Source organism: Miniopterus natalensis, chromosome 2 (genome assembly GCF_054644295.1).
Source record: "Miniopterus natalensis isolate mMinNat1 chromosome 2, mMinNat1.hap1, whole genome shotgun sequence".
Lineage (NCBI taxonomy): Eukaryota > Metazoa > Chordata > Mammalia > Chiroptera > Miniopteridae > Miniopterus > Miniopterus natalensis.
Genome location: NC_142082.1, coordinates 179,656,884 through 179,794,019, shown reverse-complemented (window position 1 = coordinate 179,794,019; position 137,136 = coordinate 179,656,884). Strand labels below are relative to the sequence as shown.

The following is a 137,136-nucleotide window of genomic DNA, read 5'->3' as shown; positions in this document are numbered from 1 at the left end:
AAAGGAGGAACTGGCTGGGCAGATTCTGAAGCGTGTATAGGAGACAAGGGTGCAAAAGGGATGGAAGGGAGTTCCAGAGAGAGGTACAGACGGGAGCAAAGGCCCGGAGGTGGGGCGGGTGGGATATTTGCACAAGGAGAGGTGGGAAAGGCAGTCCAGGCAGGGGACACAGCGTGAACAAGGGCAGGGAGGCCGGCAGTGGGAGCCTGGCCTGGGAAACAGCTTGGCTAGTATGTGACTGGAGGAGTGGAAGGAGAAGCTGGAAGAGCCTGAGGTCTCAGCGGGCCTGGTCAGGGGACAATGGCCTGTGTGGGTGACCTCAGTGAAGAGAGACAAGGTGGTGTCCTAGCCCTCAGGGACAGGGGGTGGGAGCATCTGTGGAAGCACAGCTGTGGCACAAGGCAGTGAGCACTGGCTTCTCACCTAGTTTGGTCACTCACTGGCTGTGTGGCCTTGAGCGAGTCACCATACCTCTCTGATCCCAGTTTTCTCTTCCACAGCACGAGGAACCAGCACTGTCTTCTCAGGGATGTGTGTAGTGAAAACACTGTTGAAATGAATTTACTTAGCGGTTGTTAATTCTCACCCGAGGATATTTTTCCATTAATTTTTAGAGAGAGTGGAAGGGGGTGTGGAGAGAGAGAGAGAGAGAGAGAGGGAGAGAGAGAGAGAGAGACATCATTGTGAGAGAGACACATCGATTGGTTGCCTCCGGCACGCACCCTGACTGGGGCCAGGGATCGAACCTGCTCTCCAGGTATGTGCCCTTGACCAGGAATTGAACCCAAGACCCTGCTGTGCATGGGCCAACGCTCTAACCACTGAGCAACACTGGCCAGGGCATGAATTGAATTTTTAAAAAATTTGGCAGCTCGTTTGATTGCCTTGGAGGCCTCTGTGGTGCTGGTGGGGGGATTTCAGCAGCTGTTGTCAGTGCCCCACACTACCCTTTGGCGTGTCATTCCAGCGCGTGCCAGTGGCATTTTCCTAAATCTGCTGTGACTGACAGCTTTTAGTGTGCCCTCAGGGTGGGTTGGAAACCCAGGGAAGTAACACCCTGGGGCATCCCTCTGCAGTGGAAGATGGAAGTGGTGGGTAATACCCCAGCTCCTGTCCCCTCTGGGGGACGCCCTGAGCATGGTCCACGCTGTCTCCCAGGTGGCCCTGGCTGGCCCCAGCCCGTCGCTCACAGCAGTGACTGCTCACTAGCTCGCCTGTGTCTGCTGCCCCTTCCTGGTCTCCTCCCCACCACCCTCCCGTAGCTGCCTGGGCTCACTTCCCAAATAGACCACTTGTACCACCTTCTTGTCGCAGAGTTTCCTTCTGGGGGGACCCAACCTCAGATGGGGATAAACACTTATTCAGCAAATACTGGGTGGCCAGCCTCAGTGTCCAGCATAGGAAGTGGGTAAATTTATTCTGATCAAACCTCGGAGGGAATATTATGCAGCCTTGAAAAATCACCTCTCCAATGAGAGGTGAGGGCAGGAAAATGATCGAGACAATGTTGTCCTCTTTATGCTTAGCTGAGTTTAAAAATTTTTATGTTGAAAATCAGTAATGAAAAAAAGAGAAAGCTCAGTTAATTGCACAGTGCTAGGTGACTTTGGTCCCATTGCAGGCCCTCTCTGGGTCTCAGCCTCCAGCATGAAGCAACTTGGGCTGGACTGGAGGGCCCTGGACTCTGGAGCTGGAGGCTGACCCTTCTGTCTTGCCTGCTCCCCACAGGTTTGACAACTATTCAGCTAACGTGATGGTGGACAGCAAGCCAGTGAACCTGGGGCTGTGGGATACAGCCGGGCAGGAGGACTATGACCGGCTCCGGCCACTGTCCTACCCGCAGACGGTGAGCTCCCTCCGCCTTTCCATGCCAGCTGGCCTCTGCTCACCCTGTTCCCTCTGCATGGGTTGCCCTTGGGCCAGCTTGGCCTGGTGAACCCTGACCCTTCCCTTAAGGCCCAGCTCGAGGACTCTGCCTTGTCCTCCCCAGGCACACCCAGGGACTCCTCCCTCTGCCCCTAGCCTTCCATCAGTCCCCAGTTGCCACTCTGCCCTCTTCCCAGTCCCACCTCCCATGGGCTCTGGTACCACCTACTCCCTCCGGATGGGGCAGGCAGGTCCAGGACGGGGCTTCAATAGGGAGCCCAGGCCAGTGAACCCTGGGTGTGCTGGGTGAGGGAAGAAGAGACTGGGTGAGCCTGCAGGTAGCTCCGTGGCTGCTGGGCAAACCCCTCCGCCACCCCTTCCATCCTTGACCTTCCCTCCAGGGGTGGGGTAGTGAGTGCCTGTTTAGGAGCACGGATTCCGGAGCTCCAAATGGCAAACCCGTTAAGCTTTGTAGCCTCACTCTTCCCATCTGTGGAATGGGGGCACAGCCCGCTGCAGGGTGCTGTGTGAGGATGGACCACTAAGGACAGACCCTGGGGCAAGCAGCGGCCTGGGGGTGAGGGGGGCAGGCAGGCAGCCCTGCCCTGCCAGACCCTAACCCCCAGCCCGCGTCCCTGGGCTGCTCAGTGCCCAGTGCTGAGGGGACGGGCCCAGGTAGGCTGCCCCTGGGCTGCCCCTCATGGGTAACCCTGCCTGCTCTGCCCTAGGACGTCTTCCTCATCTGCTTCTCCCTCGTTAGCCCTGCCTCCTATGAGAATGTCCGTGCCAAGGTGAGCTGGCAGGGCAGGCCTGGGGGCCCGGGGACAGGCGACCCTCAGCAAAGGGAGGAGGGAAGGAGGGACTGGCAACCCGAAGCCTGTCCCTGGGGCAGCAGGGGTTATGGGTAGAGAGGGTCCCCAGTGCCAAGCAGGGCTGGGGGACTCCAGGGGTGAGGCTGGGAGGGGGGCCTCAGGGGGGCTGGGGCCGGGACTGTCAGCTTTATTGTCTGCCCCATCTAACCGTGTCCTCTCTCCTCACACAACCTCGTGCCCGCCTCTTATCTGCACACAAAATCGCGCCTCCTCTTTCCCTGCAACCACACGCCCCCTCCCTGCGCAACCTTGTGTCTCTCCTCGCAACCTCCTGCTGCCTCCCGTCTTCTTACAACGTGGCGCCCTCTTCTCCCTCGCCCCACGCGCCCTCTGCGTCCTGCACGATCATGTGCCTCTCCCCTTGTCCCGCACGATCTCGTGCCCCTTCTCGTCGCCCCGCCTGCCCAGTGGTTTCCCGAGGTCCGGCACCACTGCCCCAGCACACCCATCATCCTGGTTGGCACCAAGCTGGATCTGCGGGACGACAAGGACACCATCGAGAAGCTGAAGGAGAAGAAACTCGCGCCTATCACCTACCCACAGGGCTTGGCACTGGCCAAAGAGATTGGTATGGGGCTCGGGCTCAGAGAGGGGAGCTGGATGCAGGGGGAGCCCCAACTCAGTCTCTGGTGGTTGCAGACACGGCTCCAGGGCCAGGCTGTGTGGTTCAAACCATGGTTGTGCCGTGTGCTAGCTGTGTGACCCTGGGCCAGTCACTTAGCCTCTCTGTGCCTGTTTCCTCATCAGTAAAACCTGGCCACAGTAACAGTTCTGGGCAATTGGGAGGATTAAATGAATTAATATGCATGAGGCACCTAGAGCAGTGGGAACCAGTCTGTTAGTTATTATTATTAGTATAGTCCATAATCAGATCTTGAAGTAAAGTGTGTTTTGCACAGACAGAAGCAGGGATGGAGTGGGGCGCGTTGTGGCTGCTTAGAGGATGAACAGCCAAGTCAGAGTTGGGTTTTACAGGAAGGCTTCCAGGAGGAGGCCCTTCTGCCTTGGGTTTGAAGAGTGAGGCCTTCCCTTCTGTCTCCTCACGTCCCCCCACCATGCCCCCAGACTTCTCAGCCCAACTCCTCTCTGCCTCCTGATCACTGCACCAGAGAAGTCAAGTGACTTTTTAAAGGTCACACAGCTAGTAGGTGGCAGAACTGGAATTTGAACACTGGACAGCAAATTGCTGGCTTAAGGGCACTCCACCTCGCCCCAGGGACCTGCAGGCCCAGGATTTGACCCCCAAATCAGTACAGTGTCCGTCCTGCCCCCACCCCCATCCCTGCCTCAACCCCACCACTCTTCCTTCCGCCGGAAATGGGAGGGCCCTGGGGACTCACATCTCTTCACAGGAAGAGAAACCGCAGCTGCCACCTCCCCCTTCACATGACTAGCCCAGTGACATGGCCATCTTCCTTGGGGGACCTCAGGCTCTGCTTAAGCCCTGGGCCCCATGCCCCATCCTGAGGGCTCTGGGCCCAGGCTTGTGGGTCTTTCCTCACAAGTATTGGGGGTTGAACCCCTGCCTTCTCTGTCCTGACCAGCCAGTCCCCCTGGACTCCTTTGCCCAAGACTGACGCTCCAGCCCACAGTCAACCCTTTCCCTTTAGAGCATGTGCTCTGGGATAAGAAGGGGCCTGAGAGTCCGGGTGCTGCTCCTGGCTCTGGCACTGACTGTCCGTGTGACCTTGAGCCAGTGGCTTCTCCCGGGGCCTCGGTCTCCCCACCTGCGTAAGCTGGTCTACAGAGTCCCTACAAGCCCCTTCTCTAGAAGGGATGACCTGGGGGTCCTTTCTCTGCCTCCAGCCAGTCCCTCTTGGAGCTGACCCTGGGTAATGGTGGGCAGGGGCAGGGACTTTGAACTTGTCTTGCACCAGCCCAGGCCAAGGGAGAGGCCTGGAGGGCGGGCGGCAAGGGGTGCAGAGCTGATGAGGACGGCGGCTGCCTCCGCGCACCCCGCTGATGCTCACAGCCCATGCGGACGGAGCTCTTCCTGGGCGCCCGGCCCATGCGTCTCCCTCCTCATTTTCAGAGCAGCTATGAAGGGGGGCTCCTTGAGGAAGGGGTTGGCGGCTCCTCACTTCAGGGAAACTGGGTTGTAGTGGTCATGGAACTCACACGGGGGGTTCCTGCCCCTGCCCCTCTCTGTGGGAGGAGGCAGGCCCCTCGTGGGGAAGGGAGGAGCTCCCGAAGTCCCACTCCCCTTGCTGAGGGCCCCCAGCTTCCCCAGGTGGCGTGTGAGGCCCTCACCTCTGAGAGCCTCAGCTTCCTCATCTTTAAAATGAGGTGATGCTAAGGAATGGTCAGATATTTGGAAGGTCCTGGTGATTAGGCCAGGAGTGCCACAGGCCTCATGGGGGAGGCATGGAGAGATTTGGTCACTAGCTTGAGCCTGTTTTTCTCCAGGAAAGTATCAAAATTCCTTCTTCCCTTCCACAAATTAAGGGCTCATGTGTCCAAGGAAGACATAGACGTGCTCCTGTGGGTCTGAACCCCTGTCCTGAAGTCAGGGTCCCTGTTCCAGGCTTGAGAAAACAGGCACAGAGAGGTCAATTTTCTGCTCTGAGTGACACAGCCTGGGGCAGGTGTGCGTCTTGAGGGGGGGTTTTGCCCAGGACCTTCCCCTGACCTAGGCCTTGGCCCTCTTGCTGCCTCACCTCAGATTCAGTGAAATACCTGGAGTGCTCGGCCCTCACCCAGCGGGGCCTGAAGACCGTCTTTGACGAGGCAATCCGGGCCGTCCTCTGTCCCCAGCCCACGCGGCCGCAGAAGCGCCCCTGCAGCATCCTCTAGGGGTAAGACCCCCCCCCCCCGTCTGCTTCAAGACCCCCGCCATCCCCCCCCCCCCCACGCAGCAAGCTCTAGCTGGCACTGACCCTCGGTTTCACTGGGGGTGGTATTTAGATCAGGACAGAAGGGGAGAAGCGAGTGGCCTCGGTTTCCCCATTTGCTCAGTGAGCCCAGTTCCCAGAAGGAAGGTCTAAGGTTTGAGAAAGTGCCAGGCAACCTGAGCCAAGTCATGGGTGTCACCAGGCTGCCACGCTGCCCACCCTGCGGGAGAGCTGGGAGGACAAGGGCTACAGACACCTCAGGCCCCGCCCCCCGGGAGAGCTGACACCCACATATAGGGGTGCAGGCAGGGAGGGCAGAGCTGGGAGGCTGTGAGGAAGAGCAGGGTGGGCCGTCCTCACGGGAGGGTCACCCTCCAACGAAAGCTGGGGGTGGGAATGGGCTGTGAGCCTGGAGAGCTGTGAGCTGGCTGTAGATCCTGCCTGTCCCCAAATTCTCACCCCCTGCCTGTCTCCCTTCCAGGTTGTCCCCGTCCTCCCAGCCAGATGGTTCTGACCCTCCCGGGCCCCCGCCCAAAGCCCAGTGGCACCCCGGCTGGCCATGCTGTCCCCTTCCTGTGGCGTTTCTTAGCAGATGGCTGCAGAGCTTGGCTGAGCGTCTTCTCTGTGCTGGAGGCCCCCATGGGTCCGAAGGTGTGAATCTGTAGGTGCTGTGTCCCGATCTCCTCATGCTCCTGTCTTCCTAGGGGCAGAGGGGAGCCCCAGGACCCAGTAAGCCACTCCTGTATTACTGATGTGTGCCCCTAGCTGCATATGGCAGCATCTACCCATTTACCCCAGTCCCACCCAACGCCTGAATCTCCTCCGGAAACTTTGGGCCAGATGGTTGCCTGCTACCACTTGTATACCTTCAGGGACGGGTTTCTCACTCCCCCTGAGGCAGTCTACTCCAATTTTGATGGTCTTGTTTGTCTGAAAGTCCTTCTACTGAGCTAATATGAGTGTGTCAGGAGTTTGTCCCTCTGGTCTTAATTCTCCTTTTGGGACAACCGAAAACAAATCAGATTTTCTAAATCTTTGTGGGCATCAGCCAGTCAAAAGCCTGGGTCCAGCTGGCTCCTGCCGTCTCTCACGTCTTTCTGCTCCACTCACAGGATCCTGAGCTGCCTTTACCTGTGAGAGTCTTAAAACCTTCAGATGCTGCTAGTCAGGAGTTTTGCTATTGCAAGTAGAAAGCCCAATTCGACCTGCTTAAGTAGAAAATAAATTTATTGATTCAAGTTTGGAAATATCATGACTTCAGGTGCAGCGTGGTCCGGGGATGCAGCTGATGTCATCAGGGCTCGCTTTCCTGTACCTCTTTGCTTTGCCTTCTGCTGTCTGGTTCATTCTCAGGAAGGTGACTCTCAGGGCTTCATCCTTCCAGGTTCAAGTTCGGCAAAAAAAAAGAGCAAGTGTTTGCCCCAGGCAAAGTTCTAATTACAATTACTCTGATTGAACCAGCTTAGGCCTTGGGTCCCTTTTCAACCCGTCATATTTGGTAGGGAGCTGCTGTGCTCTGATGGGCCTGGACCAGTTGCCAGCTGGAGTAAGGAGTGGAAGTACCGGGTCAAAACCCATACACCAAGGTGGAGGGGCTGGTCCCCAAAAGGAGACTGAGAGCCTTGTGGGAATTCAGGAATATAGGCGTCGGGCAGCTGGAAACCCGCAACCTCGACTACTGAAGATCACAGGAAGGTGTCCCAAGAGTGTAATGGAGCAAGGCCAGTCCCAGCAGTCTCTAGAAGAGAGATGGGGCTGTTGAAAGGCTTGACGAAGCTCACCCATGAAGCACAGCGGTGCCTGGTATGGAGTCAGTCACCTTAGTGTTTGCCAGCTCACAGATGCAGGCTTTCCACTTCTGTGGACAATTGCATGTCTTTATCCAGACTTCATCCATTCATTCAACAGAGTTATTGAGCACTCACTCTGTGCCAGGCACTATTCTAGGTTCGGGGGGTGAGGGACGTCTGGGTGTGGGAATCCAGGCGTGCGCACGGGTTCCTGCCCTACTTAGCTGACACTATAGAGAGTCTAAAATAAAGGAATAAAAAAAGAGATAGAAAGCCCTGTCCCCGACAGCTCAGGGTTCCCAATTCCCAGCCCGGTGAATTGCTCTGAGTTTCTATTTTCTTCTTTGCCAGAGCTCTGGCCACCCACACTGTCCCCAAAGTCCCGAAGCTCTGAGGCAGGACCCTCTAGTCACTGCCTCCCAGGAGCCTCACTCTCTTGAAAGGAACTGAGTGCAGGGGGGAACCCTTGGCCTTTATTAGTTTCAGCTCAGACAAGTTTGTCATGATTTTAAAGTTACTTCTCGTATGAAACAAAACCACATTAAAACCAATGCCTGACACAAACACAGATGTGGTGGGTCAGAGCCCACACCCAAATCTTCAACGTTGAAAAGCCCTGAGGTGCCCCCTTCCTAGGCCAGAGTCCGAGGGGAGTTCTTTCTGCTTCCTGCTCTTGTGGGAGCCTCTAGATTCAGACCTGTCCTGTGGCCCATGGCCCCAGAGGCCTGGCCACACCCTGCCTCCCTCTCGCCTCCCGCATTCACACCTCCACTATCAGACTAAACTCTCATTTCCTCAAAGCCAGGTTCTCGCTTCTTTCACCCCAGGCCTTTGCACAGCTGATTTGGTCCCTTTTCCTCGAACAATTTCCTCTGCTCCTCAAACTTCCCTATACATCTACCCCATGGACACACTCATTGCTTTATTCCAATAACGTCAGTAAATAAATTCTCTCACCATGGTGGGGTCTTACCTAGTGCATATTATCTCATTTAATCCCCCTACTGGCCTTCCAAGGTAGGTCCTAGCAGCTCTTTTTTGCAGAGAAGGAAATGGGTGCACAGGAGGGCACAGGAGTTAGAGCTCAACTCACTAAGACACTCCACATTTCCGGCCTCTACCACTGCACCCATCCTCCTTGCTGTCAGAATCCTAGTTTTGTGCAGGGCAGCAATGTATCTAACCCCAGATAAAACAATACTTGTTTTCCCAGCCTGCTTTGCAGCGGGGGTTCCAAGATCACACAGTTTGGGCCAACAAGGCGTAAGTGAAAATCAGCTGGAGAAGTGGCATCTATGGAAGTTTTTGTTTTCTTTCATAAAAAATGATAGAGCCACTGACACTGCCCTTTGTTCTGCTCTCTTCCCTGCCTTGAATACTGATGAGATGTCTGGCGCTGCAGCAGCCACCTTGCAGACTGGAAGCCAGCAGCATGAAGATTTATGCTAACATGCTAAGAGTAGAGGAGCAGAAAGATAAACAGAGCCTGGAACCTTGACAGCTTCGATGGGCAGCTGAACCAATGCCAATGGCTGCTTTATTATGGGAACAAAATGAAAATGAAACCACCTATTTGTTTACCTGATGTTGGCCAGGCCTTCTGTTAGCTGATGGCATTTGTAATTGAGGTCTTAGGACTTCTAGCCCCATGCTCTTTCCACTGTATCATTGTGTCCAGCAATCACTGGACTTGGGGCGAGTCACTTGTTTTTGCTCTGCAAATTGGCTGACAACTAGAGGCCCTTTAGATAGGAAAGAGAAACCTGTTTTGAAACAGGAAGAACTGTCGGTTGTGGGCAGGAGCTGACAACATGGCGATGCTCTCTCCTTCAAGAGCACCCACCCCCGGGCACCCACCCACTCAGTCTGATGCATCAGACTTGGCTCCTCACCATGCAGCCATTGCCTGGCGGGCAGGAAGGCACCAGCCAACGAGACTACATTTGGGGCTCTCCGTCACAGAGCCCGACTGCCCCTTGTTCCTTCTTCCAAAGCAGAGGCCTGGGCTGGGGGTACCCCTGGCCCCTCCCATCCCCTCACCCCGGCATTCACTTGTCACCAAGCCTGGACAAGTCTGCCTCCCAATATCTGTTAAACCCGTCTCCTTACCTGGCCCACTGCCATCCCTGTTCTAGGGCTTGCATCTCTTCCCTAGACAGTAGTTAGAGCCTTTTCATTGGCATCGCAGCCTCCACTCTGTCTGTTTATATGCCAACTTCCACAGTTACAAACATACTTGTGCTTCTCAGATGCCTTCAAAAATGTTTACACAGCATTGATTCATTCAATCAATCTCGTAATCATTTAGGAAATAGTTATTGAGCTGTGTGCTCAATAACTTATAGTTATTGAGGGTTTGAGGGCAGGTCAAGTGCGGGCCTGCTCTTAGGAGCTCACAGCCCAATGGGGAGCTGCCCAGGGAAATATCTCTTCTGCTTAACTCGGTCACCATGACCCTAGCGAGTACCTGGTAGATGCTGGATACACAGTGATCCCAGCTTTCCAGCCATCAAGGCACCAATCATGGGCATGAACCACCTTGGATGTGCCAGCCCAGTTCAGTCCCCGGATGACTGCAGCCCCAGCCAACATCATGTGGAACAGAAGAGCCACCCAACTGAGCCCAGCCAACCATGGAATCATGGGAGATGATAAAATGGTATACTGAAACAATTTTCAATTTTTTAATCAGCAATTTTTACTGACTTTTCAGAGCCCAGGTCCCTGCTATCTTAAAAAAAAAAAAAAAATTTATAAAAATTTATTTCAGCCCTAGCCAGTTTGGCTCAGTGGTTAGAGTGTTGGCCCAGGGACTGAAGGGTCCTGGGTTTGATTCTGGCCTAGGGCATGTACCTCAGTTGCAGGCTCAATCCCCAGCCCCAGTTGGCGCCAGAGCGGTGTGCAAGCAGGAGGTAACCAATCGATGTGCCTCTCTTACATCAGTGTTTCTATCTCTCTTTCTCCCTCTCCCTTCCACTTTCTCTGAAAAGCAATAGAAAAATATCCTCAGGTCGAGGATTTTAAAAAAAAATTATTTGAACCAAATATAGGATGCACCTGGAAGCAAGATCTCAACAGACTGAGAAAAATTGTCCCTGCTGTCTTCCCTTTCATCTTTCTACCCACCTCCCTACCCTCTATTCTCCATCACCCAAGCACCGTTCACCTCTAGGGACATCTGATTCCATCCAGGCCTCGTGGGATGTGTGAAGTAGGGCAGGGAAGGCTCTGGGGAGGGAGACAAAGATCTAGGATGGTTCTAGAAGACTTCTAAAGGCCCCAAGGAAGGTGAAATGACGAGCAGTCATCTGTATCATCTGAAGTTCAGTTCAGCTCAGTTCCCACGTACTAACCATGTGCTCTGTGCCAAACCGTGTCAGGAGCTGAAAGTGAAGAGCGGGGTGAGGCCCAGCCTTGTGCTCCCCAGGGGCCCAGAGAGACAGGCGTGTAAGTCAACACCCAACGTGTGGTTTGGCTCACATACCACAGAGCGCACTCTGCATAGGGGGGACTGTGGTGTCAGGGTGCCAAGGTAGAGAGTTTTCCGCTCCCCGCGCTTCGCTGAAGAGCAGCCACGACAAGGAGAACATGAAACAGAAACATAGACTCTCGGCTTCAAAGAAACCAGGAGGCACCTGTGGCCCCGAACCACAGCATCCAAGCAGGAGGGCAGGTGGAGGAGCGTAATGACTGAAAAGAGCCCTGATGGGGACACCTAGCAGCCTGCTGGCCTGGGGGGCGCGGGGGCGGAGGGGTGGTGCTGGAGCCTGAAGACATGCAAACCAACTGGTCCCACAGAACCCAAGGAGGGCACCCAGATACCACATGGCTAAGCGGCAAGGGTGGGGGGGGGGATTTTCCCTGCCTCTCTAAACCCGGGCAGGGAAAATCCATCCAGAGAGTTCTGGACCCAAGGCCACCGGCTACTGGCTACCGAGCAGGTGGGGGCCACACTCCAGACTGATTACTGGGGGTGTGGTAGACTTGATGACGCTTAGCAGGCAATCCCTCTCACCCCCCCCTACCTCCAGGGTACCAGCATGACTTCCCACTTCACTGATGCAGCCTGGGCCACGTGACTTGCTTTTTGGCCAGTGGGTTGTTTCATACGTATCACAAGAAGAGCCGAGTGTGTTTTGCCCTTGGGCTTGCTCTCTTCTGCTGACAAAAGGAGGAGCCCTGGTAAGCCCTCTGGCTCAGAGTGTAAAGAAACAAGGAGCAATACCCCTGGGAACGCCTGCTGTAGAAGGGGGTTAAGTAATTCCATCCTTGCAGCACACTACACAATAGGTATTGAAGATGAGGGACTGAGGCTCAGAGAGGTTAAGTCACATATCCAAGATCACACAGCTGGTAAGTGGTGAAGCTGAGATTCAGTTCCAGCAGGACCCACAGGGACTGATGAACTAGACGACACCCTTAATGGGGACTCCAGTGACAAAGCCCCACGGGCTGGGAAGGCATTTTGGCTCATCTTGTCTTATCTGAGAGGACAGACCTCAACATCTGTAGCTGAGGTCCCCACCCTGCACTGTGGTTGCCTCTGGCCTAGGCATTGTGTCGGGGAGGAGAGGGTTCTGTCTTGGCTCTCAGGGATGGGAGGAGCCTGGCCCAGCTCCTGGAAAACGACCTGTCTGATGGTGGAAGCACACTTGTTGGAGCTGGGGGAGCCCAGCCTGAGGGTGGAGACATGGCCCTATTTTTGAGAGGGCTGGGGTGTGTTGAAAAGACATATATAGCATCGTCCTATCTTGGGGAGGTAGGCCAGGCAGCCACTCTCTAGGTTACCAGGGACATGAGACACAGAGGTGACAGGTCCAGGCCTCATACTCCAGGACCTCAATGCCAGGCAGGGCAGGGCCATCCCGTGGCCCCCAGACACCCAGGGCCCCCTGCTCCCCATAGCTCACAGCTATAGAGTTGCACTTCCTCCTTCTGCCCCACTGGTCCCAGGAGGAGGGCTGATCAGGGTCATTTCTGCTGGGGACGGCCCCTGGGTGGGAGTGGGTGTTTGACTCAAGTCACACCTGCCCCAAGCCTGGTGCTCAGGGCTCCTCACCACTCTCCAGCCTCCAGCAGCCCTCAGCACAGTCTCCCCTCCTCCTGCCACCCTGCCCACCTACCAGCTGTCTATCCCCTTTTCCTCATTAAACAGGGAGCAAACCCCTACTGGGCCAGGCCGATGCCAGGCCTGGGGACACCATGGCGACCCACACAGAGTCTTCCCTTCTGGAGCTCACAGCCCAGCACAGAGGACACAGCTCCCTATGTGGGACACAGCTTCCCAGGCCCGGGCTCTGGGAAGTCTAAGGGTGGGGCCTAGCTCAGGCAGGGTGTGGGAAGGGTGGGGCCTCCAGGAGAAGGCCACCCAAAGGAGAACTTACTTCATGTCACACATGGGGGTGGGGTGGTGAGAGTGTCCGCGCTGGGGGCTAGGCAGAGGTGGGCACAGCCTGTGTAAAGGCTCTGAGGAGAACCAGCACTCACCGGTTCCTGACCAGTGAGCATCTGAAAAACAACGGGACTGCGATGACAAATCTGGCACCGGGACCTCCCTCCTTTCCAGCCGTACCAGTCTCCTCCCATTTCCTCCAACACACAAGCTTGAGCCCATCACTGCTGCAGACCCTGCCCTTTCCTCTGCCTGGACATTTGCTTAGCCTCAGACAGGCCTTCTGAGCTCACCTGCCTAATGAATAAATGACTGGCTGACTGACTGACTTAATAAATGAATGAATGAGGCTGTGTGTGCCTGGAGCACAGGCTGGCCAGCAAATCAGCAAAGGAGATGGGGGCAGGTGGCAAGGCTGGGGTAGTGTAAAGCCTGGTGGACGATGAGAAGCCACAGGAGGCCTTGGGCAGGTGAGGGGCAGTGCCATGGAACCCCTTCGTCACTCCCAGGAGCTGCCTCAGAGCCCAGTTACTCCTAACTTGTCCAGGCAAAAGCCTGGAGGAAGGGCCTTGCCCTGGGGTCACAGCCAGTGGAAGGCCCGGGGCTCTAGGCACAAGCTGGCGTGTCCCTGGTCCTACTGTGTGCTGCAACAGCCAGTATGGCACTTCTGGAAGAACTGGATTCCTGGCTCTCTGAGGGCCTATAACACACCAGCCCTATAACCAAGTAGTTCCAGCCCTGGTCCTAAGGAATGGGGCCTGGACAATGCCTGGCACACAGTAGGTGTTCAATAAAGACTCATTTCCTTCTTCCTGCCCTTCTCCTGACTGTTACCCCCTTGCCCTCCTGAGAAAGGGTCAGGCTGCTCTGTGGCAAGGTGCTTGAGAGCACACCTTTGCCCCGAGGCTGTTGGGCTTCTCCTATGAGACCTGAGTAGACTGCTTCCCCACTCTGAGCCCCAGCTTCCTTATCTGCAAATGGGGTGCACTAAGGTTGCTTACCACGGAGAGTGCAGCGGCGTGGAGCAAGTAACGGGCATGAAGCAGCCCACCATTAATAAATAGCCCTAACTGACCCTCAGGCATTTGTAATGCTCACGCTGAAAGGATTTTAGGACGGAGCTAGTCTAACCTTCCCATGATCCAGGTTAGCAAACAGGCCCAGAGAGGGGACGGCTCACTCATGGTCACATGGCAAGGCAGCCCAAGCTGGGGCACCGTGTCTGGGTGAGCCAGGCCTGTGCTCGGGCCCCAGCAGAGCATCTTAGACCCAGGGGCCAAACCGGCCCACTGCTGCTGGTAGCAGCCTGCCAGCTAAGAATAGATTTCAGTGACCACTTGCAACCGACTGGATGACGGGAACTACTAACTTTGAATTTTAATTAAGCCAAATATTATTTCCCCCCAAAGGATTCTACTCTTCTCAGCAGTAGACCTGTGTTACAAATCATGGTCCTCAATTATTACTATTCTCTTTTGAATTTTGTCCGTTTACAGAGTGGACATTCATTTTCTCCATCGTTGATTTTGCCGGTTGGCCCCCAGGGCCTGCAGTGTTTATTCTTTCCCTGCCCTTCCCCGCCTCCCCGGCCTGGGGCTCCCCAGACCCCACTGGTCTCGGGGCTAAGGGCCCCACCCGGCCCCCCTCTCTGGCTAGAGTCTAGGCTGTAGCCGGGGAACGGGACTTTGGACTCCCTTCCAACGCTCACCCCACGCCCTCAGCCCTCCTGGTGGCGCTGCCCAACCCCGGGCCCACCTGGCCTCGGGACCAGCTGTCGGCCTGGGGACAGGTGTCATGGTGGCCGGGCGGGGGGCCCTGGCCCCTGGCTCACAGCCCCCGGCTTCCCCGAGTGCCACACTCTCCTCTCCAGCACCCTGCGGGAGCCAAGGCCAGCGTGGGTGGCTGAAATCTCCCCGGTAACAGGGCCTCCCCTCCCACCAGCCTCCTCCCCTAACCTGCGTCCCTCCTCCCTCACCCTGCACCTGCTCTCTGGCCCCTGGGCCCCTCCTCCCAGCCCCTCCCACGCCCCCCCTCCCGCTCCCCCCTTCCCTGGCTTTCCATGTCACCATCTGTGGCACAATCCTTCTCTGTCACTGTCTCTGCCACCCCTCCTTCTCCTCCCTTCCCCGCTCCCCATCCCTGCCTCTCTCCGCATCTCTCCCTCTCTTCCCTTCTCGCCCTCTTTCCTCCTCTCCCCTCCCTGTCACGCATTTCTCATCGCTCCCCCTCATTCTGGCTTTCCACCCACTCACTGTCCTCTCCTCTCATTCCACCTCCGACCGACCCCCCCTTTCCCTCTATCTCTATTGGCTCCTTATAGTCCCCTGTTCCCCATTTCTCTTCTTTCCTTGGGAGGCTTCTCCCTCCATCCCCACCCTGGGCTCCTGCCTGCAGACCCTCATCTGTGTCCCTACCCTGCAGGACATGTCCTGGAGATGAAGGGTGACGCACCAGGCACCAGTGGGAAGTCGGGGCTGGAGAGCAGATGGGAGAGGCTCGGTGGGCAGATGTGGCCACCGCGGGCCTAGGAGGGGGCCCGGGCCGCAAGCAGTCTCGAAGTGGGCACTGTGTGGGGACCCTGGCTAAGGGGCGCTCTGCGGGCAGCTGGGGACTGTGCAGGGAGAGGGGACATCAGAATGATAACCAGCTTGGCGGCAAGGAGGGGATCCCTCGCCCCACGGACAGGTAAGGAGGCTGGGACTGGGTGGGGGTCCTGGAGGATGGAGTCCTGGAGCCCTTCCTTCCACCGGCTGCCCAGGATAAATTTGGGAGGTTGGGGCTGGCGACTGGGAGAGGGTGGGAAGGCCCAGGGAGGAGAAAGGCTTTCCTGTGACCTCTTGGTGGGCTGTGGGGGTGGGGGAACATTAATCCTGGAATTTTGTACCCAGTTCTAGAATCGTGGAAGCACAGTGTGGCAGAGTGTGGGAGCTGGAGGAAGCTGGATGCATCATGTTGCGTGGCCCCTTCAGCTCACGCGCCAGCTTCCCTGGGCTCCTTGTCTGTGCTGGGCACCGAGCTCTGCACACTCCCGTGTAATCTGCGCAGCAACCCTGGGAGGTGGGTGCTCTTGTCTTCATTTTAATAGGAGGAAACTGAGGTTCAGAGGAAGGAAGTGACTTGCCCAAGGTCACACAGCAGTTTGGCATCATTGCTCTGTGGCAGAGCCTAACCCCAACGTAGGGCTTGTGGGGTGGTTCCTGGGGGCCAGATACCAGGCCCAGGGTGGGAGTGACTCAGTTGGCAGGGACTAGCGCAATCTGGGGCCTGTTGGGGAAAGGCCCAGGGCAGCTGAGGGCAAAACAGAACTCAGCTGGCCAGGGGCCATCAGCCTGCATTGCCCAGGGCTGTTTCAGTCCCTGCTTCCTTTAAGCTCCAGGCCTTCAGGGAAGCCTGTAGGGCCAGGGGTACTGATGGTTTAGAGTAGACAGAACTGGGTTCAAATTCTGACCTTCCGCTTAACCAGCTGAATGACCTGTGCAAGTTACTGAACCTTTCTGAGCCTGAACTTCCTCTTCTCTAAAAACCCTCCCTTGTGGGCTCAGCGAGGATTTCATAATGTGAGTTTGAGGCCTCTGCCCAGGAGCAACAACCCGCCTCACTTGGAGCTCTACTCGCTGAACTTGGTCTCTTCATATTTTTCGATGTACTGGGTGCTCTGCTAGGTGCTGAGCTTAAAGCAATAAATAGCTCAGGGTCCCTGCACCCGAGAGCTAGCACTCTAGAGGAGCAGGGAGTGGGGACAGACAAATGCAGAACCCCTGGGGTGTCTGGGATCCCTGGAGCTCTGTCCTGAACTGTGTGGGGTTCAGGGCAGCCGCTCACCCTTTCTGGGCTTCCATCCCCCCTCCTCCTCTGAGGAGTCCACCCCCAGCTTTCTGGTAAGCTGTGCCAAAGATAAACCAGACAGGGAGGAAGAGTCCCTCCTCCCCCAGGATGAACTAGATCATGCACAGGATTCCAGCTCCTTAAAGAAAAGGCGGCACCTAAATTGCAGGTCTGGCTGATGTCCCCAGAAAACTCTTATTTCCCTGCTTTTGGCACCCTGGCCGGTAGAACTTTGACAGGGGAGATGGGCCCAGATAAGGGTGGAGGCAGGGGTCTTGTGACGGGCCAGGGGCTCTGTGAGATCATTCATCTCTGGTACAAAGGCAGGGTCTGGTACCCCTGTATTCTACCAGGACTGTGTGTGTTAGCACATTTGCTTGTGTGGGTGGGTGCACATGTGTGTGATCGCGGAGGAGGGAGGCTGTCCTCAGAGCTCACCCCCAGGCTTCCCTGGGGGCATCTCCCTGCAGCTTGGCAATCAAATTTGCCCAGCTCACTGCTCCTCTCCTGGGAGCCCAGCACTCCCCTCCCTCTTGCATCACTGGGTTGGACTGGCCACCTGGTGGGGATGCTATAAAGAGGATCTGTGAACAGGGGGGTAAGGTGCATGGATGGGTGATGTAGGGCTCCTGGCCGAGGAAGCTGGAACTCTAAGGCCCCAGATCCCACGATTCCAAGCCTAAGGAGGGCTGGTTCTGGTACTCTAGAAGTAACGTTCTCTGACTCCAGAACACGGATCAGAAGTCTGTGACTCTACAACTCCGTTCTAAAAATCTGAAATTCTATTTCTAGGCCTCCAAGAGTCTAGGGAACTGGATCTATGATCCTAATAGTTCTAGGTCCTGAGGAGCAGTGAGAGCTTTGAATAGGCTGGTGGGAGAGCAGGATGCCAGCTGGGTGCCCTGACCCTCTGTGACATGTAGGCAAGTGCCTTCCCCAGGCCTGGCCTCAGTCTGCAGGCCTGTGAAGTGGGGGTGGAAGGGAGATGGTCTTAAAGGTCCTCTCAGCCCTGCCCCTTCACAGCTATGTGACCAGAGCATGTGGCCTCACTTTTCTTCACTGTTTGTATGTTGGGAGTGACAGACACTAATGCCTTTCTCATAGGACCCAGAGGATGCAGCACGTCACCAGTTTAGCCAGGAACCTGGCAGTTGGGCTCAGTGACAAGGAGCTGGTGACACTACTAGGACTCCATGAGCCCACTGTTCAGAGAGCCCCTCCCTTAGTGATGCTGTGCCCGGCTCAGGAGAGCTAATGAGGACCTGGGGTGATGAGTGGCTTGAGGACAGGCTAGGGGTCTCTCCCTGGGCTTGGCAGAGCAGGGAGGGGGTGCTCTGAGCCCAGATAGCTTGGGGTCTCATCAGGAGGAGCCAGCCACGGCCAAGGAGTTCTTTGCCATTCTCGGCATTGCCCTGCCTGGTGCTCAGAACCCTTGGAAACCCAGGTCATTGGTAGGGGCACTCAAGCATATTTGCTCCGAGTTAGGGCACCTCCCCTTTCTGGGAGCTTTGCATCTGGAAAATGGTGTCCTGATAAGGCAATGCAGACCCCAGGTTCCCACTAGAGGCATTGCAGGCCTGGGGTTGGGTTGGCTGGAAGATATCGAATATTGGGAGGCTTTTTAGGAAGAAGGGGAGGTCCAGGCACAGAGGAGGCTCCAGCTTTCAGCTCTGTTCTCCAACTGGACCTCTTGAGAGCTGGGGAGTCATGCTAAGGGAGGCCAGCAAATCCTGAGGCAGGGCCTTTCCCAGAGGGGCCTGGATTTCCACTCTCAGCAATTCATTATTTCCTCTGTGTTAAGATTTGTCCACTCTCGTTCCTCTGATTCATTTGGACGGTGCCTCGGACACTGACGCAGAGCTCGTGCTTGTGAAAGGGAGGCCAGAAAGGTTCAAAGCTGAGTAAGTGTCTCCACACTCAAGGAGAGTCAGCCTAGCAGGGGAGCCAGGAGGAGTCCCAGCTCCTCATCAGGCACGGGAGGTGTGATGTGAAAGGTGCTAACACAGTAAGCTGGTTCCCTCCGTGCCGGTGGGCAAGCTCTTACTGATGCTTCAGGACCCGTCTGGAATGTCTTCTCAGGGCAGCCTGGCTTGCCGGTGCTGGGGGGGAGGTGGCTGTTCTTGTGCCTACCTCCAGTGTGTTGGGAATTTCTCTATCACAAGTCTCCCTCTGGGGGGAGAAGGGGTCCCAGCTGCCCACCCCCAAGGTTCATAGCCAGTCATCCTGGGCAGGGTCTTTGCAGGGGCAAAGTGGGATGGGCCAGGCAGAAAAGGTCCCCAAGGGCTCTGACTCCCAAGAGAAGGGGTACCCTTGAGCCTGTGGTTCTTAATCTGATGAAAGCTCTGCTCTTTCAGAGTTTTCGGGGTTCATGGATGCTCTAAAGTTCATCTAGAGACCTGAGTTCAAGGTTAAAAACCTGTGATATGCAGCAGTTTTCAAATGTGAGGGCTGAGACCTTTCAGTGGGTGTCTTAGTCCGTTCTGGCTCCTATAACAGATTACTGTAGACTCGGTGATGTACAAACAACAGAAATTTATTTCTCACAGTTCTACAGGCTGGAAGTCCAAGATCAACGTGCTGGCAGATTTGGTGTCTGGTAAGGGCCTGCTTCTTGGTTCATAGATAGTCATCTTTTTGCAGAAGGGGCAATGGAGCTCTCTGGAGTCTCCTTTATAAGGGCACTAATCCTATTCATGGGGGCCCCACCCTCATGACATAATCAACTCCCAAAGGTCCCACCTCCTAATACCATCACACTGGGGGTTAGGATTTTAATATATGAACTTGGTGGGGGGACACATTCAGCCTGTAGGAATGGGTGATCCACCTGGGGCTCTGCTGGCTGGACTATCATAAGCAGAAAGGGCAAGTGGTGTTTTATGAAACACTATGACTTCATTGGGTTGCTAAGTAAAATGCACTAGCATGAAAAATATTTGAAAAGCACCCAGCCAGTGTGGCTCAGAGGTTGAACATAGACCTACGATCCAGGAGATTTTGGTTTGATTCCCGGTCAGGGCACATGCCTGGGTTTAGGCTCAGTCCCGGGCGGGCGTGCAGGAGGCAGCCGATCCATGACTCTCTCATCATTGGTGTTTCTATCTCTCTCCCCCTCTCCTTTCCTCTCTCTGAAATCAATAAAGACATATTTTAAAAGAGAAAAAAAAAAAAAAGATATTCGAAAAGCAGTGGTGTAAAGGAAAGGGCCTATGTTGTCTGATTGAATGATCTATTTTTCCTTTATTGGGCATTTGTGTAGCACTCACCCTGGGCACAGGCAAAGGGACACAGACCAGCGCTGGTCCCTGCACTTTGGAGTCAGGCAAGCCCGCGTTCCTCACCACACCTTAACTACGGTGATACAGGGTGGTCACTCTACCTCTCTGAGACTCAGTTTCCTCATCTGAGAAGTGGGGATGCCTTGCTGGCCTGTGCAGTGAATGAGCTAGTGCATGTCAAACTCTGGCCAAGCACAAGTTCAGCGTGATGAGGGAGGGGCGGCCGAGAGAAAGCCATGCTCTGCCATGACCTGGCTGTGTCCCCCTCCTGCAGGCCAGTAGCTGACCGCTGACCGCCTCCCCTCAGTCATGAACACCCTCGGCTATCCCTCATCGGCGCCCACGCCCTCGGAACCCGGGAACACCTCCTCGGCCTGGCTGCTGGATGCCACTGTGGGAAACGTGTCGGCAGCCCCGAGCGCAGCCGGGCTGGCCGTCAGCGGCGTGCTAATCCCGCTGGTCTACCTGGTGGTGTGCGTGGTGGGCCTGCTGGGCAACTCACTGGTGATCTACGTGGTCCTGCGGCACACGGCCAGCCCGTCGGTTACCAACGTCTACATCCTGAACCTGGCGCTGGCCGATGAGCTCTTCATGTTGGGGCTGCCCTTCCTGGCCGCCCAGAACGCCCTGTCCTACTGGCCCTTCGGCTCCCTCATGTGCCGCCTGGTCATGGCCGTGGACGGCATCAACCAGTTCACCAGCATCTTCTGCCTCACGGTCATGAGCGTGGACCGCTACCTGGCCGTGGTGCATCCCACGCGCTCGGCCCGCTGGCGCACCGCCGCCGTGGCCCGCACCGTCAGCGCGGCCGTCTGGGTGGCCTCGGCCGTGGTGGTGCTGCCCGTGGTGGTCTTCTCGGGTGTGCCGCGGGGCATGAGCACCTGCCACATGCAGTGGCCCGAGCCAGCGGCGGCCTGGCGAGCGGGCTTCATCATCTACACCGCCGCGCTGGGTTTCTTTGGGCCGCTTCTGGTCATCTGCCTCTGCTACCTGCTCATAGTGGTCAAGATGCGCTCAGCAGGGCGGCGGGTGTGGGCACCCTCGTGCCAGCGTCGACGGCGCTCCGAGCGCAGAGTCACCCGCATGGTGGTGGCCGTGGTGGCACTCTTTGTCCTCTGCTGGATGCCCTTCTACGTGCTCAATATCATCAACGTGGTGTGCCCGCTGCCCGAGGAGCCCGCCTTCTTCGGCCTCTATTTCCTGGTGGTGGCGCTGCCCTATGCCAACAGCTGCGCCAACCCCATCCTGTATGGCTTCCTCTCCTACCGCTTCAAGCAGGGCTTCCGCAGGGTCCTGCTCCGGCCTTCCCGCCGCGTGCGAAGCCAGGAGCCCCCGGCCGGGCCTCTGGAGAAGACAGAGGAGGAGGAGGGAGAGGAGGAAGGGGATGGCGAGGAGGGTGGGAAGGAGGGGGCGGGGCAGCAGGGGGGCGAGAAGGAGGCGAATGGCCGGGTCAGCCAGATCACATGGCCTGGCACCAGCAGGCAGGAGAGGCCGCCCAGCCATGTGGCTGGCAAGGAGCAGCAGTTCCTACCCCAAGAGCCCTCAGCTGGGGCGAAGTCGGACACGCTGCACATGAGCTCTCTGTAGGGGCCTGTGGAGGGCCAGGGTGGCCCGAGGACAGAGCAGAGGCTGTGAGTGTGCCTAGGGCATGCCACCCAAGGTGCCAGGAGGCCCATGATGGGATGTTCAGATCCCACTGCTGCTGAAATTTGCTGTGTGACCTCGGATAGGCCACTTCCCCTCTCTGGGCCTCATGTTCTCTCTGACTCAGGGATGGGAGTAATCGGTCTAGACAAGCTTTGTAGGATGAAAGACTAGAGGGACATTACCGCTGGGCTGACCCTCCTGAGTGGGGCCCAGGTGAAGGGGACAGGTGCAGACTGACCATCCCCTTCAGAGACAGAGCATCCTGGTGGATTGGCCTGGATCTTGGTTCTGAGGGATAAACCAAGGCCTGGGTTTCCTGGGCTTAGAGTCAGGTTCATAGGACAGGGCCTGGGGCCCAGGTTCACAGGGAGCCAGACCAGGGCCCCACATAGAAGAAAGTTTTACTCCCTGGGGGAGGGCGGTGAAACTGCTCAGGCCCACATCAGCTCTTCCCTGCTTGCTGCAAGGCCTTGAGCCAGCTCCTCTCTCTGGGCTGCAGGAATCACCTGCCCTACAACTCAATACCCTCCAGGCCCTCTTGGCCCAGATGGTCAGGCCAGGACTCCTATGATCCTGGACATGAGGAAAGGAAGTGGATTTTCCAAGGAGCTCATTAAGTCTGGCTGCTGGGTCCTTTACTGAGTCCCAGAGTCTAATTTTGAACTTGTAATTTCGTATTGTTTTTCTTAAACAGGGGTCCCAAAATGCATAAGCTTGGGCCACCCAAAGCCTCGCTCAGCCCCTGCTGAGGGCAGTCTACGGATCCCCAAAGCAGCTCACTTTGTGTCCTGTGGCTGGGGGCGGGGGGGGGGGCAGCAGCCTCTGGGGCTTTGAGAGCCCTGGGAGCCTCCTCATAGGAGCAATTACCCCTGTTCCTCTCCTCGCAGTGACCAAGGCAGGGATCTGGATCTGACCCAGGCAGACTGGCATGAAAAGGCAGAGAGTGAGGCAGTGCTGAGAAGAGGGGGAGGTGGGGGGGGGGAGTGGAGGGTAGTAAGAGGAGGGAGAAGGAGGAGCACAGGGAGGAGGGTGGCGGATAGATCTGTTCCATGACCTTGGAGCTGTCCTTGGCCCCTCTGGACTGAGCTCAGTCTTGCATCAATGAAACTGGGTTGCCTGGCCGACCAGTCTCAAGAAAACGATGCCATCAGGTTCCCACCTGATGCACTGAAAGGCACAGGGCCAGCCCCCTTGAAGGCCTACCAGTGCTGGTAAGAAGGGCTGGGCCTTGATGACCACGCTGAGAAGCAGGGCCTGGCAGGTCGGGAGCAGGCCTCTCGCCCTCTAAATTCCCCAGAGCTGCAGCTTGGAAAGTCCCAGGGAAAACAAGACAAAAAGTGAGGTCACAGGGAGAGGCCACCATCCAAGGCTGGGCCTGGACTGGCCTGGACTCCCTCCCAGAGATGACCCCTTAGAGCCACTTGTGAGACTGGCCCCCGGGAGGTTGGTACCTCTGGCTAAATGCCCCAACCCTCCACTCCGCAGAGGGCAAGGAGTCCTAGGGAAAGCACACAAACCACAACTTGGGAGACCTACATCTTCAACACCCCTCCAGACGCTGGCTAGCCTTGACCGCTCTGGGCCTCGGTTTCCCCATCATAAAATGGAGGTGGTTGTCCCAGCTTGCCTGCCTCCTTGGATTTGTGGAGGGAAGTAAGTCACGCCAGGTAAGCTGCCACACACACTGCAATGGGTGGGGGAGGGGTGTATCGGATTATAAAGTGGAGGGAGCCCCCTGCCAGGCTTGGCCTGCACGCCTTCTCCTTCACCCTGCAGCCTCTGGTATCTGGCCCTGGGGATGAGCACACAACAAAGGTGGACTTGGGGGTCAGAGGCCGAGGGTCAGGGAGGCAGGGCTTAGGGGAGTGTGTGGCCCCCTTAGGGGACCCGAGGGTCCAAGTGAAGAGGGCCCCTGGCGTTCCAGCATTCCCTGGCCAGCCCTGCCTTTCCGATTCCTGGGGCAGGTGAGCCTGTTCTGCAAGGGTAGCTGGGAGGCCCCTTAGGGAAAGCCTTTGCTGCTTCTGCCTCTAGCTCTTGTCAATAAAGAAGGTGACACTTGACAACAGCCATGGCCTGGGCCGATTCCTTTGCCAGGTGCTGTGTGTCTAGGTTGGTGTGCATGTGTGAGTGTGTGTATGGGCCTCAGTCTATCTCTATGAAGATGCTCCATCTCTCAGTTCTGCGTGCCCAGGCCTCCCAGAGTCCCGGTCCTCCAGGGGCCATGGAAGATGCCCCTGAGAAGCTTCAGCCTACAATCTTATAGATCTTGATGCAAAAGCGGTAGATATACTTTCTTCTTGTGTCCAAACCTCAAATCTCATGGAAGGAATTTGATTGGTTCCAACTAGGTCACGTGGAAGTCCCTTGGGTCAATAGCCAAAGACAAGGTGATAGTGCCATGATTGGCCAGATGTGGGTCATGTGACTATCCTTCCAGCCAGGGAGAAGGCAAGACTCTGTATGAACAGCCTGGACTGACCAAGGGGGTAGGAGTTGCGTGGGGGACAGACTACAGTGGCAAAGGGAGGTGAGCCAGGTAGCATCAATAGCAGGCTGGGGTAGGGGTGGGTGATGTAAGCACAGTTCAGGTGCATAGTAGGTGTTCAGGGCATCTCAGCTGTATCCATGGGGGGTCCAGAGCTGCGTGGGAGTGGTGCCCAAGCCAGGGTCCACCCCCCCCCCGGCTGGATCCCACAGCCCCCCTTCAACTTCCCCACCACATGCCTGCGCATGCTTATGTGCATGTGTGTGTCCCGGTGTCCCGCTAGCCTTGCCCCGCCAGGCAAGGACTGTTCCTGGTGCATCTGTTTCAAGGGTCTGGCAGCACTGTGGGTCCTTCATGTGAGAATTTGGAATAAATTAATGAATAAGGAGAATTCCATTTCGCAACTCCAAGGGCGATTTTCATATTGTGACTCTAGCCTCCTTTGGATTTGTACAACATGGTGACCCTGAATAAATGGGGTTGGGTGGGAGCAAAGGGACAAAGGGAGCTTGCATGGGGGTTTGGGGCCGGAATCTGTGCAAGGACTAGGGTGCGGGGAGGCTCTGGGGTTGTGAGGCTGAGCGCGCAGGAAGGGGTGGTGATGACTCTCCCTGCCTGGCTCTTCCTCTGCAAACATCCAACTTGTTCAAACCCAAGACCTTCCCTTGAACTTGTCTCTCAGAGGTGGTTGCCAGGCAACAGCCCATGACCACCGTGCTCTGGACCAGGACTTCACGCACCAGCCTCAGCATGAGAGGAGAGGAGCTGGGGGTTGTAGGCCCTGCAGTAGGGACGGCCAAGGCCCCAGGGCTTCAGGCCTTCCTCACCTACACGGGGTCGGAGAGGCAGAGGCCACTGTCCTTCGGGAAGGTGACAGCCTGGGCTCCATAGGACTCCAGACAGAGAAGAAAACACTAAAAGTGTGAGAATCACAGGCTGTAATGTGAAGGGCTCTCCCTGGAGTTGTGTGAGGTCACAGTCCCGCTAAGGTCTCAGGGTGCTTCCCTGTCACTGGCAGGCCCTGGTGAGGCTCACAATGAGTCCACTGAAAGGCTGTGAGGGACATGCACCCCCTAAAAGTCATGGGACCCCAAGTCGCTGGGGCTGGGCCCTCGGCCCACTCTGCCGCAAGCCTCCTGTGTGGCTTTGGGCTATGCACTTCACCTCTGGGCCTAGTTCATTTAAGTTCACCAAGATTTTACTGGCCTGGGCTGGGGGTACAGTGGAGGAAACAGGTCTTGTGCTCTTGGCACTCACAGGCAGCCACACAAGTAACTGTGTCACTATCCAGTGGAGCGGGAAGGGAAGTGTGTTCTGGGGGGAGCATAAATGTGGGGAGGGTCAGTGGCTGGGGGACGGGAGGCACTGGGAGCAGAGGGTTGAGCATGAGTGTTCTAGGCAGAGGGCCCTGCCCATGCCAACCCCGTGGGACCTCAGTCGCCTCCTGCAGGCCCGGCCACTCTCCAGGAAGCCCTGCAGCCTTGGCAGGCCAGGCCTTGTGCACAGAGGGGTGAAGGACCGGCACACAGTGTGAGTGTGAGTGTGTGTGTGTGTGTGTGTGTGTGTGTGTGTGTGTGTGTGAGCGTGGAGGGCAAGACTAACCTTCACTTTTTTGGAGGCTCAGAGAAAGTGCCCAGGCCACACTTGGCATTCTCCAGGGTCCCAGACCCCTCAGGTCTTGGCTCAGGCATTGGGGGACACAGCCTGCAGGCAGGCAGGAGCCCATGTCCTCTACGGCCATCTGGTTAAAGGGGGGAAATGAGGCCTGCACTGGGACGTGGCCTCTCTGCCCCGCTATCTGCTTCAGTGACCAGGAAATATGTCAATATTTGCACATGGGAGCTGCTGGTCAACATGTCCAGAGGCTGTTTGGTTCCTCCGTCTGTAATAGCAGGGGTGTCTCAGCTCTTCCTGCAGGGCGGGTCTCTCCTCTCTGGACATAACCAAGGGCAGCAACTACGGAGGCGGGCAAAGCAAACACAATGCCCGTTACGGTGGCAAGTGAGCTCACAGCCATTGTCAGGTTCCAACCCCAGCGCCACCACTTCTCGGCTCTGCGTGCCTTTGGGTTAGCCTGGGAACCTCTTGGAGCCTCAGTTTCCTCATCCACAAAGTGGGCTCCATAGGACGGTAGCAGGATCCGGAGGCGGCCGACCGGCCCCGCCGAGGCCAGCGCTGTGCTCTGTGGCCCGCAGGGGGCGCCGGGGACTTCCATCTCTCCTCGTGGAGCCCGACGCGGCTCCGCTCGGCGGGACTCGGCTCTATTCGTCCCCAATCGGATCCACTCGTTCAGGCTCGGCAATATTCGGCCGGACACTGGGCTCGGCTCTGTTCGGCTCTCCTCGGCAATACTCGGCGACACTGGGCTCTGCTCGGCCAAGCTCGGCCTTGTTCGGTTCTGCTCGGCTCCTCTCGGCGCCGCAGCTGTTCCTCCGGGATTGAGGCCCGGAGGCGGGAGCAGAGTCGCATCCCGGCGTCACTCTGGCGGAGTCCCGGCAGCCAGGGTCGGGTTTAGCCGAGCCCTAAACGGTGACCAGCGTGGCCGCGACCAGCTGTAGCCTTTTCCCAGTGTTTGGGGACGGGGTGGGTCACGATGGAGGCGCCCCCGGGTCGGGGGTGGAGGACTCACTCCCCTCATCCCGCCGAGGGAGCGGCCTCTAGTCGGCCGCGGGGAGGGGGCCAGTTTCCGCCTCTGTGACCGCAGAGTCCGGAGGGCCTGGGGCGGCGCTGGCTCCTTCCTTCTTGGGCCTCTTGAGGATTCAGTTTTCCCTTCTATAAAGTGGGATAACGCGCCCAACTCGGATTAACACCCTTTGGGTCAGGCATGGGTTGCAGAGAGCCCAGGATGGAGAAACTGAGTCCAGAGAGTGCAGGCACCCAGCTAATCAAAGGAGGGGCCTCAGTAGAACTAGGGAGTCCAGCGAGCCCGCTGATGGGAGAGGGAGGTTCCCACGGGACCCTGTGCCCACTTTGCGGCGAGTGGGGTTTGGAGGAACAAGTGAGGGAATGGGCGCCCCAGCCAACCCCTGGCTCGTCCCAGTGGCTCTGCCTCCCCTTCCTCCCCCTTCCTCCCCTCCCCTCGCCTCCCCTCCCCCTCAGCTCCCTAAGAAGGGGGTGGCGTGGGTGGGATGGGTGGGTGCCAGGTCGTGAGCGTCACCGGCCACCAGGCGCTGCCATCCTCTCCCCAGCCGGTGGCGCTCACGGTTTCCTTTGTTTCGCTTCTTCATTGGTTACTGTCCTTGAACAATTGAGTCAGTGGCTGGCCAGTCGCACAACTCCCACAGCTGACTCCAGGAATCATCTGGATCTCTCGCTTTTCTGACAGGCACACATTTCATTTTTTCAATACACGCAGGGTTCCCACGGCGTTGTAAGCGCGGATTAAATGTCACTATTTTTAAACTTTCTCCCAACCCTGGGCTGGGGGGTGGATATGGCTAGGAGCTGGGTCAGAGTCAGTGAGCCTCCGCCTCATTTTTCTCATATGTGTGCAGGAGGAGAGTGGGCTCAGCCCCTCCCCACATTCAGAGTTGAACCGAGAAGCACTGATGGATGGCCAGGATAGAGCACCCCCATGGGCGTCCCACAGGCCGCTCGGGGGGCCTTGCCTTCCTCATGTCCCTCATGCCCAGAGACACCAAGGCTCAGAGCTACGTAGGAGGACATGCCCACGGTCACACCCCGAGAAGGAGGTGGAGCTGAGACATCAGCCCGTTTTGTCTGCCCAAGCGCTGGCGTTGTCTACCTGGCCTACTGGGGAGATCCTTGGAATGACCGGGAGACCGAGGGATTTTAGGCATGGTTCAAGTGGGAGGAAAAATATTAGAGTATAATATTTCTGAGTCCTGCTCTCTTGTCTGCCCTGCCCCCAGACAATTGCCCTGCACCCAGGGGGACAAAGGGTCCTTTTCTGGGTCATCGATGTGGCTGGGGGCCCAAGGAGCTGGCCCTAGAACCTGGCGAGTCAAGTGCCTTTCCAGGGCTCAGCCTCCTCACCCATGAAGTGGGATGAGCAGCTTTCCCTGCGCAGGGGCAGTTTAGTGGGCACAGAGCACAGTGCTGGCCACATAAGATGCCCTGACAAAACTATTCCTGTGTTCCCATCCTGCTGCTCCCATCCATTTTCCCTTCCCTTCCCCCTTTTCTCAGATGCTAGGCTTCCTAAGCCAAAACCCAGCTGTCTCCCCTTCCAGTGCTGCTGACTCAGCTCTTTTCCTGGTGGCAGCAGAATGGGGAGGGCGGGAGGGTGACTCCCCTTGGCTCCTTCCCTCTGCAGCCCTGGCTCTGTGCCCTGGGAGTGCTGCCTAGGGCAGGGCCACACAGAGGGCACAGCCAGTGTGGACCTGACAGTTTTCCCAGAAGCCATAGTCCTTCCATCTGCTTTCCTTTGAGCCCCCTTGGGCCCCTAAATAGGCTTGGGGGCTCCAAGTGGGTTTGGGAGGAAGAAGAGCACCGAGCTAGCCTTTGGGAGAGTCTTGCTCTCATCCCAGCTTGGACTCCCATCTGCTGTGTGACCTTGAGCCAAAGACTTGTCCTCCCTGGGTCACAGTGGCCCTGTGGGACAGATTAAGGAATTGGATTAGATCATATCTAGGAGTCCCTCCAGGCCTGGAGAGTTGGCTGTTTGGTTATCCCCCAAATAAAAAAACAGGCCCAGAGATGAGAGCGGGTCAAGGACACATAGCCCAGCAGCTGTTCCATTCTTCACACCTGGCTCACCTGTGAGAGAGGGCTGGGTGGCTTCAAGGCCCCAAACTCCAGACTTCAGTAAATCCCCCTAAGATCTCTGCACTCCTGCGCCTCCTGAGGGTGATCATGTACCTCCTCTCTCCTGACAGACCCTGAACTGCAGCCTCTGCCCACAACCATGCCCATTGTGCCAGCGTGGGAGCTCCAGTGAGATGGAGAGCACGTCCGCTCTGTAGAGCTGTGGCTCCTCTTCACTAGCTGTGTGACCCAGGGCCAGCTATGCCAGCTCCCTCTCCCAAGGCTGGGTAGGATTCATCGAAATCATGGATGTGAAGACCCTCTGGGTACTGGAAGCCCCTACAAAGAAGAGGCCTGGCCCAGGCAGTAAGTACTCAACAAATGTAGAATGAGAGGGTGCTGCAGGCACAGGGTTCTCTGGCTGCAGAGAATTGGGGCTGCAGCCTTTTTAAACCTTCCGCAGCCTAACCAGAAGGAAAATGAGGCAGGACCCTGCCCAGGCCCAGGGGCATAGTATATAGGCTGCCCTCCTGTGGCCTTCTGGAGGGTTGTTTCCACAGGGGCCTTGGCTCTAGAAGACCAGGAGGATGAATCAACCATGGCAGAATTCTAGGCAGAGGAGGAGGACTTCAGCATCCACTGGGGTGGGATTTTGACCTGGCTGCCACCCTGATGCCCCAGCAGCAGACCTTGACCAAGCCTCCCCTGTGACTGGCAGGGCTGGGGCTGGGGACTGGAGTTCTACAGACACCTATGAGTGGGCTGTGGTACCAGGATTTGAACCTGAGGCTGTGGAGCTGCCTGTGCCCTCTCCACTCTTTGGCTTAAGCTGGAGGGCCCCTGGCAGCAGGATTCCAGAGCTGCTTACCCTTCCTGAGCAACTTAAGGGGCTTCTGCCCCCCTCTCTCCCCACCTCAATCTCCCTGCCAGCATATCAGGGGCCTCAGATCCCTCTAGCTCTAACTTTATTGGGTCTGTGAATCCAACAAGACCCCACCGAACCACCAAAGAGTTAAGCAGAGGCAATCCAGAGCTCCCATTATCTCCGTAGAACCCAGCAGCTGGAGGGGAGGGAGCAGGGAGGAGGGGAAGTGGGAAGCCAGCTCAGCCCTCTCCCTCCGCCCTCCCTCCCTCTCGCCCTGCCTCCATCCCTTACTCCCTCCCTCCTCGGCTAAGCCTGGGGGTCTGGGCCAGCAACAAGTTATTACTGCAGACATGGGCCAAGGAGCCAGAAGCTGACCCGAGGCTCCGGGTCTATGAGCCGCTGGGCGAGGCTGCAGGACACAGGGTGAGTGATGGAGGTCCTGCATTTCCCATGGCAGGGCCGCCCACCGAGGAGGCTGGGGTCAGAGGCTGGAATTCCTCTCCTCCCTCCTCTCTTCCTGGACATACCTCAGGCCCAGTACTATCCCTCTGCCGCTGGCCAGCCCCTCCAGGCTCTCCCTTCCCCATTCCCTCCTGTGACTGAGACCTTAGCCCCTGGTGAAGGGCTGCTCTCTGCTGCTCCTGGCTTGTGCCCACCCCGGCTGGGACACACACCAGCTCAACTCTAAGGGTCTGGCCCTTCCCCCACCCTGGAGAGATCCCAGCTCCCAAGCGGAGGCAGTAGGGACCCCCTAGCCATCCCCAATGGCATGGTCCCTCATACTCCCTGCCTGGCACCCTCCTCCCTGGCCAGTCAGTGATCCAGGCTGTCATTATTATTACTTTTGTTAAAGGCTGCTTTGCTTCCTGCTTCCTGCCCGGCAGGTCACAGTTTATGTCTTAGAGCTTTTGACTGTCCTCTGGCTAGAGCCAACAGAAAGGTCCCCAAACCCAGCCGGTGCTCTGGAAGTTCTGCTCTTCCTTGCACTGTCCTGGGCAGGCACTGGGAGGAGGTCATGTTGGGAAAGAAGGAACACACTTTTTATTAAGAGTCTTTTACAGGTCAGCCAACTTCCCTGCATTTAGGGTGTCATCTTGTAAATGTCAAGGAACAGGAAACCCAGAGGGTTAGCCACGAGCCCTAGGTCACACAGCTTGTTAACTAGTTTGGGATTTCAAGTCTGACTCTAAGGCCTCACCTTTTCCCATGAGGTCGCATTCTGGCCAGGAAAAAGGGGGACTTTCAGCCTTTCTCAAAACCCCTTAGATGTATAATTTACAAATGAAAGGTGAAGGTGGTAATCTTGGACAGAGAGGATGTTGATCTGTATGGATTTGACCTCCCTTACTGAGCAGAACCAGGACGCCAGAGCAGGGCAGGGAGAGAGGAGCTGGGAATGGTCACCTCCAGGAGGGGGTGATGGCTCGAGAGACTGCCTGGCACCCCCCCCTTCTCCTGCTACTGGCCTGCCCCAGGGAGGGGAAGGTGTTCAAAGGAAGGTCTCTGCCCCTTTAAAACCTAGACCTTACCACAGTGCTCAGCAGAGATAAGATGGCATTTAAAATAATAATTTTACCTTCTCTACATGTATTAACCACAGAAAAATATTTTTGAATTGTACTAAATGTTAAAGGAGAGCAAAAAGGAAATAAACAAAGAAACGCCAGAAGTGTAAAAACCAGTCTAGTTTCAAAAGCCGAGTTTCTGATCCTGTGATAACTCCGCACCAGCCCCCAAAGACTGCTGATACCTCAAAGGCTCTGCCCGGCTTCCTGCCCACCCAGCCCCGGCCTGTCTCCAGCGGCTGGTGTCCAGGCTACTTCCTGCCCCTCTCCAGTAACTCTGGACCCTTCTTTCTTGCCAAGGCCAAAATGGATCCTCACAAATCCTGGCCTTCTCTGATCCTTTTGAATTTTCCAGATTTCCTACTCCTGCCCCTTAATTCCAATTTACCACCTTGGCAGCTGATTGGCAGGTCTAATATGATTGACACAACCACTTTCCAATGATTTAACTCTCGCCTGAGGCTTCCCTGCAGGGAATCTGTGAACCGGGGTGTGGGTTGTTGACTGCACAGAGATTATGAGGGGAGGTAGGCTGACACCAGCCCTTCCCAGCTCCCACCTCAGCGGTGCACTCTCTTTTGTTCACCTGGCATGAAGGCACTGTGTAGGCCAGCAGTGACCTGCAGCCTGTGACTCAGCACACCACCCCTGATGCTCAACAATATAATACCACCACCACCATGCAGAACCCCGTGCGTTTTCTCTGATGGAAGTTGCTACCTGCCTGCTAGAATAAAAGAACTTTCCTAGCTCCTTTGTCAGGACCATTGTGTTCAAGCCTCTCCTAAAGAGCAAGCCTGCAGAATCCTTTGTTTGTCCCAAGGGCCCTCTGACCTGTCAGTGGCCAGAAAGCAAGCCAGAGGGAGGTAGGAGTGTGGGAAGAACATCTTACAGTCTCAGTGGTTATGACACAGGGGCAGCTGGGGCATCTTCCTCAACCACCCCAGCAAAGGTCCCCCAGGAGCCTCCTCTGCTCTTGGCTGTGGCTCTTTAGAGGAGCTTCCTTCTTTGGGGACCTTGTGTGGCAGAGCCTCCAGGGACTGGGTTCCTTCTGGGAGACTCAGCCCCCAGCCCTGCCACAAGTCTCTGTGACCTTGAAGTTGTGTAGACCTCAGTGTTTTTGTCTGTTAAATGGGGGCACTGATGCTCCCTCCCCGAGTTATGTCAGGAATGCACTTGCTGTGGGTGGCAGCATTTGTGCCGCGCATGGGCACAGTGGAGATGTTAAGTTAAATATAGTGTCTGTTCCTCCTTCCCTGCTCCAGGTCGCCATGGGGACAGCTGCCACGGACCTTCTCTGGACAGTGCCTCTGCTCCTTCTCTTGGTGTTTGGGGTCCCCACGGAGCAGCACACCTCTGGGGAAGCTGTGACCTCCAATCCCCCTGGGCGCTGCCGATTGTGCTGTGACTCTGAGGACCCCCTGGCCCCTGCCGATGCTGCAGATGTGTCCTCTGCCTCTCCATCTGCCCTTCCATATGTGTTGCCTGAGGTCAGGCCCTATATTAACATTACCATCCTGAAGGGTGAGTACCCATGCATGGCTCAGGCTGGCCTGGCCTGGTCGGGCACAGGGAGGGCATGAGGGTCTCTTACTGGGCCTGGGGAGGTGAGGTGGAGGAAGTAGGAGAAACCAGGACAGAAAATGGTTTCAGATTCTTTCTTTCACACATTAATTGAGCACCTTTTATGTGTCAGGACTATTCTGAATTCTGGGGCCGGAGCATGAACAAATCAGACAGGAACACCTACTGCCATTGAGCTTCCTTCCATTCTAGTGGGGGAGGCAGATAGCAATAGACGTATTACCCAAGTTAGTGGGACAGAATGTTCAATGGTAGTAAATGCCATGGAGATGACAAGGTGGGCCGGGTAAGGGACATCTGGAGTGCAGGTATAGGGGCACATTGCCCATCAAACAGGGTGGTGAGTCCTTACTGAAAAGGTGAGGGAGAAACCATGTGTATCTGGGGAAGAGCATTCCAGGCAGAGGGAACAGCAGGTTCAAAGGCCCTGGGGTAAGAGTGGGCCTGGGGTTTTTAAGGAACACAGACAAGGGAAGGAGCTGAAGTTGGAGATGAAACAGGGCCCAGATCAGACTTGGGTTTCTTCTCTGAGTGAGATGGGGAGCAGGGGAGGGTTTGAGCAGAGGAGAGACCTGATCCAACTTAGGTTTCAAATGGATCCCTCTAATGTCCCATGGAGTCTAGATGTCAGGGGACAAGGGTAGAAGCAGGGAGACCTGTGGAGGGCCACTGGGGCCATTCAGGTGAGCGCTGTCTCCTTGTCCTCTAAGTCAGACCTGAAGGAAGCTGCTTCTGCTGCTGGGGACTGTGCTCTGCTGGGCTGGGGTCAGGCCCTCGGCATCCTTAACCTCCATCTTTGCTCTCAACAACCCCAAGGTTGGTATTTTGCAGATGGGGAAACTGAGCCTCTGAGAGGGGAGGAGCTCTCCTGGGGTCACACAGCTGTCAGGGGTAGAGTAGGGATCTATCCCTAGGGTCTCCCCAGAGCCACTCCACCCCACAGCCAGGTGTGGGCTGGTGTCTGAGACCTTCCTTGTCTTTTGGGTTTTCTGGGTGAGGACACTTACCTTCCTTGCCCCCGCCCCCTTTCCCTGCCACCTAATAAATCACAGCTTCCCCAAGGCTCACAGAGCCCTCTGTGTAAGGCCGAGGAGGTGCCTGGATACTGATGGTACTTTTCCCACACTATCCTCCCCCCAAACCCCATGTCACTGCTCCTGGGTCAGCTTAGTTGCCTGTGGGGCAAGTGGGCAGTGTGCTATCATGGAAGGCACCTGGATGGACTCAGGAGTCATAGGTCCCAGCCCCAGGTCTTCGGCTCCCTTGCTGTGTGGGTCAGGCTGGTCTCTCCCTCCCTGGGCTTGCTGCCCTGTTAGTACAAAGGAGAAGGTAACCCCCTCCTGTAACCACTCTTCACCTCTTCCCTTGGGGCTGGGTGAAGCCATTGCTGTGCAAACTGTAAAGTGCTGTGCTGCACATGATGAGGCAGTTCTCCAATGAAGCCTTTGAGCCAGACCTCTGTAGAGCTGTGGACTCCCTCCCCTCCTCCCCCTTCTCTCCAGGCTTCTCCTCCAAGGTCCTGTACCCTCCTTTTGGCCCCTTCCTCCACTCTTTCCAGTATTGCCATGGTCCTAGGGGACCCCAGGAAAACACAGGGCCGGCCATGCAGTTCACTGAAAGGGGTGTGGCTCATGGTGCATTTCAGGCTCTGTGACAGGCAGCAGGGAAATATTCAAGCAGTCTCTCAAGACATAGGTGGCCACCTGCTTCTTGTGTTCAAGGTCAGCCTGGAACAAGGGCTGGGCAGGGGTGTGTCTGCCTGAGGGTTGGGTTAGTTGCTGCTAGACCCCAGGGCAGTGGAGCTGGGCCAAGCAGCTCTGGGTGAACCATCTGCTTTGTATTTGCAGTTTGCAGAGCGCTTTCCCATGCGGCATTTTGCTGAGGGCTCATGAACACCCCAGTGAGGTTGGCATGATGCTTTTCAAGATACAGGCAAAACAGCCAACATCCCAGTCATGAAATGGCCCAGGTCACACAGTGGAGTATAATGCCAGCCAAGGGCTGCCTGGCTCCTAACTGGGGTGTTTCCCTCCAGATGGGCAGAGGCATTTTCCTTGGTTCCTTCTCTGGGTCAGACATGCAGAGTGCACCCTGCACTTCCCCATCCCCACTGGAGTGTGGATGTGTGCAGCATCTCCCTTCCCTGGGTCGGGGTGGGAGGCTGGGCCTGACTTCCCAGAGCCTCAGAGGGACCTTCCCTGCCGGTAGGGGACAGGGATAGGCAGGTGTGGAGACAGACTGTAGTTGGAGTCCTGCATCTCCTGCTACTGAGCTGTGTGACCCTGGGTGAGCCACTTAACCTCTCTGTGAGTGGAAATAGTCAGGTGGGCGATGCCTGGCGTGCAGTAGGTACTCAACAAATGCTGGCTTCTTCTCTGCCTTTCTTCTCTGGGCAGGAGCAAACAAGTGTAGGCACCCGCTTCATTCAGGCCTGGCTTCTCTGCCCTGACTTCTCCCTTGTTCCCACAGGTGACAAAGGGGACCGAGGCCTGCTGGGCACACCTGGGAAGCTGGGCAGGGAGGGTCCCCCAGGAGAGCGAGGCCCGCAGGGCGCCAAGGGTGACAAGGGGCAGGTGGGCAGCCCTGGCAGCCCGTGCCAGACTCGCTTCTCAGCCTTCTCTGTGGGCCGGAAAACGGCGCTGCACAGCAGCGAGGGCTTCCAGCCACTGCTCTTTGACACGGTCTTCGTCAACCCGGATGGGCACTTTGACCTGGCCGCTGGCCACTTTGTTGCCCCCCTGGGTGGCCTCTACTTCTTCAGCCTCAACGTGCACAGCTGGAACTTCAAGGAGACCTACGTGCACGTCATGCACAACGAGGAGGCGGCCGTCATCCTGTACGCGCAGCCCAGCGACCGCAGCATCATGCAGAGCCAGAGTGTGATGCTGGCCCTGGCGCCCAGCGACCGCGTCTGGGCGCGGCTCTTCAAGCGGGAGCGGGAGAACGCCATCTACAGCGACGACGTGGACATCTACATCACCTTCAGTGGCCACCTCATCAAGCCTGAGGACGATTAGTGCCTGCACCGGGGCAGCTCCCTTGTGGGGTGGTCCATCCCCTGCAGGGCCTCAGTGTGCACCTCTGTAAAGTGGGCCCGTGGGGCCTGGCACTCCGGGGAGCCCTCCTCTTCTTTCCTTCCCTCCCAGTCTGTTTCTGCTGCTCTCCTCTCTGGAACATACTTTGAGAAGCTGTCTAACCTAAATATTCTAGACCTTTCCTAACCTTTTGGACCAGTACTTCTCAAACCTGAATGCACATAGGAGTCACCTGGAGACTGTGCTAAAATGCAGATTCTGATCAGGTAGGCATGGAGTGGGACCAGGACTCTGCATTTCTAATAAGTTTCTGGGTGATTCTTACGCTACTGGTCTGTGGGCCCCACTGGAGTAACCATATTCTAGAACTTTCACAACATTCTAGTACTTCTTGAACATTCCAGAATCCTTTAAACATTCTAGAATCATCACAACATCCTTAAACATTCTCATTTCTCTGGGACTCCCTCTCCTCCCTCACTCTCTCTCTATCATCTGCACTCCCACCTGTGCAGCCGTTTATTTAGTTGTTCATCCAGCACTCGCCATGCTCACTCTGTGCCAGGCCCTGGGAAAGCTGGGGTGGATCAGACACAGAGGATTCTGAGACCCGACCCAGAGAAACGCATGGTGCTCTTGTCACATAAGTCTGGGCTCCGGGCATTCAGACACCATGGCCCCTCATGACCCAAGGCTCCCCAAGGCTGGTAGGACAGGGTCCCTGAGGTGGGGGGGTGGTTCTGCCTACTCTCATTCCTCCTCAATGCCCGTTATTAAAGCACCCCCCCTGAGGGGCCTTGGTCAGGGCAAGAGTGAGGGAGCCTCTGGAGAAGGGATTCCAGACCCATAGCTTCCCATGTAGCTGGTATGGTCACCTGCGAGGACTCCTGTCCTTACAGCACCCCCTCCCTGCTGTCCTGGGGCTCCGTCAAGACCTTGCTCAGCCCATCCTGCCAAAGGCTCCTGGGCCTCAGTTCTCCCAAGCTCCTAGCCATTGTTAGACATTGATATCTGTCCCAGGTGCTCTCTGACCCTCCTTGGACCATCTCACCAGCCCAGTGTCCCCGCTTTCTAGCTTTAAGGTGCTGAAGATCCAGCAGGGTCTCCTCTGGCCTGGTGCGGCCTTTGGAAATGCCAGGCAGAGGCTCCAGGCTTCGGACCCCTCAGCAGGTCTGGGGAACTGAAGCTGGTAACATTCAGGTCAGTCGGAGGACCCTCCTCTGAGCCATGATGCCAAGAGAGGTCCAGGCCAAGCAAGGGACATCAGGCTTTCTGTCCCTTCTCCCACTCCCAGGTAGGGCAGCCTGGTGGCCCTCAGCCTTCCACTCCCCCAACCCAGGTGGCCTGACCCTCTCCCTCAACGGAGGTGGCCTCCAGCCATTGGTGCTTATGCAGACTCCGGGAAGAGGGAGCCCGGTGGTGGTTGGTGCTCACTTATAGCCAAGGGAGCCACGGCTAAGTGCTGGTGTTGGCGGCAGGGCCTGACCAAGTGCGAAGGCCGATGCTGCACAGCCACTCCCAGCCCGTCTGCCCCTGCCCTGCTTGTCCAGCGTGATTAAAGGTTGCGTGTCTTCTTGGCGGTTCAGCCTGATTCTTTCTGCTCGGCATCCTTGGGAGGGCAGCCAGTCCTAGATCCCCTGGTGCCCAGATCCAGAGCTCCGGAGAGACTGAGGCAGCCTAGAGCTCCACTCTGCAGGCTCCCCACCCACAAAGAAATCAGCCCCCTCAGTCACTCAGGCAGCCGGTGCACTCTGGAGTTAGTAGAACCAATTCAAAGTCTGTGGTACGACACTCTGGCTGTGGCCTCTGGAAAGTCCCCGCTCCTCTGAGCCTGTTCCCTTGTCTGTGACAGGGATCATGATAATCTACCTCAGAGGGTGGCCATCAGGACTAGAAGAGAGGTTGCCTGGTGGGTGCCAAGTTCATCCTTTGAACCACACCTGTTGAGCACCTACTGTGTGCTGGGTACCCCAATAGGCACAGAGGCTGCAGTAAGGAGCACAACCCATCACTTCCCTTGGAGAACACCTATAAAGTGTACATTCTGGTCAGTGCTGAACGAGCCCAGGCTCTCACCTGGGGATTTTGTCTCGTGTTTTATGTTTAATATTTGTAGAACTGTTGGACATTCTCTGGAGGGAAACACACAGCACGTTGTACAGTGGGCTGACCTTCTAACCTAGAAGGTGGCTACTCACATAGTACATTTAAACTAATCCCTGTCCGCTCCCCTTGCAGACTTGAGACAGGGGCACCCTGCTCCACCGTGGGTGGCTATCACCGTGTTTGATGGCTGTCTGGGACCATGGGGAAGAGCGTTCTATAAAGAATGAGCCACCATAACTCCCCAGGACTCGCCAAGCCCAGTGGCCGGCCTAGTCGGGCAGACGGGCTCTCGCACAGGCCCGTCAGAGGCTACCCAGGGGGCCCTGGCAGTAAAGGTTGCCCCAGTGCCAGACAGGAGCCTTTGCTCATGGACGTCATGCGGATGGCGGATTGCTGACTGCCGAGGCAACAAAGCTTTAGATTTTAGAAACTTCTTGCCAAGCACCTGCAGGAGAATTGAAGTTTGTCCTGTGCAAACTGAGGCCAAAGGCCCCAACATTTCCAGACTGCATTAGTTCAGGGCTCTCATATGGGCAGCCCCTCTGCTGTCTCATCTGACCCGCTGCAGACATTTCTTCCAACCCCCATTCAGAGGTGGCCTCTGGGCTGTCTGGGCCGGTTTCCCCCACGGGATCCCAGTTCCTGACTTAGTGGCACAGCCTCGATGGATGGTCAGAGCCACTAGAGCTTTGTAATAGAGACTGTCCCAATAGGCAAGGTCTTGATGGGGACTGGGCGAGCCCTGGAAGACTAGAGGCCCCCAAACCTGCTGCCAGGTCTGTGAGGCCAACGTTCCCTGGGAGAGCTGCAATGCTTAGTCCTGCTGACTCCAGTGAGCTGGCGAAATGCCCACATAGCCACCTCCTCACCCCGGGGCCATCCTTTAAGTTACGTAAATGACATTTTTTTCTCTGAAATATTAGGCAACAAGGAAGGGAAGGGAGGGGAGGGCAAAGAGGAGAAGCAGCCCATGAAATGGGAGTCGAGGGACCTCACCCCACCGCTTTGCCATTGCTTGGTTGGGTGGCCTGGGGCAAATGCAGAAAATATTGAGGGAAAAGGGTGGTAGGACAGTATCTGAGTTGAAACCAGGGGCAGACCATTCCGTGGGCTTGGGTAGGGTGTGTCTGGAAGTCCTCGGCTTTCCCGGGAAGGAGATACATACAGAACCTCCTTCCTCTGCCACATGGGAATATGGGAAAGAGAGAAAAGAATTCTGAAGGGAGTAATCAGGGAAAGCTTCTTAGTGGAGGGGACATTTAAGCTGGGCCTTGGAGGATGACTAAGAGTTTGAAAGGCACGTGTTATGGGGAAGGAAAACAATGGGATGAATGAATGGAGATGGGACAATGTAGTCTACATTCTGGACAGTGGGAAATACCAGTATGCTAGATACATGTTTGGAAAGGAGGGAGGGAGGGAGGAAGAGAGAGAGCGAGAGAGCATAGGATGGGCTTTGAGACTGGAAAGGTAGGGACCACACTGTGAAAGTCCTTAACTATCAGGCTAAGTCTGGCCTTGACCTCCCAGGTGCTGGGGAGGGGCTGGAGGGTTCTGAGCAGCGCAGGCACCGGTTAGAGCTGATTTGAGAGGCAGGTCACTGATGGAGCATGGATTATGGAGGGCCGGGCTGGAGACGGGGCCTGTGATGTAGTCTCAGGGGGGACATGGAACAATACCTGGAAACTGGGTTAATTGTGACTGTCATCTTTGGGGAGAGGGCTGTGTCCCCACTGGACTTGAGAGGAGGCAAGAGGCTTACTAGCAGAGGGGTGGGAAGAGGTAGCCAGGCGGGGGTCCAGCCAGGCAAAGCGTCTCCCCGACAGTGCTGCTCCTACAAGCCTTTCTCTGATGCCGGAGGGAGGGCAGGCCTGGGCAGGAGGACTCCTGGGCCAGCTTTGCCAGGTGAGCCACCCGATTGACTCTGGAGCTGAAGGCTGCTGGGTAACTCGTCCCGCCTCTCCAGACCCCATTGCTACCCTTACTTGTAGAATCGGATTTAAAATTTGTGCTCTTTTGCCCGTTGAAGCCTTTGGGGATGTTCGAGGCTGTATTCATGACGGTATTTTCAGAACCCCAATTAGGGCCTATGGACTAACAACGGGACAGAAAATGTGAAGTTACTGCTGACTGTCCTGGAAAATATAAAGTGCATGCGACAGGGGCTTGAAATTTTTCAGAGAAGCTCAAATTTCGGTGTGTGGGCTCCGGAGCCAGGCCAGAGGCTTCTGATCCCGGCTCTACATGCCCTGAAAACAGCTCCTGGCTCAGAACAAACAGTATTTCCCCGGGCGGGCGACCTGGGCCTGTCGGTTCCTCCCTGCGAGTCTCGGTTTGGTTCCGAGTGAGGACCGAATGTGCGCTCTTGGTGGTGGCACGTAGTGGGCGCTCCAGCGTGTGTGCTGGCTGAATGGCTTGTGCTGGGCAGCAGCAGAGGAGCAGTGGGGAGCAAGAATCCGTGGCTGGAACCGCGCACCGCTCTCGGGGCTCCCTCTCCCCGCCAGCCCCGCAGGCTCCTCCCGGTAGCCACGTCCTGCCACGTGGACATCTGGAGGAAGGCAAACGTGGGCAGAAACTCAACGCGACCAGAAACAGCTGGCAAGGACCTTATGGGTGGGGCCAAGGCGGGGAGAGCTGGAGCCAGCAGGCAGCCTGGGAGCCAGAGAGGAAGAAGGGATTTCCATGACACGAGTCGGGAGCGAGCAGGGCCAAAGCCGTATGGCTGGGCGCCCCGGGCCTGCAAACCCAGCCGGATGGGAGGCTGGGTGGCCGGGAAGCATCGGGGTTGTAGGGCAAGGTCAGGAGGGGGTGTGAAGTTGAAGCCTGGAGGTGGTGGTGTGGGCTGGAGAAGGTAGTAATTGGGGTCCAGGCACGTGGAGGAAACGGGACCCTCTGCGGGGTAGCGGCAGGGTGCAGGAGGAGGTGCGGAGGGCGGACCTTCATCTGGCTGACTGCCTTTCAGCACTGGAGGTAAACTGACGTCACAAACTCAGACGTACATGAACTAGAACCTGTTTTATTTTTCCAGGGCTAAACTTAATTTCCATCAGGCACTTCCTTTCGCTGAGGTCAAAGAAATGTGCTTTTGGCCAGCTGGGGTTTCCTTTCCCACATTTCTGGGGGTGGGGTGCATTGAAGTGCCCCTCCCTGGCAGTAGAGACGAGTCCCTGGCACTGCATGCTCACATGGCATCTGCTGAGTGTGTCAGTGTCCCATCTGCTCCACGCTCCTGGCTCCGCCCACATACCAGCCTCCTGGGCCCTCATTCCTCTTGGGGCATCCAGGTCCTCTCTGCAGAGGTGCCTGGTCCCATCTGCTTGGATGCACCATGTGGCCATTTCTTCTTTGGGGTCTCAGCTGCCTCCCCAGGGCTCTACCTGTGGAGAGATGATGACCCCTCTGAATCTCAGATGTCCCAAATCAGCAGGGGGTCTTCTCTGTACCTTCCCCCACCCCAGGCTCAGCTGGGGTGGAGGGGATGGGATCTGTAGGATCTACTTTGGCCAGGAACTCCATCAATGGCACATTCCTTGCTTCCCCTCTGTCCCATCTCCCCCGGGGCCATCTTGGGGGTTGGGGGAGAGAGGACTGTGTATTTAACGCACCCTCTCCCAAAGCTTTTGGCTGGGCACGCAGGCTCTCTCTTATTTCGGAACTTAAGAACCTGGAAAAGACTCCCTCCCTCTGCTTTTTGCTGCATATCCCCTCTGTATTAGTTAGGATGCTTTGGGGTGCAAGTAACAATATCAGTCCCAAGCAGAATAAAGGAAAAGTGACCGTATGTCCCAAGGTAGGGCAGCTGCAGGGCTGGTTAATGCAGCAGCTCGGCGGCATCACTAAGGGCCAGAGTTCGCCCTGTATTTCCACTCGGCAAGCTCACTGGAACAGCTTTGCTTTTAGGCCAGCTTCCTCCAGGGCCACAGGATGGGGCCACAGGATGGCAGCCATGAGGCCCCTGTCCTGGTGCAGGTGTCACATCAGGCATGAGCAGGCCAGTGAAAGAAGAATTCAACACCCAGCCGGCGTGGCTCAGCTGTTGAGCATCGACCTAGGATCCGGGAGATCACAGTTTGATTCCCGGTCAGGGCACATGCCCCGGTTGCGGGTAGGGGGCACGCAGGAGGCAGCCGATCAATGACTCTCATCATTGATGTTTCTCTCCCTTCCTCTCTCTGAAATCAACAAAGACATATTAAAGAAAGAAAGAAGAATCCAATTTTTTTATCCAGCGGCTTCTCCTCACTTTTCATTGGTCGGAACTGCTCCCGTGATCACACGTAACCCAACCTCTGGGAAGGAGAACAGGATTATGGGAAGCAAGGTTTACTCTTGAACCCCCAGGGTCGAGCTGAACTTCCAAGCAAGGTCAGAGAGGCCATGGGGGAGAAGTGAAGAGCACAGTTGATTCATTTTTCATCACAACCCACGTTGTCAGATGTGGGTATCTTGGTTCTAGGAAGCCTTCCCAAGCTTGAAGGGTGACCGGCTATCACCTGACTACCTGCTTATCAGTTGACAGCCTCCCCATTTCGTTTCAAGCTTCCGGGGCACATAGAAGCACCAACGTCACCACCACCAGAGCCCTGCCAGCTGTCCCAGGCACAGCTGAGCTTCCCTGAGTGCAACTGAGGCTGCTGAAGAGGCACTGCCTGGGTTCAATCTAACTGGGTACATGACCTCTCTGTGCCTCAGTGTCCTCACCTGGAAAAAGGGGACTGTTGTGAGGCTTAAAGAAGTAAGTATATGTAAAATACTGGCACACAGTAGGCTCTCTATAAGTGTTAAATAGTATCTTAAGGTAGACACTTTAGTATGACTGTGTCATAGTCATTATGCTACAGAGAAGGGAAGAGACTGTGAAGTGCTGAGACTGGATAATTTCCTTCTCATATCTTGTTTTTATTCATTCACCACGTACGAATTAACTACCTGTCAGAGGCTCCGCACTGTGCCAGGCCAGGGGCAAAGCAGTGAACACAACACCCACACAGTTCCTGCCTTCATGTGGCCTAGAGCCTGGTGGGAAAACACTCTATGCAGATCATCCCACCAGGACTTCAGATCAGGCTAAGTGCTCTCAAGACATCATGAGAGAAGCTAATTTGGAAGGTTGGGGTTGGGGCAGTCAGGGAAGGAAGAAGTGGTTCAGCTGAGACCCAGGCGGTAAGTGGGGGGAAGAGCACTGGGTGGAAAGATCAGCATAGGCAAAGGCCTGGAGGTAGGAACCTGCTCAGCGTTTCTCAGGAACTGAAAGAAGGGCCAGGAGGCAGGAAGGAGCCAGGTTTGCAGAACCTGGGATTTGGGGTCTATTCAATGGGCAGCACCTGAAGGAGTTTCAGGTCACTGGGTCAGAGGTGGGCCTGGGACTCAAACCCAGGCCTTTCTGACACACGTTCACACCTCAGCTGCTATTTCTCAGAGGATGGCTGGAGGGTGCCACACCTTCTCAAGCTCTTTTCACTGGTCTCATGATAGGGTAGGACTCTTACAGGAGTCTACAGGGAGCTCGTGTTCCTGGACCTCAACACCCACAACCAGTGGTGTGCTGGAGCCACTGGCACCAGAAGGTGAGAGCTGACAACTGCGTGCATCTATTCCCAGCTCCCCGTTCAGATATACAGGAAGTTAGCTTGAAATTGGCCATGGTGGCAATATTTACACCATAGTAATTGGCAAAGTTTAACTTTTACAAAACAAGGCTTTCATGAAAAATTTAGCCCTCCAGTGATGAAAGGATGTTCCCCAGTGCATTTACCCCCATCCTGGTAACTATTCATAGGAGACCAGAGTCCTCTGGGGCTCATTCATGGGGAAGTATAAGCAACCTTAGGTGGGGGCAGGGCCTCCTGAAGGAGGTACTTTGGGTGTGGTCCCCAGGCTCAGTAATCTCTTTCCCTGACATCCCCTCACCCCATCACCATCCCCACCTCACCCAGGGCCCATCTCTCTACTTTACCCTGCCCCCTTGTGGCCAGGGCTGTTGATGGCTCCAAGGGAGGCCCCAACCCCAGGGGAGCCAGCCTGAGTCCCTCCTGGGGTTTGGGAAGCAGAACAACGATGTTTGTAGACTAGATGAATATGGGTCCTAGAGCTTAGAGAGGTTGAGGAGGGATGTGGGCCTTCCCCGAATGCTCTAGCCAAGCGAGTTCCCTGAATGCTCTAGCCAAGTGAGGCCCCTGCATGTGTTTTATTGAACTGGGCGCACTCCATGTCTCTTATGCTCATTATAACTACATTTTCTTTTTGTAAAATTTTTATTGTTATAACACTTTATTAAATTTATTGGGGTGCCAATGGTTAATATGAACATATAGGTTTCAGGTGTGGGTTTCTATGTTACAAGATCTGTATATTGCTCTGCGTGCCCACTGCCCAAAGTCATATCTTCTCCCATCACCATATATGAAAACCTCCTTCACCCCCTTCCCTCTGGCAACAACCACACTGCTGTTTGTGTCCATGAGTTTCAGTTTTATGCCTCACATATGAGTGAAATAATATGGTTCTTAGCTTTTTCATAACTACATTTTCTAAAGACAGGTTGCCTCTATAGTCTGACAAATTATTTTGTCTGTCTTGTTAGATAAAATCTTAAAAGGGTTAGAATCAAATAGCTTTACACTAATTTGTTCTTACACTTAATACCTGAAAAGTCAGGCCAGTGGTCACTGCACTGACATGCTCCCTTTATTATAATTGCTTGCGTTTGTCCCACCCCCATGCTAAGAGAAGCTTCCTTGAGTTAGGGAGACTTCAAGTCCCACATGTCTTTGTAACTCCCACAGTGCCCAGTCTCATGCTGCCAACAGGAACTCAATAAATCCCTGTGGAATTAATGAAAGAATGAATAGATACCTCTACATCCTAATAACAAGACCTTCTTTCCTTCCACTCTTCCTTCGTTTTTTCCATCCTTCCTACCATCCATCCACATCCATCCATCCATCCATCCATCCATCCATCCATCCATCCATCCATCTTTCCTTCCATCCATCTACATCCATCCATCCACATCCATCCATCCACATCCATCCATCCATCCATCCATCCATCCATCCATCCATCATCCACATCTATCCATCCACTCATCCATCCACATCCATCCATCCACATCCATATCCATCCACATCCATCCATCCACCCATGCACATCCATCCATCCACCCATCCATCAATCCACATCCATCCATCCATATCCATCCATCCATCCATCCACATCCATCCATCCACCCATCCATCAATCCACATCCACCCATCCATCAATCCACATCCATCCATCCACATCCATCCATCCACATCCACTCATCCATCCATCCATCAATCCACATCCATGCACATCCATCCATCCACATCCATCCATCCATCAATCCACATCCATCCACATCCATCCATCCATCCATCCATCCATCCATCCATCCATCCTCCACATCTATCCATCCACTCATCCATCCACATCCATCCATCTACATTCATATCCATCCCTCCACATCCATCCCTCCACATCCATCCATCCACATCCATCCATCCACATCCATCCACATCCATCCATCCACCCATCCATCAATCCACATCCATCCACATCCATCCATCCATCCATCCATCCATCCATCCATCCATCCATCCATCCATCCTCCACATCTATCCATCCACTCATCCATCCACATCCATCCATCTACATTCATATCCATCCCTCCACATCCATCCATCCACATTCATCCATCCACATCTATCCATCCATCCACATCCATCCATCCATCCATCCACATCCATCTATCCATCCACATCTATCCATCATCCATCCATCCATCCATCCATCCATCCATCCATCCATCCATCCATCCACATTCATCCATCCATCCACATTCATCCATCCATCAATCCACATTCATCCATCCATCAATCCACATCCATCCATCCATCCACATCCATCCACATCCATCCACATCCATCCATCCATCCATCCATCCATCCATCCATCCATCCACATTCATCCATCCACATCCATCCATCCATCCATCCATCCATCCATCCATCCATCCATCCATCCATGAATCCAATTAACCATCCTTTCAACAAATACAGTTTGAGCACCTACCCTGAGCAACATACAGCTTTAGGTGCCAGAGAAGCCATGGGACTGCATGAACTTGACTTGTGACCTTGAGGAGCCACAGTCTAGCCAGGAAGGCAGACACTGAGCCAATCCTCCACCGATGCCCAGCCAGTTACAAATGAGAGCAAATGCTGGGGGAGGAGGCCAGGTGCTGGGACTGAACAGGCCTGTGTCAGCTCTAGACGGGGTAGGACTGGCTGGGGAAGGCCTCTCTGAGAGTGGCCAAGGCTGAGGTGGCAGCATGGGAGAGGGCCAAGGCTGGGAAGAGCCTTGAGTTTTCCAGACACTGCCAGGCAGCCAGGGCAGGGATGGCAGGCCTGGGTCTTTCAGGGAGGTCAGGTGATATCATATGAAACCCAGCCCAGTGCAGCAGGAACCCTGTGAGGGACATGCTATTATGTGATTTTCATTTTAAGAGGCCAGTGGCTGAACCAAGGGCATGGTGATGGTACTTGGGAAGCAGAGTGATGGATGGACAAGAGGGAAGGAGGGCTGAGAATTGGGTCAGGGCTGGGAGTGCAGGACTGAGAGTCCTTAGCACCCCAGGGCAGTTGGGGCTGGAGATAGGGGTGGACGCCATCGCCAGAGCTAAGGGAAATCAATGCAGGCAGAGCAGAGAGCTGGGAACTGGGGCTGTCTCAGGAACTCTAACAGTCGGGGCCCTTTCTGACCTGTACCAGGTAAGGGAAGACGAAGGCCCACCTGGGTTAAGTTCCCTGCTCTGTCTGGATAGTAAGTGGGATGAAGGGCTCTGGGAGGCTGGAGGCCAGGGTTCAAGCCCCACCCTGCGGTGTGACCTATGGCTGATCTGCACCCCTCTGAGCTCAGACTCCTCATCTGTGCAGAGAAGGGATGGGCTTGAGAGCCTCCAAGATTCCTTGCTGGTCACTGGTCTTGGCTTTCTTCTTCCTTGGGCTCTCCTCATGCTTTCTTGCTGGAACCCAGGGCCCCTGCCTTCTTTGCCTCTTGTCACACAGGCCCCTGGAGCCCCCAGGGAGGAAGAAGGTGCTGTCCAGCTTGGATGGCTCTCCTTGCGGGGGCCTCACCTCCTTCCTGCAGAACAGGCCCTGTGCGGAGGCGGCAGAGAAGGAAACATCGCCCTCTGGTGGCAACTTCTGGGCCCACACGTCACTGCGCCTCTCCGCCTTTCAGCTCAAGTATCCTTAAAGCCACTGTTGAGCATCCTTTGTAATATCCCGAGGCGGGCTTGAAGGAGGTGAGCAGGGAGGAGAAGGGGGGAAGGAATCCTGTATGTGGTGCCCGGAGCTCCACCGAGTCAGCCGACCTCATCCCAGCCCTGAGTGTCCTCATCTCGACTGGGAATTAGGGTAGAGGCGCTCGTGGCTGCAGGGGGATTAACTGGCATCACGCCTGCAGTGCGGGCCAGCCTCGCCCCCGCCCAGACTCCATTTATAACACACGTGTGCCCAGGGCCTTCAAAGGAGACAGCCATCTGGAGGGGCACAGTGCTCTGTGTGTGCGCACCAGCCTCGGGGGTCCTCCAGGCAGGGAGGGTCCGGTGCAGAGGGGCCCTTTGCAGTGCTGTCCCTGCGGTACAGTGGAGGGTCCCCTGACAGCTGCTCCGGGCGGGGAGACCTGGCTGTGCAGGTCCCCTGCAGATACGCCCTGATTAACAGTGGCCTCTCCAAGGAGCCAGGGCTCCAAGGGCCCAAGGGCGCCCGGCCGGTGCAGCGCAGCAGAGACCCTGGGCGCGTGAGGTGTCGCTGCCCCTCAGTTAGCAGCGGGCTGGCTGTACCCCGCGGCTCGGGTTTGCTGGACGGAGGCCACGGCTACACAGGAGTGCACAGCAGAGCTGGGCCGGGCTCCTGCTCCGGGCGGGAACGGCCTCCTTGTCCTGCGGGAGTTTAAGGGAGCCTGGGCCTGTGAGTGAGATGCTGCAGCGGGCAGTTGGGCGTCGGGTGAGGGTTAGACTCAGGGCTGTTTAGAGCTCCTGGCATGCGCTTAGGCCACGCGGGCCTTTGGTGCCTGTGTCCACCGCTGCCTCTGCCCCTTCGCTCAGGCTGGTCTCTGACCCTTGCCTGTGTTAGCCGTTACCTGTCCTTCAAGGCCTGGCCCACAGCCCCCTTCTCCACGAAGCCTACCCTGAAAAGGCAGCTGCCAAGGGGGTGTCTGAACATCTTACGCGTATTCTAGCTATTGCTGCTGTCCTCGTGCGCGTGCCATTTCCCGTCTCCGCCACCAGGCCCTGGACCACGTGAGGCTGGGGTGAGTATTGAGCATCTTTTGGAGCCACCACAACTCTCAGCCCAGAGCTGCGATGACGCAGATACTTGACCAAAGCTCCATGCTGACCGCTGGGTTATGCCTGGGAAAGTGTGATTCGGACTCTTCCTGGAGAGATGGGGGCAGAGCAAAGGTAGGGACACAGGAGTGGTTCTGGAAGGCGGGAGCAGCACAGCCAGGCAGGCGCAGAATGACCAGCAGTGCCGCCAGTTCCTACGGCTCGTTCATTCCAACCCCAGCAGCGGCCCAGCTTGTCTTCTGGAGCCACATGGTCTGGGTTCAAGCCCCAGCCCCGGCACTTATCACCTGAGCGGCCTCAGGCAAGATACTTAAGCTTTCCGTGCCTTAGTTTCTTCATCTGTAAAATCGGGTGATAAGAGTACCTGCCTGAAAGCGCTGTTGCCAGGATTCAGTGGGTTAATACGAGGCTTCTCCAGCTCCCAGGTGCACACAAATCACCTGCTGATCTGGTTAAAATGCAGACTCTGCAGCTGAGACACTGCATTTCTCACCGGCTCCTAGGGATGCTGTTGCTGTTGGACCTTTGCTAAGCATCTCAAGTGCTTAGAACAGGGCCTGGTGCGCAGTAAGAGCTGGGGAAGTGTTGCTAGCTGATGCTGCCTGCCATCTCTGGGGGAGACTGTGGCTTCTAGAACTTTCTGCCCTCTGCATCCTTCATGGTGCCTTGCTCTCTGGCGCCTTGGTGATGCTGTAGCCCTGACGTCTTTGAGGAAGGTGTTCTGAACCTCCTGGGTGGCCTGTGTTCTGGGCTGCAGGAGGGCAGGCAGAGGGAGATTTGGGGAGAGCTGAGAAGGAAACAGGAAGAGGGCTGGCTGGTGGCAAGAGCTGGCTCACAAGCCCCCTCATAGCAAGTGTCCGGGCTGCTGTGGTGTGAGCTTCACAGCCTAAACCACACACCTCACAGCTTCCCCTGCCCCCTCCGCTCTTGCCGCCCCCTGTTTCCTGCAGGAAAGGCACAGGTGACTTCAGCCAGGGTGCCAGTAGCACTTCTGGGCTGGAACCACAGGCCTGAACCACATCCTCCTAATGAAATGCCCTGTCCCCCTTCCAGCCCCCGGTGCACTGGCCAGGCTGTGTCTCAGCCCTGTCCTCGCGAGCTCCCTCTCCCTGCACCCCCTGTCCCACTGTCTTTGTCTCCTGCCTCCCAGGCTCGTTTCCAGGGGTCCCATGTGGCGACCTATGGAAGGTGGTCTGGGAACACAAACCGCCTCCATCAGTCAGAGTGGCTGAGGGCCTCTGGCAGGTGCAGCAGGTTCCGCCTGGGCTCCAGTCTGAGGTCATTTCCCGGAGAGCAGCTCTCCCCTGAGGAGTAAGCCAGTCGTAACGTTCCTCCCGCTTTGCCCCAAGAGAGGTGACACAGCTTGGGACTCTTTGCCCTCTGCTGCTTTCAGGATGGCTCATGAGCTCTGGGAGGCCCAGGAAATCCAGGTCACTGGTTCAAGCCCCATGTTGGGGGTGGAGGTGAACTTCCCTCCTTTCCACTCAGGGGCAGCCCTCCCCTTGCCTGGTTCTCTCCTAAACAGACAGGGAGGGCAAGGCCTCCTGGTGCCAAGACCTCTCCGAAGGCTGAGAATAGTTCCTCCTCCTCGGAGGGGAGAGGTGCCCAGTTCAGATTCTCCTAATCAGAAGATGCTTTTCCCGGGACAACTTTCAGGATCATGGACCCAATCCCATCCCTGCAGGGCTGGGGAGGCTGGGCCCAGAGAGGGAGGCCCGGCATCTTGGGCTGTTGCTTGCTCAGCATGCCCTGGCCTTGTTTCTGGTAGCAGCACCTACTTCTCTCTGGAGATCCATCTTCCTGTAAGAGGGGAGATCTGGGTCAAACTTCAGTCAAAGCACCCCCATCTTCTCTAGCCTGCAGGTGGGCACTTGACCCCATCTTAACCAATGAGGCTGAATTCTAGTGGACTGAAGCCAAGTAATAGCTGGAGACTGCTCCCTCGAAGGGGTCTTTGCAGCCAGGCCCTGGCAGCTGCTCTGGAGTCTGTGCCCCCTGAGGTCTGGGTCTCCATCTGTCCCCGGAACCTGCAAACCACTCCAGATCCTTCTAGCTAGTTCTGTTTGACTCTAGTTAGCCATAGCCTGTTCTTGTGGTCTGTAGCCCAAGAACAGTAATTACTGCAAGGAGGGGCATGCAACCAGTGAGCTGGTGGCCTGCTGGGACTGAAACCCAGGTCTCTAGAGGCCTAACTGACGCTCATGTCCCCTGGGGGAGCCTCCAGCCTGAGAGGAGTGGTGGGACTGAAACGAAGAACAGAAGAGAAGAAATGAGTGTTCCCATCTATGGCCAGGTGTGTTGGGTGAAGGGTGTCGGTGGTTTGACTGCTGGGCAGAATGTAAGGAGGCACACAGAACTGGGCGGGTGGGGGGTGCGAAGGGGTCACCATCGAAGCTCCCTGTCGCCTTCACACATGCCCTGCCCCTGCCCAGCACTGGGGATCGAGGATTTGGTAAACAGAGCGCATGCTGACCTGGTTCAGACAAGCCATGGTGAGTATGTGGCTGTGTGGTGGGAGGACTTGCATGGGGCCGTGTCTCACTCACTCTGAAAGCGAAACCAGCCACCCACCAAACACAGGGGCCTCAGCTCGTTCTGGCAGCTCTGGCAGCCTGTCTCTTTATTAACCAGCTCAAAATGAAAACCCGCCACTGAGTCAGACTCAGGGTCAGGCAGCCTGTGCACGAGCCTCACCAGGCCTTGGGAGTCAGGCATCTGACCCTGTAGCCAGCCAGGAAGACACTGGGCTGTGACCCCCTTTTTGGAGCACCCCAGGCAGCAGAAGGTTTTATCTTAGATCCTCCTGTGTTGCCTGAGATCCAACACTCACACTGGCTACAGGGCCTACATGACTACAACGGCCCTGTTCCGAGGTCCCCCGCAGAGAGCAGACGTGGGGGGCTGGCACCATCTCTCGCTGCCACCTCCCTGTCACCCAGGCTGGGCAGCCAGGGCTGAAGGCTAGGTTGGGGGCTGGTAATTAAAGATGACTTTAAGCCTTAATCTGGGTGTTAGGCGACTCTTCTTCTGCGCTGGGCAAGGGCACCTGTGTCTGCTGGGAATTTCAGTTGCAAACCATAGAACCCAACCTGGCTACTTGCATGAGAAAAGGGGTTTATTCAGGATATTCTGAAGCTCGGGGATCTCTGGCAGGCCTGGGAAACTGGGCCGGGAGGGTGCAGACCTGAGACGCCTGGGATTCTCTGGAATTCTCCGCCTCCTGAGCTGGATCTCTCTCCTTCCCAGGGCCGCAGCAGACACCTCTGATTGGGTGAGCCGGGTCACGTGCTGCAAGGGAGGCTCAGAAAGTCACTTTTTTACTTGTTGCTGGGACACACAGCTTGTAAAGTCAACACCATAAACACAGGAAAGGTTTGCAAAGGTGCTGTGTGACCACATGTAAGATAAATATCCGGCCAGTGCTCAAGAAGAAACACCGCTGGCTGAGGGTCCTTCGTCCACCCTGGCCCTCAGCTCCACCCCCCTCTGAAAGCGGCCCCCCCAAAAGCCCGCAGGTCCGGTGGTGGAGTTTTGTCCTGTGCTTAAGTTAGAATTAATGACCAATGTTTTGAGTGAGAGAATTTCACACGTTGTTGTTGTTGTTGTTAATCTTTACCCAGGGATATTTTTTCCATTGGTTTTTTTAGAGAGAGTGGAAAGGAGAAGGGGTGGGGAGAGAGCGAGGGAGCTGGCCCAGTGCTGTCTGAAGCTTCGCACTTATCCAGAGTTCCCCGTCCTCGGGATCACTTTGGCCCCTTTATCCTGCAGAGGGGACCTGTGGTCTTGCGGCCTGTTTTAAGATCTGCCAAAATATAGTCTCATCTCTTCTCTCAGGTCCAACTATTTAGATTACTGAGGTGGCAATGAGACTGACGTGCCAATATGCCAAGAGTCAGGGACCAAGGGACAATGTTATGGTCTCATGTGATGCAGGGCCAGGTGGTACCCAGATCTGGCTCGTCTTGCACCTGCCCACTGCCAGAAGCTGGTGTCGTCACTGATAAGGGAGTTCAGGGTCCCCTGTTCTCTGGGGTCCTGTCCCTGGACCTGGATTCAGGCTTAACTGAGGGTGTCATTCCAGAGATGGTGTGGATTTCTGCCCCCGTTTACTGCTTTGCTCCGAGCAGATGCTGTAGGTAGACAATGGGGCCAGCCAGACACAGAGGCACATTTAAAATAAAAATACTAAGAAAGAAAAGCTGGCGAATATAAGTGCTAGATAGAGAGGAACTGCTTGCAGACACCTGGCAAACATCACACGTCCTCACTCCTTGCTGTGACACCTAAATTGATTTCTGAGAAACATCACAGATCTTGGTGAAACCTGCTTAAGAATAAAAAAAAGTAAAGAGATTTTTTTCTACTTGTTTCCCACGGGAAAGGAGAAACTGTTGCAGGTGCTGGTGGAGGGTCTGGAAAGCTGTCCTCAATGTCCCCACAGCAGGACCCTGGCTGGACAGTCAGGAGACGAAGACAGGAGTCAGTGTGACTGTGGACAAAATATTTCCCTCCCTGGGCTTCCTGGTCCCACTGGCCCAGTGACTCGAGGACATTTTCAGGATCCTTGGAGAGGCTGGAGGTGATCAGGGGGCTAGGAGGGGTGGTATTTGGGGAGCCCTGAGGGGCATCCCATCTCCCACAAAGGGCCCCACACTTTATATTTTTATTTTGGTCCTAATCGTATTTATTTCCTTAAGTAGGCATGATGTTCCCATGAAGCAAAGTTCAGTGTACAAAAGGCTGTTCAGGAGCCTCCACTCCCCGCTCTGCTTCCTGGGTCCCCAGTTCCCCCTCCATGCCCCCCGGGGAGGAAAACACAGCTACCAGTCTCTGGGATTTCTCCCCTAGCTCCTCAGGCACATGCATGCTAGTTCATGGACATGCTTGCACACACATGTACACACTCACACACACGCATACTCGCCCTACGCGCGCACATACAGCTCGCTCTCACACACACCTTGCAAACTCACACGCCCAGGCTCTGCCTCACAGACGCACGCTCACACACAGCAGGCTTACCTTCACACCCACCGCACTCACACGTGCGTACGCAGACCTACTCTCCCTCTCACACACCCTTACAGATGCACACACGGACGTCCACACACTGTCGGGCTCGCTCTCACACAGGCACACCTCACACGCCCGCACAAACGCCCCCGCAGGCACACACCCTCTCACGGCCACACGCGCCCACGCCGGCCCTTGGCGCACACACCATAGTCTGGCCTTGGCGTGCACCTCGGGGGCTGCTCCGCGGCGGGAGGGAGCTGCCTCCTTTAGCGTCTCGGTCCCGGCCGCGCTGTATCCCGCACGGGGGTGAGCCCTAGTTGACTGCCTTCCTGGGGGCCCCCCCCCGCGGATGCGCATCCCGCTGCCTCCGGCTGCTCCTGCGCGAATTCCCCGCGCGCTTCTCCGCAGACGCGGCTGAGTCGCGGGACAAGGCGCGGGGACGGCTGGGGATCCTGACCGAGGGCCTCAAAGTGCCTCCCTGAGAGGCGGTACCCAGCGGACACCAGCAAGGTGACAGGCCCTTTCAGACCACTTTTGGGGGCAAACCTTCCCAAACTTCAAATACATGATTCCCAGTGTTGTTTCCAGCCTGTATTTTCTGGAACCTTCAGGGCGGGGGCCGCGAGCATTGTTAAACCGCACAGCCCCTGACTGTTGTCAGGGCCACTGGCCCCTTTCCCCGTCCACCGGCAAATTTAAAAATGACAGCAGCCAACACAATAGTCGTCGGTGTGAATGAATCAGATGATACCTTTTTTTGGTCAGATCGGTAAAATATATATTTTGGATGTGCCTCAGAATATCAGTCATCAGTTTATGGCCATGAGATGAGAAAGGTTGGAAGTCGCTGCTTCAGGGTATCTGAGCTTTGGAACCTTTGTTTCTTTCTCTTTTCCTTAATTCCTTCCGTCCCTGCATCTTGACACCTGCTGTACGTCGGCATTTTCCAGGCTCTGGGGCGGCTGGATGAACCGCACTCGGGCTCTGCTCCCGGGGAACTCCTGGTGCGGACGCGTGAACAGAGGCCCTGAGCCCCACCCGGGGGGTGGCAGATCGAGGAGGGACTGGTTTTAAATCGGGGAGCTGGGTTAGTCTGGGAAGAGTGGGGTGGGGATGGGGTGACCAACTTTGTCCCAGTTTTAGCACTGAAAGTCCTGCGTCCTGGAAACCCCTCCAGGCCCTGGCAAGGCTGGACAGCTGGTCCCTGGAGCAGGCCTGGCAAGGAACCAGAGCAAGGAGTAACTCCCTATGCGAACAGCGTGTTTGCATGAGATGCGAGCTGCTGGGGTGCTGGTGCTGGTGCTGGAGAGGCCGATGGACCAGCTGCTCAGAGCGGATCATGGAAGAACACGGGAGAACATGGGAGAACACGGCTATTCAGGTCTGGAGCCTGGGTGGCAGGTGAGGAGGCGGCTCTGTGGCAAAGTGGAGATGGTGAGGGTGATGGTTTGGAAGTGGAGGGGGAGGGGGAAGAAGGCCACACAGGTCGGCCACATTCTGGCTTGGGGACTGGTGGGTGGCATGTCCAGTGAAGAGTGGACGTCAGCCGAGGGCTTGGTTCAGAGGAGAACCCTCGGGTGGTCAGCCACCAGCTTGCTCTTTCGCCTGTGTTCTCCGAGGTTTCCTCCTACCTCGTGACCTTCACTGATGTGAGGGCGCCCCACAGTCTTGGGGGGTGACCAAGCTGAGGGTTGGATGCAATATCCTGTGTGGTGTCTCCTCCTGGTCAGGGACTGGGAATTGTATCTAGTTGGCAGCGAAGCCTGGTTCTGTGGAGGTGGGATTTTCTCCAGCTGAGGACTCAGCTACCTGCTGGCTTTTGGGGAGGCAGGTCATAGCACCCGGGAGGTGTGGGGTGTGAAGGCCTGGGGGTGCATGTGAGAGCGTCTGCTGGATGGAAAACTGCCATCCAGGCTGAGCGGGGGGCAGGGAGGGAGGCCAGGAGGGGCAGTGGCCAGGGAGATGCTGGGGGTCTTCTTGATGGCAGAGGAGACCTATGGCAGACAGCTAATGGTCCCTCCAAGTTTGTCTCCCCTGGCTGTGTACTCCATTCATAGCTAGGCCCGTTTCCCAGCCTTCCTTGTAGCGGGGTTGGCTTGTGACTCGGGGGTAGCTAATGGGCTGTAGGAAGAGTCTAGGGCAGCTTTGGGGAAGGTCCTAAGAGGCAGGGGCGCACCTTTCTTCGCTCCTTCCACCTTCTGGCTGCAGAGGTGCGAACATGATGGATGGAGCCTGAACACCTCGCTCAGCCCATCAGGGAGAAAGAGATGGAAGATGCTCTAGCACCAAGATGGGTTAGCTGAGGGTCCTGATGACGTCATAAAGCCCTGGAGCCCTGGACTGGCTGCCTCTGCGCTTCTTTTATGTAAGAGAGAAATAAACTCCTCTCTGGTTTTAGGCCACTGTTACCATCTTCTATTCTCTTTTGATGCCCACAGCTGGACCTCATCCTAACTGGGACACAGCTGTAGGTAGGAGAGGGTGGCGGCAGGAAGAGGGGAGGTGGCAGTTTGAGGGGCCTGGGTTGGCACAAGTCAGAGTGATGACAAGGTCCCAGTGTGGGCTGGGCCCAGGCACTGCTGTGGAGTTGGACAGAGGGTCGCTGGGGAGATGGTGGTGCAGGAGGCTGGAGGCTGAGGCACGGACCCTGGTGTGTCCGGGAGCTGTAGTGGAAGGGGAGGGGAGAGGGAGGTGCCAGAGCTGAGGGAGGCAAGGGGCTCTGGCCGCCTGGCTTGACCCCCAAAAGAGGCAGCCCTGTGGTGGGCAGGTGGAAAAGTTTTGGTCAGGGTAAGACATAAGCCAGAAGTCCCCCATCTGTGATTGCCCCGTGGCACCTATGAAAGTGGGGTCTCTGAGTGGGGCTGGGTTCAGGGGTGCTTGAGTGGCTGGGGCTGTGTCCACAGAAGCTGTGGTGCAGGGAAGTTGGTTCACAAAGGGACTGTAAGGGCGCAGTGGGGATGGCTGGTGGGGGTGGCGAGGGGGCAGGAGAGGCAATTGAAAGAAGGAAGGTTTGAGGCACTTGACGGTTTGGGTGCTGGGAGGGCAGGGGGCCTGCAGAGGAGGCTGAGTCTGAGCCCCAGAACTCCTGAGACCAAGGTCTGGGCAGGCCTGGGTAGGACCCTACCGTCAGAGAAACTTCTGGATTCCTGCGCAGGTTACCTCGGAAAGAGTGCGACGCTCTCTGTCAAACAGTCCCAGCTCTAATCCTGGCTGTCACATTCCGCTGGATGGCCCGTGAGCCTCGGTTTCCTTGCCTGTAAAAGGCTGAGCGTGGGGCTGCTGTGCGGAGAGCCGCCTCCGCAGGGCACCACGTGTGAAAACCCCGGCACAGCATGGAGAGCTGGGCACAGCTTGGAGGGAGAGCTGGGCACAGCTTGGAGAGAGAGCTGGGCACAGCTTGGAGAGAGAGCTGGGCACAGCAGGGAGAGAGAGCTGGGCACAGCAGGGAGAGGGAGCTGGGCACAGCACGGAGAGGGAGCTGGGCACAGCACGGAGAGGGAGCTGGGCACAGCACGGAGGGAGAGCTGGGCACAGCTTGGAGGGAGAGCTGGGCACAGCTTGGAGAGGGAGCTGGGCACAGCACGGAGAGGGAGCTGGGCACAGCACGGAGAGAGAGCTGGGCACAGCTTGGAGAGAGAGCTGGGCACAGCACGGAGAGGGAGCTGGGCAGGTTTGCCGACCTTCAGCAAAGCCTGAGCTGGCGAAGTTAGAGATGCACGACTCTGAGGCTCAGATGAAGAGCGTGTTTTATTATAAACGCACTGGGAACTGCAGGAAGGTTTGGAGGGGGTGGTGCCATGAAATGACCTGATTTGGTTTGGGAAAGATTGTTCTGGCTGCTGAGTGAAGAACAGGCTGGAGGGAGTGAGGAGCGGAAATAGGGAGGCGGGTCCGGGGGCCACTGGGGCCTGGCTGGGGGAGGGCAGCTGGGACAGGGGTGGGGGCTGCGTAAGGTACTTGTGCTCCTCTGTGCACCTGCCCTCCACCCCGCCCAGGGGCCCGAGCCTGGCATGCCCTTCCCACCCCTTACCTGGGGCACCTTCTGTATCAGTCAGTAATGCCCACTAGCTGGGGAAGCCTCCAAACCTCAGAGGCCCACACAGCAGGAGTTTCTCTTTTGTCACGCCCGGGCCAATGTAGACTGCCCGGCTTCGAGTTGCTCTAGTGGATTCTTGCTGGGGAGACACGAGGGGAGACCAAGAGGAGAAGACGGGGGAGGGAGGAGAGGACCGAGACAGGAGAGATGGAGACAAAGGTGGCTCCAAGGTGAGGGCGGTCCCACCTGGAAGTCAACTAAATCACTTCCACCCGCATCCCACTGGCCAGACCCGGTTCACGCCCCGTCTAACTGCCGGGGAGGCTGCGATATGGAGTCCAGCAGACGCCCAGCAGGGAGTGGGGACACAGCCCCAGCTTGTCCCTGATGTGCCCCTTTCTGCGTGGCCCCAGAGCCCGGGTGGAGGTGGAGGGCGGGAAGACTGCGCAGCTGCGAGGTTCTCGTGGCTCAGCGTAGCCCACCTGAGATGTCCTGGCCTGAGCCCCTTGGCAAAAGCAAGACCCACTGGGCCTGGGTGGGGGACGGTGAGTGTGGGAACTGTCCCCTTCCCCTTTAGTTCAAACAGCCTCATGTGCCCCCGCCCCCAAGAAGGGCACCTGGTTCATTAGAGACACCTCGCTTCCCTCCCCTGGCCCTCCTGTGTGCCCTCCTGCTCGTGAAGGTGGGGCCTGTGCCCGTCACCTGGCTCCCCTGCACCTGGCTGGGCCCTGGGCCATCTGGGTGCTCAGCAAATGTGAGAGGTTAATGGTGGGTGGGTGGTGCACAGGTAGGCTAAACAGCCATCTCAGGCGGGCGAATAAAGAGCAATTAAATTTATTAAAAGGGGGATGGAGATATCCAAAGGGAAAGGCTACACAGCTCTGAGTCAAATGGTATTGGGTCCAGGATGGCAGCAAAAATATACTTGGGGCACAGAAGAAACAACAGGAGACCCTAGGCTGGGCTGCCTTGGCGCACTGAGAAGTCAGAGAGCGAGAGAAGGGAGCTCGAAGGCGGGTTTGGGGGGCCTTGGAGACAGGCTCAGGCGGTAAGCCTGGGCGAGCTGCGGCTGCCCATTGCTCCCCTTTTGCGAGTCTCACGGGGTCCCCTCCGGGGATAGAGATGGCGTTGGCTGCTCCCCTGGGAGGGGAGGGAGCATGCACTGGGGCCTTTGTCCTGAGCGGGGGTTTTTTTTGTGTTGTTTTTTTAACCCTCACCCGAGGATATTTTTTCCATTGCTTTTCAGAGACAGTGGAAGGGGGAGACAGAGAAACACTGATGTGAGAGACACATCGATTGGTTGCCTCCCACATACACCCAGACCCGGGCGGGGATCAAGCTCGCAAACGAGGTTCATGCCCTTGGTTGGAATCTAACCACTGAGCCAAACCAGCCAGGGCTGTCCTGAGCGTATTTCTTTCTTTCTTGCAGATGGGACTCTTCGGGGACATCTCAGGGGAGTGTCTCAGAATATCCATCCGCTCTCCAAGTCAGGGTCGTGGTCACCACTGATTGGCAGGTGCCAGCGCAGGGGGTCATTAGTCAGTGTATCTGGTCCTGAGGCAGCTACTTGTCTGGTTTTGCTGCTTATCTGAGCCTGGAGCTGAAATACCACTGAGGCCTAGATGTTATCTTTAGGGAGGAAACACTCCGGGGGTCTAACCCCCGTGACCATGCTGGGGATATGCTGAAAGCTGGGGATATGTGATATGCTGGGGAGGGCAGGATAGCCTGGGGACAAGGTTCTTGTTTTTCCAGTTTTGCCCCTTGCCAGGCCTCGGGGCTTCCTGACCTGGTGAGCCTATGTACCTAGTTTCTGTACCTGGGTTTCTGTACCTGGCCCACCTAACAATACGTTTGCCGAATGAATGAAAGAAGGAGAGGCAGAGGCGAGAAGAGCCTCAGGCAGGACACTCAGGGCGGAAACGCATCCCCTGGGGCCACACTGTGGGCCGAGGCCCTTATTACCAGCTGGGTTCGTGATTTCTAGCTTTGCCTGGGGATGTATGTTTTTCTTTATTTGTGTTTTTAAGTTTTAACTGAATTCACATATTTTGGGGTGGGAAATATATTCATGTCACTGTCAAAAGGGTCTACAGTGAAAAACAGCCTCTCTACCCCTTCCTCACCTGACTTTCTTCCCCAGAACCAGCTTTCCTGATTTCTTGAGAAGCTTCCAGAAATATGCCTTGGCTTGTTTTCTTATCTTTATGGTGGTTGTGTTATCTGCAGCCAGAAAGCCTTGCTCGGGGCTGGGCTGTATGGGTCACACCATTGTTAGCCTCTGGACATACCCCGCAGGAACTGTTAGCACAGGGAGGCAGGTCACTCAGCTCCAAGCAGCCACGAATCAGGTCTCCCTGGCAGCGCTGCCAGCTGCCCGCTGCCCGCTGGGAAGGGAGCTGGGCCTCATTCTCTTCGCAGGGTTTTTCATTCCTCTTTCTTGCGTCTACAGACCAGGGTTCTCCTCACAACCTTGGCAAATTGGGACAATGCTCCAACCAACTAAGCTGCCCGGCCAGGGCCTGAGCTTCTTCTTTAGGATGCTGGAAGCTACTTTACAGGGTCATTGGGCCTGTGACACTTCATATAAATAAACGTGCACTTTTCTAAAGGGGAGTCTATACGTTTTCAATATTAAAAGAAGCCCTGAGCTGACCCCTTCCCCTCAAAACAGGATGGGGGGAGAGGGTTAAGAACCATGATTTGAAAGGAAGATGAAGGTTCTAGAATGTCCAATAAGTGGCCATCAAATAGTTCCCAAAGCCCCCCAAAATAGTAACCTGCCAATGCTAACCTGAGTGAGGGGCTTCCTGGAAGGCTGAGTGAAAAGGGAGGTCTCAGAGAGATGGGTTTGATGAGAGCGATAAGTGCGGGGGCCGGACAGCTAAAGGGACATGTTTGTGTGAGGTCTGGGTGTTAGTGGGCGTATGTGACCAGATGAAGGCGTCAAAGGCTTGAGGTGGCCTGTGTGGGACGGGGTGGGGGCGGCGTAGGAGAGAAAAGAGGCTGGGCCCCTTGGCTCCTGTGTGCAGCAAGGTGTCTGCCTGAGTATGTGTGCCTGCCGCCACAACACCCACACCCCCAACCCCGCCCGCCCCCAGCGAGGAGGAAGATCTTATCTGGCCCTTAGGTGCTTCAGGAGTTTCTAGCTTTCTCAGCAGCCAGCTCTCACCCCCCCACCCGCCCTAGGCCTTGCCCCCTCCAGCCTCTGCACAGGAAGTGGGCTGGCCCTGGGATTTCAGGCGGCTGCCCCCATCAGTCTGCTCTATGAGTCTCCAGAGCCCAAGCCGGGCCCTGGGGAGATGGCTGTGGTCTCAGCAGCAGACAGAACTGGACAGAGCTTGCCGCAGCCCCATGTCTCAGCCAGGTGATATGCCACCTTGCCCTCACTCTGCCCCAATCCGGTCCCCAGGTACTGTAGCTCCCTTGGGGCCCCTGCCACCAGCCCCAGGGGGCTGGGAGTAAAGGTCACGGGGATGGGGCCACACTGGGGAGGCTTCTGAGGAGGCTTAGAGGGTGGAAGAGGAGACCTGGCTGTGAAATGGGGGTGCTGGGAGGCCTCTGGGGTTTGAGTCCGGATTGGTCCCTTACTTGGCTGTGTAACTGGCAGGTCAGTAGTGTCTCCAGTCACTGCTGGGGAGATGGGACTCCTTCCTTGGGGCTGTCCAGGGGGCACACTCTCTCTCTTCTCCTGGGGGCCCAGGCCACCTGCTCTTAACTGTGTTTGGAACACCATGGGAATGGGGCTGTTGGGGGGCAGAGCCACCCTTAAGGTTCCCTTCCTTCCCCCACAACCAGGATCCTGTGCCTTCTGGGGAGATGCCCCCCAGGGGGAAGTAGCAATAGTGAGCCCTGTGTGAATGTGTGTGTGTGCATTTGTGCGTGAGGAGGGAGGGGGGTTAGAGGGGACCAGGGAAGGTAGTGTCTGTCAAGGTCAGAGGTCAGTGGGACTCATCTCTGGCTACCCAATCCCCACGAACCCCCACATTCCACAGTATCTGCCCCTTGGAGCCTCTCCTGCACCCAACTGGGTTCAAACCCCTAGCTCCCCCAGCCTACAGCCTGGGCAAGAGGCTTGCTCACTCACACGTGCCTCAGTCTCCTCATCTGAGAAAAGGAGTCATAACAGTAGCTACTCAGAGGGCTGCTGGAGGACTGAATGAGGTAGTATCTGCGAAGTGCTCATGACAGTGCCGGGCACAGGGCGGGAGCTGAATATTAGTCACCCTCATCAACCCCATCCTCAGTGTTATCGTTGTCACTGTCATTACCAGCATCTTCTTTAACTCAGAATCAGATGGCCTGGTTTGAGTTCAGCCCCTTGGGCAACCCTGTGAGGCAGTCGACAGTCCTGACATCTATCAGAAAGGAGACAATGACGCCAGCCTCCCAGGGCTGTGGTGGGGACCTGATGAGTCAGGCAGTGTGACAGCCCTGCCATCGTGAAGGGCATGGTGGATGCGTGTGGGAGCCCTGGGGCTTAGAGGTCTGGCGTGTCCTCCACGAAGCTGGGCCTCTTCCTTGCTCTGTGACCTTGAGCAGATTTCTTAAACTGAGACTCAGTTTCCTCTTCTGCAGGATGGTGCAGCCTCGAAGACAGCTAGGTGCCCCCAGCCCCCACCTCTCTGGCGCGCGGTCCTGCTCTGTCCTGGCATCTGTCCCTCACGCTCCTCTCTTGCATGTTGTCGTCTTGGTCTGTGTTGCTGCACCCTCGGGCTAGGGCCACGGGGAGCCCTGGACCTGCTTCTCTTCTGCCTCGCTCCCTGCCCTGGGGGCTGGGGTTTGGCTCTGGCCTCGGGGCAGTCTGGCAGGCCTCTGCCCCCACCTCCTGTCACCCTGAGGCTTTGTACCAGGTCCTGTCCTGGATATAGGTTGCCTGTTGGCTGGGGCCAGTTCCCAGGGGACACTCTCCAGGGGATCAACAGTGCCTGTGTCCCAGGTTTGCGATCGAGTGACTCAGGGGAACAGTGGGGCTTGCTGGGAAAGCCCTTTTGTGGGGCTCTGTACCCTTTGAGGTCCCAACCCTGTGCCCTGTAATATTTGGAGGGTCCAAAGAGGGAGGCAGCCAGCCCCACCCTGGGGAGCTTACCTTTCGGTGGGGATGGTGGGCCAGGCATGGAGGAGTCCACAGGTACCTCTCTGGGCTCCTTCCCACACCAGGCCAGATTCCACCAGCAGGCCTGTGCCTCCCCAGGGCAGGGAGGCTCTCTGCCTTACCTCTGGGACCATGTCTGGGACAGGGGCTGGCAGGGTGGAATGGCGAGAGAGAACGGACCTTGGAACGGAGTGCGGGAATTCGATCCCAGCTCTGCCTCTTCTGTGTGTGTGACCTTGGATGGGTTAAGGACTTGGAGCCTTGGTTTTCTCATCTGTGTAAGGGGATAATCTGTGTGAGTTAAGTGCCCCCCCTCCAAACCCCAGCAGCTCAGCATATTAGATGAGCCAGTGTACCAAAGCCCTTGGCAAGTATTGTTATGAGGTATGTGTTTATTGAGCTTGTGAGCTGGCTCAGTGGGTGGGAAAGATATAGTCAGAGAAGTTACAGGCGGGCCCTGCCTGGGCTCCGGGCAGTCCGCACTGACTCAGACCCACATCTGCCTTGGTAGCTTGCTCTTCATGTCTCTGTGCCTCAGTTTCCTCATCTGAGAATGGGGATAATTGGACTGTCTCCAGCAGATGCTCTTGCTGCTTCATTTAAAATTTAAAACAGAGTCTGGCATACAGGAACGTCTTGCCGAGTGGTTTCAGATTGGCTAAGGGGGCGGCAGGGCAGAGAGGAGGTAAGCTCTAATCCCAGCCTCCCTAGGTGGACGCGAGCAAATCTTTCACTTTCCTGGGCCTCAGTCTCCCCAGTTTTGAACCAGGGACTGGGCTTACTCACGGAGCCCTATCAGCAATGACAGTGTTGGGGTCCCTGGATGGCTGAAGGAAGGGAGTGAGCAGGTGTGGGGCAGAGGGAGCAGCAGGCACAAGGGCCCTGAGGCCGGACTGCATTGAGCGGTGAGGGGTGGACGTTTGCACCCTGAGCAGGGCAGGGGCGGGTGTTCACTTGTGCTCTCCCCCCTCCTCCCCTCCCTCCAGGGCTCCCTTCCCTAGCTCCCACCCGTGGATGTGATGGCGGCTGCTGCTCTGTCCCGCTGTCCCCTCCTGGTCTTCTTCCTGCTCCTGGCCATCCCTCGGGAGTCTGCAGCGGAGAACGGTGAGGATCCCGGCATCTGGACAGCGAGAGTTCCCTTAGGAAGGAAGCCAGGGCCTTCTAGAGCCCTCCTGGGCCCTGCTTCTTGGCGGAAGGCCTGTCACCCAGGACAGGAGGCAGGCAGAGGCAATGGGACCAGAGACCAGGTGTCTGCCGCCCCTGTCCCCCTCTGTCCTCTCCCACACGCCTCTCCAGGCCGCAGAAACACTGGCACCTCCGCCCTGTCCCGCCCCAGCCTGCCTGTGGGGAACTTGCAGGCTCTGGGGCTCAGTTTTTCCCTCTGAAATGGGCCACTAACCCCTTCTCTGCCCATCAGGGCTGTTTAGCTCCTCCTCTGGTAGGCTGAGGGTTTGAGGAACAGGGACGGCGGGTGGGCACCCTGCAGCCAGGGCGGGAGGGAAGGGCAGTGGGCACCCTGCAGCCAGCCACTCACGCCCCGTCCTGCTGGCAGACACTTCCAAGCTCACGTGCTTCTACAACTCGAGAGCCAACATCTCCTGTGTCTGGAGCCGGGATGGGGGCCTGCTGGCCACAACCTGCCTCATCCAAGCCCAGCCTGATCAGCGGTGAGTGTGCGGTTGACCGGCAAAACCGCAGAATCTCAGGCCGGCGGGATCTTACAATAGCTGACACTTAGGCTCTTGAAATCCTAACTGTCAGACTCCAAGGCGTCTGTACTTTGAGAACCTTGGATTCATGGAACCCATAGACTCTTGGTGTCACAGGAGTCTGGAAAATTCGAGAGTCAGATATTGAGACTCCTGGAACCTGGGTGGGAGTGGGGTGTGGGGATCCAGGCTGGACAAGGTAGACTGGGGACACTGGGCTTTGAACTTGCTCTACTGAGGCTGGAATTGACTTTATAGGCAAGAGAGGAGGAAAGGGGCGCACCAAGCTTTGGGAGTAAACTGGGGTTTGGAGAGACCCCCTATGGCAGCTGTGGGGAGAGGGGACTTGGAAGTGGTTGGGGAGCTTGGGGGTGGGGGAGCTGGTGAAGGGATAGCATGCTACAAACATCCTAGTGACGGCAGCATGGACTCCCAAGGCCCAATCAAGCCCCGTGGGAAGACTTTGCAGGGCCTTAGGTGCGGAGGCCAGGTGTCCAGAGCTGGTTTGTTTCTAGAAGATTACTCTGGCTGCCGTGGGCCAGGCTGGGGTGGGGAGGGCAGAAAAGGTGCTCATGAGGGGAGGTACAATAGATGGAGGACTTGGCACCCCTGTGAGGTTGATGTAGAGCACCTGTGCAGACTGGCCTCACTGCACGGGGACCACCCAGAGGGCTAGTTCCGGGGTCCCTCCTTTTCTTCTAAGCAGTCCTTTTGTCTTGAAAGGCCCTGGAACAAATCCTGTGAGCTGTTCCCAGTGGGGCCGGCATCGTGGTCCTGCAACCTGATCCTTGGGTCCCCCCCATATGTGAGTATCTGTAGCGGAGGGAAGAGGGCCAGGGGTAGGGTGGGTGCCTAGGGTGTCCTCCCAGAGAAGAGCTCAATGGCCAGCAGGCTTTGGTGGCGGGCTGCCTGGGGCTAGGAGGTGGAAGGAAGGAAGGCAGTGTCCAAAGGCCAGAATGCAGGCCTGACCTGGCGGTGACAGATCCATGGTGCATGAGGCTCACTTCTGCAGCAGCTCCCGCTGTCTTCCCCATGCTGGGTGGGTCCTGTGACACTTCACACTCCTCTTCAAGTGGGGAGAGCACCCCAGGAATAGTAATAGCCACACCTCTGACTTCCCGAGGTCTCACCAAATGCAGGGTGGTGTGGGGTCAGGAGTGAGGATTCGGAACTGGACGGTCTAGGCTCCATCCCTGGCTCTGCTGTGCACCAGCTGGGTGATGTCGGATGGCCTCCGTGCCCGTTTCCCCTTCTATAAAATGGGAATGATTATGGTACCTACCCTTGGGGTTGATCTGAGCGTGAAGCACTTGGAACACCACCCAGAAGAGAGCATGCACTTGACACGATTGTCAACGGATCCCTGGGGAGTGGCAGGCTGGACCTTTCACCATGGCACTAGGCTGCCTCTGGAAGGACACGTGGCCATGTCCATGTGGATGCACATCAGATCGCTGCCTGGCAAACCCTGCTTGGCAGTGAGGGGCACCAGGGATGCCCAGACCATATTTTCCAACCATCATCAAGTTATAAGCATACTCAGGGAGCAGGAGAGTGGAGGCGTGCACAGTGCAGCTGATGAAGGACAGCCTCTGGGCCCAGACTGCTGTGCCTGTCTTCGTGAGCTCTGCGGGTGGTCTGGTGTTAGGTCCTGGTCCCCCCTAGCTGTGTGACTTTCCTAACTGTGTGCCCTCAGGCAAATCCTTAAGCCTCTCTGTGCTTCGGTCTCCTCAGCTATACGACGGGAATAGTAACTGCCTGTCTCGTAGGATGTCGAGAAAATTAAATGAGATAACATTCGTAAACGCTTAGAAGAGAGCCTGCCACAGGCTAATGTATTGTTGGCATCTTTACAACAATGGTAATAGTAATAATAATAATAGTAGTACTAATACTGTCTGGGAAAATCTGGCCCCCGTAGAAACTGGCAGAAAGCTAGGGCAGGGCCCTTGGAGTACAGAGGGAAGAATTGTTCCAGCTCTGGGAACTCTGAGGACCAGGTTCAAGGTTTGCTCATAGTGGGCCCTGCAGCAGGTCAGAGGGACTATGCCGCAGGTCCTGGACATAAAAACAGCCCCAGAGCGTAGACCCCACCGGTGCCTGCAGGGCTGCAGGGCTCCCTCTGTGCGGAGAGGAGGCCACCAAGCGCTGCTCACTCGGCAGCCCTGGGTCAGGCACGACAGGCCAGGACTGCAGTTTTGGTGGGGCTGTGGACACAGAGCCTGAGTTTGAATCTGGGTTCCCCTGCGGACCAGATGCATGACATCGGGCAAGTCCCTTAACCTACCTGAGCTTCAGGTTTCTCACCTGCGGGAGGGGGGTGGACCGCTGAGAGAATCAGCCAGAGCAGTGGCCCAGGCACCTGAGCAGGGCCTGCCCGCAGAGGCTTAATACCTGGCTGTTTCCTTCCAGAAAAGTCAGGGGCTGTGGCTGGGAAAACACGGGAGAGGGGAGCCTTTCACACTTAAAAACTATTATATAGGTACAGTCCTAGCCCTGCACCTTCTTGGGGACTCATCCTGTTTGCATACCTCTTGGAACCGGGAATTCCCTTCCTCCCAAGGCAGCTCACTTCACTCTAGGTCAGGGTGACAAACTGCTGTCTGTTTTTGTAAATAAAGTTTTATTGGTACATAGCCACACCCATTCTCTTACCTGTTGTGTGTGACAGAGTTGAGTAGTTGTAACAGAGGCCGCATGACCTGCCAAGCCAAAAATATTTACTACTTGACCCTTTCCAGAAAAAGTTTACTGACCCCTACCTTAGACAGTGTGGGCTCGTGGTGGGGGCTCCACCTGCACTGTGGTCTCCCCTCCTGCCCTGCCCCCACGCCCTCACCCCCATGGTCTCCCTCCCCACCCCAGCTGCCCCCATCAACATCTCTGCCCCCCCTTCCCTTGCAGTCTCAGCAACTGACCTCAGCAGACACCCTCAAGATGAGTGTGATGTGCCTCGAAGGGGAGAGGTGGAGGAGGGTGATCACGCAGGACTTCAAGCCCTTTGACAACCGTGAGTGAGGAATCCGGGGGGGGGGGGTACCTCCTTCCTTGTCTGTCTCTCTGGGATCACACTGTTACAGTCTCTCCATCAACTCCCACACCCACATCTGACAAGTTCACTGCCCGCTGCCCGAGGATGAAGTCCCAGCTCCTTACCCTGACATTCAAGGCCGCTTGGGAGTTCACCTGGCTCACCTCTCCAGCATCCTCCTCTTGCGGCCTATATTCCTGCCACACCAAAGGCCGACTCTCTGAACTCAGCTGTCCATCCTTGCCTCTGAGCCCTTTCGCATGCTGGTCACACAGTCTGGAAGGCTCTTCCCACCTGGAAAATTTCCATTCACCCTTCAAGGCTCAGTGAAGAGTCACCTCCTCCAGGAAGCCTTCCCAGACTCTCCTAGCCCTTTGCACTTCCCCTTTCAGGGTGTTTATGTTCTGGGTCATCACTGCTTGGTTATGGGTCTGTCTCCCTCACTGGGCGGTGAGCTCCGTGAGGACAGAGCTTCTGCCATCCCTGTCTCCATCCTGAGTACTCAGCACCAGGTCTAACCTGGGCGGTGCTCTGGGAAGGTTTGTTGAATAACTAAGTGCCTGCCCCCCCCCCCCCAGCCCTTCCTGCCTCCCTCTAAACCTTGGAGGCCATCTCTAGGGAAGAGGTGAGGCAGAGGGTGAGACCCAGGCAGTGTTCTAAATGCAGCCCTGACTTAATTGAGTGTGATCTGACTGGCCGATCATTTAACATGTCTGAACTCAGTTCCCTCATCTGTGAAATGGGCATAATCAGTTACCTGCTGCACATGGTTTTTGTAAGGAGCCTATAAGCCAAGACTCAGAAACTGCTTAGCACATGCTCAGTAAGCATTCACTTATTGTTGCTCATGGAGTTCTATAAAGTCTCAGAATTATAAAACTTAGATCAACTTAACTTCAGAATCATAAAATCTTATAATCATATAAGATTAATGAGATTAAATTAAATGAATGAGATGATCCATTTAAAACGTAGATCATTTCTGAGTCCAGAGAAAGGCTGCCCTGATTCATCCATTCAGCAGATATCTAATTAAGCGCCTATTACGTGCCAGTTAAAGTTCCAGGCACCAAGGACACGTGAGAGAACAAAGTCCCTGCCCTCAGCGAGCTCAGTCTGGTGAGGGAGATGGAAAATAAATAAAGAACCCAAAGTAGGGATTTTCTATGTCAGGTGATCATAGCGCTAGGAAGGAAAATGAAGCCAGCGACGGGACGGAGGGGCGAGGCGGGTGGCCGGGGAAGGCATCTCTGAATGGGTGATATTTGAGTGGTGACCTGCGGATTTCTGGGGGAAGGGCACGCCGGGAGGGAGGAACAGCAGCTGCAAAGGTGGAGGTGGGAGCACGGCTAGGCTTGATCATCTCGGCGTCATGACCCAGCATCCCCAAAACTTACTCTCCCCTCCTTCTCCCCCTCCAGTTCGCCTGATGGCCCCTGACTCCCTCCAAGTCACCCACATAGGGACCCACAGATGCAACTTAACCTGGAGCGTCCCCCAGGCCTCCCACTACCTTGAAAGATACCTGGAGTTTGAGGCCCGGACGAGGTCCCCAGGCGGCAGCTGGGAGGTGAGTGCAGGGCCAGCCTGCCCTGCCGATTCCTCCTTCCTGCTCACCCCGTCCATCCGTCCATCCTTCATCTCGGCAAAGGCAGGGCAGCCCCAGGCAGCCCTGGGCCTGTCTGCACTGCCTGCTGTTGCCCCTCCCCCACTCCGCGTGACCCCTAACAACCCGGGGTTCCAGCTGGCGGCAGACTGCAGGCAGGTACTAGGGCAAGGTTTGCATAACCGAGAGACAGGCGGCTTCCCTCTGTGAGGTTTCCGAGGCCCTGGACGCCGCCTCTCCACTGCTCAAATCCAGCGGGTCCAGGCTCACAGCAGGCTGTCCTTGCTCACGCACTCATTCCTTCGCTCACTCAGCCACTCAGCAAACATCCCCTGAGGACCTGCTATGTGCTGGATGCTGGGGAGACAGTGGAGGGCCAGGCTGGCAAGCTTCCTGCTCTCAGGAAACTCACGTGTATGTGCGGGGCAGGGGGACGGAGAGGCAGGCAGTTGGCAAACAGAAACAGTAGACCATAGGATACTGATAAAAGTTATCAAGAAAATGAAATGCGGTAACACTTCTAAGAGGGACTGGGACAGGCTACTTCCTTGGGCAGGTGACCAGGGAAGGCTGCTCTGAGATCTGAGGGTCAAGGGGGAGCTGACTCTGCTCAGATCTGCGGAGGGTTTTCCAAACAGAGGAAAAGGCCACTGCAAAGGCGAAACATGGCCTGGGGGGGGGGGAGGGAGGAATGAAAGAGAGGGTGCAGAAGGAGCAGGGAGAGGTCTGCGGGGGACCCCTTTCTGGTCATGTGGAGAACAGGCTAGTGAAAGGGGGGAAGCAGGGAGATCCGCCTCAGGCTGAGAGGTGGTGGGAGCTCAGACCTGGAGCAGGGAGGAGGGGAGGGAAGGGAAAGGGTCCCCAATAGGTCCTGGAGGTGGAACCAGGTGCTGGAGGTGGAACCAGTTGACTGGCAGCTGGCTTTGGATGGAGGGGATGAGAGAGAAGGAGGGGTTTAGGATGACCCTGGGGTTTGAGCCCCAGCAACTGGGTAGTCAGGGAGCCTTTTGGGAGGATGGGGTGGGGTCGAGGAGGAAGGGTGGCTGGAGGGGAGGAAGGAAGGCGCTGCTTTGCTCAGCATCCTGGTCAACCCTGCCATGGGAGGCGAGGTGGGCAGTGGGGGCCCCTTGGCTCTGACAGTCCTGTCTCTACCCCAGGAGGCCACCGTGCTGACCCTCAAGCAGAACCAGCAATGGATCTGCCTGGAGACGCTATCTCCAGGCACCCCGTATGAGTTTCAGGTGCGGGTCAGGGCCCACCGAGGCAACCTCATGACTTGGAGCCCCTGGAGCCAGCCCCTGGCCTTCATGACGAGGAGTGAACGTAAGATGGAGTTGGACAGGGAGGGGTGGCTGGGGGGGCCCTGGGGGCAGCTGGTGGAGGAGGCCTGGGGCTGAGGCCACAGTGCTCATCTGTCACCATTAGCTCACTCGATGTGGCCCTGCAGTGTGGGCAGCAGGGGCATAATTGTGCCCATTTTACAGATGGGAACAGGGACTCATAGCCTTGTGAGTTAGTGGGAAGGCCAGAGAGGCTCTTTTCACTTTCCCATCCTGAAACCTCAAACTCCTGGTTTCTTCCAGGGTTGGGGTGGTCTGCTTTCGCCTCAAGCCTCAGCCTCCTCATCTGTGAAGTGGGTACCATGATACCGAGGCAGGGCTGCTGTGACGGAGGCATGTGATGCCCCCTGTGGGCCTGGCACACAGCAGTTCTGCTGGTCCTGCTGGGATGCTGTGAAGGCCTTGGGGCAGAGATTGGGGAGGGGGGACGCTGCAGTGATCTGGGTGAGTCGGGGTGCTTCTCTAACCCCTCTCCCTGTGTCTCTTCCCATCCATGAGCAGCGCCTTCACTGGGCCATATCGTCGTGGGCCTCTGCGGTGCCTTTGGCTTCGTCATGTTAGTCTACCTGCTGGCCAGCTGCCGGTACCTTGGGCCCTGGTAAGAGCACTGGCTTCCCTGTCTGTCCCGTATGCTCCCATCTGACACACACCCCTCACCAGGTCACATTCTGGGCTGAGCCCCCAGCTCGGACACACCAGTGCTCCCTCTACCCTCCCAGGAGTCTGCCCTGCCTAGCACCTGCCCTCTCCCTGTGATCCATCCCCAAAGACGGAACCAGCCTAATGGGAGTGGGGGAGGGAGAGCCCTGGAGGGCGGAGGCGACAGGGAGCAATACTCTCAGGACCGAGTGTGTGTGTTCACGCCAGCTGTTGTGTGTAGGTCATCATGGCTCTGTCTGGGTCCAGGCATTCACTCATTTATGCCTTTACTTACTGAGCCCAGCTCCATGCCAGGCATGGCACTGAGTGCTGGGGATGCCAGGGCTAGCCATATGCCTGCAGTCCCATCTTCTTGGAGGAAGGCAGATACTTGGCAGGCATACACATATATAACGGCACACCGCGTTAGGATGGGGAAGGAAGGTGCCAGGCGCACTGGAAGCAGACTACAGGGAGAGGAACCCCAGCTCGGGTGGCCGGGGAAACTTCCTGGGGAAGTGATGATTCCCTTGAATGGGAAGGAGGAGCTAAGGGGGAGTGGGCAACGGGAGGAGCAGAGAAAACAGCATGTGCAAAGGCCCTGGCTGGGAAGGAGGGGAGAATATTTCAGAAACTGAGAGTGCAGGGATGTGGTTGTGGCTGAAGACCAGAAGGGGATGGGAAGAGGGCTGACCTGAGCCTGGGCATGTGGGCAGCAGCCATGTTTCCTGGGCTCTCCAGGCTGTGGCATACATTTCAACACAGATGCCTATAGATAACGGAGCACTCAGATTGGGATTTGGCCCCACTCACCTCTCCCCAAACCAGGTGCCCTCGGCCAGTGAAAACCTGAGCCACCATCCGTGACAGCCCTGACTAGGAGGCCCATGATCTGGCCTCTGCCTGACTCCCTCCTCCTGCTCCACTCTGCCCTGCCATCTCTGTCCTTGGCTGCTGTGGTCCCCACCCCACACCCTTCTCTTCCCTAGCCCACTGCTCTCTGTCTCCACAGTGCGAATGGTAACGTTTCACACTTGGTTTGTGTCTGTCTCCCCACTAGAATGTCAGCTCCTTGAGAGCAGGGACCTGCTGTGTCGGCCGGTCCTTGTCCCAGCACCCAGCACAACATCCTCCCTTACTGGACATTCGATCACTATGGACCGAATGATTGAATGAAGAGTGGCTCCATGTTCTGCCCTCAGAGCCGTGGGCTGATCGCAGGGCACCATGGCCCCTTCCCTTCTCACCCTCCTTCCCTCCCTCCCTCTCCCATGTCCAGGTTGAAGAAGGTTCTGAAGTGTCACATCCCAGACCCCTCGGGGTTCTTTTCCCAGCTGAGCTCAGAGCATGGAGGAGATTTCCAGGTAGGAGCCTGGAGATGGAGGGCAGAAGAGGGCAGCTGGCGTGGGCCGGCCAATGGGCGGGTGGGTAGTGGTGCCAACAGGGAGGGAGGTGGTGCAGGAGTAGCAGGTTTTGCTCTGTGTGAGAGCAGACAAATACTGCGAGGAGCAGCCTCAGGTGGGCGTGGGCCCCTTCCCCCAGCTCTGGCACCAGTGTTCTTTGTCTAAGTGGCACCTCCCATTTGAGCCAGACTGCCTGGTTTTAATCCTGGCTCCACCATTCCTGGCTGTGTGACCCTGGGCAAGTTACAGAATGTCTCTGTGCCTCAGTTTCCTCACCTGTAAAATGGGGAGGAAATAGTGTCACTGTGTATATGGCCCTGAGAACATTGCCTGGCCCACGGTCAGTGCTCAAGCGGCCCTCGCTAGAATTGCTGTCACCGGTCTGTTGACTGAGCAGGTCTTGGCAAGCAGAGCACGGGCTAGAATTCAGCCCCAGCCCTACCCCTACCCCAAACCAGGTGCCCTTGGGCAGTGCCCAACCTGAGCCACCATCCACCACAGCCCTGATTGGAGGCCTACATTCTGGCCTCTGGCCTAACTCCCTCCTCCTGGTTCCCTGGGCTCTGTGGGGTACAGGTTCTCCCCACACGACAGAGAACAGACCTGCTCTGTGCAGACATGTGCCCTCTGCTCCTGCAGAGAACCCCCGGGCAGGCTCCATAACTTCTCACAGACGCTCACAGTCCTCCAGTCACTTCTGGCCACAGAACACAGATTCATTTGAGAAGCACTAGCCCATAGAATAGTGACACTCTGAACACCATTCAAAGTTGAGTCTCCCCTCCCCCAGTCCACACCCACTTCAGGAAGGAAGCTTCAAGGGGGAAGGGGGATGTGGTGGGCTGCCTCTACCACCCAGCCAGCCCCTGCCTCAGGCTCCCTAGATTTGGGGGGGAGGGGATGAGGTGGGGCGGAGGGAGGTCAGGAGGAGTGCTGAGGGGTTGTCATGAGCTGGCTGTGGAGTTCTCTCTCAGGGCTAGTCAGGCCCCCTGCTGGAATTCTTCGGAAAACTCCCAAAGACTGGGATATCTTACCTACAGTGCTCTCAATGTGGGGGGAATGTAGCAACTTAAAATTCCTCCTTCAGACCCAAAGGTAGTGAGCTCCCCATCATCAAAGGTATGCAAGCAAGTCTTGCCTATGTGTCGAAACAAGTCTTGCCCATGGCTGAAGGGATTCCTGCACTGGACCTGGCTGGAGGCCAGACTAGGTGCATTCTCAGTCCTCCAGCTCGAAGTCTTTCTGATTCTGTGGGCCTAGGCGTTTTGGGGTGAAAATGGGGTCCTTCCTAGAATGCTGCAAACCACTCCATCTTCCTATGAGATCCTCCTGTTAGATACCTGCCCCAGCCTAGCGTGTGGCGGAGTCCCCGGGGACGCACGCGGTGGCTGGGCGTCAGGGCTGGCCAAGTGGGCCCCCCACCCTCTGCGTCTGAGTGGGAGGCCTGCTCCTCTTCCTCTATCCCAGGACCCCCAGCTATAAGGCCACAAGGCCCACTGCCCTGTCCATGGGCCTGGGGGTGCACGCTAGCGTGTGAGTGTGTGAAGGAGGTGTCCCTGTGCCCCCGCCTCTGCTTCAGGGACTGTGGATGGAGGCCCAGGCCCAGGAAGTGGCTTTGACCACACACACCTCCGAGGGGCCCAGGAGGCCTGGCCTCTCCTGGCTGCGTGCCTGGCATGCTGCCTGGCTCTGCCCTCCACCCTCTGTGGACCCCACCGCCCTGCGCCCTTTCCTTCTCTCGTTGATTACCCTTCCTTGCCATCCTCAGTTCGCCCTAGAGCCTCTCACTCTTGGATTTTCCTCTTGTAACACAAACTTCTGGTTTGGAGGAGGGGGCAGATTTTGTTGAGTGACGTGTGCATGTGTGCACATACATGGGGTGTGTGTCTGTGCGTCTGTTTAACAGCCGGCTTAGCTCCAGAAACTCACTCTGGGGAGGGAGAAAAAGGACATTTCTCTACTGCTCCATTAATTCATCTGAAATATATTGATTGGGCCCCCAGGCCCTGTGCTGGGCACAGGAATGTTGGGGGGAGCCCATCAGGCCTGGTCTCTGGGCTCTGGGGACTATGGTCCAGCTGCTGAGGGCTCCCAGGACAGAGAGCTGTTGGGGTTCTCAGATGCACCACCCCGAGGGACCCACTGCTCCCCACTGTGTAGCCTGCATTGTACCATGTGCCAGCTGTCTCCACCTTCGTTTTCTTACTTGACAGCTCCCTGAGGGTCCACAGTAAGGAAGCAGGGGGGATGCAGCTAACTGGAATTGAGGCTCAGAGAGGTGCAGGGACCTGCCCAGGGTCACACAGCTACTGAGAGCCAGGGCTGGAGCCTAATCTCCCTGCTCCTGGCCAGGGCTCTCTGGACTCTGCAGCAACTGAGAAGTGCTTGGATGGGCAAGTTCCTCTCTTTGTAGAGGGAGGGTTGGGGGGGTATAGGACACTGGGAGGGAGAAGTGAATCGGGGGACTATTAGCTCCCCACCAGAGATGTTTCCATGGTGATGTGAGTGGGGATCCTGGACCCCAGCTCTGCTACCAGCTGGCTGTGTGACCAGGGCCAGGGCTTATCAGTATAGGGAACGAGACCAGCATTGGCTGGTTGATTCACACACTCCCGCTAGTCCCTGCCAGACACTGATGTTCTACCCTTTGCTGTGACCTCAGTACCTACAGTAGCGCCAGGCTTACAGTACTGGCTAAGTGGTCACTCATTAGGCCAGCACAGTCCCTGGGCATCTGCAGTGAGCCAGGAAGGCCTGTGCTGGGGCTGGGAAGCAAGCACCTCCTCAGGCTGATCCAGAGGGTTCCCCAAGCCAGTGGGCAGGCGGGTGGGGTATGGGAGGAGAGTCAGGGAGGGCTTCCCCGAGGAGGCAGCCTTGGGTGGCTTGTTGGAGGAGGAATTAGGAGTTGTTGCTGAGAATCTGGAGGAGGCATCCCACTCACCCTCCACCGGTCTGTCTCCTGGCAGAAGTGGCTCTCCTCGCCCTTCCCTTCCTCCTCCTTCAGCCCCAGTGGCCCGGCACCCGAGATCTCCCCGCTGGAGGTGCTGGACAGGGACACCAAGGCCACACAGCTGCTCCTGCTGCAGCAGGACAAAGGGCTCTCGCCCTCCCTTGAGACCAGCGGCCACTCACTGACCAGCTGCTTCACCAACCAAGGCTACTTCTTCTTCCACCTCCCGGACGCGCTGGAGATCGAGGCCTGCCAGGTGTACTTCACCTACGACCCCTGCGCTGCGGAGCTGGAAGAGGGGGGGCCTGCAGCACCTGAGGGGTCTCTCCTCCCACCCCTGCCGCCTCCGCCAGGGGAGGATGATGCCTACTGCACCTTCCCCCCCAGGGATGACCTGCTGCTCTTCTCCCCCAATCTGCTCGGTGGCCCAAGCTCCCCAAACACTGCCCTAGGAGGCACTGGGGCTTGTGATGAGAGGCTGCCCCCCTCCCTGCAGGAAGGAGTCCCCAATGACTGGGTCCCTGGGGCCCTGGGGCCTCCTACCCCTGGAGCCACTGACCTGGTGGATTTCCAGTCACCCCTGGAGCATGCACTGGGAGGAGCGGGAGGGGAGGTGCCTGGCCCTGGCCCTGGCCCTGGCCCTGGCCCTGGCCCTGGGAAGGGGGCCGCCTTCCCCTGGGCCAGCCCTCCTGGGCAATGCCAGGTCAGGGCTCCCACCTCCTGTCTGAGCCTGAACACTGACGCTTACCTGTCCCTCCAAGAGCTTCAAGATCAGGACCCAACTCACTTGGTGTAGACAGATGGCAGGGGTGGGGTCCGGTGGCCGTCCACTGCTGCTCCAGGCCCAGCTGAGGACTCTCTGTCTTCAAGGCTTGTCCACTGCTGAGATACACAGTGTCCAGCTACCCCATGGACATCTTCACCCAGATGGACCCCACCAGGCCCTACACACTTGGCTGGTCACTTCCAAACCTCAGTTGCTGCTCCCTGATCCTACTTACTGCCCAAGTCAGGAACTGCAGGGAGAGGGAGCGTCAATCATGGGGTAGCGTGGGTTTTGCCTCTGAAGCATCGCTCCTCTCCGGCCTGTAGCTGCTCCTTGAGGAGAGTACTCGTGGCTCTCCAGGGGTCTGTACCCTGGCCTCCTTACTGGGCTTCCTGCCCAGTCTCACCCCCTTTCATACTCCCCCCATGTAGCAGCCAGGGCGCTCTTTCTAAAACACAAATATGGCCATGCTGTCCTTGTTTAAAACCCTGCCAGGACTCCCCATGGTCCTCACTTCTTGGGCTGGCCCTTGCCCTCCAGCACCATGTTGGGTCATTTCCTTCTGGAACCCTCTCAACCATCCTCCTGAGCCCTGTGGAGCTCCCTCATGCCCCCCCCTCCACCTTTGCACATGCCATTCTCTGTGCTTGGGGTACCCTCTCCTTTCTCATCTAGGTGACAAACTCCCCTTACCCTTCAAGTTCAGCTTCCCCTGGAGGGAAACACGGCCTCCCTAATGTGCCCAAACCTTGAGATTCAGTGCAGGAGGGACAAGTTCTCAGGGTCACAGGGTGGCTGGATAAAGAGGCCCTGTCACTTCCCTTTGGGATCTCTTGTGACTTCAAAAAGCTTGGCTATTGCATCTTTACCACCATGACCCAAGTATGGACAGAAACCCCCCAACAAAGTGGACATTGACTGGATCCTTCCTCAGTGGCTTCCCAGAGTCACAAGCATGCTGCTGTGAAGAAACCCCTCCTGGTGGCGGGTCCTGATGCTGTCACAGAGTGCCCACTTCTAGGCCCCTCCAACTCCACTATCTACTGCAGAGGTAGCCCAGGGGCTGGCACATCTCCAGAAGGGCAGCTCCCTTCACTGCACTTGACACAGCGCCTTTGGGACCCCACTGTGTTCCCTGGACGAATTCGTGAACTGTGTGGTACCATGTTGCTTGGGCTTCCTGTGCCCAGCTGCCTTCTCGCAGGGGGTGCCGTCCCCTCACAGGAGCACCCTGGGCACCTTGACCCTTCTGAGATCAGGACTCAGGCGAAGCCATGCCCACTAGGTTCCTGCATGCCTGCTCCAGCAAGAGGCTCATCCCCTCACATGGAAGTCTTCCCCCTCCCGCCCTCTCAGGGCTCCCCATCACCCCTCCACCTCTCTTCCCTCTGCCCCTGGCACTGACCCCACCTCACACCTATGACGTCTGTCACAGCCTTCTTCCTTGACTAGGGGTCTGGGGAAGGCATCCACCCTGAGCAGGGAGAGGGGAGGGCCTGTATTTATAGGCCCTGCTTGCAGCTGATTGGACACTTGACACAAGCCCACCCATAGGCTAACCAGCAACCTATGAGGTGAGCTAGAACAAGCTCTGTCCAATCAGGGAAGCTGGGCCCGCACTGGCCAATCAGATTTCTCTCCGTCTTGGACATTTAAACTCAGGGAGGGCGGGAGGCCCCTGGAAGCAGGCGCTGGGGAAGGCTGGAGGAGTGGAGCCCTGGCTCCTGATCCAATGACTCCTGCTGCTGAGGGGCTACTGGGCTTCACTCAGGATCCCTGTTTCCCTTCTGTCCAAAATAAACTCCCCTTTCCGGAAGTTGCCTGAGTCTTGAATTCTTACCATGGAGTAGCTTAATTTCCCTGCAGTCTCACTTCCCGCCTCCTGCCAGTGTTCTGGGCCACGGGGCTCTTGTGTCCTGCCCAACTGTCAGACCCCACTTGGTGCCTAGACCTTTGCTGTGTGTCCTGGGTAAACTAGGGAACTTCTCTGCAAGTCAGTTTCCACTCTGCAGAGTTCTTGGGAGGGTTACATTTCTCAAGCCTTGGTCATTTGTGTTATATATATATTTTTTAATGATCTGTGTGTAACATCTTTGTTTTTTATTACAATTCACATTTTTGGTTAAATACTTTTATTTAAAGGAAAATCTTTATATTGCTTCTGTAAATGGAAAACTGATATTCACTATAAATAAAAGGTAACTGTAAAAAGTAAATACAATAAAAAAAAAAGTTTTAATTCATTGCCTGCCGGAAATCTGCTCTGTCTCTTAGTTTAAAGGGGAGATTACCAGCCTGGTCAGGTAGCTCAGCTAGTTAGAGTGTCGTCCTGATACACCAAGGTTGTGGGTTCCATCTCTGGTCAGGGTGTATACAAGAAGCAACCAATGAATGCATAAATAAGTGGAACAACAAATTGATCTTTCTTTCTCTCAAATCACTAAATAAAAAAATTTTTTAAAAAGGGGGGGAGATTACCAAGTGTCGGAGGCTCTTGAAGACATGCCAGCACCTCGCCCAGCCAGGCGTGGCTCAGCGATTGAGCTTCAACCTAGGATCCAGGCAATCGGGGTTTGATTCCCGGTCAGGGCACATGCCCGGGTTGCGGGCTCGATCCCCAGTCGGGGACGTGCAGGAGGCAGCCGATCAATGACTCTCTCATCATTGATGTTTCTCTCTCTCCCTCTCCTTTCCTCTCTCTGAAATCAATAAAGATATTTTTTTTTTAAAAAAAAGACATGCCATCACCAGACAGAGCATTCCTTCATGAGGAAAGGCGGAGGGGCGGAAAGGAAATACCTTTTTCACTTACAGGAGCCAGCTTTACCTTATCCTGTGCTCAGACGTCACCTGATGTGGTCTCATGGGAAAATATTGCACTTGACTTTTATGAATCTTGGCCATGCCCACCAGCAGCTGCATTTCTAACCTCCCTGAGCCTCAGTTTCCTGATCTGCATGCTGTGGAACATAACACCTGCCTCAAAGTGTCCTTTCCAGGTGATGAGAGATGATGCTTGGGATGTATAAAATTTTATTTATTTTTCAACACCCTTGACTCTGAAAAGTTGGACCAGATCATGGATGGCAATATCTGGCATTCATAAAACTGCACTCATGGCAGACATTGCTAATCGATTGCACCCATGCATGGCAGACATTGCTAACTGATCATGGCCTTCCTTCCTCTGGAGCTTAGGTGCATCTTTAGCTTCTGTAGGTAGGTCCCAATTTATCATAGCTGGTACCTGGTGACATCTCTGGACCAGATAATCCTTTGGGTTCCTTTCACAACAGAAGCTCTTATTTTTCCAGACCCGGATTTCCCAGGCCGGAAAAAACAGGCTGAGATGCTGGAGGCTAGAAAGCTGAGAGGGCCCTATGAGCAGGTAGGCCCAGGGAACCCAGCTGTCCCTGCCATTTCTGATGAGACCTGAGCTGACCGTGAGTAAGGGGCCACCTTACACCAGGTGGAGATGGTCTGATGGTCCAGGGTGGATTCGAGTACGGGCCCTGGGAGCTGGAATGAGGAGCGAGCAACTGGCAGGGGTGGAAGGAGTAAAGGAGAGACAGGCCTGGGTCAGATCGCAGGAGAGAGAAACAGCACCAGCTGGGGACCAGGCGGCCTGAGGCCGGATCCCGTCAGGTGCAGAGCGGGAAGCAGGAGGCAGCCAGGGCAGATTGGGGGATAAGAGACAAGGGAGGAGAGATGGGAGGGCTTTTCAGCCTCTCAGGTCTCCAATTTCCGAGCTGCATTTGTTCCCTCACCTCCCCAATAACCCCCCATCTCTGCTCTCCACCCCCACCACACCCCTGCTGCACCTGGGGGCTCCCTCTCCAAGCAACTCCCAGTGCCCACGGTTACCAAAAAAACTGTGGACACAGACCACGACTAGGATGAAAAACCTCCCACTGTCCTCCTAATTGTTGACATTCCAGATAACTCTAAAATAGTCAAGAAGCATATTAAAAAGGGTTAAGAAACTATATTTCAGACACTGCCAGGCACTCCCCAAGCCTCACCTCTCATCACCTGGAGAGCAGACAGGTATGTTCCACAGTCTGCAGATTAGAAAACAGACCCAGGGAGGTTATGAAGTGCGGCTGGTGGTTGGCGCGGCCAAGATTCAAACTCAGGTGCATGTGGCTCCTGAACTCTAGGCCCTTTGCATGTATGGGAGACAGTCACATTAATGAAAAAAGCAACAAGCAGAATTCCATTCTAAACTTCCTGGCAGCCACTTAAAGAGGGAAAAAAAAGCAGCCCGCATTCCACACATTCCATGATGGTGACCGCAGTCGAAACCACCCCCAGCCGTGACCTGGCAGCGTCACCTCTAGACCTAGACCCATCCCTGGCTCAGCCTCCTCCTTGGCCCACCTGTCCCTCTAATCCTTCCATCTCTGAGCCCTGCCAGGGCGGTCTTGCTCTGGTCATGCCATGCCCCTGCTTAAGCCCCAGTGACAAAGCCCTGTTACATTTGGGACAGTGGCTGAACTCCTTAATGTGATAGCCCATGACTTGAGGGACCTCACGCAGGTCACATCGGCAGGGTCGCTGGTTTGATTCCTGGTCAAGGGCAAGTATCTGGGTTGCAGGTTCGATCCCCGGCCCCGGTCAGGAAATTGTGGGAGACAACCAATCAATGTGTCTCTCTCACATCGATGTTTCTCTCCCTCTCTCCCTCCTGCTCTCTCTAAAAATCAATGGGAAAAATATCCTTGGGTGGGGTTTAACAACAACGACAAAAAGAGCTGCATTTCCTGAGCACTTAGTTGTTCTAAGCATCTCTTTTAATTCACCTGATCTTTATAATGCCAGAGAGGAGGAGAGAGGAACTATTCTTACTCCATTTTACAGGTGAGAAGGCTAAGGCAGAGTGGCTAATGACTTGTGCAAGGCAACACAGCCAGAACACAGTCCAGCAAGGATCCGAATCCAGGCAGCCTTTCGCACTCGCACAGGCAAGCTCTTTATGGCTTGGAAAGGGTGTGCATGTCTAGAGTCTCATAAAAGCTCTCTTGACCTAGCCAGGCAAGAATGACGGGGATTCTGAGTCCTGCATCGCTGATGAAGACAGGTGGCCCCGAGAAGGTGGGGCCGTGTCCCAGGCCACACAGTGAGTCTAGGGGCCAGAAGGGGAGGACTGGAACCCTGGGCTTTCACCCCTCCACCCTTCCATCTTCTGGCCACTGTCACTGGGGATGAGGGGCAGGTGTTGGGTTGTTGATTAAACTTGAGCTCAGCACCAGTGGCCTCAGCCTGGCTCCGGTGACAGCCTCGGGACATCCCCTTACTGTCTGCTTAGAGACATTTTCCACCACCACAGGTATGACACACTCGAGGTTCCCATCACAGCGCCGGGGAGGGGGGTGGTGTGCGGGGCTGTGAGAAGGCAAGGCAGGAAGTGCTGAGTGGGGAGACATGGGGGGGTGCCCAGTGTGCAATTCCAGGAAGCCAGGATGCAGAGGGGAGGGAGGAGCTGGTGGGACAGCGTCTTCCATTCCTCCATGCAGGCGGCCTCATGGGGCACCGGGCACAGAGAGGAGGAGCCTGACTACTGCCCTGTCTGCCGTCCCCAGCTCTGTGGGGGAGGGAATGACCATGGAGGACACAGGCAAGAAAACTGACAGTCACACCCTGCCTCTTGGAAGGAAATCAATCAGAGCCTTCATTGGAAATGCCCCTAACTTTGGGAGGGAGTAGAATGTTGTAGGGACTTTAGCCAGAGGGGATCAGCACAGTTTAGCAGGTTTGGGAGATAGCTGCTTGAGGATGGCTCCTGGAAGGCAAAGGAATTTTCTTAGAGACTCATTCCTTCATTCACTCAAAGCATTTACTGGGGGCCTATTAAGGGCAGGTCACGGTGCTGGGTGCTGGGGATCCAGCGGCGGACAAAACACCTTCTGCCCGGCCCTGAGGCCCCTGTGGTCTCTGTGGGGCAGCTGGTTTGTGGTTAAAGTGCTGGCTCTGGACCTGGGCAGCCTGGATTAAATCCTGGTTCTGTGGACCACCAGCCATGACCTTGGGCAAACGCCTGAACTTCTTGGTGCCTCAGTTTTCTCATCTGTAAGCGAGGGGAAGTACCAGGACTGTTGTGAGGATTAAAGATGTGAGTGTATGTAAAGTCCTCGAAAGAGATGGGACAGGCAAGAACAGGGCTGTGACCGGGAGAAGCCCGGGGCTGCAGGTGTGGAGGCGGCTGGCTTGCCTCCCGGAGGCGCTCCGCTGTCCTGGCGATGCTGCCTGGGTGGGGATGACCTGGAACAATGCAGGTGGGGGTTCTATTGCCCCTCCCGCACCGCCTCGCTCTTTCCAACATCTCGCTCCTCACGTCTGTCTTCCCCCAGCACCTGGGTAAGTCTCAGGGCTTATAGGTTTAAGGCGTGACTCTCCCTAGGGTATCCAGACACCCAAAGGGATGAATCTCTGATGAGGGGATTCCAGGAGGTGTGACATGCTTCAGAAGTGACTTGAGGGTCCAGGGTGACATACCGTTTGGAAGAGCAGTCCACAGCATTGTCAATAACCAGCCTCCTCCCGTCCCCCTTACCCCACCTATAATGGGATCAATTATCTCCTGCCAAAGACATGTTCAAGTCCTAACTGTCCCTCACCTATGAATGTGGCCCTATTTGGAAAAAGGGGTCTTTGCAGATGTAAATAAGAAGAGGTCATGGGGCAGACCCTAATCCAATATGGCCTATGACCAGTGTCTTTGTAAGAAGAGGAGAAGAGACACTGGGAAAGACAGGGGGATGGCCATGTGACGACGGAGACAGAGATGGATTGAAGTTAAGCGGCCACAACCCAAGGAATGCCAAGGGTTGCCAGCAATGGTGACACCACAGCTAGGACGAGGCAGAAAGTGTCCTTCCCTAGCGCCTTCAGAGACAGCACGTCCTGCTCACACCTCGACCTTGGACTTCTAGCCCCCAGAACTGTGAGACAATACACTTCTGTTGTTTTAAGCCACCCTATTGGTGGTGCTTTCCTAGGACAGTCCTAGGAAACTAACACATGGCCTTGGAGCCTAGAGGGCTCTGTCCTCCCAGACTCTTCCTGTCTGCCGCTAACCCCTAACCACGGCTCCTGAGCATGTGAGCCCTGTACTTCCCCAGAGGGTTTGAGAGACGCTTCGCCAGCAGAGAACCACCTCCAGGTTTGTGGGCTGGCCTGTCAGCCCCCACCCCCTACAATGACCTCCTTGAGCTGAGGCTTAGCTAACCCGCAGGACAGGCTGGCTAAGACGGGCAGCTCTCCTGTGATCTCCCACCCTGAACTCCCAGGATAGTGCCATCACTCCTTCCACTGGACTGAATAGTGTCCCCCCAAAACCCAGAACCTGGGACTGTGACATTATTTGGACGCAGGGTCTTAGCTGATGTAAGCAAGTTAGGATGAGGCCCTATGGGATAAGGTGGGCCCTAAGTCCAATAGGACTGGTGTCCGTATAAGAAGAGGGGAATTGGGCCCAGACACACAGACACACAGGGGAGACAGAGGCAGAAGTCCAGTGATGCTTCTTACAAGCCCGAGGACCGCTGGCAGCAACCAGAAGCTAGGGGGAGGCAAGGAAGGATTATTTCTTGGAGCTGAGAACGGACCCGCTGGCATTTGGTTTTGGCCTTCACACTGTGAGATAATAAATTGTTTGAAGCTAGCCGGTCTATGTTAATTTGTTACGGCAGCCCAGGAACCTGATACGCCTCCCAGCAAAGAGGACAGAACGGAGGCCTGTTCCACCTGCACTGGCATGGGACCTGGGGCAGGTCAACCTCTCCTCTCAGGACCTCGGCCTCCTCTTGGGCTGAGTGGGGACATGTAACTCCCAAGCCCGGACGTGAGGCATCACTGTGAGGAGCCCAGCTGGAAGCCCAGAGCTCAAAGCCTTACTATATCATCACTGAAGGAGTTGACAGTGACTGTTATTTGTTCTCTCAACCAGTGTTTGCTTGTCCCGTGTGCCAGGTACTGTTCCAGGCTGGGATCCAGCAGGGGACAAGACAGGCGGGACTTTGTCTTCTTCACAGGGCTCACAGTCTAGGGCTGGGGAGGGAGAGATGACAAGGAAACCACTTAAACCTGGTGCTGCCTCAAGGCCCATGAAAACGCAGCCGGTCTTGGCCCTTCGGCCTCTGGTGGACAGTTGGGAGCACCTGCCGTGTGCGGGGCCCTGGGAGGAAGTGGGGCACACACAGGCCTTCACATGGCATTTACTGAGGGTTCACTCAGCGTCATGGTAATTTGCTGGGGCTGCGTAAAAAGTACCACAAACTGAGTGGCTTCAACAACAGACGTTTATTGTCTCACAGCTTGGAGGCCAGAAGTCCAAGGTCAAGGTGTCAGCAGGGTTGGTTCTTTCTGAGGGCTGTGAGGGAGAATCCGTTCCCTGCCTCTTTCCTACTTTCTGGTGGTTTTCTGCCCATCTTTGGTTTCCTTGGCTGGCAGAAACGTCACCCTGATCTCTGCCTTCATCTTCACATGGTGTGGCCTCATTTTAACTCATTACATCTGCACTAACCCCTTTTCCAAATAAGGCCACATCTGAAGGGACTGGGGATTAGGACTTCCACATACGAATTTGGGGGACACTGTTCAGCACATAGCAAGCATTTTTTCTGTGCCTCCAGGGAGGCAGACAGTCCTTGTCCCGATGGGAGGCACTGGGGCTGAGGTCAGGCCTCCCTGAGTGTCAGCTCGTCTCCAGAATGCCTGAGGAGGTGGCATGTTGGATGGCCCACTGCTTTCTTTCCAAACCAAGGACTTCTGTACAGCATCCAGCTCTGCTGGGCAGAAGTCAGTCGTGTCTCCTTCACGTCCCTGTCCTCAGTGCCTAGCACAGGCCTGACGCATTGTAGGCACTTAACACAGGTTTTTGTAATTAATAAACCAGGAGTTTCGAGTTCAGATTTCTCCAGGGCCTTGGTTTCTGCACATTGGAGCTAAAAATGGCATTGACGAAAGAGTTGTTGTGAGAAGTGAATGAAATAACCCGTGACATGATGGGCACAGCACCTGGCTCACCTGGCTTCACAGTGTCAGCCAGGACCCGGGTGACAATTATCATAGGCTGCTGTGGAGAGTGAGGGAGGACAGCAGCCACCCCACCCCCACCCTCACCCCCACCCTCACCCCCACCCCCATTAAAGAAAGTCAGCCAACCTTCTGTAAGGGCCTCCCTTAGACTGGGCCCAGCACCTGCAATTTATATTCAGTTCCACCTTCCTGCCTTCAACAACCCAGCTTCATCTTCCCCATGCACAGATGATGAGATGGCAGCTTGGAGAGGTGATGTGTCTTGCCAGGTCACCAACAGGTGGAGGGACTGAGATTCTGACCACATCCTCTCACCCTCCAGCACCTGGCTGGATCCTTGTCACCTGTGTGTGGTGGGCACGCTGAGGCCTGGCCTCCATGCCTCACCAGGCAAGCCTCCAGGGGCCTTTCTGGAGACCAACGGGGCCCAGTGTTAGTGTGAAATGCAGGTTCCCAGAGAACAGTGAGGTCTCCGTCCTCTGTTTGTGTGTGAATATGTCCCTCTGCTGTGGCGACAAGGCTACGCAGGCCATACAGTTGCCCTGTTGACGGAGGTTCTCTCTCAGTGGCAGGCAGCCCCGTCCACAGGCCATGCTTTCAAACACCTCCCTCCGCATTTCCCTGCCCACTCCCATGCCAGCCCCTCCCCCAGGCTATAGCAGATAGATCGATGACAGGGCAGGGGATAAGTACAGAGGACACTGATTGTGCAAGATCTGCTCTTCAGACTGTCCAGTGATAGAGAGCGCATGCTCAGATAACTCTGTGCATGACTGTCACTCCTGCTAGACTCTCCTTGGGACACATGTGGGCCCCGAACACCCCCGACATTTGCACACAGCAGGCTTCTTACAGAGCACTCACAGGAGCATGCACATGTGTGCGTGTGGAACACAGGTGAGGTACCACATGGTAGGTATTGCACAGGCAGCCTTCCTTACCTGCACCGGAAACTGTGCACGTGCTGACCTAGCCAGAGCTGGGCACACTCACACACACACACACACACACACAGAGTCTGGGACCACATGTCACAACACACAGGGTCTCGGGTGTGCAGCCTCCTCATTGGGACATTGAGACAAACACCGATCAGCCTGTACGCACCCAGAAACCCTGGTGCCCAGCACGTGCCTTGGAGCACGTGGGGTCAGACCCTCTGCCTCTTTCCCAGCTGTCACACTGTGACTTCAATGTTCTAATAATCACGTGAAAAAATATGAAACCAAGCAAGTGGAATGACTTTTAATAATATACTTTATTTAACCTAATATAGCCAATATGTACCATGTTAACATGTAATCAATGTAAAAACTCCTTATTGAGATATTTTACATTCTTTATTTGTACCACATCTTTGAACCTGGCGTGTATCTCAACAGTCAGCACATCTTAGCTCAGCCTGGTCACATCCTAGCTGCTCGAGAGCCACATGGGGCCACCAAAATAGACAGCACAACTCTACAAAATCAGGTAGAAATTAAAATAATTTCCAGCTAAACAGAAAATAGCACCAAACCCCACTCTTCACTCCACTCTCTTCTCTCCTGTCCTGGGAGCACGTGGGCCCCGCCTCCTTTTCTCTCTCGGGCCACTGGCTTCTCTGGTCTCACCTGTCCAGGCATGGAGACCAGAGAGAGCCTCTGAGTGCACCACACAGGCCTCTCAGCATAGCCCCCAGTCCTCGCCACCCCCTCCTCATGCTCTAGGGGACCAGGGGCTGTAACCAGGCAGGAATGTCACCAGGCAACAAGCCTCGGGGGACAGCTCAGATCTCCTGCACCTGCCCGCCAGCCTCCAGGGTGCCCACGGGGCGGGGCAGAACGGGGCGGGTACTGCTTGTCTCCTGCCTCTGGACTGTTTACCTGAGCACAGTCACAGCGCTATCCTGAACCTAGCAGTAGGCCCATGGAGCCTGGGGCCACAGGCCACAGAGGACAAGGGCCAGACACCCTGACCATGGTTCTGGGCCATTGATCCAGCCCCAGCTAGCCAGGTGGGGGTGGGGAGACCTTGGCCTGGACAAACAGAGGCTGTGAGGTCTGCGTGCAGGCCTGGCACCCACTTGCCACTCCCAAAGGTAAGTGGGGACCTCCAGGATAGGGGGCCAGGATCTGTGAATGACCTGGTGACAGTGTCCACTCTGGGAGCTGGACCTGGCTTCCTGGAATTTGAGCCGCCTGCCCCTGCTCTAAGGCCAGGTCTGCAGGGCCTCATCGGCCAGAGTGACCGGGCGAGCAGAAGGTGAGGGGTCCACAGAGCTGGGACCGGGGCAGGGCAGGGCGGATCCAGGCCAGGTATGTGGACAGCACGGGGACACTGGAGGAGCTGCAGGTTCCTAGTGCGGGAGGCCCGGGTTAGGTGAGGCTGGTGGCTCCTGGGGCAGGGACAAGGCAGGGGCAGAGGCCTGATTTGCCAGCCGAGCGCCCCACCTTCACTCTGCAGGACTGGACATGGTGCCTTCTCCATACCTAGGTGCCCCACCTGGGCTATGAGGTGTGGAGGACAGGCCCAGAGTCCCACACCACTAAACAGGGGACCCTTAGCTCCCAGGCTCAGCACTGAGTGGAGCTGGTAGTGTGTGTGTGTGTGTGTGTGTGCGCACGCGTGCGTGTTTATGAAGTGGAAGGGTTGCATCTATGAATCTGTGTTACAGATACGTGTGTGTGTATGTGTGTACTTCTGCGTGTTTCCATCAATGTACACCTGTGTGTAAGTTTGTGTGTATAGAAGGGACATTCACCCACGTCTCCACACTTGGGAACACACGGTCACAGCAGCTCATAGCAGGGGGTTACTCTCAGCCCAGATGGCCTCCCTGGAAGGTCATAGACCAGAATTCCCGCTCACCCTGCTCTGCTCTGCCGTGGCTGAGTGACCTTAAGTGACAAGTTCGTCTCTATATACCTCAGTTTCCCCAACCATTGCATAGAAACAGTGAGGCACACTTCCTGGTCGGCTGGAGGCTGAGGCGGACTGTGGTTTGCGGTGTTGCCCAGAACGGGGCTGGCACGCAGGATGAGATGCGGCCCAGCCCCAGTGTGCTCAGCCTTCAGTGGGCAGACTGGGGACCCTCCGTTGGTCAGAAGGGCAGGAGGGAGAGGGGAGCAGGTTCCAGAGTGGGGTCCAGGCACCAGGCTAGGGGAGAAGCCTCAGGCCCCTTTGGCAATCGGTTACACCCAGTCTCTCCTTGCAAGGGCTCATTGTCAGTGGGACAGAGAGAGTGTCCCCTAAGGTGGACTGTTCATGGATGGGGGTGGCCCAGGACACTTTGGAGGGGCATCTGCCTCTTCTTGGGCACTCTGGGAGAGTTTCCAGGAGGAGGTGAGAGCTGAACTGAGAGGTGAGGGGCCATCTAAAAGCTGTCCAGAACAGGAGGGGGCAGCCCAGGCAGAAGGAAGGGTGTGTGGGAAAGCTGGGCAGTAAGCAAGAACTTTCACTGTTCAAGGACCAATCTGCGCTCTGCTCTTCACCCAGAGCTGGCTAAGAGCCCTTGATCCGTACGTAACAGTTATCTACCATATTTATTATTAGAATTGGTAGCCTTGAAGTCGAGTGTCACTGAGGTGCAACAGGAAGAAGGCCTGGGGGGAAAGGAGGCAGGAGAAGTCGGCCTGGCCCCACATGCACACAGCACCTTGGAGCTATGCGGGAAGGAACTGGGATCTTAGCATTCATTCATTCATTCATTCATTCATTCATTCATTCATTCATTCATTCAGCACTTACGGATGCCAAGCTCTGCTCTTGGAGCAGGGCACACAGTGGGGAACAGAACCAAGCCCCTGCTCCCGTGCAGCTTACAGCCAGGGAGGAGACAGACAAAGGACACATAAGCATTTCATGCAGTTGAGGTCTGGAGAAAGGCTAGGAAACCAAATGCAGGAGAGAGAGGGGTGTGGTCGGGGAAGGCTGCACCGAAGAGGTAACATTTGAGCACAGACTTGAAGGAGGTAGAGGAGTCGGCCATGAGGCAGACTGAAGGAAAAGCGTTCCTGCTGGAGGAACAGCAAGTGCAAAGGCCTTGGGGTGGCGTGCACTGGATATGCTGATGGTCTGACAAGGAGCTGGGTGGAGCTGCAGCAGAGGGAGGGAGGGGACAGAAAGGTGAGCGAGGGTCACATCACATAGGCCCCCTTGGGCTGTGATAGGGCTTTGGGCTCTGTTCTAGGTGGACAGGAGCCATGCGAGGCTTGTGATCAGGGCATGTGGTGACAGGACCTGTCTGGCGCTTGTGTGGTAATTTGTTACTGAGGGGGCCAGACGACCTGCTATTGCAGGAGTCAGCGTTGACCTGGATGATGGTGGGAGCCATTGAGGTACCAAGAAAGAGTTGGGTTCTGGGAGCATTTGGAAGGTAGAGCCACAGGCTTTTCTCACAGACTGGGCCTTTGCAACAATGGGGAAGTCACTGTGTTATAGTAAAAGATGGGAGTGGCATGGTCACCCTCACAACTGTCAGTTATCACAGTTGTCCATCTCCTGCTGGGCTGTCAGCCCCAAGAGGATACTCACCAATGTGCCCCTCATGGCCAGCACATCAAGCAGATGTGCCCGACGAAAAAGAGGTGGTTCCGTAACTGAGTCTAGGACTCCATGGCCATCACCATCACCCATGCCCCAGCACCAAGTCTCCCAAGTCCTGCTTCCTGGAGGCAGCAAGATGTAGTAGCGAGCACTGCACCAGGAGTCCAGAGACCTGCGACTCCTATTCCTTCCTTCATGGAGCGTCCATTCCCGGCAGGCCCTGTGCTGGGTCCTGCAGGGAACCAGGGTGACTAGGACACAGGCCCGCTTTCTCATGAGGGAGAGACAAAGCCAAGACTGGCATATTGTTGATCTGACCAAGGGATGCCCAGGGGAGGAGGCAGCTACTATTGGGGGCCCAGGGACCCATGGCCAGGCAGGTGGCCTTGGAGTTACCTTTAGGGGTCCCCTCAGTCCTTTAGGCAGAGGGTGTGGCTGCAGAAAGGTGGGGTGCCCTGGGCCTGCAGAGTGATGTGCCTGGTGGAAGTTAGGGCTGCAGGGGGTGGGCAGCAGCCTGGCCAGGGGAGATCTTGGTGTCACGGTGCGTGGTTTGGAGGTGGCTGGGAGCCATGAGAGGATTCCTAGCGGTAAATGACTGGAGGTGGGCAGGGGGAGTAATCTGGTGACAACGTGGAGGATGTGCCCGAGGAGAGATGGGAGCAGAGAAGGCTGCCCCAGGAGTCTGGGTGGGAGGCGATGGGGAGCCCAGGTGAACACCCCCCTGCCCCCACCTTTAGGCTGGATCTAATCTTGGGTTTTTACACAGTGGGTTTTCTGCGAGTGGGCTTTTGTGTGATGTTCAAAATCCTCCCACACAGGTATGAGGGGCATTTATTTACGAGGGATGTAAAATCTGCCGAGTGCAGGCCTGGCCTGGGGAAGGGCGTGAGGAAGGAGGAGCCCTACTGAGTGTCCTGCCCTAGACTGCTCCTCTTGCTGCCTCCTCTAATGGACCTATGACCTTCCCTGAGCCTCAGTTTCCCTCTCAGTACCCAGGTGATGAATGAGGCGGTAGAGCATAGGGGTCAGGGTGTTATTCTGTAGACAAACCGCTTGGGTTTGCAGCCTGGATCTGCTGTTAACCAACTGTGTGACCCTGGCCAAGCTGCTCAACCTCTCTGTGTCTCAGCTTCCTCATCTGTAAAACGGAAATAATAAGAAAACTTACCCCCATAGTGTCTGTGTAAGGCTTACATGAGACAGTGAGTATAAAGCACTGAGAACAGTTGAAATAAATGTCAACTATTGTCACTTCTAGTGCCCTTGAGTCCCCATAGTTCTGTGGGTCATCTCAAAATAGATCCTTGGTGATCCAGACTCAAGAGTAGAATGGATGTGGCCACCTCTGGAGGAGGGAGGGGACCCGGGACTGAGAGAGGATGAGCACCTGGGCCACCAAGGACTCTCCCTAATCTAGCAACCCTGCTCAGCTTTCGGGGACAGCCAGTTTCTCACCAGGGGTACTGTGGACACTTTGGAGAGTGGGAGGTGCTGACCCACCTATTTTGGGATATTTACCATCATTGGCCTAGCCCCATAAAAGCCAGAGGGCCTGCCCCCCATGTCTGGATGTCCTCTGGTCAGGGGTGGAGGGGAGTTCTATACCCACTTGAGAACCTCTCCCTTCCTTGCATTAGGTGAAGGACACTCAAGAGGGTCACCATGGCTGGATGCCAGAAATCCTTGACTGGGAACAATGCTGAGAGGAGCGGCAGAAAGTAGGAAAGCGGGAGGAGGGCCGGGGCCCCTTGAACCCATCTGGGAGGACTTTGAGCATCACTGAGGAGCCTCATTTTGGGAAAACCCACTGTGTGAAGATTCAAGATGCAGCCCAAAGAAACCCCTCCCCCACCCCCACACCTCTGGGGATGGATGCATTTCAAAGCCAGCGCACATCTGTAGACTCTACCAACCTCTCAGTGGGCAGCAATCCTTGCTCTGCTGATGGCAGGATGGGTGGAGGGCCTTCTCCGTGCTGTGAGAAAACCTGCCTGAGAATCAGATAATATTCAGAAGTTTGCTTGGGTGGGGCGGGGAGGGGGCGTCTGATGATAGAGCTGCAGACCCAGGGCCCTGAGCGGGATGGCAGTCAGTTATTACTTAACCATGATTTGTTAACTGACAGGCAATTTACAGGAAGCAGCCAGGAGTAGTGGAAGGAGCAGGGAGTCAGACACCTGGGCGTGACCCCACTTACCTGCTGTGTGACCTAGGGCGAGTGGCTTAGCCTTTCGGGGCTTCAGTTTTTTCATTGGTAAAATGGAGCTGGTAGTGAGTGCTAGATATTCAAATCACATTGGGAAAATGAGGACAGGACAGGAAAACCCTGGGCTGAGTTATTGCTAAGACACCCTGGGTCTCAGTTTCTCCATCTGTCCAATGGGTGCAGAACTTGGAAGGTGTTAGAGGTTTAAGCAGGATAATCCACGTGAAGTGTCCACCCAGAGTGGACCTGCAGAAGAAGAATGCTTGGGGACAATGGTCCTCACATCCCTGGGTGACCAGAGGATTAGTGAGGTGATACCTGTGAAATGTCTTTTGTAGACACTGTCTCCTTCTTCTGCCCCTAAGAGAATTTTGGGCTGGTGGGGAAACAAAAGGGACAGCCCTCTTTGAAGGGCAGGTCACTGGCCCAGCAGAGCACTGGCCCAGGGGCTTCTGGGGGATGGCTAAGTGAACTGACTGCATCGGTATCTGGGGAAGCTCTGCTGTGGAGGACCAGGAGGAGCGAACAACATCCCCCTGAATGCGGGGATATGGGGTAAGTTTTTGGACCCCACATTTGTACCCCACGTTACTCAGTTCCATCTGTGGGTATAGGCTCGGGGGTCCAGGTTCAGGCACTGAAACCTCCATCTGTCCTCTGACCACAGAGAGGCTGATGTGGGTGCAAAGGTGAGGGTTCCAGAGCCGGACAGCTCAGCTCCGCCTGTCACCCTCGGAGGGGAGCTGCTCTGAGCCTCGCTTTCGCCCCCCGAGAGCTGGCTCAGGGCTCACTTTCAATCGGTGCCTGCGATATGCTCCTCCGACTCCAAAAGGCAGGCCGTCTTACTTCTCTGCACCGTTGGCGGTCAGCAAAGGCTTCCTTGCAAATGTTAGGCCATTTTCAACCCTGGTCTGTTTCCTTGCCAGGATGCCCGTGGCTGAGGCCCCCCAGGTTGCTGGTGGGCAGGGCGACGGAGGCGATGGCGAGGAGGCAGAGCCGGAGGGGATGTTCAAGGCCGCTGAGGACTCGAAGAGAAAAGTCCGGGACTACCTCCGCCTGGTGCCCCTGTGGCTGGCCCTGGTCATGCTGGCTTCAGGAAGTTTCCTGCTCTGGTATTTCCTAGGTAAAGGTGTGGGCCTGCCTGGGAGAGGCACCTGGGGAGAACTTGGGGTGGCTGTGGGGGGCACAGCAGAACAGACTAGAATTCCAAGTCAGCAATGCTTAGCAACTCACCTTGGGCCAGCAGTTCCTCACTCTGTCTCCCTTCCTGTCCTGTGAAGTGGGAATGTCACCACCAAGTGTCCCCAGCTCGCACCAGCTAGGGAAGGAGTGCTCTCCCAGCACTCAGTTCTTGTGAGCCAACAAGCCAAAGTTGTATAAACACTGCCTCCCCTTGCCTGCAGCCCTCCAGGATTGCCATTGGGGCTCTGAGCCAGCTGGCTCTGCAGGGAAGGCAGAGTGGTGCCTGTGGCTCCTGGCACCAATTAACACCTCTGCTCACTTGAGAGCTGCCTGGGAGTTCCTCTAAGGTAGGGACCACAGCTCTGTCATCTCTTAGTCTCCAGGGCCCATCATGAATGGGGATGAGGTCCACACACACAGAGGGCTTTCATACCCCAGCTCGGGCACGTGGAATTCGACACAGTGAAAGGGGGGCCTGGAGTGTCCAGAGCAAGTGGCTCAGCCTCTTCCAGGTTCTGAATTTTGGCCTCCTCTGGTATCACAGCCTTTATCATCCCCTGGAAGCAACTGGCCCATGTTCTGGGTTCATTTGTCCACCTTTTCATTCATTCATTCATTCATTCATTCATTCATTCATTCATTCATTCAATAAACACCCTGGAGCACCTACTACGTCTTTCTCTAAAACTAATGAAGACTGTACCTCATTCCTCCTGCTCTTGGCTATGCAAAGTAATGGACAAACCAAGCTAGATGGTGCCTGTGAAAATGCTCCATGTACACTGTAGAAGACTCACTCATTCATTCATCTATTCATTCATTCATTCCTGAACACCTCCTATACACCTGCTCTGTGCCAGGTTCTAAAGACAGTCCTGCCTCACCATAAACCTTGGCATGTGCCAGGACAGAGGAAGCTGAGGGGCTGGGGAGCCAGAGCAGGGATCATGATCAGAGACTTCCCATTAAACACTCTGCAAAAGTTAGGTAGTATTCTTACTGGCTAAGTCTCATGGTGGGATGTCAAGCTCATTGAAAGGAAGGGGGACCTGCTTTGGAGTAGTCGTGCGGAGATCAGCCTAGGCCCAGCTCCAGACTGAGTGGAGGTGGCGGTAGTCTCGAACCACCCGCTGGGCAGACACTGTGAGGAAGCCCAGGCCTGCCGAGAATCCGCCTGCCATGACTCAGGGTGGATGGTAATTCTGCTCAGAACTGAGCCACTGCGGCAGGGAGTGGAAGCTGAGTGCGTTTCACCACCGCAGGAAGCCAGTGCCCCAGATGGCATGGGGCTGCCACAGCCTCCCTGGGCTGCAGGGTAATGAGTCTCCGGGGTAAACCACAGACCATCAGGCTGCGAGGCCAGGAACTCACCTGTCAATTGTCTTTCTTTGCAGATGAGTCTAATTTCTCCTGGTTACGCTCCAGGAGTAAATTGCCCCCCGGAGGGTATGCTCCATGGGGCTGAGTGCCCCCAAGCCTCAGCTGGGAGAAGCCAATTCCTGACCCGCAAAGGGATTAGGGTAGAAGAGGCCCTTCAGGAGACGTCTGAGCCATTCCTCCCGCCCTGGCCAGGCTGTGCTCCAGGTACTGGGCACTGGGCGAGGAGATGAATCAGAGATGTGCCCTGCCAGGTCTGGAAGGGGAGATGGTCAAGAGGCCTAGGACACCGGAGTAGGATAAGCCCCGAGTGAGCGGCAGCCTGGCCCAGAAAGCGGCCGAGGAGAGGAGAGGGTGGGGACTAGCTTCCCAAGGCAGATGGGCCCTGCTCCCTAATGAGGCCCAACTGTGTTTCCCTGGTCCTTCCCCTCTCCCGCTCTCCAGGTGACAGTATTGTGCTTTATCCTCAAACCTCCTGTACCTCCACCCACTCTGCTACCTGTTTCAATGACAAAATGGAACCAGTCAGAAGAGAAGGCCCCTAGGTGCCCTCCCAGCTATACCCACATATTCTGCCCTCCCACCTGTCCCCAAGGTGAGCCATTGCTGCCTGTTTTAAAACCAGCTCCCCCGGGCTCCGCACGGTGGCCAGGCTCCAGCAATGCTCCTTCTCAACTTGCCAGCATATCTGGTCATCTCTAACTCCAAAATACTGCTTGACTCCAACCACATCTCACCCTCTCCACGGTGCAACCTGGTCCAGGCTCCATCGCCTCTTACCCAGACCGCTCTCACCTGGATCTCTCTCACTTGGGCCGCTTCCTGCAGGTTTCCCTGCTTCTGCCCGAGCCTGTTCTCAGCACAATAGCAAACTGAGGCATCTAACTTCTCTGTTTAAAATCCCCCACAGATCCCATCTCACTCAGAGTAAAGCCAAAGTGCTCCCCCAACTCATCTCCTCCCGCTTCCCCCTCACTCACTCTTTGCTATTCCTCAAAAACACCAGACAAGCTCCTGCCTCAGGGCCTTTGCACTTGCTGGTCTTGATGCCTGGATAGCTATTTCTACAGATTAACATCCACATGGCTGACACCACCACCTTCTTCTCTGGCCTTCATGTCGCAGCTCACCCCAGTCCTGGTTTCCACTGACACCTCTAACATGTTGTATAGTATGTTTGTTGCTAGACCAAAAGCTCTTTAGGGCAAGGGTTTATTTTCTTTATTGTTTTGTTTATTGTTATATTCCCAGGTGCTCTAGGCCAGTCCTTGCACATAGTAGGCTCCCCATAAATATTAGTTGGGTGAATGAATAAGTGAATAGATAGAGGTATAAACTGAAGGCTATGGATCTATTCACTTCACATCAACCAAAATAATCTTTGCAAAAGGGAAATCTGATGATGTCATCCCAATTTTAAACCTTTCATAGTGTTCCTTGTTTATCTGGTAAAGACAAAATCCTGCCAGCTGATGTCACAGCCTCTTGTTGCCCTGACCTGATTGTGCCAGCCAAACAGGTTTTAGCCCTCTTTTTACCATGAACCCTCTGCCTCAGGGCCTTTGCACATGCTATACTTCCCTCCCTCCCCTCTTTGCAATTTATACTCGTCTTTCCACCTCAGCTGGAGGGTCACCCTGACCCAGGCCTGGTTTCTTTGTCATGTCCCTTCAATAGTACCTCGCGCCTCTTCTTGAAGGCCCTTAACACCTGTCTTACCCTCCACTGATAGTTCCTCATGGGGAGACACATCTGTCTTGGTTTACTAGTGTCCCCCACGCAGTAGGTGCAACCTGGACAACATGGTGAGTGGAAGGATGAATAGAGGTTGTAACCCATGAACTTGACCTGGGCCATGGAGTTTCCTGGCCTTTATGTCATCCATGTCCTGGACTGATTGCTGCATCAGCTTTGGACTGGGGGCCCCGGGGACACCATCCATCTGTGGGCCTTCCCTCCTCCCTGGCACCTGGGGGCCAGTTTGTAACTAAATGAACTTTGGATGGCAATGACAATGACAAAGATGAGGATGGTGCCTTGGAGGCCCAAGATGTTGGAGGCTGAGCGGAGGGTTCAGGTGGGGAAGGTGTGGGGGAGGTGGGAGCCTTCCCTGCTGCGCCTCGCTTAACCTGCTGGCTTCTTCCTGCGCAGGGTCCAAGGCAGAGGTGACCGTCAGCCAGGTGTACTCAGGCAGCCTCCGCGTGCTCAATCGCCACTTCTCCCAGGACCTTGCCCACCGGGAGTCCAGTGCCTTCCGCAGTGAAACGGCCAAAGCCCAGGAAATGGTAGGGAAGGATTCGGGGGGATGGGAGGGTGGTGAGCAGGGAGAGGGAGGGGCTTGATGGTGTCAAGCCCATTGGTCAGTCCATCTAGGGAGCTGGCTGGGAGCAGAGGCCTGGTCCTGGAACGATGGAAGGGGGAGTGGTAGAGGGTGGTGGGAGTCAGTGGACTGTGGCATCAAATGCACTTGGATTAAATCCTAATTGTGCCACTTCCAAGGAGGGTGACACTGGAAAGTTAGGGCAGTGCAAGGAAGTTGTCAGGGCCCCCCCCACATCGCCTCCCCTCCAGGGCAATGGCTCCCTGCCGCCACTGGGGGTGGTCTCCCACTGCCAGCACCTCCTCTCTCAGGTGCAGGACCTCACCCTGCCCACAGGCAGGCTGGAGTGCTGAGGAGTTACTCCCAGAAGCAACCCTCCGCCGTGGGGCACAGAGCAGGCAGATCAACACCCAGCAACCCTGGCCCTTGGTGGGGGCAGATTTGAGGATGCCCCTCCGTCTCCCAGGGTTCCCTGCGGCCTGAGCCTCAGTGGCCCACAGCTCTACCCTGCTCCTTCCCAGCCATGTGGGCTGCCCCCACTTCCAGTCTCTCTTCCCCACCCCCACTGGTGTCCCCAGAGTCACTTCCACACAAACCACTTGCCTCACATCCTTGACTCGACCTGCTTCTGGAGGACCCACCAAGGCTCTCTCCCCCTCCGTGAAGCCGGTGGTGACTGCAGTGCCTGCCAGTAGGGTTGCTGAGGGGTTGAAATGAGATGAGAGGACGTTTCCTCTATGCTGCGCCAAGGCCTTAACTGACGCCCAACCCTGCCGGTCCCCCTGCCACCAGCACTGTGTTTGAACATGTGTGAAAACCAGCCAGCTGAGCGCTGTGGCTGCTGGCTGGGCGTAAGGAGGGAACTCAAGAGCCACATAGGGCTTCTCAGAGCTGAGTGACATTTGACGAGGGGGACAGAGACCATTGGTGGCCTGAAGGAGGTCAGAACTGGTGGAGGGGGTTGGGGGGCAGTGCCTGAGTGTAGGGGGAGGGGAAAGTGGAATGGCTCTGAGGTTTCCTGGTGTGGCCACAGCCCCTGTGTGACCACTGGCAATACTATCTACCTTGCAGGCTCCCTGTCATGCAGGGCTGCCTGGGGGGGAAAGGGCATCTCAAGGTCAGAGGGGCTTCTGCAGAGGGTCACCAGGGGGCTGTTGTTTCCCCTCCTTTTAGCTCAAGGCCCTCCTCGCTAGCACACCCCTGGGCACTTACTACAACTCCAGCTCCGTCTACTCCTTTGGGTGAGTGGCCTGGATCCCCTGACTGACCCCCGCTAGAACCTCGAACTCAAAGAAGGGAAGGGGACTTGGCTTCTGATGCCATGCCTTCGTTTTTAAAAATGGGGAAATTGAGGCACAGAGAGGCAACTCGGCTTCCTGTGACCTTCCTTCGCTGCGCTTGGTTTCCTCATCTGCAGAGCGGGCACAGAGGTGCGGGAGGGACAAGGGCCACGGTGTGCTTACCAGGGGCCTGGCATGTGTTAGATGAGGCCACAGTGGAGGTGTTAGTGGGGGTGACCCAGCTCTTCCATTCATATCTGGTTCTGCCACTTTCGACATGGTTTTTGGCCTCAGTTTCCTCATCTGCATAATGGGGATGAGGTGAGCACCTGCCTCAGAGCCGTTGGGCGGCTTCCCCGTGAGGATGGAGAGCGACACCTGGGCTGCAGGGAGCGCTCAGCGCGCATGAGCCCCAGCTGGTGTCCCCACCGGAGCAGGGGCTGGGCGGGGGGGACCGCAGGCCCTTCCCCAGCCCCTCACACTCCGCCTGGCCCACCGTAGGGAAGGACCCCTCACCTGCTTCTTCTGGTTCATCCTCCAAATCCCCGAGCACCGCCAGCGGATGCTGAGCGCAGAGGTGGTGCGGACACTGCTGGTGGAGGAGCTGCTGTCCACGGCCAACGGCTCGGGCCCCGCTCCCTACCGGGCGGAGTATGAGCCGGACCCCGAGGGCCTGGTGATCCTGGGTGAGTACCGGGGCGCAGCGTGGGACGGTCTGATGAGGCCCGGGAAGGCCGCCCGCTAGGGCTGGGATGCTCTCAGGGTGGAAGCCCAGGGACCAGGAGCCAGGCTGGGGCGGAGGCCCTGGGGGGGGGGGGTCGCACTCGGGGCAAACCTCAGACAGGCTGGCTCGGATGCTCTCCTCTATTTTATTTTCATTTTATTTATTTATTATTTGTCTTCATTTGTTTGTTCATTTCCTTTTAACAGAAGCCAGCATAAGAGACCTAGTTGCACTGAATTCCACTCTGGGTACGCTGCTGTTCACTTCTCAGTTGCCTTTCTCGGCTTGGTCCATGTCAGGGCCCCGCACGGCTCTCACGGCGGGTGCAGGGAGCCCTGGCCTAAGTCACCTAGGGGATGCCACGAGGGACTCAGCGATGGGTCCCGAGCAAGCATGGGGCCTGTGGGGGGAGAGGAGGTGTGCGTGTGTGAACATGTGTGCGTGCTTTGTACACAGCGTGTATGTGCTGTCTGTGTCGGGTGTGAGAATGGCTCTACTGTTCTATCACTGAGTTCAATTTGCCCACAAGCCACTGTTTGCCGTGATGGTAGAAAATTATCTTGCCAGTTCAAGCTATGTCAGTCGCTTCAGGTTTAAAACTTGGCCTTCTGCCCTGGCCGGTTGGCTCAGAGGTTAGAGCATCGGCCCTCAGACTGAAGGTCCCGGGTTTGACTCCGGCCAAGGTCATGTACCTCGGCTGCAGGCTCCATCCCAGGCCTGGTCGGGGTGCATGCAGAAGGCAACCAATCGATGTGTCTCTCTCACACTGACCTTTCTCTCTCTCTCCCTTCCTCTCTCTCTCTGAAAAGCAATGGGAAGGATATCCTTGGGTAAGAGTTAAAAACAAACAAAAGACCTTGGTTTTCTGGAGACATTTCTGCCACATTCAAGGACACCCCTTCCACCTTTCCTTCCCTTCCCCAGCCGGCCCGCTAACCGCCCTCTGCCCCCACCCACCCCTGTGCCACGTTGCTCGAGTCCCCTCGCTGTTTTCCAAGAGGCCCGGCAGCCTTGCTGCTGAGCCCCGAGGAGAGCAGGGCGGGGCCCTCACGCTGCACAAGGCCAGGGGCGCTCTCTGCGCGGCAGCCATGTGCCTGGCAGGTCTTGGGGTTGAGTGGTGCTCCTGTGCTCCTGTGCTGCTGTGCTGCTGTGCTCTGCGGTCCTGAGCACAGGCCCCGACACCCTCAGGGTCTTCCTACACTCCCTAGAGTCTCCACCCATAGCAGAGGCTGGGCTGAGGGCCTCGCTGCCCTCTCCATGTGGGGTCAGGGTTTAAATCCTGATTAATACCCTCGCTGACCTTCCCCTCCTCCCATCTGGCTGGTCAAAGGCTTAACCCTTTGCGGTCGTTTGTCTGCTCTCAGCCACCACAGCAAGGAACCGTACGAATCTTAGCTCTATTCATTCATGTATCAGTTCATAATTTCTCTGAAAGCTCTTAATTCCGACCAGTACGCCACCCATGTCCAAATTTAATACGACCGCAAAGGGTTAATTCCTTGGTGGATGGAAATAATGGGCTCAAAGTACAACTTTCAGGTAGTTAAGACCATGATTCTCACACACAGAAGCGGTGGGCACACGTCAGGGATTTGGTTGGCTCTGTATGAAGGAAGCAGCAGGAGAGCAGAGCTGGTTCAAAGGCATGCACGAGAACCGCCTGTCGTTTGTCACCTATCTGCCTGCCCATCTATCACCTGTTTGTCACCTATCCCTCTGCTCTCTATCAGCTATCTATTATTTGTCTATCGCTTATATCATCTGTCTATCTGTAATTGATCTATGACCAACCATCTGTCTATCCTGTCAATCTATCCCTCTTCTCTGTCTCTCTGTCACCGTTTGTCTGTCACCTATCTATCTATCTTACACTGCATTGGCACGCTGGGAGCTCTGACCCTTGGTTTGGATGGGCCTTCCCTTTGCCCTGGCCTGTGCCAGGTGTCCATGTGTCCCCAGGTTTCTGGGAGCTTCTTCGCCGTTACCCTTATTTGGTTCCATGAATGCCTGGAACCCCTGCCCTCTGGGAACACAGTGTCTAACGGTGCAGTGATGCCCATTGAAACCCTTTAAACAGGTTTTTTTTTTGGTTGGTTTTTTAAAAAAATATATCTTTATTGATTTCAGAGAGAGGAAGGGAGAGGGGGAGAGAGAGCTAGAAACATCAATGATGAGAGTCATCATTGATCAGCTGCCTCCTGCACACCCCCAACTGGGGATCGAGCCCGCGACCTGGGCATGTGTCCTGACCGGGACTCAAACCGCGATCTCCTGGATCCTAGGCCGATGCTCAACCGCTGAACACGCCCAGCTGGGCTAAACTGGTTTTTGAGCACTTCTCCCATGCCAGGCCCCATGCCTGTGCTGGGGACACCAGGTGACCGTGTCCTCACCCCTGCCCTCGGCGGAGCTCAGAGCTCGAGGAGGGAGACAGACTCATCACCAGAATCTCACACCCAAAGTGCCTGTGCTAGAATGGAGGCCCCGGGGCAGTGGACAGAGGGGATCATCCTGCCCTGGGGACAGGGGCTACCATCCAAAGCAGAGAACAGGACATGCCTCTTGGAGGAGGAAGGAGTTGCTCCTGCCTGGGGGTGGGGGTCCTGGAAGCCTTCATGGAGGAGGGGGCGGCAGTCCCAAGCATGGGGCAGAGGTAGGAATCTGTCAGGTTGAGGAGCGGCTAGGGCAGTCTGGGCAGAGGGAACGGCGTGAGCAAAGGCTGGGTGCAGAGAATGCACAAGGCAGGTTCAGTTACTTTCTTCCAGCGACCACAGGGACCAGGTTCCCTAAAGTGTTTCCAATTATCAACAGAGACCAGCACTTACCTCTCCATTTAATTAGCCTAAAAAAAGTAATTATTAAAATGGCAAAAGCGAAGCATGAGCCTGGAGCAAGATCTAAAGAATATAAACACCTAAGTGCCTAGAACAGCCAGGCCCTTTCCCCAGCCCTGACTGAGCAGATGTCAACAGTCCCTGCCCCTTCCCCTGCAGATGTCAGAAGTCACTCCCTGGGGGAAGCCGGCTCCCCAGTGGGGTCAGGACGGCCAGGGGTCAGGGAGAGGGAACCGATCAACAGGTAGCAATATCGGAGCAAAGCCTGTTCGCTGCCGTTCCCTTCCTGGTCCTCAGAAGCACTCAGAGGGGAGGTGGGACAGGGAGTACCATTGTGTCCATTGACAGAACTCAGAGTGGCTAAGCAAGTGGCCCAGGGTCACACAGCCGATGAGAGGTGGTGTGGAGGCTCTAGTGCAGGGTATGGACGCCCTGCACACCAGGCTGCCTCCTGCATCTGGGCCTCAATCCCACATCCCTCTGCTTCCTGGCAGAGCGCACAGCCTCCCTGCCTCGCAGGCTCATGGTGAGGTTTAAGCCAGATGTTTATGCTCCATGGGAGAGATTTGTTTGTGCCCTGCTGGTCCCTGGTGCCTAAATCAAACACAGCGGAGGATCCCAATGAACGATTGAATGGTGTAGGTGGTTCTGCTATGCAAACTGAGCACCACATACAGAGCTCATAGATTACACCTGAGAGCGGAGGCAAAGCCTCCGGCTGTGGGTGCGAGTGGGTGTGTCTGTGTGAAGGGGGAGGTGTGAAGGGAGAGCAGCCAATGCGATCAGCTACATCCGAGCCTCAAGTGGGGCCAGCTGAAGGGTGACGAGTCATAGAGCTTTCACTCGAGCTTCACCTTCACCCTCTCCCCCATACCCACCTAAAGAACAGCCACTACATATATTGAGCACCTACTGTGTGCAAGGGACTGTGCTGAGCACTCAAGCGTGCATCGCCCCTAAGCAATGTGGCAATCCTGCAAGGATGATCTCATTGTTTCCATCCTACAGAGGAGAAAACCAAGGCCTAGAAAAGCCTGGGTGGAGGTTAGGTGAACCCAGGCCTGTCTGTCCGGAGTCTGTAAAACGGGGACCATAACAGATACTATTTCACAGAGGCATTCGATGAGGTGGCCAGAGGACCCTCTAGCTAGTTCCGTGTGTATCAGACACTTGCTCGGTTTCAGTCTCATTGTTTGTCCTCATCAGCTAGAGCACATTTCCTCCACTGGGGCTGCCCCAGCCCCACTGGCACACACTCCCTTCTCTCCACCCGAAATGAAACCCTCACGCGTATGGTACAGCCAGCTCGCTGGTCTCCAGCCTCCTTAACGGGGCTCCCTGCAGCCAGAGAGCCTGTGATCCAAGCCTGACTCCTCCCCCCCCACCTGGGCCTCCAGTGCTCTGCTCACACGGTGACCCCCCAGGACTCCCCTACCTCACAGACCGGGCCAGAGCCCTCACCTCCTAAGCTATTACCGCTGGGCTTTGTATCTGTCCACGCTGCTCCTGGCATTCGAAGTGGCGACTGGACCTTTCTCTGGCACACGCCTGGCACACAGAGCTCAGTGAGTGCTATGTGAATGAATGAAGGAACCCACGAATGAATGCATGCATGAGGAGACTGGAGACAAAAGTGCAGGGAAGCAGAAAGATGGGACATAGCAGCTCTGGGCTGACCCCCATCCAGCTGCTCTTCCCCCCCCTTCCCCGCCCCAGTGAGGACCTGCAGGGGCTGGCTCCCCAGGTCTCTCCTCCTGGCTAATAGAGGTCAGGAAGCCTGTCCCTTTCCCCCCTCCAGGCTGCTACCGATACAGCTACGTGGGCCGGGGCCAGGTCCTCCAGCTGAAGGGGCCCGACTACCTGGTCTCCAGCTGCCTGTGGCACCTGCAGGGCCCCGAGGATCTCATGCTCAAACTCCGGCTGGAGTGGACGCTGGCCGACTGCCGGGACCGGCTGGCCATGTACGACGTGGCTGGGCCCCTGGAAAAGAGGCTCATCACCTCGTGAGTCCCTGGGAAGGTGGGGTGTGGGGTGGAGGTGTGGGGTTTGGGAAGGAAGTGGTGATATGGGGTCAAAGGTCACACTGAGCATTCTCAGACCAGGGGCTGTGTGACCTCAGGTTCACTATCAGGGAGACAGTGAGGCCAGCCCAGAAGGAGAGGGAGAGGGGAAGCTGGAGATGACTGTGGACTGTGGGCAGCCCCCCCCCCCCGCCAATTTCCACATTTGTGACAAAACAGTTGGATTAGATGACCCCTCAGGTCAGTTGTGGGAGGCCACATGGCTTGTTAGAAGAATGCTCCAGAGTCTGGCAGCCCTGACTTCCAACTCCCACTCTGCTGCTTCCTAGCTAAGTGCCCTAAGGCAAGTCACTTTGCCTCTCTGAACCTCAGTTTTCTCGCCTATAAAATGGGTGCACACTCAGCTCACCTTGCAGGGTTATTGTGAGCATTTAAATCAGCCCATCTGTGCCAAGGTCTTCACACACAGCAATGCTGTCCATCTGGGGCAAAGTCACAGAGGGCACTGAGTGCCAGGAGCAAGTTCAACTTCAACACCTGGGAAGTGGGGCACTAACTACAGTCTTGACCAAGGAGTAGGGCTTTAGGACACAGGATATAGTGTGGAGTGCAAAAGTGACCAGGCCAGAGGGCAGGTAGTGGAGGGTGGGGAGACATAAAAGGGCTGGGAATGGCCTTAGTCTCCGGACCCAGGTTCACAGGGTGGGGATGGGTGATGGGCCTACAAGGCTCTGTAGCAGGTAGGGGAAGACACTGGGGTGCCAAGGGGTGAGCCGGGTGAGGCTTCCTCCCAGCTCTCTCCCCAGGGCCTCTCTGAGTCTCCAGGCACTGAGGCGGTACACTCCCTTGCACCCACCCCTGCCGCCCTGCGCCCTGCCACACAGTGACCTCAGTCTGGGTGTGTGTGGGCAGGGTTCCTGGAGGGCTCTGGGAAGTACAGAGAAGCCAGATGGTATCTGATTTTCAGGAGGGTGGGGACACTTACGAACTTCCCCTGGGGCTTCTCTGAGTGTCCCTCCCACCCCCCATCCTGGCTGCTGGGCTCAGCTCTGTCCCTACTCACTGCGGCACCTGGGCAGGTGACTCACTCCACCTTAGACCCAAAGAGAAGGTCTAAAATGACAGATAAGCTTGGGGGAGATCCTCAAACTTGCACCCCGGAGTGTGCGAGGGAACGTTAGTGATGATGGGAAGACAGGGGAGACCCTCGCTGGTTCAACCTGTTGGCTTGTTTTCATGTTTCACACCCTGGGTGACTGGAGCAGCTCTGCTGCTAAGTCAATAAAAGACAATAAAAGAAGCCCCAACATTAAAAGCTGAAGCCCCCGTTAAAGGCCACCTCCAGATCCCTCTTGACCCTACTGTCTTACCTCCCACTTTCTGGGGGAGAAGAGGAGGTGGGGAGAGGGGGGCCTGGTGTGGGGGAGGGTGGGGGCACCCAGCAGTGAGAACAAACCGGGTGGTAAAAGCAGGAGGAGTGGGGGACTGCGGCGGCTGTGCCATCTCCCTCCCTGGCAGGAGCTGAGGCCAGAGCCCCTTCCCAGGATCCGCCAGCCCCTTGGGATTACTCACTGAACTCTGGGTTTCGAGGCTGTGTTTCCATCTCACATACACAGTTGCGGGATGCCTGCAGTGCCCCGTCGGCCCCCACCCCTCTGGTCAAGTCCGTGGCCAGCACGTCATAGACAGGCAGAACCCTGCTGCAGGCCAGTGGCATGCCCACTCTGGGAGCCGGGTTAGTCGCTTCCTAGGAATTGGTCTACGATTAGCAATGGCTCAGAGAATTCTGTCAGAGATGAGGGGTAGTTTGATGGAGGTTTGTGAAAGGAGAGGGGAAGCCGGGAGCACCCCTGCTTGAGATGGCAGACCAGGGGGCACCTGCTGGGAGGACACACCAGGTGCTGTTACAGGCATTGTCCAGCGCCCTTGTCTCTGCTGTGAACCTGCAGTGGGGCCTTGGCCTCAGTTTTCCCACCTGGAAACCAAGCAGTTGACCTTGACAATCTTCTAAGGGCCTTTGCAGGGCTGGCATTCAGACCTCTGAGCCTAGAATTTTAAGTAAGATACCATTACGTTTTCTGTGCATCCCAGGCACCAAGCTCTAGGGGTCACCAGACCATACTCTTGCCTCCTCTCTGTCCCAGCCCAGAAAGGACGTGTTTCCCACAGGTGCCAGTCAGGTCTTCCTGCGGGCACAGGCTGGATACTCAGAGTCATAGGGATTCTGAGGGGTGGGAGAGATTCTGTGGGACTGGGGTCAGCTGGCAGAGTCGAGTATGAGCTTTAGAAGTCTGAGCAACCTCCTGGCCTTGCTCACCTGAGGTGCTGGCCTGACCCTTACAGGGCCTCCCGTCAGTCCCCTGGGCCAGAGAGGGTCAGCAACTTGTCTGTGAACACACAGCAGGCTGGCTGCACACCCAGGTATAGATTCCCAGTGGACCCTGCTCTGCTCCTCCCAGATGCCCTCCCCGGCTCACCCTCCCCACCTTCCTGTGTCCCCCAGGGTCTATGGCTGCAGCCGCCAGGAGCCCGTGGTGGAGGTCCTGGCGTCGGGCGCCATCATGGCGGTGGTCTGGAAGAAGGGTCTACACAGCTACTACGACCCCTTCGTGCTCTCTGTGCAGTCCGTGGCCTTCCAGGGTGAGGGCTCGGGGCCCTGGGGCAGGGAGCAGGGAAGTGACAGAAACCGAATGCAACCTCAGGCATGCTCTTCACCATCCTGGCTCTAGCTGGTGTGGGATGAAGGAGAGGGAAGGTTCTGGAAGAGCCTCTGCGCTCCACCCCGCCTTCCCGCATACACCCCAACCCCTCTCTTCCTTCCTCCATTCTCGGTCCACTTCCCGCATCTTCTCCTTTGCTCCTACCCCGGAGGAGACACTGGCTTCACCCTCCCTCCCTCCCTCCCTCTCTCTCCTGCCTTCTGATCTCCTTTCCTGAGCTGTCCCCTCTCCTTCCCTCTTGTCCTGGCTCTGTCTCCTCTGCTGGGCCCTCCCTGTCTCTCTTCCCCTTGCACTCACCTGGAGGTTGGGGTCCGTGGTTAACAGGCCTGAGAACCTGAGATTCACCTCCAGACAATCGTCTCACATGGAAGGTGTGCCCAAAGATCTCCCAGGAGATGGGGAGGGTGGCTACCCAGCATTTCCTGGGAAAGCTCTCCCCGGGGCTGCCACGGGCCCTTCCCCAGCCACCCTCTCCTGCTCTGGACGCCCCTCCACCACCCCTCTCAGGAGAAGCACGCCCCCTTCACACCTGCTGGCTGTCCTCGGACCTGCAACCGCCTTGCCTCTGGGCAGGCAAAGCAAGCCAGCAGCCCCCAAAGCTCTGGGTAGGGGGTGTCACCAGCAGACCACACACAGCTGCGCTCCCCCTCCTTGCCTGCCTCTTCCCACTCAGGGCTTTAGGGACTTGACTCCACGGAGGGGTGGCAGGGCGGCTGGGGACACTCCCACTGCCGATCCCTCACTCTCTCACTGTGTGACTTCAGCTAAGTCACTCTTCTTCTCCAAACCTCATCTTTGAAGAGGGCACCGGTTCCTCCCCGAGGCCTGTGACTGGCTCTCAGGGCTGTGAGTGCACTCAGTAGACGGCCCAGTGCTGACAGCGAATATCCATGGCTAAGTTACTGGGCACTTACTGCACACCAGGCTGTGTGAGCGTTTTATGTCTGTCTAACCCTCTCAGCTACCCTATGAGGTATGTACTTACTGTCCCCATTTTACAGATGAGGTAACGGAGGCCCAAGACCACACAGCCACACTCAGCCACTAGGCTTTACTGCTCAGTGGCAGCGGGGAGGTGCAATGGGACGGGGCCGAGGGACCCTGTGTAACCATGTTCTCTGGGCCAGCCTGCGAGGTGAACCTGACCCTGGACGGCCAGCTGGAGACAAAGGGCGTCCTCAGCACACCGTACTTCCCCAGCTACTACTCGCCCAGCACCCACTGCTCCTGGCACCTCATGGTGAGCCCCGGACCCTGCCTGCCCGCCTGCTGTCTGCCCAGAACACCCTAAGGACCTCCAGGGCCCCCTGCTGGGAGGCCCCAGTGTCCTGCCTCCGCTGAAGCACCCAGAGGCCGAGCCTGGCCCAGACCCCTCCGGGAGGGGGATGACGGCCGCCGGCCACAGCGATGCCTGTTTGCCGAGCGACCGACCAACTTCACCCCCAGCCGGCACTCTCCTTGGCAGTCCTCCTTTGCCCTTTGTTGTCCTAGAAGGTGGGGTCACCGGACCAGCCACAGTCCTGTGACCAGCCTCTGTGTCACAGGTACCCTCCCTTGACTACGGCCTGGCCCTCTGGTTTGACGCCTACGCACTGCGGAGGCAGAAATACGACCTGCCCTGCACCCAGGGCCAGTGGACGATCCAGAACCGGAGGTACCCACCCCATGGCACCCTGCCTCTCCCCACAGGCGCCCCCTGGGCACCCCGAGCCCCGACCTCAGAGGAACAGCACAGGAAGACAGTAGAGGCAGGGCTGCCCAAGCCCGCGGCCCCGCCGCCGCCCAGCCTCCCCTCCTGCCTCCCAGAGCCGGGTGTGATCCTAGTTAGAGTGAACCGGTTTCACCTCCTTGGGGGCTGCCACCCCCGTCTGGTGCCTGAATCCTTACCCGAGGCGATTCGGAGCCGCAGGACCCGCGCGGGAGGCCCCTCCCTAAACCACCCTCGTGCAGCTGCGGGCCCCTTCCCCACCCGGCTCCTCGCTCTTGGTCAAAATCAGGTGGCCTCCTGGCTGGAAAGCTGCAAGGCCACGTCCAGCGCTTTCGCTAACCTGCCCTCTTCCGCAGGGCTGCCTGGTGTCACCCTGTGTCACCTGCATCCCCTGCCGGGCACCCACCCTGCTAGCTGTTCCGCCCTTGGCTCCCCTTGTGACAAAGTTTCTGAACTTTGAGTCCCTCGGGGAGGTGGGCAGGCCACAGTGGGCACAGGTGACAGGGGCCGCCCTCAGGTCAGCCATGGCTGCAGTTTGGTCAGTAGGATGAGGACCGGTCAGTGCCCACTGGGGAGGGCAACCTGAGGCTGCTGGTGGTCCTGGCAGCTGCAAAGGAGGGGGGTGGGCAGGGAGGCAGGCCAGCGGGAGAGGGGGCGCCAGTAGATGTTTAGGGAGGGGATATTTACGTTGGGAGGGCTCCAGGTCTAAATGCTGTGTGCAAACTCCGGTAGAGAGAGAGAGACAAGGAAGGTTCAGGCGCAGGTGACAACGCTTGGAGGGAAGGGCTGGGAGGGGTGGCGCCGTGGCGGGGAGCAGAAGGAGGCCCTACCAGGCTCCACTGTGGGGGGGCAGAGCATTGGGGAGAGAAGAGGGATCTTAAAGTAGCCTTGCAGAGCCAGGAGACCCCTTCCAACCTGGGATCCAAGGATGTTGAATAGAAGATTCTACATCTAAGAGCAGGTTGGCCCTCTGTCCTCTCTTCCAGGGCTGGTCCTGGGGTATCAGAGGCTGGGACTCTAATGCAAGGCCTGACTTCTTGGCTTCGCAGATTTTGAGCTTCCAAGATTCCAATAAACTGCAAGTGGGAGGTTCTAGAACTCTGGAAGGCTTGGAATCTGGGGGTGGTATCCACATGCACCAATACTTACACTTTGCTTATGGGTTTACACTTTTCAAAAGCACCAGCCAGACAAAGGTGACAGGGACTGACAATGCTCGTGGACTCAGTATCGTCCTTCCCAGGGCTTTTGAGATTTATAAGGGACTGTGGTTGAAATGAGAAAGAAGAAACGCAGATTGTGTAACTTCAGGCCCATGCTGTTTGCGGGGGGGGGGCGGGGGGGGTGTGACATCGGATGGTGTGACTGGCATTGTGCTATTTGGGGGATGACAGACGGTTTGAGTTCAGGCCCATGCTGTTTGGGGGTGACACATGGTGTGACTTCAGGCCTGTGCAGTTTGGGGGGTGACATCAGATGATATGAGTTCAGGCCCATGCTGTTGAGGCACCAGCCCAGGTATGGGTCCACAGTCAGAGCCTCTCCCATGCCCACCACCGTGAGCAGCAGGGCACACTGTGGTCCACATCGTGCTCCCTGCAGAGGGCCTTCTTCCTCCCTCCCTGATGAGACCTGGAGGGGTCAGGCAAGGGGATGGGCACTGGGCGCTAGGGACTTTGTTAGCTACACTTGGGTTTTAAATGTGGACCACAGATGGGTATAGTCTTAATCAGAAGGAATGATGCCACGATGGCGAAATTTCAGGCACTGTGACAGATTCTAATGGGGTCGGAGAGGGGTTCCCCACCTCAGAGTCTCAAAGAACCACTGAGCTATAGAAAGTGTGAGCTGATCTGGCCATCAAGTTCAACCCTCACCCATTGTACAGGTGGGAAAACTGAGGCCTAGAGAGGACAAGGACTTGGCCTCTTGTCCTTGTCTTTTGCCTTGAAGTGGGGGGGAGGGACTCCAGAGTGCAGCCAGGTGGTGGGTGGGGTGGGGAGGGGGAGGCCTGACAGGGCTCAGTGCCCCCAACCCTGTCCTCTCTCTTCCCACACCTCTCCCCTCCTCATGGAGGCCACCTTGTTTGTGCATGGAACTCTGGGGATACCCCCTTCCTCATCTGTAAAACAAGGGGGTTAGGTCAGCCCTGGGCCCCAACTTTTCACTATTTACCCATCAGAGAGATGTACCCAGTACGTTGTCCTTATTAGTTTCTAGTGAAATGTCATGTGGAAAGAGCTTAGGGTGGAAACCAGGCAGAGCAGGGTTCAAATTCTGACTCTTCTCCTTCCCACTCAGCAAGGACTCCCCTCTGCCAGCCTCAGGTAACTCATCTGGGAAATGGGCATGAAACAGATCCCTACCCAGGAAAGACTAAGTGAGATAATGGATGGAGGTCACTGGCTCCTGCAGGCCTGGAAAAAACTCCAGAAAGCACCTACCATGAATTAGTAACTGGCTGTGGACTGTGCCGGGTAGGCCGCAAGCTAAGGGTTTAGGTGCCATTTCCTTCATTCTCCGAAACCTGGTAAGGAAGCAGCTCCCCCTACTGCCCAGATCCCCCCCCCTCCCCTGCATAGGCCACTGAGGACCCTGAGGCACAGAGAGGCCAAGCCATTTCCACAAAGTCACCCAGCTTGTAACTGGAGACACTGGAGCTGAGCTAGGTGGTCTGACCCAAGGCGTTGTGTGGGCGTGCTTACACGTGCCGGGTCTGTGCATTCGTGCACATGTGTGCACACAGGTAGTGGTCGTGCTTGTGGAGATGCTTCCCGCAGAGCCTCTGGGCAGCCGTGCCAGCTATTCACCCTCTTGGCTAAGGCGTTCCCGACCAATCCATGGGCATCCTGAAGAGAGGACTGACAGTTTCTGTGGTCTTGCCAGTTCCCAGAGCAGCCTGGAGAGTCCCATCTCTACCTTCTCAGACCTTCGTTAAGGGCCCAGGGTCTCCAAGCGGAGACTCATGTCCCCTGCCCCCAGGCTCCTGTCCATGCGTGCATGTGGAAGGGAAGGCAGAGGCGTTCCTCCCAACTATAAGCACCGGACAGACCGTTTCCTCTAGTTACGATCTTTAGATAATGATCGTCCTGTGTCGATGCTGGGAAATTCTTTGAATGAGCATTCGTTGGAAAATCTGCTTGTGTGGGTGGTGAAGACGTGAGGGGTCTGGGGATGGGTGTAGATTTCCAGGCACAGGGTTTGCAGCAGGGGGAGGCACAGTCCTTGGCCAGAGTGACCACTGGTAAGAAGCAGCAGCGGGTGGGTCGGCCAGAGGTCGTCTTAGCCCTCAGGTGCTAGCTAGGTGAGGAGGAAACGCTGGCCCGGGTGCCCTCCACTGCCTGGGCATCCTTGGCACATCGCCTCACTCTGAGTGCTTTCTGCTGCCCCACCACCTCCCTGCTTTCTTCCCAGCTTCTCCCGGTGCCCGCCTGGCTCTGGCTGAGGCCTTATGCCCTCTGAGCAGCCTAGAGGCGGGGCAGGGACTGAGCCTCATGACATCCAGATGCCAGCTGCTTGGTTTCGCAGAACCTGCTCTGGCTGGGCGTCTCTGCACAAGGCTTCCCCCTTTCTGGGAACCTGCCTCTCACCAGCTTCCTCCCCTGTGATGTCACCCTTCTTGTGATCTTTCCAACCATTTCTGCCTCTCCTGCTGATGGGGACAGGCAGGACCTCCGTTCCTTTGGCTGCTGGAGCCTCCCCTGGCCTGGCCCTTCCGCTTCCCCGAGCCCCCCGGGCTGCCAGCACTACCTGCAACCCCAAGGCCGCCTGGACAGTGCCGACTGTCAGAGCCTGTGCTGGGTGCTGGCAGTGAGCGGGGCAGAGCTCCAGCTGGTCCCCAGATGAACTCAGCCTGACGACGTCAGCAGCTGGCTTACAGAGAAGTCATTTTCTCATGTATTCCTTAAAACACACTACAAGGGAGATGTCACCGTTTTACAGAAGTGGAAACAAGCTGGATGAGGTTGAGCCACATGCCAGGTCACACAGCTGTGTCATATGGCAACGCTGGGCCTGAAACTCAGCTCTGCAGCTCCAGGTCCTGGCTCTGGCTGCCTCATCAGATGCTGCTCTCCTCCCTATTTACTGCTTGCCTTCCCTGACTCTCCTTCCCGTTAACCCGTCCTCAGGGAAGGAAATCGGCCATCCATCTCCCTCCCTCCCATCCTCCCTCCTCCCATCCTCCCTCCCTCCCATCCTCCCTCCCTCCCTCCCTCCCTCCCTCCCTCCCTCCCTCCCTCCCTCCCTCCCTCCCTCCCTCCCTCCCATCCTCCTTCCTCCCTCCCTCCCTCCCTCCCTCCTCCCATCTCCCTCCCTCCCTCCCTCCCTCCCTCCCTCCCTCCCTCCCTCCCTCCCTCCCTCTCTCCCTCCCTCCCATCCTTCCTTCCTCCCATCTTCCTTCCTTCCTTCCTTCCTTCCTTCCTTCCTTCCTTCCTTCCTTCCTTCCTTCCTTCCTTCCTTCCTTCCTTCCTTCCTTCCTTCCTCCACCCTGGCATCTGTCCATCCGCCATCCACCCACCCACCCACCCGTGCTTTCTTCCCTTTGGCCTCTCGCCCTTCCATTCATCCATCATCTATCCAGCCATCCAATCTTCCTTGACTTCCCCCCTGTGCGGGTGGAGTTGCTGGTACACAAGACAGTTGACAGGGTCCCTGCTTAGCATCTGAGGCGAGAAGGAAAAGGCCCCAAATCCGGGTGAAAAACCCAGCAGACCATAGTGCAAAGCTGTGCCTTCAGAACCTTGGGCTGAGATGAGCGGCGGGCCCACAGCTTTCCCACTGCTCGTGCTTCTGGGAGACCGCTTGCGGGGGAGGAGGTGGCATTCGGCGGGTGGGGGGCGTGGGAGAGCTAGAGGATGCAGACCCTCCCCCAGCAGGAGCCAGAAAGGCAGATGGGCAGGGGGCCGGTGGGAGTGCAGGCTCAGGAGGCAGGCCGCTTGGGGGGAGTGGGACAGGGAGCAGGGCCGCATGTGTCCTGCCCAGTCCAGGTGGCCTCAAATACCAGCTGTGTTTCTGGGGCTCATTTTTCAGGAGAAACAAGAATCTAGGTTACGATGTGAAATTAGCTAGCAACTAAATTTGAAAAAACACTACTCTTGCATAGACTAAACAGATCACCTCTGAGTTGAGTGACTCAGCTTGAGTAACTGGCCTGCAGCCTCTGCCTTCAATTCTTGCCTGGCCCCCTGGTAACCGAGAGACTTGCCCCAGGAATTGTCACCCACCCCTGCCCCAGGCCTCCAGGGTGAGAACCAAATGCTGCCCAGGCTGGGTTCTTGGGGTACCAGGTTGAGCCATGAGCTTATTCGGGAATTCTCTCTCGGACCCCAGTTGAGAACACATCCTGTGCACAGGAGCTGGTACTTTGGAGCGACCATGAAACATTCTTCTTGATTGGAATATTTCCGCTCCCCTCCACCCGGCTCTGGTTCCTTCTAGTCTCTCCACAATCCCCAGGAACTGTGTGAGGACAGCGTCCCATACCCTTGAACTTGAATTTGTTCAGGGAGGCCCTGGATTCGGCACTCCTCCCTGCCCAGCATTCCCAGCCCCTGGCCCCTCCGTCTGCTCCCAGGGCAGTTCTCTGTGGATGACAATCTATGATAACATTTGTTTATCCACTTTAAAAACAGAAATTACTTTTCCTACCTCTGTGATTTACCAAATGAATGTTCTCTTAAAAAAAAAAAAAAACCCAACAAAAAACGAAGACAAAATCCCTTTGTTTCCTTAGTTTTAAAAAGACCAGAAGGGCCAGGGGTGCCCCCTGGTGGCACCTTAACCAAGCCTGTCCCATGTTCCCGTGTTGTGTCCTGTCCCTGTCATGTCATCCCCCTCCCCCTCCCCGCCGTGGCAATCTTGTGTAGAGCAGTGGTTCTCAAACTTTTCCACCTCAGGACCCCTTGACACTTTTTTAAATTCTTGAGCACCCCAAAGAGTTTTTATACAGGTTACATAATTTATATTTACAGTATTATAAGTTAAAACTGAAAAAAAAATTAAAATACTTACCAATTCATTTAAAATAATAATAAACCTATTACATTTTAACATGTCTTAGCTAAAAACTATGTTTTCCAAAACCAATAACATTTGGTGAGAAAAATGTACACTCTTGCAACTTTCTTTAATAACTGCATTACTAGACCACAGCCGGATCCTACATTTGCTTTTGCATTTAATTGGTTATCATACCACACAACATGTAGCCTCTGGAAAATTCCACTGTAATATTGTGAGAGTGTTAAAAAGGCAAATGATATCTGAGCACTGTTATGAAAATAATTTTTACTCTGGCCCCCCAGGGCTCCCCAGACCTCACCTTGAGAACTACGTATTGGTATGAGGCAAGAATACAGTCACTGTGGCCAGACAGTGTGGCAAGCTGTACCTTAGGCCAGGCTGTGCGGGGACATGGGGGGCGTGAGGGCCCAGCCCCTGAAGCTCACGTTGCACTGAGAGTAGGGGCCCACCTCCCCCTGGGCAGGCTGGGTGCGTCCTCCTGGGCCCTGAGGCAGCTGGACTCCGGCCTTGGGGACAATTCATCCCTCACAGGGTGGCGTTGCTTCAGGAACCTCGAGATCCCTATACAGCGAGGCCTTGCGATGCTCCAGCCACTGAGGGAGGAGCGGACCAGGTCCAGCTGCGTGCAGCCCCGGCCCCAGGCTTTGAGACGTTAGCATGGCCCCAAAGTGGTCCTCAGCTGTTCACTGATTAACTCGCTGAGTAATGAATTGAAGTGCTTAGCATGTTCTAGAAGTCCTGTGGAAGTACCCGGCCCCTGGGGATTGGGCGGCCTGCGTGGTGGGATGTTCCCAGCATGCTTTGGGCATTCCCCCTGCCTCTTGGCTTCCTCCTACCTCTCTGCTGGGGCACTTTCCCCTCTCTCCCGAGTCTGCCCACCTGCGCTCTGGGCGTGCTCCCCTCGCCTGCGAAGGGCTCCCTTCCCTGGGGGGCATTCCTGTGAGCATCCCATCTGTGAGCAGCCAGGGACCCCATGCTGCTCCGGGGTGTGGTTTCATCCACCCACTTGCTCTGTGAGGTGAGATCCACCCAGACACTGTGGGGTGAGCTCCCTGATCCCCCACCGTGGAGATGGAGGGACCCCCACCTGTTCTCTGGGGCGAACTCGTCCTCTCCGTGGATGTTCTCCCACCTGCTCTGTGGAAATAAGAGCATCTTCTTGGGAGGGAGGGGGTCCGGCAGGGATTTGGGGTGCTCATGGCTGGGGGATGGTCCCACCAGGAGTGGCCAGGCACAGAGAAGGAGCTTCCCATCAGCACCGCACTATTGGTCCTGGAGCAGGACTGGTACCTCCCTCATGCCCAGAGGGTCACAGGGAGACCAGAGGGCTATGCGGGTGTCTCTGTGGGAGGGACAGTGGCTGAGCCGGAGCTCTGCTGCCTCCTCACCCTACATGGAGCACAAGAGGGACATCCGCTCCTGTCTACAGAGAGAACAGTCAGGATTCTGCCTCCACTGGCACATTCAAGTCGTATTGTCAGATTCCAGGTCAACAGAAACCAAATATCCTATTTTATAAGGGAGGGAAGTGAGGCTCAGAGAAGGGTCCTGAATTGCTAGGTAATGGGTGGCACCCAGACTTTGAGTTTTATTCTGTAGGTAATAGGGAGCCACTGAAGGTTTTTGAGCAGGGGAGTGACATAGCCAGGCTGCTTTCTAGAAAATGACTCTGGGAGTGAGCGGTCAGCAAGGGAAAAAGCAAGACGGAGGAGGCAGGGTGGGGATATGGCTCCTCCTTCCTTCCCAGCTGCCCTGTCCTTGCCCTGTCTGCACCGGGACCAGGCTGTCCCTTCCTTTGGATGGACCCAAGTGGCTCTGAGTCTGTCTCTTGTGACCCCAGGCTGTGTGGCCTGCGCACCCTGCAGCCCTATGCCGAGAGGATTCCCGTGGTGGCCAGCACCGGCATCACCATCAACTTCACCTCCCAGATCTCCCTCACGGGGCCCGGCGTGCAGGTGCACTACGGCTTGTACAACCAGTCGGACCGTGAGTATGGGCTGGCCGGGCAGGGCAGCGCCCGCACAGCCCACGGCCCCTTCGGGCCCTGCCGTCTCTGGGAGCACCAAGGGGCTAGGCAAAGGGAGTGTGTAAGTGCGAGTGTGCACCCATGTGTGTGAACACGTGTATGCATGTGCATGAACATATATAGCTTTGTGTGTGCCCGTAAGTGCAAAGCAGTCCCGTGTGTCCGCTAGGTGTACGCTCTCATACATACCCGCGTGTGTGCCACTCGCGTGTGCCTGGACATGGGTGTCCACGTGGACCGTGGACACAGCCTGTGTACATGTGGGTACGTGTGTAGCACACAGATGCTGCATCTACATGTTTTCACAATGGCACGTCCTGATGGCACCTCCCCCACCCCAGCTTGCCCTGGAGAGTTCCTCTGCTCTGTGAACGGCCTCTGTGTGCCTGCCTGTGACGGGGTCAAGGACTGCCCCAACGGCCTGGACGAGAGAAACTGCGGTGAGCAGTCTGCCCTCTCCTCATCTCGGCGCTGAGCTGAGCCAACCCTTTTGAGTAGAGGCCCCCACGTGCAGCTCCCATTATCAGCATTCCAGAAGTGGGGGGGCTCTCTGTGCTGAGATGGCAAGGTGGGGCACGGAGTGGGAAAGCCGCCTCCCCATGGGGCAGTGGGAGGGACAAGCTGGGACCAGGTGTCCTGATTCCCAGCTCAGGGCTTCTCCACATCAGGCCATCACCCCCAGCCTCTGTGCCAACCAGCCACTCAAGAGGGCAGGCCCAGGAGGGAGAGGCTGTTAAGCAGGGGCAGGCAGGCCCTGGGTGGCCAAGGAGAGACTCCTCCATCTCCCTCCCTTGAATGGGTTCTCACCCGTCCACTTCAGGGGTTCAGCCTGGAGTTGCCAACTCTTGCGGAGGTGTGCTCACCACTGCCCAGCCCTGCAGAAGAGGCTCAGGGACTTGGCAGTTGCCAAGCCTCTTGGAATAATACCTCTTCCTCTAAATCTAGTCTGATCTTCCCAGACCTACCTCCTCCCCTATCCCATCAAAGTTTGCAACATGTGGGGAGAGAAGCCGGAGGGAAGGGAGATACGCCTTCCTCTGGGGTGATCCTGCCTGGGTGCTGGGGAAGGTGCCTCATTTGCAACCAGAACATCTGGCTTCCAGTTCTGGCTGAGCCAGCTGACCTTGGCCAAGTCACTTCATTCCTGTCTTCATCAGTGAGACAGGGTCTCTCACTGGGCTGCTGTGAAACTCGAGTGTAAAGTAGCTGAGAAGGGCTTGTGACTGTGACAGGCCATACACGCTCTACAGGCATCGCGAGTCCCAGCCTGCTTCCTCTGGCTCCCCCTACCTGTCCCGTGTCCCCACACAGTTTGCAGAGCCACATTCCAGTGCCAAGAGGACAGCTCGTGCATCTCACTGGCCAGGGTCTGTGACGGGCAGCCCCACTGCCCCAACGGGAGTGATGAAGAGCAGTGCCAGGAAGGTAGGGCGGGGTATGGCCACGTGTCTGGGGGAAACAGGGTGAGTCTCAGCCAGGCAGCCCGGCCCTTCTGCATGTGTCTTTGGCAAAGGTTTCTGCTCCCTTGTCCAAATACTTACCAACCCATCTGTGCGTCCACTCATCCATCCATCCATCCATCCATCCATCCATCCATCCATCCATCCATCATCTTCTGGTCTCTCCAACCAGAACTTATCCACCCATTGGCCTGTCCATCTACCTCCCTGTCCATTGAACGGTCAATCTACCCATTTACTGGTTTACCCAACTGTCTGTGTGGCACTGTTCCGTTCTCTCCATGCGTCCAGGAATGCATGTGTGCATGCATGCATCCGCCGCTCTCTCCAGCTACCTGTCTGTCCACTGATCTTCACATCCTCTCAGTTATCCGTTCCTCTAGCTGTCTGTCAGTTTCCCTACTGGACCATCATTCCACCCATGTGTTGGCCCAATCTCCTGTCTGTGTCCACTGGTTTATCCATCCACCCAACTGACCAACCAACCAACACTTGCAGACTACCCAGTGATAGGTGAGGCAGAGGGAGGCCGTGGGAGTAAAAGATACCAGGGACATGATCCCTGCCCTCGGAGGGTTATCTGTTAGTGGGAAGACACGATGGGCGACTCTCTCTGCCCGAAGCCTTCTGGACATTATGTCCAGTAGCATGGGGAGACTGGAGGGTGGGGAGATTAGGCAGGGGAAGCTTCCTAGAGGATGCAGGCTTGAACTGGGCCCTGAAGAGAGGTAACGTTCAAATAGGCGGGAGGAGAGGAGACCAGGGGAAAACCAGGCGGTGGAGCAGAAAGTTCTTTGTGGTAAAGCAGTGAGGAGCAGGTGGGTGGCTAGGTGGGGCCAGGACCTGGAGGACTGCCAGGCTAAGGGCAGAGCCTTAGTCTGATGGGAGAGGCCACGTCCGGCTCTTCTGAGCCTAGTCTGAAAGTAGAGTCACAGTTCTGCCCTCAGGTTCCACACCAAAGTGGGAGGCATGACACTATGGTCAGGGGCCCGTCTGAGGGTGGAGACTTAGCCTTGTTCTCAACAGAATGGCTGGCGGGGGGGGGGGGGGGGATAGCCTGCCTTTAGGAGACACTGAAGGAGCCTCGGGAACCTTCAGTATGGTCAAGAGACCCTTCACCAGTCACCTCCTGGCCTCTTCCAGGCTTCGTCCTCCCTGGGCCTTGATTGGAGGCTCCCTTGGGCTCAGGGACCCATCCTCTGTGCCCTGCCCCCACCCCTTCTATCCCAGGGGTGTCCTGTGGGACGTTCACGTTCCAGTGTGAGGATCGGAGCTGCGTGAAGAAGCCCAACCCGCAGTGTGACGGGCGGCCCGACTGCAGGGACGGCTCCGATGAGCAGCACTGTGGTGAGCCGGCCCTGCCTGGAGGCCGGGCTCGGGCGGCGGGGTGCAGCAGGCCCTCCCCACCCACGGGGCCCTAGGGGCCCTAGAGCGTGGGAGGGAGGGAGGTGCACATGCAGGGAAGCTGGAGGAAGAGCTCACAAGGTGTCCATCTGTCTCTCCATCCCGCCTCGGTCCTTCATTCTTTCCCTCCATGTCTTCTCTCCCTCTCTCCCTCTCCCTTCTCTGTCTCTCTGTCTCTCTGTCTCTGTGCCTCACTGGCCTCCGTCTTGCCGCTCCACTTCTGTCTCTCCTTGCCCTCTCTCCTCACCCCCAGATTGCGGCCTCCAGGGCCCCTCTGGCCGCATTGTGGGTGGGGCCGTGTCCTCGGAGGGTGAGTGGCCTTGGCAGGCGAGCCTCCAGGTTCGGGGCCGACACATCTGTGGGGGGGCCCTCATCGCTGACCGCTGGGTGATAACAGCTGCCCACTGCTTCCAGGAGGACAGGTGAGGGGGGGGTGTGGCGCCGAGACCATAAGAGGTGGGGTAGGGAAGGCCAGAGCAGGGAGGTGCAGTGTCTCTAAGCTCTAAGCAGACAGAGGGAAGGCTGGTGAGGAGCCCCCCAAACTGCCTGCTTCCACACTTGGGCTCAGTCCCGGCTCCACCACAAACATACCCTGTGGCCCTGGGCAGGTTGCTCAGCCTCTCTGTGCTCTTTTGGTATCCTGCTTTAAGCTGCGTCAGAGATCTACTCATTCATTCGCTCATGCATCCACTCAGCAGTGTGTATTGTGCTCCTGCTACGTGCCAGGGGCTGTGCATGGGGGTGGCCTTGCAATGTCCCCTTTCCACCCAGCCCTACCTTCTGGGACCCCAGGCAGGCCAGCCCTGGACTCCTTTTTCCATACAGTCTTACTGCATTCCCCAGAAACAGGAGAAGATGCTATTCCCATTTCACAGATAAGGAGACTGAGGCTTAGAGAGGCACACACTTGTCTAGAAAAGGGCGGAGGTGGGGCTGGAACCCAGGCAGCCGGGCTCCAGGGCAGACCATGAGTACCAGCCTCCAGGTACCCCGCCTTCCAGAGCAGGAGGCGGCGGGTGTGGGGGACGGGTGGGGGCACGGTGTCCCAGGTGGGGAAGCTGGCTATTCCAGGGTCTGGGGTGGGAGAGGCCGCCGCTGAGCAGGACACCCTCCCGCCCCCAGCATGGCCTCCCCAGCGCTGTGGACGGTTTTCCTGGGCAAGGTGTGGCAGAGCTCACGCTGGCCCGGTGAAGTGTCCTTCAAGGTGAGCCGCCTGCTCCTGCACCCTTACCACGAGGAGGACAGCCACGACTACGACGTGGCCCTGCTGCAGCTGGACCACCCCGTGGTGCGCTCGGCCGCCATCCGGCCCGTCTGCCTGCCCGCGCGCTCCCACTTCTTCGAGCCCGGCCTGCACTGCTGGATCACCGGCTGGGGCGCCCTGCGCGAGGGGGGTGAGCGGGCCTGTGGGGTGCGGACTAGCCTGCCGGGGCGGGGCGAGGGGGGCCCAGGGCTCCACCCCCGAGGCCTGCAAGTCTTGGGATTAAGTTGGGTTGGATTTCACAGAACAAGAGTCTTTTACTACCTGTGGGTCCCCGCCCTTCTGGCCCTTCCCTTCTTCCTGGGAGGGCATTAAGGAGAACCAAAGTCATGGGAGGTTATCTTGGTGGCTATGTGTGGGGTAAAGGGCCAGTCCAGGAACCCCACAGCCCACAGGCAAGCTCCAACCCTCTGCTCCTTGGAGTCAAGGCGGGGGGAGGGAGGGCCTCTGGGGTGTGTGTTGGAGGGCAAGGCAGGAGAGGCTCTTAATTAAAGTTGGATTTTAGGGGAACACGATTTCATTTAACCCACCCAGTAACCCCAGGGTGAGTATTATGGCCCCATTTTATGGATGGAGAAATGGAGGCTCAGAGACATTTAGCAATTGCTCAAAGACACATAGCCAGAGAGGGTTGGAGCAGAGACTGGAACCCAGGACTGCCTGACCCGAGCTCCTGCTATTCCTGTTATGGCCTCTCAGATACAGGGGGTTTCTCCCCTTCCTGCCTAAACTGACCGGAGCCAGCCGACCCTAGAGGTCACCTCAGTTCTATGAACACAGGCCTGGGCTGGCAGAACCACAGCCATGCCCTCCCTGTGCCCTTCGTGGTGGTGGTGGCTTTTAAAATGTGCATAAGGATTTACAATGTGGAGGCAGAACTGCAGAAATCATTTATAAATGACACAGGCTCAGATGAAAAGTGACTTGTCCAAGAAGATGACCGAGAACAGTGGTGAAGCAAAGGCTGGCTCTCATTCATTCACTCACTCATTCAATGACACAATTATCAGCTCCTACTATACGCCAGACATCGCGTTGGGCCAAGGGGATATACAGAGGAAGAGATAACATTTGTTGGGGAGATGAGAGTGTGCTAAGGGCTAACCTGGGTGGCAGCAGAGGCCGCTCAGAGGAGGCAACTAAACGGGCCAGGGGGGCTTCCAGGGGATGGGTGGGCTGAGCTGAGGCGTGGAGGGTGTTGGCAGTGCCCTGGAACAGGGGAAAGGCATTCCCAGGAAAGCGACGCGGGGAGCCCGGCCAACACCCGGCACCAGAGGGAAGTGGGGCAGGTGGACCTGGGCGAGGATCTGGGAAGGACCTTGCCCTGTGCTTTAGAACCACCTGCAGGCGTCAAGAAAAATCCCGGTGCCCCGGCCCCACCCCAGGCGAGCAGCTCTGAGCGAGAACAGGCACCATGCACACTGGAGCTTCCTGGGGCTCACACGCAGCCCTCGCTGAGAAGCGCTGGGTTGGACAGTGGGGAGATGCGGAGGAGTTAGAGGGAGGGTGGAGGGGTCAGATGTGGGCTCTGGAAAAATCCCCCAGGGCTGTCAGAGAGCAGAGGGGAGGCAGCAAGAGCCTCGAGCAGGAGGAAGGGGAGGAAAAGGTGGAGAAGACACCAGTGCAGACAGGCTTTGGGTAGAGGTCTGTGCCCGTGGGCCACACAGGAGCCCGAACAGAGTGACCATGAGGCGGAGGTGCAGGGGTGGGTGGAGCAGGAGAGGCTGCTCCTGAGATGCAAAGGAAACTGGGAAGGAAGGGAGGGGACTCCTGGGCATCTCGGATCTTCTCACCTCTGCCCTCTGGCCTTGACGGCACCGGGCAGGCCCCACCAGCAACGGTCTGCAGAAGGTGGACGTGCAGCTGATCCCGCAGGACCTGTGCAGTGAGGCCTACCGCTACCAGGTGACGCCCCGCATGCTGTGTGCCGGCTACCACAAGGGCAAGAAGGATGCCTGCCAGGTGACTCCCATGGGCTGGGGGAGAGGAGGGAGAGGGCGACACTCCCGTCACCCAGGGCCTGGCCAACTGCTCACATCAACTTGCCGAAACTTCCCGGGCCCCCAGTAAGGTCAATGGCTGCCACCACTTTGCAGCTGACAAAACCAAGGCTCGAGGAGGTTGAGGGACTTGCCCCAGGTTGCAGGCCACAGATCGGGAGATCTGTGGTGGGCAGGCAGGTCTGAGGCTCAAACCTGGTTCTGCTCCTCTCCCGCGGCAAGACAGTTTGCCCGAGGTGACATAGTAGAGGGGACTAGAACAAGCCCACAGAGGGAGGCAGAGGTGGATGGAGCATGTGGACACAGGTCCCCAGTGCCAGGCCAGTCAGGACACGCTGAAGGCCAGGTCAGGGTACAGGGGAAGCTGAGGCTTCAAGAGGCAATGCGACCTTCTTGCTGTCACTCAGAAACTCCAGCAGTCAGGATCCTGTCCCGGAATCGAGGTGCCATTACCCTGATGTAGGCCTTTCCTCTCTCCCTTCAGGGTGACTCGGGCGGCCCACTGGTGTGCAGGGAGCCCAGTGGCCGCTGGTTCCTGGCTGGGCTGGTCAGCTGGGGCCTGGGCTGCGGCCGGCCCAACTACTTTGGTGTCTACACTCGCATCACAGGTGTGATTGGCTGGATCCAGCAGGTGCTGACCTGAGGAGTTGCCCCCTGCAGAGCTGGGGCCCAGCTCTTGGACTCAGAGAGCCCAGGGCACCCATCAGGCAGGGGACAAGTATTCTGGGGCCGTGGGGCCGTGTGGAAGGAGTGGCATCTTGTCCCCCAGCCTACTCCCTGACATCACCCGAGAGAGGGCACGAGGAGGGAGGAGGGCCCTCAGCTGGTGCTCAAGACTTTCCCCGAGTGCCCGGATGGTCACCCGGGCCTGGCTGGTGGGTTCATATCCAGCCTGTCGCCTCTCGATTCTCTTCTCCTGCTCTGTCCTCCACTGCTGACTCTGGGGGGAAACTGTTCAGCAATGAGGATGTGGCCTCCAGGTCGCAGTAGGAGCATCTGAAGCCTCCACCCCACCCCACCCCACCCCACCCCACCCCCAATGCAGAGGCTGCCTGGGAGTAGCCACTCCAGAGAACAGATTCCAGCCAGTGTCGCCCCAGCCTAACTTGAGAGGTCGGGGTGGAGGGTGCCCCGAGGAGGTGCCCTCAGAGGCCTGGAGACAGCCAAGTGGGCAGCTGCCACTGTGAGCCAAAGGGTGGGGGAGCCCTGGGTCCCGGGTTCTTGCCACACCCCCACCTGCCCCCGGGCCTCCAATGTCCACTCACCTGGTGAGCTCAGCTGCCTGGAATAAAACCGCCTGATCTGAGGCCCGTTTTTGGAGATTAAATGAGGCTCTGGGCACCAACCTCATACCCTTGACTGAGCAGATTCTGCTTCCTGCTCAGCCTGGTTGCCAGCTGTCCGGAGGCCACTGTGGAGTCAGAGGAGGCAGGGTGGCCTCCTGGATAGCTGCCCAGGCCCCAGGAGCTACCCTAGGAAGGCAATGGCTGGTGACCCTAGGGGCAAAGATGTGCTCATGATCACACCAGGGGCTAGGAGTGCAGCCTGGTGCAGAAGCCCTGTCACCTGGCTCCTAGTCTACCACCTCCTGCCAGCACAACTCTCCCTTTGCATCCTGAGTCCTTTACCCAACAAGCATCTCACGGATCCCTGCTAAGTGTTAAGTACTGTGCTGGGGCCACAGCCATTCACAGAACTTGGCTCCTGATCTCAAGGGGTGGGGATGACATACAGTGTGAAGGCTTTGGAGTGGCCCCTAACTCAGGAAGTCTGGGAAGGCTGCCCGGAGATGACTCGAGTCAGGCTCCAAGGAGGCCAAGGTGGGGAAGGGCATTCCAGGCAGGGGAACAGCATGTGCAAAGGTAGTGTCCCAAAAGAACATGGCATATTAGTGAATAGTACGCTGTTTAGTTAAACAGAGATTGGGGGGAGCGGGGGACTAAAGAGGAACTGGGAGAGGGGCAAACAGATCAGATGTTAAAGAGCTTGGAGTTGAGCTAAGGACTTGACCCGGATGCTCCGGGGGGCCATGGAAGGCTCTATAGCAGGGGAGTGGCACATGAGTGGATTCACATTTTAGAACCACCACTGGCATAGTGTGGAGGGAGTGGGAGATAAAGTGGCCAGCGAGGAGGCCACTGCAGAAGCCCAGGCAGAACAGCATGGGGCCTGCGGGGAAGGACACAGGGTTGAAGGACCCTCATTACCCACCAAGTGCCTCGGTAGGTGGGGTGGATGAAGAAGTCACCCAGGACCACTCCTGGGGGACTTGCCTGAGCAGCTGGCTGGTGGAAGACCCGCTGCCTGAGCTGGGGTACCTGGGAGGGAAAGGCTATGGGAGGGTGACATGAACTTGGGGCACCTCTAGGAGGGAGGTGTCCAGGGCGCAGGTAGGGCTTGAGGGAGATGGGAGGGATTCCAGAGCCATCCCCCATGGCAGGTGGTCTGGGGAGACTGAGGCTGTGGGAGACAGACACTGCAGACAGCAGGCTGAGGACATGGCCAGAGGCTAGAGGGAAACCGAGGAGTGGAGTCAGCACCAAGGCCCTGGCATCAGTAGGGGTGGTCAGAGAGGGCCACAGGGCCAGGCCCTGGGTCCCTGGCACCTCCTGGGTGCAGTGGCAGAGCTGAGGACGGGGGAGTCGGTATGGACCAGCCTTTCTTGAAGCCTAGCTGAGAGAAGGGGAGCCTCAGAGACCTAGACTTGAGTTGTCATAGCAGGAAGCAGGAGTGTCCTAGGGGGTTGGGATGGAACAGAGGTGGCCTCCATGGGACAGAGTGAAGTCAGCACACAGAGCATCTTCTGGACAGTGGAGTGAGGCTGGGAAGTGGGAGGACAGGGAGCGAGGCTTGGGAGGACCTGCTCTCCTGGAGCCCAACTCCCTATCCCCTCAGCAAACCCGGCTGGCCTAGCCTTGAAGTCACGTGGTCCAACCCCTTGTTTCATAAATGAGGAAACAGAGGCCCAGAGTGGGGTGGGCACCAGCCAGGCAAAACTGATGCCCTCGATGTCTGGGCAGAGGATCCAGCCATGAGCTCCCTACCCACAGGGGAGTGACAGTCGACAGTGCAGGGTCCCTGGGCTTTAGGGAAAAGCCTCATTACCTTTGGGTCATCTACACCTTGAGTTTAGCCCATCCCCAACAATTAGCCAGAGAGAGGGAGGTAGGTGGCCAGGCCCAATTTCTTCAGATTTTATTACGTGGTGGGGCCAGACATAGCCAGGAAGTACCCAGCTGAGAAGTCACATGGGCAGGAGGCCCCTGAACAAAGGGGGTCCCCCTCTTCCTTCTCACCAGTTCCTGAGTGGCCCCACTGCCCCTGCTGAGCATTGCTGGCCTGCTCCTGGCTGAGGCACTCTGTCTCCAGCAATATGGGGGGGGGGGAGCAGTCCAGGTGAAGGCCAAGTCACCCACCCCCCTTGAGACAGTTGACCCCACCCCCTTCATCACCTCCTCAATACCTGGACCTCACCTGGGGCTACAATGGTCCTTCCCTCTGAGGGAAGAGTGGAGGGGGCTGCTCTGTATCTGGCATCTACTCCCTGAGGGAGGGCTTTCTGGGACCCTGCTCCCCTTAGAAGTAACCTCACAACAACCCTGTGAGGTAGGTGGGGGAAGAGAGAACCCATTTCACAGACAAGGAGACTAAGGCTCAAGGAGGTGATATGACTGGGCCAGGAGGGATTGTATCCGCCATGCAGCTGGGGGTCTCAGGGGACAGGACACAGGGGCCTGGGAGACACAGCTGGACAGTGCCATACTTGGGCCAGAGGCAGGCGGCTCTGCCCAGGGGTCCCAGGGCCCCCCAGGGAGGCAGGAGTGGATCACAGCCCCATAGGTGTAGACAGAGGCGGCAGTGGGAAGCGCACTTCCTCCACCTTGAGCTGGGGGCCCACCCTCTGGTACAAAAACAAAGGACTTCAGATCGGAACCCCAAGTCCCTGGAGGTGACGTGGGGTCTCACATCCGGGTGCCTCTGGCTTGTAACAGCTAGAAAATAAGAAGGAAAAGGGCAGGGGGACGGGTGCAGGGTGGTCAGAACACCAGGAAGGGGATGAGGGGTGGGGCCGGTGAGGAGGGGGTGATGGGGGCCAGGAGGACAGAAAGGAGATTGAAATGGAGGGAGGGAGGGGTGGGGGAGAGAGGGAGAGAGAAAGAGGTAGGTGAGTAACAGGGTCCCTTTTGGGAGGAGGAGGGGGGCTGAAGCCCAGAGAAGGGGGGTTCAGAGCCCAGGAGGAGGGGGAGCAGGAAGGGGACCAGCTCGCCCATCTGGGAGCCCATGCCCCCTTCTGGGCTAGTGGTGGCTGCTTAGGAGGCCAGATTCTGCCAAGACTCTGGTCAGGGGGTCAAGGCTGAAAGGCAGGTCATAGAGAGCAGTATCTGTCCCCACTTTAGAGGCAACTAGTATTTTAGAGGAACAGTGACTAGCCCCAAGTCACACAGCAGGCAGACAAGATTGATTGGGGGCTTCTGGGCACGTGACCAGGGCTTTTCTGCTGCCCCGATCCTTAGCTGGCTCTGGCTGACTCCTCGCAGGCAGGCCAAGGGGATCCAAAGTACGGCCTGTCCTTTCCACCCCACAGACAGGGAGCCCGGCCGTGAGGCTGGGGCAGGGGCTCCTCTGTGCAGGGGAGGACAGGGCATACGGCTCATTTCCCCTCCCTCCTGCCCAGCCTGCTCTGGCACTGATGGGCAGCTGGCACAGTTTCCGCCCTCAACTTTCTCCTCTCATAGCCTCACATCCAAGGCCAAGATCGGCTCAGAAACTTTGGTGATGGGAGAAAAATCAGCCAAAAGTTCTGCCCGAGTCCAAGGAACAAGAAATGAGCACCCCTCCTGGCTTCTGCCCTCCCTCCAGCTCCGCCAAGCTACAAACCGGGGATGGCAGCTCTGGGGGTGGGCGAGGGGCTGAGAGGCCCTCACTGCAAGCGCAGCCTCAGGTCTGAGGGGTGCACACAGGAACCTGCAAGGAGGAAATGTGAGGAGGCGGCAAGGAGGCGAAGTGCTGGGGCTGGGCAGCCCAGCCTCGGCGGAGCCCGGTGGGGTTGGCAGGCCCCGAGGAGGCGCAGCTGCACCCGTCCTCCCCAGGCCAGGAGGCAGGAGCTGCCAGAAGGGGTGCGGGAGGCGGCAGGCAGGATGCTCTGAGATGCGAGGCTGGGGCGCCTGGGTGGAGGGCACGGGAGGCTGGGACCAGGGTGGCCCGGGATGGAGGCGTGAGCAGGCAGAGAGGAAACCCGGGCAGGGGCAGAGAGGGAAGAGGCAGGGTGCAGATGAGATCCAGGAGGTGGATGAAGGTGAGGCAGGACCTCCGGCGGGAAGCGGAGGAGGCGGTGGGGGGAAGAAAAGGTTAGCGGGATCCTGAGATGACGGGGCTGCAGAGAGAAAGTGAGAGAGGGATGGTTATGCAGGCGAGTGCCGGCGGCTGCCCTAAGCCTGGCGGGCGCCCGCAGCCCTGGCCCAGCTCTGCGCCGGCTCCGGCGGGGGCGGGGAGCGCGCGGGAGGTCCGGCTGCTGTTAGCAATCGTTCTCGGGGGCGGCTGCACCTTTCTCCTGTGTATCTGCCTCCACCTGCACCTGTTCCACCTCCACCTCCTCCTCCTGCCGCTGCTCCTCCTGCCGCTGCTCCTCCGCGCTCTGTGGACCAGCCGGCGGACCCAGGGAAGAAAGAGTGGAGAGCTAACGAGGGGGCCTGTGGGCAGCTGACCCGTGGGCCCCGGCTCAGGGCAGGCGCTGGGCTACATGAAGGGGGAACTCCAGCAGGGGGGAGCTACAGCAAAGAAGCTGGGCATTTTGTCCCGTCCCCTGGGAAGCCTGGGAAGGGACTGGAAGAGCTAGCAGAGGAAGGGCCCCGCTGGGGTGCTCGTGGGCCAGTCTGGCTGCTGGTGCATGGAGCAGGCTGGGTAAGGGAAGGGGACTGGGGTGGGTGGGTGGCTGGGATGTTCTTGAGGGATGCCTGGAAAGGCCCCATTTTAGGAGGGCTGCCCCAGAGTTGAAATGAGGCCAGGGAAGACCCAAGGCAGTCACCACCCAGTTCTGGGATGCCAGCAACAGGCTCTGGCACCCCAGGTCCCGAGGCTCTGGCCCAGAGGCAGAAGCCTCATTCTGTACCCCTATAAGGTAGGGCCAGCCACTGGCCCCAAGGGGTTGGTGGGCAAGGGAAGTCACAGGACAGGGAAGGCAAACAGACAGACAGGAAGCCAGAGCTCTATGTCTCCAAGGCACAGGGACAAACCCCAGAAGGAATGGTCTCCCTTCCTCCTGGCCTGGCTTGCTGACTGTCCCACTGGCCCTACAGAAGGCGCTTGAGGCTTCCGATCAGCTGAGGGTCCAGGGCGGCAGGACCTCTGTTCCTCACAACTAGCTGATGCTGCCCCGAAGGCCAGCGTGGAAACATAGGGCCAGACCCACAGGGTTCCTGATCCCTCTCCTGCAGAATGCCCAGGGAGGGGGCCTGGGAAAGGGGCATGACTAATAGATGTGGCTTCCCCACCCTGGAACAGGCCAGCTGGGGACATTGATCTGCCCCTGGGAATAAACTGGCCCCTGGGATCCCAGAAGTCCCAAGCTTGACGGCACCACTGAGAGGACATGATCTATCCCCTCAGTTCTCACACAGCACAATGAAGGTGCTGAGGGTATGGGAACCTGTCCAAGGTCACACAGAGAGAGGCGTATCATGCCCAGACCCCTCTAGTCCAGGACACACCTCGTGCCACCATTCAAGTGGCATCTAAGTCACTGTTACCACACCCTCAGGGTGGTCCCATCTCACTGTTCCCCCAGCCTGGGCCTGGGTGACCAGCATGAGCAGACAGGACCACGGGTGGCATGAGATGGATGGCATTGGCCGTGACGAGGGGTTATGCGTGTGCAGGAGGGAGAAAGTAGCAGCAGGGATGACTACGTGGAAGGCGGGGAGGGGAGGGAGGGAGGCAGGGAAGCTGAGGGTGGGGCTCACCTTAGTTTTGCGGCTGGACTCAGAGCTCAGCCCGTGGGGGGAGCTGTGGAGCTCCTTGGAGACCACACACAGGAACTCTGCCTGGTCCTCACCACTGTAGTTATAGGAGGAGCCGATGTTCACCAGCTAGAGGCATGGCGCAGGGAGAAAGATGACAGGGGCAGTTGGGAGCAGTGAGGAGGGAGGAGGTGGCCACTGGCCCTTGTCAAGACACCAACGTGTGCCCCGATTTGGCTGTTCTGCTCAGGCGCATTCCTGGGTTTCCAGAGGATACTCCTGGGCTGAAAGTAAAGTCTACTCCGTGTCCCCATCCACGCCTCTGGTGTGTTTTCAGACCAGCCTCCCTGGCTAGCCTAGGCTTGGTCCCTGGAGGACGCTGGTGGTATCGCTGCTCCTCCCCACCCCCACCCGGGCCCAGCCCAAATCTAGATCTAGCAGGCCACTTCCTAAAAGCAGGAGGCCTGTAATAGGCAGGCTGTAGCAGAAGCGGCTGAAGCAGTCCTAGAACAAGGTTGGCATGGTGGAGCCCCGACAAATATTCTGTTCACTCTTGGAAGCAGAGGGAGGACAGGTCACCCCCTCCTCAGGCCACAGGGTAAATGCTCAGTGGCCCCTGACCTGCTGGCTCGGCCTCTGAGAACCCATGCAATGGCCATAGACTCCCTCAGGCTCTCAGGGTGGCCCTACCTTTATTCTGGGGTCCCTAGTATAACCACATCCACCAGCCCCTCTGGCTGACAAAAGCCCTACACATGACAGGTCTCACTCAGGCCCCAGGGACCTTCATCCAGCAGGCAGAGGAAAATATCAGCCGATTTGGCAGACAAGGCTTGGAGAGGGGTGACCTGCCAAAAGTCCCACAGCCAGGAGGAGTGGACAGGAGTTAGAATCTGAGATCCCAAGGCCTCTCTGGGGTCTTACAGACTTAAATACTTCTAATTATTTGTATGATGCCAGCTCGTTTCAATGTCTAGGGTCCTAGCTCGTTTCAATGTCTAGGGTCCTACCCTGAGCTGGGGGCTTTGTCAATGGTCCTTCTAACCTTCACAGTCCTGCATCACAGATCAGGAAACTGAGGCCCAGAGTCACACCGTATGTCACTGGTGAAGCCTAGATGTGAATCAGGCCTCTGGCTCCTGGAGGGGGCTCCTTCCTCCACACTGCCCAGCCATCTGAGGGAGCCCAGTCTTCTCCCTTCTCCGACCTCCACAGGGAGCATGTGTGTGCATGTGGATAAAGGGCTATCCAAATCCTCCTTCTGTAGGGGAAAGTCTGACTTCAGGTTAGCTCACTGCTCTGTTCCTCTGGAAACCTGACAGCGGTGGGACGTCTGCTATGTTACTAGGGCAACGCCACTTAGGATAAAAATTCCCTGATGGGAAACCTGCATCTGGACCGGGAGGAACTAGAAGTCACTATAAATTTCTCAGGCAGTCACTGCTTTGGGCTTCCCTGAATGTGGCCAGACCTGTACCTGGGCATGTCCCTTGCAGGGACCCTGGGAGCTGTGCCTGTGGAATTGTTTCAGGTGTCAACCTCAGGTGGACTATGCTCACCTATGTGGCTCTCAACTCCTTGCACCTGAGTTCGCTCACGCTACCATGTAGACTACTGCCCAGTTGCTATGAGCACTCCCACCAAGGATGCCCAGAGCTGCCCTGCAGCAAGTAGGGCTCCTACCCTCTCTTCCAGGTCAGTCTGCTGCTAGTGTGGCCTTTCCTGGTCTTGTTTACTTTAACTTAAGACCCCTGGGTTGGGGTGGCGTCAGGGGACCCAAGGCTGGGGCTGCAGGAAGGGGAGGGCCTGCTTTGCCTGGAGACTGGGAAGCCCTGGGCATCGTCCCCATGTCCTCAGCCCACCTGCTCAAAGCGCCAGCCATCAGACATGGTGGAGACCATCTGCGTGAGCTCCTCCTCCTGGCACTGCAGCACACGGTAGACATGCTTGGGTGGCACCTGCAGGCAGAAGGGCGATGTGGAGGGCACCTGTGGAGGCGACAGGCACCCTGGGAGGGGGACAAGCACCTGCCTTCCCCCAGCTGCTGCTCCCATACCATGTACCCCTAGAAGGAGAGAAGGAGGGGAGTGGCAGGGTGGGAAGATAGGAGCCATGTTTTGAGCGCCAACTGTGTGCCAGCCCCCGACATTTGTGATCTCGACCCTCCCAAACACTCTATGAGTTATGGGATTTTCATGAAGGCTCTGAGGGTCATCAGTTACTTGCCCAAGGTCACCAAACTAAAGAGTGGCAGAGCCAGAGCTGGAACACAGATGATACAAGAGGGAAGGGATGGGCTTGGGGGACATTCTGGGTCATTAATTGAGGCAGGCCCTCAAAGAGACACGGAGCCTCCCACCTTCAATCTGAGGCTAGAAGTTGGTGTCTCACTACCTGTTCCCCACCCCCAACTCTCCCCCAGGACAGGCTGAGAATCTCACAGCTCCTCCTACAGACTGGTCCCTGAGGCCCAGGGTCCAAGCTCAGAAATGCCAGCTCCAGCTAATCCTGCATTGCCCCCCAAAGGGCCCCCTGTACCTTCACACTGACCCCATTCTGCCTATGTGGAAGGGCAGGGGTGGGCAGCTCTCAGCATCTCTGTACTGCATCAGAGGAAACCAAGGTCTAGAGAGGGGCAGGCTTGGCCCAAGGTCATGCAGTAAACAGATCCGAGGCAGTGGAAGAACCAGTGTTGATCTCCTAGTCTGAGGCTTTGCAGGGCAGTCTGCTTGGACTCCCCAACCTCTCCCCCGCCTCCCTGGCTCTCTGCCCGCCTCCCTCTCCCATCACCAATTGCTCTGGCCATGGAGTTGCCCCGCTGCCCCTGCTGCCTGACCTGCGTGACAGTGTAGTCCCTCTCCTCCATCCGGTCTTTGATGATGCGGATCAGCGGGCCGATGTTGTAGAACTCAGCTTCCTCCAGGACCCCTGGCACAGACAAAGCCGTCCCCGGTCACTCCCACTGCTCCCATTCTTCCGTCCCCTCCTCCTCCAAACCTACCTCCTGCTCCAGTCACACGAGGGTGACGAGCATCTCTCAGTTCACAGGTCAAGTAAAAGGGAACATTTCCTTCCCTGCATCTCATGCTCTGTGGAAGGGGTGAAATACTGCCACTTAGCAGCCCAATGTCTCTGCTGTGGGGTGCCCCAAGGGATGCCTACCAATCCCCTAATCTGGGGCTGCTCTGGGGCCATCAAGAGGCAGCAAGCTCGCTGGGACTGGCCCCTAGAAGGCCACAACGAGAAGGGCCCTGGTTGACCCCATTACATGCTCCCCTTTGTGAAGTGCATGCCAAGTGCCAGGCGCTATGCTCGGCACTTTCCATTCTTTATTGCAGTTAATTCTCGGAACTAGAAGTAGGTACTTTCATTGCCCCACGGAAGAAATAGGGAAACTGAGGACCAGAAAGAGCGCTTGCCTATGACCCTGCAGCCATGAAGCAGCTGAGCTGAGATTCAAACTCAAACTCTTCTGACTTCAGAGCCCACTGTAGGTGCATAATCTCTGCGTATGTGCATATCCCTGATTCCCACACTTCACAGTTTGCAAAGCCCCTCCTGTGCTCAGGGGATATGAGAGAAGCAGGCATTATTGTCCCCATATCCTGTATGTTAAGGGAACTGGGTCTTAGAAACTAAGTGAGTCACCTCTCCAGTGAAGAGGAATGGCCCCCAGTCCCCTAAGCTCCTTAAGAGCAGGGACCCTTCTGAGTGTTTCTATGACTGGCCTCTGGGCTCCCTGAGCACAGGGTCTATGTCTGATCTACCCTGCTGTCCCCAGTGCCCACACAGCACCCAACACACAGTAGGTGGTCAGCGAGCAGAGCTGCCTGAGTGCCCCTTGTGGAGCCCTGCAGATGACAGGCAACTAACACTGCATCACTGGTCCCCAGCGCCAGACACTGCACTAAATGACGCACTTGTATTAGCTCCTTTTATCCTCACCGCAGCTCAGCAAGGTGGGTGCTACTGTCATCCCATTTCATAGATGCGGCACAAAGGCACAAAAGGATAAGTGACTTGGCCGGTGTTACAAAGCTAATAAATCTCCTCCCAGATCCCTCACCCCCTACATGGGGCCCTAGGCCTGCCTGAAGGTGGTGGGAGTGGCCAAGCGTGGAGAAATCCAGAACCTGTAAATAGGTGTTGGCTATGACGCCACTGGAGTGTTTACTCCCCTCCCCGAGGATCTGCTCCTGGACCCAGGCCACGCCCATGGTACCTCGGTGCCCGGAGGGGCTGCCTGTGGGCCCTGCTGAGCCAGTGCCTATGGTGGCCTCTGATTTTGAACTCATGGCTCACTGGGGATACATTAGGAAGGAGGGGAGGACTGTGCTATATACCCACAGGGTACAAGTGCCGGGACCCATATTAGTTGTTGCAAAATATGCTCTCACCAGTGCAGATCACCACCTACATTTGATATACAGGTGGAGACTCAGAAAGGAGAAGTGACATGTACAAGTTGGCCTGGCTGGGTCAGCTGACCCAGAGCCACACCCTGTGCCCCAACAAAGAGCTGACGTAGCACTGACTGTGCGAAGAGGCTATCCCCCCAGGCACAGCTTCTGCCATCTGCTGGGCCCAGAAGTGGGCAACTACAGGGCTTCAGCTGGCCAGGCCTGGGAGGGTTGAAACCTCCTCTGAGGAGCAGGCTCCCTCCTTCCCTGCCTCTACCCACAGCAGGCAATGTGCTGCAGAAGTTGATGCATGTGGGGAAGAGCCACCCGCTCCGCCCACCTGCTGACTGCAAGCCCTCAACAGGCGTCGGAGATACTGGATTACCCTGCCCAGCTTCACCGTTCACACCTGGCTTCCCAGAAGACCAAGAGAAAGGGCATCCCTGCCCACAGTGAAGGCTTCCAGCCTCGCTGGCTCCCTCTGACTTCTTCTGCCTGTGCATCTTTCACCTCCCCAACGGCACCTAGTGAGAGCTCAGACTGGTCAGCTTGGCAGAGCCCCGGGGCTCAGCCCGGGCAGAAGCTCTGGGATTCAGCCCTGTCAGGGATGGGAAGAGGCAGGGAACACAGAGGAAAGGAGATGTCCCTCTGGCTGGGAGACATGGCCTTGGACCTTCACAGAAGGCCTGGCAGACTGCAGAGGGCAGGCCTAGAATGCGGGCCCGGCCAGCCCCCTGGACCAACTCACCCTCCTCAGCCATGTCCTTGTCCAGCACCAGCTTGCCATGCCGGAGGAAGTTCAGGATGGGCCCAAAGTAGGTGGGGTCGCGATCGATGAGGTAGGCCCCGGTCTCATCCTACGGAGGGAGGAGCACAGGCTGTGAGAGAAGAGTGAGGCCTCCCCCTGCCCACCCCTCGCTTCAGGCCCAGTAGAGGACTGGAGGGAGGGAGGGTGGGAGGGCGCAGTCTGTTATCGCCTGGAATGAAGTAGCACAATGGAGCAAAAAGGTTCAGATCCTGCCTCTGCCTGTTCCTGACTGTGACCTTAGGCCAGTGATTTGGCCTCTCTGAGCCTCACTCCTCTCCCCCATAACTAGGGGTCACTGTGAGCATCCAGTGAGGTCTCAGTGGCACCCAACCCAAAGTAGGGCTCAGTAATTGTCCTTCTTAGAGACTGTTTCCATGAAGACAGCCCTATACTGTCCATCAGATCTCCAGTCCTGGGCGCTTGCAGGTTTCCAAAGGAGCCACTATCTTATTGGACACCCTCAGCCTGCAGGGAGGCAGGGCGGTCAGCAGCACAACTCCACAGAGAGAAAAGAGCATGGAGAGGTGAGGGGACTTGCCCAAGGTCACAGCATCAGATGGTCAGGGAATGGGGGACAAGAGAGCCTTAGAGGTCATCTCCAGACCAGCCATCTCCTCTGGTTACAGACAGGAGGCTGAGCCTGGAGCAGGGAAGGGTCCGACCTAAGGTCATGTAAGCAGTTAAAAGCAGAGGGAAACGGAACCCCAGGCAAGCAGCACTCCCACATGAAGCCCAGCTCAGAAGGCACCCTGGGCCTCCTCCACCCAGCTCCCTGCACCCCTAGGCCTCCCACTCCCCAAAGGGCAGGGAGAAGCAGCCTCGGTCCCTCCGCCCCCAGTGCAAAAGTCCCGTTTGGAAAGCACTGAAGGCCCTATGCGTCTGTCTGTCCCCACAGTCCCAAAGGAGGGGGAGAGCCGGCTCCGAGCCCCCAGCTCCTGGGGTGGGAGCCGAGGGCAGCCCTCGTAAGCTCCAAATGGCCGTTGCCTGGCGTTGTCCCGTTGCCAAGGCAATGGGAACATTCCTCACCCTCGGATCCACTTCCTCCTCCCCGCCTCCAGCCAGTTCTTCCCGCCTCCGGCTCTTCGGAAATAAAACCCGCCCGGTTCCCAGCCGGCGGCGAGGCCAGGCCGGACGGCCCCGACCCCAGCGAGCTGGGGACCCCGGCCCACGCCGCCCACCCCGGGGCCTCACCCGGTCCGACTGCAGCTCCTCCCCCTGGCACAGGCGGCTGAGGAAGGACTTCTGCTCCCGGCACAGCGTCTGCCGGGTGGTCAGGAACACCGTGCCCCCCACGTTGAGCCGCACCCACTTGCTCCAGCCGCCCGCCGCGCGGCCGCCCGCGCCCGCCGGCGGCGCCGCCTCCCCGGCCTCCATCCTCATTTCTGGCTCCGGCGTCTGCATCCTCCGGGCTCCCGGGCAGGCGGCGGGCGGGCGCCGCGCGGGGCATGCCGGGAGTTGTAGTCCGCGCCGCCCGGAGCCGGGCCCGGGCTGAGGGTCCCCGACGCCTGCAGCCGTCCTGCCCCGCCCTGCCCCCCTTTGCCTTCCCTGGGAGGCCCACAGACGGGTCTCGTGAAGAAGCCTCGTGGCCAAATGACTGTGTTTGGGAAACGTCAAGTTCGGGGTCTCTGGGAAAATAGTGAGTGATACCCCAAATCATCAACCCTCCCATTTGTCCCCCACATTATTGATTTCCCTTTGTCCAGGCTGGATTATCAAACAGCTGATAACTGCGGGAAGAAACGTTTCCTTCCCAGAATTCCATAGCCCTTACCTGCATCTGTCTTCTAATATTCTTTAATATGATTTCATTCTGCCCTTCGTGGGGGGGGGGGGGGTCTTTCCCCACATGTTTTTTGAAGGCAACGTAGTTGAGTTTAAGTTGACTGAGCACCCACTGTATTCCAGATGCTTCACGTATCTATGTTATTCATGAGGCTCTCAGCAGCCCTGCAAGGCTGCTGTTACTGTACCCATTGTACAGATGAGGACTCAGCTGACGTGACCTTCCTGACCCAGGGCTGGCGAGTGGCAGGCTGGCATGAACCCACGTGGGTTCAAGTGCATTTCCACCACCAGGGCCCTTCTCCTGCTTCCCTCCCTTGGATTGTCAGCACTCCCTGGGGAGGATTTCTAGTGGGGGGAAAGTGGCTAGGGCACTGGATCAAAGTCTGGAGAACTGGGTTTTCATCCTGACTTTTGTAGGATGAGGTATGGCGAGAGGTCTCAGTTTTCCCATCTGTAATTCGGGAGAGTGAGGAGGGATTGGTTGTGTCGGTCCCCTTCTGAGCCAGCTAATTTGGCGGTGGGACTGACATCGTGGGTACTGCAGGATGGGAGAAGAGGGGCAGCTCCTCAGGCCATCTGGGACCAGGGAGGCACAGGGCTTAAGGGGAAGCTATCCTTAACTTCCTCTTCTCCATGTTTCTGTCCTGGTCTTCAATTAAGGCGGAGTGGTCTGAGGTCCCCCTCATTGATCCCAGTGTCACACACACAGGCCCCACACACTGGGCAGCCTGACCCTGTGCTGGGGGAAGGTTCTGTTACCATCCAAGGCTCTTTTTGCTCCGTAAAGCCTTTCATCTTGGCAGGGACTAGGTCACAGCTGCTAGAGTCTTATTCCCAAGGACTCACCAGTATGTTTTAGAGCAATTTCCTCTCTGAACCTCAGTTTTCTCTTTTGGAAACTGGGGATTATAGTAGTCCCAGAGCATTGTTGTGAAGATTAAATTATATAATGTCTGTAAAACACCTGGCACAGTCCCTGGTTTCAGTATATTGAATGAGTGGATGAACGAATGAATGAATGAAGTGGGGTACGAACTGGTCTTGAAAGATCAGCTGCACTCCTGGCGCTCAGTGAGGCCTCAGCCATTGTTAGCTACAACAAAACCAAAGCAGGAAATGCTTTTTTTTTAATCAACTTAAGTGTTGTAGGCAGGGAGTGACCTGGTCAGATTTGCCACTTAGATCATCTTGAGGCTGAGCCCAGTGCCAGGGCTCATTGCCATCCTACCACAGGAGCTGCCCTGTGGATTGCGGCCC

General features: G+C 56.8%; 6 protein-coding genes across 13 annotated transcripts in view; 5 read left to right on the top strand and 1 right to left on the bottom strand.

Annotated features, from left to right (window-relative positions):
* The window catches only part of RAC2 (Rac family small GTPase 2), an 11,649-nt gene extending 6,118 nt beyond the window's left edge, over positions 1-5,531 (top strand). Inside the window, exons 3-6 of one of the 2 annotated variants that reach the window (XM_016223304.2) lie at positions 1,729-1,846; positions 2,595-2,657; positions 3,147-3,306; positions 5,401-5,531. In XM_016223304.2, the coding sequence (XP_016078790.1) occupies positions 1,729-1,846; positions 2,595-2,657; positions 3,147-3,306; positions 5,401-5,531 (472 nt within the window). Of the gene's footprint in view, positions 1-1,728; positions 1,847-2,594; positions 2,658-3,146; positions 3,320-5,400 lie in introns of both variants that reach the window. The other variant, XM_087813990.1, reaches the window with a different exon arrangement.
* A 14,632-nt stretch (positions 5,532-20,163) lies between these two features.
* On the top strand, positions 20,164-21,441 carry SSTR3 (somatostatin receptor 3). Its single transcript, XM_016223315.2, has one exon. The coding sequence runs from the start codon at positions 20,164-20,166 to the stop codon at positions 21,439-21,441; it is 1,278 nt and encodes a 425-aa protein (XP_016078801.2).
* A 5,016-nt stretch (positions 21,442-26,457) lies between these two features.
* On the top strand, positions 26,458-37,316 carry C1QTNF6 (C1q and TNF related 6). 2 transcript variants are annotated; one of them, XM_016223334.2, is made up of 4 exons: positions 26,458-26,540; positions 28,825-29,059; positions 32,389-32,647; positions 35,177-37,316. In XM_016223334.2, exons 3-4 carry the CDS (start codon positions 32,395-32,397, stop codon positions 35,722-35,724), a joined length of 801 nt encoding a protein of 266 aa, XP_016078820.2. In that variant the 5' UTR covers positions 26,458-26,540; positions 28,825-29,059; positions 32,389-32,394; the 3' UTR covers positions 35,725-37,316. The 2 variants fall into 2 exon arrangements, with proteins under 2 accessions (XP_016078820.2, XP_016078812.2); XM_016223326.2 differs by lacking the exons at positions 26,458-26,540; positions 28,825-29,059 and adding an exon at positions 29,895-29,981.
* Positions 37,317-63,392: 26,076 nt separating this feature from the next.
* On the top strand, positions 63,393-75,847 carry IL2RB (interleukin 2 receptor subunit beta). Of its 3 annotated transcripts, none has more exons than XM_087813989.1 (9): positions 63,393-63,477; positions 63,926-64,040; positions 64,806-64,887; positions 66,987-67,092; positions 68,535-68,683; positions 69,877-70,036; positions 70,558-70,657; positions 71,978-72,062; positions 75,068-75,847. In XM_087813989.1, the coding sequence occupies exons 1-9, from the start codon at positions 63,393-63,395 to the stop codon at positions 75,845-75,847; spliced, it is 1,662 nt and encodes a 553-aa protein (XP_087670115.1). The 3 variants fall into 3 exon arrangements, with proteins under 3 accessions (XP_087670115.1, XP_087670114.1, XP_016078832.2); XM_087813988.1 differs by having other exon boundaries at positions 69,877-70,042; positions 70,561-70,657; XM_016223346.2 differs by having other exon boundaries at positions 69,877-70,042.
* A 16,669-nt stretch (positions 75,848-92,516) lies between these two features.
* Positions 92,517-122,573, top strand: TMPRSS6 (transmembrane serine protease 6). 2 transcript variants are annotated; one of them, XM_016223358.2, is made up of 18 exons: positions 92,517-92,712; positions 96,300-96,433; positions 97,642-97,709; positions 98,250-98,434; positions 98,679-98,720; positions 103,105-103,309; positions 105,831-105,967; positions 107,175-107,287; positions 107,592-107,701; positions 115,620-115,765; positions 116,147-116,245; positions 117,117-117,230; positions 118,496-118,612; positions 118,923-119,091; positions 119,792-120,082; positions 120,480-120,535; positions 121,756-121,892; positions 122,415-122,573. In XM_016223358.2, the coding sequence occupies exons 1-18, from the start codon at positions 92,517-92,519 to the stop codon at positions 122,571-122,573; spliced, it is 2,478 nt and encodes an 825-aa protein (XP_016078844.2). The 2 variants fall into 2 exon arrangements, with proteins under 2 accessions (XP_016078844.2, XP_016078853.2); XM_016223367.2 differs by lacking the exon at positions 120,480-120,535 and having other exon boundaries at positions 119,792-120,063.
* Positions 122,574-125,104: 2,531 nt separating this feature from the next.
* On the bottom strand, positions 125,105-135,495 carry KCTD17 (potassium channel tetramerization domain containing 17). Of its 3 annotated transcripts, XM_016223141.2 has the most exons (8): positions 135,286-135,495; positions 134,035-134,143; positions 131,723-131,814; positions 130,749-130,844; positions 128,890-129,015; positions 127,475-127,565; positions 126,809-127,304; positions 125,767-125,922 (listed from the first exon to the last, which is right to left on the bottom strand). In XM_016223141.2, the coding sequence occupies exons 1-8, from the start codon at positions 135,493-135,495 to the stop codon at positions 125,853-125,855; spliced, it is 1,290 nt and encodes a 429-aa protein (XP_016078627.2). In that variant the 3' UTR covers positions 125,767-125,852. The 3 variants fall into 3 exon arrangements, with proteins under 3 accessions (XP_087671042.1, XP_016078627.2, XP_087671043.1); XM_087814916.1 differs by lacking the exon at positions 126,809-127,304 and having other exon boundaries at positions 125,105-125,922; XM_087814917.1 differs by lacking the exons at positions 126,809-127,304; positions 127,475-127,565 and having other exon boundaries at positions 125,800-125,922.
* Positions 135,496-137,136: the final 1,641 nt, after the last annotated feature.

Bases quoted from the DNA above. Each gene is read 5' to 3' on its own strand.
- SSTR3 (XM_016223315.2), top strand. From the start codon at position 20,164: ATGAACACCCTCGGCTATCCCTCATCGGCGCCCACGCCCTCGGAACCC.
- C1QTNF6 (XM_016223334.2), top strand. From the start codon at position 32,395: ATGGGGACAGCTGCCACGGACCTTCTCTGGACAGTGCCTCTGCTCCTT. The intron at 32,648-35,176 runs GTGAGTACCCAT...TTGTTCCCACAG, and splicing joins TAACATTACCATCCTGAAGG to GTGACAAAGGGGACCGAGGC.
- IL2RB (XM_016223346.2), top strand. From the start codon at position 63,393: ATGGCGGCTGCTGCTCTGTCCCGCTGTCCCCTCCTGGTCTTCTTCCTG. The intron at 64,888-66,986 runs GTGAGTATCTGT...CTTCCCTTGCAG, and splicing joins TCCTTGGGTCCCCCCCATAT to TCTCAGCAACTGACCTCAGC. The intron at 67,093-68,534 runs GTGAGTGAGGAA...CTCCCCCTCCAG, and splicing joins CTTCAAGCCCTTTGACAACC to TTCGCCTGATGGCCCCTGAC.
- TMPRSS6 (XM_016223358.2), top strand. From the start codon at position 92,517: ATGCCCGTGGCTGAGGCCCCCCAGGTTGCTGGTGGGCAGGGCGACGGA. The intron at 107,288-107,591 runs GTGAGCCCCGGA...TCTGTGTCACAG, and splicing joins ACTGCTCCTGGCACCTCATG to GTACCCTCCCTTGACTACGG. The intron at 115,766-116,146 runs GTGAGTATGGGC...CCCCCACCCCAG, and splicing joins CTTGTACAACCAGTCGGACC to CTTGCCCTGGAGAGTTCCTC.
- KCTD17 (XM_016223141.2), bottom strand. From the start codon at position 135,495: ATGCAGACGCCGGAGCCAGAAATGAGGATGGAGGCCGGGGAGGCGGCG. The intron at 130,845-131,722 runs GTCAGGCAGCAG...TTCTGCCTGCAG, and splicing joins GGGACTACACTGTCACGCAG to GTGCCACCCAAGCATGTCTA. The intron at 129,016-130,748 runs GTGGGCTGAGGA...CCATGCCTCTAG, and splicing joins ATGGCTGGCGCTTTGAGCAG to CTGGTGAACATCGGCTCCTC.